Below are 144,179 nucleotides of genomic sequence, written 5' to 3'. Positions count from 1 at the left end.
ATTATCATTTCATTCATTTATTTATTTTGAGCCGAAGAAAAAAATTAAACATTTTTTGTGTACAAGGAACAAATATCCGAGCAAATACGTTCATAAATAAAGATGATCAAGACAAAATAGCAATTGCCATGTACACTAACAATAACAAAATAAATTAAATATGTACTGCTCAAAACGGAGTTGGAAGAAGAAAATTTGTACTTTAATAAGGGATGAAAGAATTGCAAAATTCATGACCGATCTGTACCAATGCTTCTATTTTGGATGTAGTTACTAAATGTTATTTATCCACTCTTAACAAAGAAATCTTCATTATAAGCATTTATTAGCTAGTAATTTAAAGGGAATTAAAGCAATTTGAACCATTTATCAAATTATCTTTGAAGGAACACATATTAAAACATGCACATGTCTTTCCTACTCATCAAACATCTGTTATAAATGGCCTGTTTATCAGTGTAATTATTTACAGTATTCTGAAGGGTAAGTAAATAAGTAAAGCTTTATTTATATAGCACTTTTTAAAACAACATGTTGCAAAGTGCTTCACATAAAGGAGAGATAGATCAAATCAAATCAAATTTTAAGCCAATTTACAGAAACCCAACAGAATCCTCCAGGAGCAAACACTTATGACTGGTGACAGTGGTGAGGAAAAACTTCCCTTTAACAGGCAGAAACCTGGAGCAGACCCAGACTCCTGAAGGATGGCCGTCTGCCTTGGCCAGTTGGGGTTAAAGCGAGAAAGTAAAGGAGGAGAAAAGAGAGAGCGATAGAGAGAGAGACTGATGGAGAGGGGGGAGGTAGGGGGAGACGCATGCACAGATCACTGAACTAGAACATCTATAGAACAGTATAATAAACACTATATGGATAAGTGAGTGATGACGATGAAGGTGGAGAGAGGCAGGACCACAGCAGCAGGTCCAGAGATGATCTTAGGAAAACCTGTGAAGATCCTGGGAAAACCTGTGAGGTGATAAAGCACAGAGACTCCAGGGAAGAAGTCAAGTCAGTAACATGAATTCACTGGGGCGTAAACAGAAGAGATTTAATGAAATGCTTGTTTATAAAAGGGAGTTTTTAAGAGTCGGGTGTTGCTCATTGGCAATGAATTAACTTATGGGTTTGTAGCATTGCAGTTAAAAAAGACTTGAGTTTATTTTGGTTCGTTTATAGCGATCCTTTAGCGTCTGTCTGTGTTAAATGTTCAGCTTGTTCCATATTAATTCCCAAAGTTGTGTGACATGTGACACTTGTGTGACACGTTCTACCGCTTTCCCATAGATGATGATGATGAGGAATTATCATACATCCATCAGCTGTGGGTACGGTTATTAAGTCTGATTTACACAGTAATTAATGGAAACACTGCAGTTGCATGTACAGAAAAATATGACTACTGTGTACTTCATCTAGATTTTGTCAATATTGTGTTAACGTTGGTACAAAATTCTATAAAAAGGCACAATTTCCAGGTAGATACAAAAACAAAAATCCATCACACATTGATTAATCCTTAGGAAACCAGGGAAAACTGGTGGAAAATGTGAGAAAATCTTGATTCAGTTTGTGGATTGTGACTCAAAACCTCAAAAGATCATCATATGATCTTTTTTACCGGATTGCACAGCCCTAAATTTGATGTAACTTCTCCTAAAATTGTATATTTTTGGCTCTTCGTAGGAGAGAACGTGGGCTGCTCTTCATTACTGAACCTCCTGACATAATATTTAACTTGCCTCACAATTGTCTTCTCAGCAGAATAGGGCGTGCTAGAACACGGAGGTATTAATTCTAAATTTCCGACTGGGAGAAGGACAGAACGAGCTGATGTTATCGGAATCATTCCTCTAACCTTGTGATTGATGAATGCAAAGTTAACGGATCAATACACCTGATATAAGTCAAAGCTCTCCTGAAAGGACCTACGGGCTCGTACGGTGCTACAATGAGCTGATAAGGAGGACGACGGAGGGGAGTTACGGGCTTTAGGAGGCTTTGTATCTCTGCTTGTTGTTCACAGGTGTATGAATTTACAGGTCCGCGGTCAGGATATGTAAGCTCATGAATATTTTAGCAGGATTTTTTATTTTTTTAACTAGGATTCCTCACATTACGGATGTTACGACATTGGTGTTTTAATTTTGAGTTATTCGCTGCAGGAATTACAGCACACGACACCCATAGGCCCTCCCTGTGTTCATGAATTATTGAAGAGCATTTGGATGAGAGGACTTGCTGTATTATGACGCATACCGAACCATCTAGACAAGCTTACATCGTGTATATGAGTCATGGGAACTGCTGTCTTTTGGCATCTGGGCTGCTGTGTTGTGCAGTCTACCCTAATGCAGTTTTTTAATTGCAATCCCATCAGCAGCAGCTGTCTAAGATGAACCCCGGTACCATTTAACAGGTTGATTAGAGCGAACCCATGGAGCTGTGTGAATGTGATACTTACAGGCTGTTTGGGTTTCCTGGTGGTAAAACATCGCTGATGACCAACAGCGGGTGTAATGTACCTGACTGTGCTGCAACTGCTCCAATTCAATTCTTGTAATCACTTTGACATGATTTTCCAAGAATCGTCAGGAGACCATATTTTCTTGGAACCACATCGGCATGGAAGATTTGAGACTTTTTTTTTCCCCTTTTTTGCTTTTATTAAAATTACACAGATGGTGATAAAACTGAACAACCTGCTGGATCTAGTGTCTTCACGGGGCATCTTTAGCTGTTAAAAACATATTTATGTGCTAAAATTACCATTTATTTGCAGTAAAATATGCAAATAGCTCAAAATCAGACTGATTTCAATAAATGGTGTTGTATGTCACGCCAGTTCTTATGACATTTGGCGTGCTATACTTATTTTCAACCTTTCCCGTGTAATTTAGCACCATTTGATCACGTGTCAATGTCTGCCAAGATCTCCGGTTCACATAACCCTAACCCTCAGTGCGTGGTATTTGACACATCGATTCACGTAGGATGGGAGGCTAATAATTAGGGGTGTAAGAAAATATCGGTTCTGCAATATATCGCAATATTTCATTTCACAATACTGTTTACATATTAAAAAGTACTGTATCGATATTTTTAGGTATTTATTCAAATGCGGATATTGTGGACATTCATTTGTGTTTTATTTTTCTTTTTTGTTTATATTTTATTATTATTTAACACTCTTTTATTAAATAATCTTTGTTCCTTTTTGTTGGGATTGCACAAAAATAATGTTACGACGTTAGTTATGAACTAATAGAATATGAACATTTCAACAGGATCTTAAACTGTAATGTCTGTAAAAGATAATTTAAGTTTTAACACTGGAAAATTTTGTGATATAGCATTAGAACCTGTTGTGATCAAATAAAAATGTGTTGAGTATTTGTGCAGATTTCTGGTGTTATTCAACTCTTCAAGGAAATAATCATTTTAAAAAAGAAACCAACAAAAAATTGACTTTTTAACAGTATCACGATATATTGTGATAAATCATCAGATTCTTGCCAATACACCCCCCTACTAGAAACAGCGTGAATATACACTCGGAAAGCTTATAATGTGTACAGATAACACGGCAATTGAAAGTGGCGTGTTATCTGTACGAGCCGGTCATCAAACACGGTTATCATGATAATTAGAATTTAAATGGTAATACTAACCATCGGGAATTTTACAGCGGTTTATCATTATACCGGTAATCGTTACATCCCTAGTCGCATCCCGAGTGGTGCACACATTGAACATTTGTAATAACTTTGGAACACTATAAAATTACCATCCCCCAGAATTTTTCATTTGAAATTTGTAGAATAAAACCTTTTACGTCCAAAACAAATCCTATTAAGTATCATTTCTCCTAACCATGTGGTCACTCCGATATGGACCTCTCAAATGTTGACTTTTCTTTTTTTGGGACACCCTGTATATTGTAAGGAAATGTGTTCATGCATAACACCACTGAGGTCAGAAGGAATAAAAGACAATATCATTAGTTTTGGCCGACAACAAACTTCTAAGGAAAACGTTAATAAGATTGGTCTTTCAGGACTTCATTTCCAACCGGATTCGGTGCAAAAGCTCTTTGCATTACCTCGGACTTTACAATGCTCATTAAATTTCATGGAAGCTTATGTAGGGCTGTTTTATAATTAATGCTCAACGCTTGAGTGGCAATCTTAATAGTCTTTTAAATGGTCAATACAAAAATGAATGTTTCTCATTAATCAAAATCCTATTGCTGTGATTCCAGCTAAGCCATTTTCATAGCCTTGCTGTACACCCTGTCCATTTAGGCCAAAAAAGCCTTTGTCCCAAATTGAAAAATCACTCTGTTTTCCGCTTCTCATAATGTGAAAATCTTTTGGGGGATAGAAGCTGCAGTACGTTGATGCGCTGAAAGCCCAAAGCGTACTCCCGGCGTGAAAAGAACCCTTGATAATCACAGTCTGTCCTGGACATTTTACAATTCAGCAAGAATCTCCCTATTCTAAACACAGAGCTCAATTAAAACCGTCATAAAATTAGTGATTACATTGAGATTCTGCCCTGAACCAAGGCCAATACACTCAATAAATTTTAGAGCTCTGCTTTATGTGTAAAATCATTCCACCTGGTACAAGACAAATAATCACCCAATGATCCAAACAGTAAAAATGGACTAAAAAAACCTTCCTCCCCGGGTCACTCCCTTTGCTAATTACCTAAGATATACGACCCAGTAGGAAAATAATAGATTTCTGGGTCTGTTTCTGGGGAAACATAACACTTATGCCACTCTCCCTGTTCATCGCAGCATGCACTTGCCGCTATTATCTGAAAATATTTGCCATAATGATTCCAATAAAACCACCACTATGACCCAGTTATTATTTTACAAACCACTAAAACACAGTAGGGGGAGCTCCATAATTCAACGGGTAATAGACGACCCCTAAAACATTAATGACTATGGGGGAAAATTACTTCTTCTTATTTCTAGAAAGGAAGTGATCAGAAAACAATGTGTAAAAGGGCAACTTTTTATAGCAAGTTAAAGGATCAGTACATAAGGTTTTAAACGAAATATGATATTCACGTTAATGTTTTCATTGGTTCATAATCCTATTGTGTCTTTAACATAAAATGAGCTGTTTATCTACAGAGGAAGAGATTTGGACCACCATGTTTCTACCTGGGCTTCAACTATCGATTACTTTAAAATAATCAATAGGGCTTTACAATGTGGTCAAAAGATTGTGTGACGAAGTAGAAGCATGATCTGAATCACAATTTTCTCCCCTTGTATACAATACAGGCAAGGTGCAATTTACCCATAAAGACCCAGTGACACTTTTGTGGCAGTTCCCAAATGAATTTTTCTCTCTATTTTACCTTTCTTAAGTGATTTATCTTGTTATTATTGTAATATTATTCTCTTTATTTTACATTTTTTCCACTGTAAATCGTGTATTTTCCTATATTTAATTCACAGACCATGTAGATGTTCATTAAATTCAAAGGCTGTTTTATCAAAACAGAGAAAACTGAAGAAAAAGCAAGTCTATCATCACCTGAATATGAACTCATTGTGTCCGTCTAATGAAAATCAGATATTTTCTTATATTTACTTTACTGATTGTGTAGATGTTCAGTAAAGCTCAGATTAAAGTTGAGGATAATTGTATCAAAAACAGAGAAAACTGAAGAAAAAGTTAGTTTTTCAGCAAAAATATGAATAGCTGAATGTAAAAGCAAGTGTGTCAATTTGATGTCATTGATCCAATTCCATGGGTTTTCCTGGTGAATCAGTGTTGTAGAAGATGATGTTTCCACGGTAACTATGAAACCTCTGAATGTCCAAATGGGTCATATCTGATGACCATGAAAAGATAACAAACTGTATTTTACACAAATTATTGACATGGATTGATAGGATTAGTGGATCAACAGGTATTAAACATTTTATATCAGTAGATTTTTTTGGTCACCAGTGGTTGTTTGGGTCTTTATGGGTTAAACTATATTCACATAAAAGAAGCTGAAGTATCATAGTAAAATGAAATCAATTAATCAATTATCAAAATAGCTGAGGATCAGTTTAATTGTGCAATAGTTGAAATCTACTCAAGGTCAGCTGGTGGCGATAGGACATTTTCTAAACTATCATTCATTGTAAAACATGACTTGGAACCTGTGAGAAGACTACACACTTCCTGGTCATTTCGAACTGTTACTGTCACTTTCAATGGACACGTAATGGTCTTTAAGTGTGACAACCACATCCTTTTAAGACCATTTTAGTTCAGCCATCATGGACTTTAACACCTAGGGTCCACAGGCTCAGAGGGGCTGTACCTGTGGCCGAATAAGGATGTCAGAGCTAATAGTAGCTGCTTCCACTTTAACTCTCAAAGACCCAAACATCCACTGCTGACTGAAATCATCTACTGATCTAAAATGTTTAATAACTTCTGAACTATTTATTCTATCAGTACATGTAAATAATTGGTGTAAAATACAGTTTGTCATCTTTTCATGGTCATCAGATATGACCCATTTGGACGTTCAGAGGCTTCGTAGTTACCGTAGAAACACTGTCATCTTCTACCTTACTTAGATGTTACATTGCTATCAGGAGGCTACAAAACATTAATGACAAATGTTGCAATATCATTTTTATATTGCAATAAAAATCATTGCAATATTTTGTCTTGAGGGTTAGTTCAGGTTAATATTTGTCATGTTCTGATCTTAACTAATCATCTTAAACCACAAGTAACCTTCTAGTTTCTTCAACGCTTACTTAAGAAGAATCAATCCTTAACCCATAAAGACCCAAACATCCACTGGTGACCAAAATCATTTACTGATATAAAAAGTTAAATCACTGTTGATCCACTAATCCTATCAATACATTTAAATAATAGGTCTAAAATGCAGTGTGTCATCTTTTCATAGTCATCAGATATGACCTATTTGGACGTTCAGAGGCTCCGTAGTTACCGTGGAAACACCGTCATCTTCTACAACACTGATTCAACAGTAAAACCCACATAGTTGGATAAATGATAGAGGCTGGAAACACTTGTTTTTATGTTCAGTTATTGATATATTCGCTGAAAAAGTCATTTTTTCTTCTGTTTTGATATAGTAACCTTTGAATTTACTTTGAGTTTCCATGAACTTCTAAATTAAGTATAGGAAAATACAGGATTTACAGTGAAACATGCAAAATATACAGGATAATATTATAATATAAAGTGATAAATCACTGCTAATATAATAACCCTCAACTTCACTTTGAGCTTTAATGAACAGCTACATGATCAGTAAATTACATAAAGGGAAATACCTGATTATCACTGCAAAATAAAGAGGACAATATTACAATAAATGGTAATAAATCACTTTGCAAAGATTAAATGGGGAGAGAAATTCATTTAGGAATTGCCACAAAAGCAGCACTGGGTCTTTATGGTTTAAAATCACCTGCTTGCTTTGCTTCCTCCTGTTAACATGCAGAATGTTGACATTCTTATGATAATAAATCATGATAAAATCTAAGAGCTAATTAGATGTTTATTTCATGCTCGTAAATAAGTGTAATATGGGAAGTTGTAGTCCAGATTGTCCTGTAATTCATAAGATAACTGGATCAAGATGCTAAATGGCATATCCTGAATAAATTGAAATGAATTGCCATATATGCAGTTTATGAAATTATTTTGATTAAGCTGTCAAAGTTGAATATTATAGCCTATAATGTTCAGGTCGTGTCATTGATATCGGTCAGTTCATTGGCTTTTGGCTTTTTCGTGCTCCAAGCTGTTGTTTATTATATATAGTCTATTTTCTACTGTGGCCCAGAACAATTTCTTTTTTTTTCCCCACTCGATGGCAGATGGGATTCAGCATTAAGGTGCATTAGGTCCACCCAGTATCTTTGATTGTGGACCTGAGCTGACATCCAACTAGCTCTAGAAAAAGTTTATTGTTTTTAGATGAGGTTTGTCATAATCTACACCTTAACCATTAGATGCAGGTAAACATCACACAGGGAGCCTCCAGGGAGTTTCTGAGCTCTTTTTTGGAAAACTGATACTAAAGGTGGATTCACATTTGCTAAAGCCAGTGATAGCATTGCTAAGATGAAGCCATTTTGTCGTCGATCTTCAGTGGACTGAAGCTGAGGCAAACTTGAAAAGTCGCAAAAGATGTTGCTAAATGACACATACTAATTTGTTTGCATTGTCATGGTGTAAATCAGTGTTTTTCAACCTTGAGGTCGCCTGAAATTTTGTAGTAATTGAGAAAAAAAAAATACTAATAAAAAATCTTTTTAATGATTAAATATATATTTCATTATAATTAGAACACCACACACTTTTCCTAATAAAAATGAAGTTCAAATAAAATGCAGGATATAATATCTGACAGGGCAGATCTTGACTGACCCGATTTGTTCCCACTATCACGGTGTAAATCAGCGTTTTTCAACCTTGGGGTCGCCTGAAATTTCTAGTAATTGATAAAAAAAAAAAAAAAAATGCTAATAAAAAATCTTTTTAATCATTCTATATATATTTCATTATAATTAAAACATTGCACATTTTTCCTCATAAAAATGAAGTTCAAATAAAATGCAGGATATAATATCTAAGAGGGCATATTTTGACTGACCCAATTTGTTCCCACTGTCACAGTGTAAATGAGTGTTTTTCAACCTTGGGGTCACCTGAAATTTCTAGTAATTGATTAAAAAAAAAAAAAAATACTAATAAAAAATCTTTTTAATGATTCAATATATGTTTAATTATAATTAGAACACCCACACTTTTCCTAATAAAAATGAAGTTCAAATTAAAGGCAGGATATAATATCAGAGAGGGCAGACCTTGACTGACCCGATCATGTGACCATGTACGTTGCTACGCTTCAACCTGCCCGGACAGTCGCAATCAAACAAACAAACAGAGAATGGAGAGATTTCTTCACCTGCCTGGCCCCGTTAAGACATCTCCAAGAGAAACTGAGAAGCAGACACCAAAAAGTTGCATTATATACATTATATAGCCTAAATGTTATCTAAAATTAACTATTATATGATCAAAAACAAATTAATTTTAGCAAAAAAAAAAAAAATCACCACTTGAAATTTGTGATGTAAAAACGGGTTCACAAGCCAAAAAAGGCTTGGAAACACTGATGTAAATATTTATGACTTTATTTCTCTGTATTTTGCTGTAGAAAATGAAAGGATATTCATTAGTAATTTACAACAAAAGCCAACGTGCAGCCGTCTTCAGCTGGTCCGTGTGTCTTTGTGACTGATTGATCGACTGTACGCAGCTCTTCTTCCTTCTCTGAACACAGTCGGCACAAGGAGAAGACACAATTACAGAGAAACATTTTATTCTCTTTAACAGCTGAAATTCACTTCAAAAGTCACCAGATTTGTCATTAGGCACTTTCTTGAAAGCAAAGTTGTTACAGGGGTCTTAAAAGTCAACCATCTAGTGAGGAAAAATGCAAAGTTATTAAAGTGGAACTCATACAAGGACTGTTTGGAATGACGGTGGGAGTGGGAGCTATATATGGATCGCCCACGAGTTGCAATTTATTCAGATATCTTTGTTTTCCTTCCTTTTGGAGATGGGCTAAATATTTGTGAAGAGAAGCTGATGGAAAATTGACAGGTCCGTGACTGAGAGCTGTGAATTAGTGCTGTCGTGTTGCTGTTCATTTGCACAGGAATATGACAATTTACTAATAAATAAAGTTTGTTTATTTGCCCAAAATGTAACCCCACAACCCTCTCAAAGATAAAGTAGTTCGGAAAATGAATGTTATAAAAACATGAATATGAAACCTGAGGGGAGATGAGCTGCTTTTGTCTCACGAACAGGAAGTTTTGGTGTACTTTAACCCTTAAAGATCTAAAACCTCTTCTTTTGAAGTAAATTTCAAATACATTTTCTCCATGTTTATTATTATATTTGTTAATTATCACCATTTATTATAATATTATCTTGTGTATTTTTGCATTTTCCAGTGGAAATTAGGTATTTTACAGATTTTATTTACTGATTATTTAGATGTTCATAAAATGTCAGTGTAAATTCAAGGTTATAATTATCAGAACAGAGACCACTGAAGAAAAAGTGTCTTTTTCAACAAAATACAATGCAAAAGTCTAAGGCCACTTTTAGCTTTGTTCTTTTTGCAGGGTTAAAATAAATGAACATATTAGTTTTACATTCCATTTTCCTCAAATACAAGAGAATACAGGAAATATGTTAATAATCCAATCTTAGAAGACAAAAAACAAAAAAACTGAACTAAATGGGATGTAAAGGTTAAAGTCACTGTTGAACCCCATAACGCCAAATGTATTGTATTTGATACATGAGTTTTGAAGCCCTCTACATGATCAGTTTAATATTTCTTTCTTAAAAAACCTGACGTATACAATTAGATACATGCAATGCGCAGATAATCCACCAGGGGGAAGAATTCATTCACCAGAGGCCTTTCCAGTGACACTACAGGACTGTCATTAATGAGGAAGGAGGCAGAACTTTTATGAATTTTTCAATTTTTAAAGGAAAATTTGTTCGACATGTTTGTGTTATGTTTTTGTTGGTTCAAAAATAATATTTGAGCATTGAGACCCGACGTATCAAATATGATACAAAATTGAACTCATACATAGAAATTGATATTTGAAAAAAAAATAAAATAAATTTTTGTGGTTGCTCAGAAGGACCAATAAAGGCTCCAGTTTCAAAGAACTGGAATTTTCTGTCAATGATTTAATGGTTCAGGCTTTACAGGGTTAATTTGACCCCTGACCCCATGACAAGAAGCAGCACAAACACTTAGAAACATCTGACATGTGTTGAATGAAACCTGGTTTAAACATAATAAAATGACTGCAGTAAATCTCATACTGTCTGAGCAAACGGGTTAAAGAAATGTTAAATGCAAATGGAGGTCACACTAAATACTACCACTGTGGTTTATAGGAGCTGTTTTTCCAGGAAACCTTTGTATTTCCTGCTGTACATACTACACATACATCAGATTGGATCTTAACACAGAGACTCAGAAATACATTATGTTGGATTTAAGAATGAACGTGCATTAGCATTAATCTCTTGAGCTTATTGTGCACTGAAGATGACTACAGTGTAGAAAGAATCACACTTGAACATGAAAAATCTATTTTAATTCCACATCCTCAAATTTGCTGCTTTGATGAAGCAAAATGGCTCTAGATTTACCTGTAGGCGGTTAGATAATAGCACAGACTCCCATAACCTGCTAAGCCGTGTTGCTACGGCATCACATGGAGTTTTGTCATTAAAGAAGTAGTTCTGCGGTGAAATTCTGCCTGTGAAAAAGGAATCATGACAAATGACATACCGACAGCAAGAAATAGTTAGCATTGTAGCGGCTGTTTTACTCCGCACTAAATGTTTTCCTGTTGATTTGAAAAAAAGCTTGATTTCTTACAATGTAAAAAATGTGACTTCAATAACACAGTAGGTTCTAAATGTTCTGTTATAATACCATTTGCAATGTACCCAAGTGGAATGGAATGTGAAAAATTGATTTTTTTTGAGGATGTCATATCACTAAAACCGATGTGTGTTGAATGGGAGTTGAATAACACAGCCTGTATGACAAGAGCACAGAAACACAGTTGCATTCTTCCTCTTTATTGGAATCTATCACCATTGTAGCTTCTTCCTTACAGTGAAAGGAAGTGTAATTTGTATAAAGGTCAGGTTGATCTTGTTTGAACAAACAGACCGACTCCACTATATGATCATAGAGGCAATAACATATCATTCTGTAGTCATATGGCATGGTATTGTGATAATTATCTACCTGTTTGTCAGTCTGGAGGTAATTTAAAAGTCAACAGCATAAATGAGGAGGAATGCAACAAGCAGCTTTCATTATAGTTGTAAGTATATGCTCTGTTATTTTCAGATTGTCTCCTTTGAGATATGGTAATGAGGAAAAAAACGTAACAAAGAGGAAGCGTGTTCTTGGATTCTGTGAGATTCAAGCTTTGAGGTCAATTCATAGAACTCATACACTACATATTCAATTGATTTTGGCATCTACAAATGCAAATCACTTTTTATTTTTATGCAAAGTGCCAATGTGTCAACCTTCAATGATCAAAATAACCACTGGTGAGCAAAAGCATCCACTGATCTAAAATGTCTAATAACTTTTGACCCACTAATTCTATCAGTGCATATAAATAATTAATGTAAAATACAGTTTTTCCAGCTTTTTATGGTCATCAGATATGACCCATTTGGATGTTCAGAGGCTCCGTAGTGATCATGGAAATATAATCATCTGCAACATTGATTCACCGATAAAATCCATGTAGTTTGGAAAATGATAGTGGTTGTAGACACTTGTCTTTATGTTTAATTAATGATATATTTTGCAGAAAGTCACTTTTCTTCAGTTTGCCCTGTTTTGATATAATAACCTTGAATGAAGCCTGAGTGAAACGATGTGTCCTGAAGTAACTCTGAGCTTTTATAGGCGCTTGCACAGGTCTTGAAAGTCTTAAGAGTATGGAATTTTGAAATGCGATTTTTCCAGACCTTGAAAAGTCTGGAATTTTGGGTGAAAGTCTTAATAAAGTATGGAAAAAAAGCATCTCTCATAATTGAATCTTGAAGTATGCTCAAAGGCACATAATCTTGTAAGATGAGGAAAACATAGTTAGTTTAGTTAGGTCGAGTTTATTTCAAATATGCAATGAAAAGTAATTTTACTTTAGTCCTTAGAAATAAAACTCATTGCAAGAAAACATGAAAAACAAGAAAATTAAGAAATTAAGAAAAGAAGAAAAGTGTGTGTGTGAAAACAAAATATAACTTCATTCACATATTCAAAATGTATAACTTAGAACATGTATAAAACATATAAAGAACTTGGCCTGATTTCACTAACCTTTCGGTACTGGAACGATTCCAGTGAAACTTGTTTGTGTGATATTCATGCACTTTCGCTATTTTCATATGTTTTGACAACATTTTTGCCAGTAAAACATCATTTTCTGCAAATTATGCATTCATTCATTCATAGATTTATTAAAACAACATTTTCGACAACACACAACAGATACAGTTTCAACCAAAATGGTAGGCATGCAAGTATAAAAGAACATAAAGTCAAATTTTGGGGGAAAAAAAAAAAGCAGTTTTGAACAACTCCAGAACAAGTCTGGAATTTTTTGTTTAGATAAAGAGCAGCACTCTGTATGTGGTAAGTAAATTCAATATAAGATAACACTATCATTTAAAAATGCAGAGGATAATTTAATAAGTAGTGGTGAATCACAAGGTTAGATGTTTAGAAAAATTTATTTGGAAGGTTTAAAAAGGGCTAAGAAATGACTCATTCATAAATTGTACCAATTTAAGGTAACAGAAAAATATAATAACCTCCATAACCTTGTTCAAGGGACTGGGAAGTTCTTTTTATTTATTTTTTTTGTTTTGTCCTACTATGTTAGTTACAGCTAATATGATCTGTTGTGATCATGCGATTCGCTCTCCTGCACAGCAGTGGTCTTTCATGCTGTATCTCATTGTCAATGCTCCTAAACTTGTCAGGCCTTTGAAGTGAGATGTTTTATGTCGAGAATGCTAAAAACAAATCTGCCGCAGTAGAAGTAGGACTTCAGGTGAGACTCGCGTGGAAAACATGCTCAAGTGCTTTTTAACTTTTAGATAGAGATCCAGCTCTGACGCTCTGCAGTACTCATGAGGATCCTCACCGGTGAATGTACTACAGCATGAAAACCTGATAGAAGGGAAATGATCACAATGAATTTAACGGTGTTTTATATTTAGATCTGTATAAACCACTACCTTAAGTTGAGATGTTTAAATCAGTTTGTAACCGTAAACAGTTTCATTCAGATTCTTTCATTTATTATTTTCTCTCATGCCTAATGTGTACAGTTTTTACATCTGACACATGAAGATCTGCTGCCCTACTCTGTCTATGAAGTCAAATTAAATATCTGGGACACAATTTTATCATGGGAACGGTGAAGCTGCAGTTACAACCGAAATCTGATTAGTTTTCTGTAGTGCTTAGGCTGTGATGTGATGGCTTTTTTATTTTTTTTGTCGTTTTTAAAACCTCCTAAAAATCTCCACTATAAAACATATATAATGCACTTTGCAGAGTTATGGAAAAATGGGTTAAAGGACTCATTCACATCATATTTTCTAAAGTTTTTATCGTCAAAATAAGAAAAGTAGAAGCACTTGGAGAGCGCAGACCTCCGCCAAGGAAGATCAGTGACCCAGATTTGGATGAAAATTTCAGGAAATGTTGATACTGGCACAAGGAACAAATGATTAAATTTTGGTGGTGATCGGGATTGGGAGTGGGGGGGGGGGGGGGGGTACTGATCTGCCTTGGCGGAGGTCTGCGCTGTCTTTTCTAGAAAAGCACTCGTAGAGCGCAGATCAGTGCCCCCCCTCAACCCAGATCACCACCAAAATGTAATCATTTGTTTCTTGTGCCAGTATCAACATTTCCTGAAATTTTCATCCAAATCCATCCACAACTTTTTGAGTTATCTTGCACAGACACACAGACAAACAGACAAACCAACGCTGACAAAAACATAACTTCCTTGGTAAAAAAGAGTCCAGATGAATCATTTCAGGCTTAGGGTTTAAAGGATTAAACTGAGTTTAAAGGGATCCTATTTTACTAAACCCACTTTTATTAGTCTTTGGTTCAGTTATTTGTATATTTGGACCCTAATAGTTCAAAAAGTTTGAATTTGAACCCTCCAGGTGCTGCAAAGCTATCTTTATATTCATTTGGGCAAAAATCGAGTGGATTTCTACAACCACTTTTAATTCCTTCTTAATTTGTGGCATCTATAACTAGTTACGTCACAACATTTGCACATATAAGGTCAAGACCTCCGACAAACATTTCTCCGAGTACGACATAATTGTTTATCAGCAGCAGCAGTTGTAGTCCATACTGAAAATATGCCCAAACTTTGGGCCGATTACCTAAAATGTTCAGTTGTTGGTTGAACAGGACAGAGCAGCACAGCCAACAACCTGTAGGGGGTGGGGCCTGAAGTGGCTCATTTGCATTTAAAGGGCCAGTGCTCAAAACGTCCTTTCTGGTGTCATTACTCAGAAATAGGGTTGCAGATGGACCTGTGGAGTTGAATTAATGAAGAATTTAGACCCAAGCAGAGCATTTACAGTTTAAATAGACCACAAGGAAATGTTTAAAATGTAAAATTCTATTTTAAAAAATAGCTAAATATCACTCCTTTAACAGTGTCATATTTTGCCAAACCCACTTTTATTAGTCTTTGGTTCATTTATTTGTGTATTTGGACCCTAATAGTTCAAAAAGTTTGAATTTGAACCCTCCAGGTGCTGCAAAGCTATCTTTATATTCATTTTGGCAAAAATCTAATGGATTTCTACAACCTGTTTCAATTCCTGCTTAATTGGTTATGTCTGTAATTAGTTATGTCATGACATTTGCACATATAAGGTCAAGACGTCTGACAAACACTTCTCTGAGTATGACGTATTTATCAGTAGCAGCGGTTGTAGTAAAAACTGAAACGAAACAACCTGTATCATGTCATCACTCAGAAATAAGGTTGAAGATGGACCTGTGGAGTTGAATTAATGAAAAATTCAAACCCAAGCATAGCATTTACAGCTTAGGTAGACCACAGGGAAATGTTTTAAAATGCATAATTCCATTTATAAATGCAAAATATCACTCCTTTAAGTGAGCATTTTCATCTCTATTCTCATATTCCTCATAGCAGCAGTTCCTTTCCTGCCCGTGTTTGTCCATATTAAGACACAAAATGCTTGGTATATCTTGTATAAGCTATATTTCACACACTGTTGTAGCTGGTGTGATGCATTCACATCTGCTGATTCCCCATTGCTTTAAAAGGTCAAGGCTTGACGCACTTCGATACCTCAAGTTATGGCATTGTCTGTTTTCTCTGTGTGGGTGTATGTAAAGCGCTCTTTTGTACTGTGTCTGCCTCTTTGTGTATTTGTCGTGTGCTGCAACAAGATAGAAAAAGAAACCCATGTGCAGGTGTTTGATTCGCTGTATGCGTGAGCTCTCCAGGTGCGCTAAATAAATGGATTCATTATTTTGTCCTTAGTCATCATCGCTCGGAATAAATACGAAGGTCTTGGTGGCATAAGAAAAAAATAATTGAGTAAATTTTTCGACTCGGAGAAACAATACATAAGCTGCTCTTGACCCGTGACCTGCATTTCTCTGGAACATGTGGAGTGTTCTGCTGTGTGCTCACCTGGTTTCAAATGGAAAAAAAAGCTAATTAAAAAGTAGGAAAGCATCGATACCACTTTTTTCCAGACTGAGTACGAGTACTTACATTTGAGTACTTGCTGATACTGAGTACTTAATAATCCCCTTCCAGTTCTTAGTTCCTTTTGTAAATGTGCTTTATTGTCGTTGTCATTAGTCTGACTGGAACAAAGTGCTGCTACTGACATTTAATGTGTTGGAATGAGCATTTCTCAGTTAATCCACCAGGGGGCGCCACTCTGAATTAACCATAATACAATACATAATACAAATACAATACATAATACAAATACAACAAAGAAGAGGAAAGTTTTTTGAGAAGAAGAAGAAGAAAGTCAGTGTAGTGGCTTTACCTTTAGCCACTACAACAGTGTGGAAGGGTTCAACCTGTTGTATTTTTGACATGTGCATGAATGAATGTCCGGCTGGGTTTCTTTGAGTTTGGATATGCCAATCCATTTATTCTCCAATATTAAGTCCAAGAGTTCATTATACTTCACAACTGTCATTCCATATATGTTCTACAAATAAACAAAATAGGTTCTTTAACACAAAAGAAAACACTGTAAACACTGACAGACTCAATCTCACGGTTTCACGGTCTGAAATTGTTTGGGGCCGTCCTCACACACACCGCCCACCTCACACAGCAGGTATATGTAAGTTTGCCACACCTAAACCAACACCCATGATGAGTTTGTACCTGTGGCAATTATCACAGCCACACCCACTAATCAATTTTTAAATTAAGGTCAAAATAAAAAAGAGGAATAAACAAACAAAAATGTATTTTGGCTCCAACAGTCAGTAATAACAAACATGGAGACGACAGAGGTAACACTAATGTGATACTAATATTGCAGCGTTTTCACTGGTAAGGTTTAACAGCTTAGCTTCAGCAGGTAGAGAAAAGATAAATGAGCGATAAGTTTGGTTTTCACTTCCGCTGGCGGCGGTCTGCACCACTCCGTACTCCCGGTGGTAATCTCTGTCTGGGTATACATCCGCCAGCACCTGGAAAACGGATGGAATGTACGCAGAGGACGGACAGAACACTGCGTCTGTATCTTTAACGTTACTGTCAGTCAGCGTTACTTTTATCACCATCATTTCTTTTGAAAAATCTGCACACTCTTCACACTCCCCACACATTATTCCTCCTCCTTGTACCTGCTGCACTGAACTGTCAATGTCACATGGCCGTAAGTGGTATCGGTGCATTTGTATCGAATTACTTTTACGAGTACGAATACGAGTACACACACTGAGTACTGGAGCCGATACCGATAGTTGTAGTGCACAGGTGTCAAACATGCGGCCCAGGGGCCAAATCCAGCCTGCCAAAGGGTCCAGTCTGGCCCTTGGGACGAATTTGTGAAATGCAAAACTTATACTAAGACATTAACAATCCTTTCAGTTCAGGTTCCAAATTCAAACCAATTCAATCTCAAGTGGGCAGGACCAGTAAAATACTGTCATAATAATCTATAAATACAGGGTAGGGAAGCAAAATTTACAATATTTTGAGGCAGGGATTGAAAGACAGTGTATGACCAATTAGTTTATTGAAAGTCATGAGAATTTATTTGCCACAAGAAAATGTACATAATAGAAAATGTTTTTATTCTATGTGTCCTCCTTCTTTCTCAGTAACTGCCTTCACACGCTTCCTGAAACTTGCGCAAGTGTTCCTCAAATATTCGGGTGACAACTTCTCCCATTCTTCTTTAATAGTATCTTCCAGACTTTCTGGTAATAGTTTTGCTCATAGTCATTCTCTTCTTTCCATTATAAACAGTCTTTATGGACACTCCAACTATTTTTGAAATCTCCTTTGGTGTGACGAGTGCATTCAGCAAATCACACACTGTTTGACGTTTGCTTTCCTGATTACTCATATGGGCAAAAGTTTGTGAAAAGGTATGGATAATAGTGTTAGGTATGATTATGACATCAGTATATGTTCAGTTTCAAAACAATTGACATAGTGCCTGCTGAGAAAAAACAACTAAATGTTCATTGTAAATTTTGCTTCCCCACCCTGTACTCACAAAAAATGTGAATAACCTGAATAAATATGAACAACCTAAAATGTTTTAAAAGAAGTAAGTACAATTTTAACAATATTCTGCCTGATTTTAAATGTTTTTGTATTTGTAGATCCATTGTGATCTGTAGGTTATAGTGTACATGTGTAAATGATAAACTGAAGCAGAATATTGTTAAAATGACACTTATTTTTTTCAGTTTGTTCATGTTATTCACGTTGTTTGAAAGGACAGTTTGTAGATGTAAACATTTTCATTGTTTCATTTGACTTTTTTCACTCTAAAACAGAGAGAATTTTGTAGTTGACATTATTTATATTTTATTGTTATTTTTTCACTGGTTCAGCCCACTTCAGATCAAATTTAGCTGAATGTGACCCCTGAAAGAAAATGAGTTTGATACCCCTGTTGTAGCGGTATCAATGCATCCCTATTAAAAAGGTTCAATTCTGAAAAATGGCAGAGTTTTGCAGTGAAGTATGTTAAAGGAAAAGGCAGAGTTACATCATCAGAGAAAAATCCATCTTGAGTCGTGTAATTGCTAATGGTTTTTTTTCAAAGACACATGAAGGGCAGGCTTCTGCAGGATACGCCCATAAACGGAGTGTGGTGTCGTCTCCTCTAAATGGGTGACTTGGCTTATTTGGCCACTTAGCAGATGCAATCTAAAATCCACTTTCAAATATTGGCCTCCAACTGCTCCACCTATTCCTCTGGCTTACCTGAAGCCATCTGTCGAGAGGAAGCAAAAGAGCAATAAGAGACTTTTGCATGCCGCCTGTCTTCTCTTTCATCTCTTTGTTTTCAGGTCTCTTAATTGCATTCCATGCTTACATATACCCGATGTGTGATCCAGATACCAGCTTTTCCCCAAACCTCCTGTCTCTTTTCCATTTCACAATAACATAATTAAGTTTTTAGTGCCGAACACTGAAAACGATGAGTTACGGAACAGAGTAAAGATGGATAAGTGTAGAGAAATATCAGTGTGTTTTCTGCCCTTGGTGTTATTTATTTATTTATTTTTTTTATGTATGTAAACACAGAATAAGAGTGTAGGTGAAATATTGCCAGTGGGAATGACATGAGCAATAAAATCTTAACATATATGACCTTGAGGGTTTTTATTTTGCTTTAATGCTTGACTTTTGTAACGATGAAAAAGGAATTATACTCAGCAGAGACCTACAGATATGTGTTGATATGAGGCTTAATTCAGGGCCATGCTTAATTAAACAGCAAAAAGACACTTGATTTTACTGTCAGTAAAAAATGTTTTTACACCAGCAACATTAAAATGCAGATTTAACGACTTATAAATATATAAGTGAGACTAATATGCAAAATACTTGTACGTAGATATTTTGTGTAAATCTTTTAACCCATAGAGACTCTGTATTCTTTATATTTAACCTTTCTTTAGTGATATATCATCATTTATTGTAATACTATCTTCCTTATTTTGCGTTTTTTCAGTGTAAATCATAAATTTTCCTATATTTAATTTACTGATCATGTAGATTTTCATTAAAACTCAGATTAAAGTTGAGGGTTATTATATCAAAAACAGAGAAAACTCAAGAAAAAGTCACTTTTTCAGCAAATAGGTCATTACTTGAATATAAACCAAGTGTCTCCATCCAGTGTCATTTGTCGCTTTTCCATGGGACATCTGCGCAAAACTTTACTGATATTTACTAAATGTTGAAAAAACAGAAGCGTGTAATGTCAGTTTTTCCAATAATTCACAAATGCGATGATTTATTTATTTATTATTGCGAAATGACACAAGAAGTCATTTCATAAACATGGCGATGAACGTAAATATGGTGTTAATTTACAGATATATTCATTATTATTATAGATTACCCCTTGTATCTCATACTAAATTAAAAAATGATTGGGTTTCCTGGTGTGTCCACACATACCGTTCATGTTTCTTCTTCTTCTCCTTCGCTTGTTGTAACCTACGTCAACATCCCTTTTTTTAATTCACCTGACTCTAGTTACGAAAAATGGTCTTTCCATTCCAGTTTTGCGTGATATATCATTTGTGCCACGCCCGAAAATCACCTCTTGCCAGTGCAAAAAGTTTTAATTGAAAAATTAGACTTTTGGCAAAATTGTTTTTCCATTTGGTAAATTTTTACACGCAAGTTATATTTGCACAATTTAAAGGTCAATAGAAACGCGACTATTGATGCAATGCCTGGTGAATCAATGTTGTAGAAGATGACAGTGTTTCCATGGTAACTACGGAGCCTCTGAACGTCCAAATGGGTCATATCTGATGACCATGAAAAGACGACAAACTGTATTTTACACCAATTATTTACATGTATTGATAGAATTAGTGGATCAACAGGTATTAAAAAGTTTGGATGATTTAGTTTGACAGTTGCTGTTTGGGTTTTTATGAGTTAATAAAAGTATGAAACAAATTCCAGATGGTCAGTCAGGAGGTGATTTCACATAAACTGACCCTTATATAAACCTTGTACTTCAGTCTGTTTGTTCTAATGCCTCCTCTTTCTTTTTACCTGGATACTGACACAAAAGGAACAGAACTATATTTGAAAGATATGACGTCAACGTTACATAAGCTTCTCACTGTTCCACTGTCTTGTTTGCCATTCCTGCACAACATGTCGCCAAGTCCTGGACAAGTCTATTGTCCATATCATTTCAGTATACTTTTTCATTTAAAAGTGTGTCTAGAAATCAGCTGATCTGTTATTTTAAATAGAAATGAATTTTTTAATGCATTTATTAGTGTTTCAGATTAAAAAAAAATACCTTTAGTCATGCGTCTGAAATTCAAATTGGCAGGAGCCGGATCAACTTTTAAAAATGTAAAAAGAACAAACAAAACAAAACTCCTGGATTACTGCAACATGTATTTTTATTTCCAGTATATATTGATTACCTCCGCCAAGGAGGTTATGTTTTTGCCAGGGTTTGTTTGTTTGTCTGTCTGTTTGTTTGTTTGTTTGTTTGTCTGTCCGTTAGTGTGCAACATAACTCAAAAAGTTATGGACAGATTTGGATGAAATTTTCAGGGTTTGTTGGAAATGGGATAAGGAAGAAATGATTAAATTTTGGTGGTGATCGGGGGTGGGGGGGGCCCACGGGGGGGGCCACTGATCAGCCTTGGCGGAGGCCTGCGCTCTCCGAGTGCTTCTAGTTGGGATATTTAATCTACCCATGCAAACAGCAGCTGGTTAATATTATATATAATATTTAAAAATTTGTTCTTGATTTGTCGTGCATTTTTTGTGCATACATGTTAAAGTAATTCAACTTTTATGTAAAAAAAAAAAAAAAAAAAAGGAAAAAAAAAAGCTACATATTAATATTGAACATGGTTTAAACTCTAAGCACAAATCTTTTGGGATTATAAGTAGAAGAACTTGACTCCTGTGAGAACAAAAATAATTCTTTGTACACATTTTCTGTTTTATTTGTTTTACACAACAGTACATTTCACATTTAACAAGATCACAATGTTTAGACAAGCCTAAACACTTGTTATGCATTTGTTTTTAACAGCCAGTGCAAATATTCTGTCTTTCTTTCTGTTTTTTTTAATATTTCAAGTGAAAGTTTACTTGACCTTAGGGCTGGCCATTATCACGATATTCTTAGGCTAAATCATGATGCATGATAGATATCTTGATATTTTGAAATCTATACATCACTACATCACTGTGTATTTATGTTAAATTCACCTCTTTAATGCATGACATTGTCTCCTATTATATTTTTTTTCCAATATTTGCATGCTAAAAACTGAAAATCGCAATGACATTTTTTAAATTATTCAAAATTACTGTAAAGTGATTTTAAAAAATCAGTCTGTAAGCACTTTTTATGCATGTGTTTTAACAGCCAGTGTAAATATTCTGTCTTTGCTTGAACCAAAAACACTTTTTTAAATATTTCACTCGAAAGTTTAGTTGACCTTAGGGCTGGCCATTATCACGATATTTTTAGGCTATATCACGATACATGATATATAGCTTGATAGTTTGAAATCTAGACATCACTGCATATTTATGTTAAATCACCTCTTTAATGCATGACATTGTCTCCTCTTAGATTTTTTTTTTCAATATTTGCAAACTAAACACGGAAAATCACAATGAATTTTTTTTAATTATTCAAAATTACTTAATGATTTAAAAAAAAAAATTAGTCTGTAAGAACTTTTCATGCATGTGTTTTTAACATCCAGTACAAATATTCTGTCTTTGCTTGAACCAAAAGTACTTTAAAAAAATAAATATTTCACTTGAAAGATTACCTGACCTTCACAGAAATATTTTAATCAATATTTTGATGTACCTTTTATGTACTCTTTTTATCCCTCTCCTTTCACATATTTTTCTCTGTGTTTAGTCCAATAGTGATGTTTCACACCGTATTCTTTCAAAACGTTGACTCGTTTCTTGCATATCAGGCAGTTTGCATTTCCACCACACTATAAACACACAGTAGTCCTTTTTTTTTTTTTTTTTTTTGTAAGCATCTGTGCTCTTCATCTACTTTTCTTTTCGGTTTGGAGAAAGACATCAGTAACGCAAGCAGCCACAGGATGACAACGCATGATTTGAGACCCTTGAACTAAGCAATATTTACATTCTGTGTGAATGTACTCATGATGGAAACGGTAATAAAATTGACATGCATATTAATCACACACACATGCACACACTAGAAAATGACATGACCTTGGTGTAAAAAGGCATTTGGCTGCAACAGTTCATCATCTGAAAATCAATGTGGGAATTTAGGGAGTTGAGTGGGAACATGATCCTCCCTCAGTCCAACCCTGTTACGCAGGAGCTGCTCTGCCAAAGCAGCTGCTGGAGCCAACTGAGGCAAAATCTGATGGATAGCAGTGAAGCTTGAAATATTTCATTGAATTATTACAACATCCAGATCAGCCGTTGCAACATACCACAGATGCCACAGATATTTTCTACAAATCAGATTTTCCCCATGTAGGAAAACATACCTGTTCACCATTAGTGTACGTTTTGAAAGGTTAAACCAATACGTGTTATACTATATAGAACTATACAGTTGTGGAAAAAATTATTAGACCACCTCTTGTTTTCTTCAATTTCTTGTTCATTTTAATGCCTGGTACAACTAAAAGTACATTTGTTTGGACAAATATAATAACAACAAAAATAGCTCATAAGAATTTAATTTCAGAGCTGATATCTATCCTTTTTTTATGGTTTTCTTAACAATAACCAAAATCACTTCAATTCTTACATCAATATCTATGGCATTGTACTGACAAAAACAGTGCTTTTAGGCATTCCGTGTTTTCTTTTCTCTGTTTTAGTCACATGATACACACAGGAGTTAGTTTTTGATTGTATAACCATTATTTTTGATGACTTTTGATGGTCTAATAATTTTTTCCGTGACTGTATATAATATATACGACCATATAAGGTTCAAGGTTCATTTATTGTCATTCATTCATTGTAGCACACGAAGAATGAAATGTGTACTCAGGTCCCAGTTATAAGATAAGAATAGGATAAAAAAATAAATAAAATAAAAAAATATTTGAAAATAACACACATAAACTCATATGTAAGTAAAACACAGCTAAAATACATTCACCATTTATTTATTGTGCACATACATAACATTGATTAAAGACACAATAAAACAGTAAAGTTGCAGGGAGGGACCGAAAGCCTAAAATGGCTTGTTTTAAAGCCTCTACATTTAAATACATAAACATTATTATGACATTATATTATAACATTATTATATCAATTCAAAATCACAATTGATTTCCTTAAATATTTCTTGAAGGATATCTCTGATGTGCTATTTCCAAGAACATCCTCTATACCTTATACAAAACTGAGCTCTTGATGTGACACATTTAGGCAAATGAAAATGTTGATTTTGGCAAGTATTGTACAGGGGTTGGACAAAATAATGGAAACACCTTCACCTCAAGATGATAATGCCCCAATCCATACAGCTAGAATTGTTAAAGAATGGCATGAGGAACATTCTAATGAAGTTGAGCATCTCTTATGGCCGGCACAGTCCCCAGACCTCAACATTATTGAGCATTTATGGTCAGTTTTAGAGATTCAAGTAAGACGTCGATTTCCACCGCCATCGTCTCTGAAAGAGTTGGAGGGTATTCTAACTGAAGAATGGCTTAAAATTCCTTTGGAAACAATTCACAAGTTGTATGAATCAATACCTCGGAGAATTGAGGCTGTAATTGCCGCAAAAGGCGGACCTACACCATATTAAATTATATTTTGTTGATTTTTTAAGGTGTTTCCATTATTTTGTCCAACCCCTGTATCTATGAACTGCAGCATTGGTTGCAAAATACAAAATGAAATGCTCCGGCAAGGTACTTTGATTATCCAGAATTTTATACATGAAAATACACATTTGGTAGATATTACCGTCAAAAATATTAGGTAAATTTAGTTTGAAGAATAAATTAGCAGAAGAGGTCAGTGGCTTAGAATGGGTTGCAATTCGAACAAAGCGCTTTTGCAAGATCAATATTTCATTTAAAGTTGATGGGAAAGTGCTTGCCAACACTATATTACAATACGACAGATAAGGACAAATTAAACTGTAATATAAAGCACATGTACATTTTAAATCAACATGATGACTAATGATTGTTATAATGCCAAGTAATTTCTTTATTTTTATAGTCACCCAGTCAACGTGCTCTTTCCAATTTAGGTTCTCATCTACGATAACACCCAGGCAAAAAGGCATTACCTAGCAGCCGAGCAGAATGAAGTGCATAATATAACGACTTACTCATCTACTTGTTGCCTCCAAAGTGTCAAAACAGATAAAATTAGTTCCAAGTCTTTGTGTTCCTGTAACTTGAAAATATCTATGACATTTGTTTCCACACCTTTTATTATTTTCACTGAAGATTGATCCAATAAATTTTATAACAATGAAAAACATTAATAAATGTGACAAAAGATGTACTAACAGAGCAACGATTCTTAGGCAATTTAAGATTAATTACACAGAACTTTAAAAATGAAATTAGTGTTTCTTCATTATGAGAGGAGCCGGCAAAGAGTATTTGTCTGCACTTTACTTCATCTGCTGTTTGGTGAAAGTTTGCAGATAATTTGTTCAGCTTAAGTGGGTATTTTGCACATTTGTCTTGCAAACAAAGGTTACGGTGCAGTACATTCCACTCTTAATTGCTTCATGTTTGCTATTTAGACTTATCCTAAGACAACATAAGCACACAGTATTTGTTTGGGTTTTTTTTTATTTTTGGCTTTGTGGCTTTGCATCGTATCCAAGTCTTCATGTGCTTCCATAATTACCTAAGAAATATTTATGGCCACATGATGCATATAATACATTTTATATGTTGCAGTTGATTAACATTGCAATAGGCTAACTGTTGACAGTGGACAGTGAAGGTTAATGTAGCTTTACAAATGAAGCATCGGACTAAGTGTTGCATGGTTTACAGTGCCAACTCCTACTGAGGAGCTCAGAGAGAGGCAGTGGAAGGAAGTCAGTCAAAGCTGGTTAAGCCTTTATTTGGCAAGTGACTATTTTTGGTCATTTCCACATACATTACAAGACAGTGATAGCAGCAGTTACAGTGAGTGAACAATCTCAGGTCCAATGTGGTCTGCAGGGTCTGTAAGGTCCACCTCTGCATGAACAGTGAGTGTACCTGCTTTGTTAGGTACCATGAAGTAATGGTACTAATGTAAAGATCAGAATCAGAATTTATGTCATTGCACAGCAGTACAAGGAGATTAAAGCTAACCTTAAAGTGTGATCACATAAAACAGTAAAAGTAACAACAGACAAAACAGTAACAATAAACAATTTGAGTAAAGATGACAGTGTAAGTGTGTGATGGTGAATAAATAGTAATAAATAGGACTCTGTATGTAATGAGTAAAATCAGTTTATATTTACATTCAGTGTTGTGATGGCTTTGGGATAGAAGCTGTTGTGGATGCTGACAGGTGTCTGGATCAGCACTTATGTTGGTCTAATGTTCTAAAAGTGATGTTCTAATGTTCTAAAATACATGTTCCTTTCTCCTTACATGTGTTTTTCTTATATTTTTTATGGCAATGGCTACTGCCGCAGTACTGTAGCATGAAATATCTGTTTGTTGATTGCCACAGAGCCAATCGAATGTTAGCATTTGTACTAGAGCCAATCATGGATAATAATAATAACTAGAAGCACTCGGAGAGCGCAGACCTCCGCCAAGGCTGATCAGTGGCGCCCCCCCACGCCAAGGAGGTTATGTTTTTGCCAGGGTTTGTTTGTCTGTCTGTCTGTTTGTTTGTTTGTCTGTCCGTTAGTGTGCAACATAACTCAAAAAGTTATGGACAGATTTTGATGAAATTTTCTGGTCTGCGCCCCCCCCCCCCCCGTGGGCCCCCCCACCCCCGATCACCACCAACATTTAATCATTTCTTCCTTATCCCATTTCCAACAAACCCTGAAAATTTAATCAAAATCTGTCCATAACTTTTTGAGTTATGTAGCACACTAACGGACAGACAAACAAACAGACAGACAGACAAACAAACAAACCCTGGCAAAAACATAACCTCCTTGGCGGAGGTAATAATAATAATAATAATAATAATAATAATAATAATAATGATTTATTTGGAAAGTGCTTTCAAAGTGCTGTACAGATATAAAATCAATCACAATAAAACATAAAAACTAAAAACATTAACACAGTAAAAACAAATCAAGACATATAATACCGAGTAAACAAGTGGGTCTTGAGCTTTGCTTTAAAAACATCCACAGAGCATGCCTGCCTTATGTCCAAAGGAAGACTGTTCCAAAGTGTTGGTGCACAGAAAGAAAAGGCTTGCTCACCAACAGTCTTTTTCCTGATACTGTTCCATGAACTCATTGTCCTCTCATTTCCACAGTACTGTGGTCGTATATGGCGTATACTTCAATATATTATTTTGTGCATTTTGCTACCACAGTACTGTGGCAGTTGGTGAAAGGAAATGACAAGTTAGTGATAGTATATAGTATAGAATAGGAATTATTGTTCTAAATACTCTATATGTTGTTTTATGGTGTTCTTTGCTCTGTGGAGTCTGTGAGATTGAGGCTGGAGAAGGTGGGCGGAGCTACATGTCAGTTCTGTGTAGGGCTTAAAGATATATCGTTATCGTATCGATATCCAGAAATGCTTGTTTTTCACCGAACCTGTAGTCATATCGTATCGTATTGATATTGGGATATCTGGCATGAATATCAAGATATCAAATTTTGTCCATCTCTTTCAGTGTCCATATAGTCCATGTAGTTCTGTGTCAGTTCAGTGTATGAAGTGCTGTGGTCTGAATTCTGCGCTCTGAACGTTGTCCCAGTAACTGATTTATATCAGTGTCGGATTTTACCTACTGGCACCCTTGGCACTGTGCCCCCGCTGTCTGAAAATCAGCAGGAAAAAAAAATGCTACTTTGACTGGGAATCGAACCCAAGTCTTGCGTGTTGCAGTCTGAAATGTTACCGACTGATCAAAATCTCCACTGTCTGTAACTCCGACCAATTTGCCACCTGATTGTCTTGGTACTTTTCGGTATGTAACCAGTTACCAGTCTAGATATGATGTAACGACAGTGCTGTTTGGCTCTGTGGTAACAGACAAACCGATAATTTGTGCCACAGTACTGTGTCAGTAGCCACTTTATTTTTTATATATACACTTCTTGATTTGGTTGTTTTTTTTGGGTTTTTTTTTTCACTTATGGGTAAGGAACCACATCTTAATTTTCTACATAACAGTTGAAAAAAAAAATTGAAAATTGTCACACAAGTAATAAAGTATTATTATGTCCTTTAATAATACAGTAAGGTTGACATTTAGAATTTCAGAGTATTTCTATGAGGACAGAATCTGACCAGAAGCTACTGAAATATCTGGTGAGCAGTATTTCAGTGTATCCCCAGTAATAACTCCCCACTCCTCTTTCTGTGTCATTGTTCGAAGTCAGTTAGATCCAAACTCTTAACATTTTATTCCCCTTTTATTTGATTCATTAGTACTGGCAGTCGTTTTTATTCTTACTGCTTTTATTTTATTCTTTCTCTGTTGCGTTTGTTGCTCTGAGGCACATTCTTTGCATGCATCCTCCTAACTTCAGAGTCAAGTACCCGGTAATATAAATAACCGCACTTACCCAAAAATGTTGACACTTATCCCTGGAACTCGGTTTTAATGACTAATTTTTGAAGTTACAGTTGCTGTGGGAGAAATGATGACCCGCTGGAACTACCAAAACACACATCATTGCCCATGTACACAACTGCAGGACTAATTTGGATGCATCGACATACAGAATAAATTGTCATGTAACGTTAAAAGAATTGCAACAAGTGTTCTATCCTTCTGTTCTTTGTAATGCTGGCTGAGTTTTAATAAAAAATAAAAAAAAAATTACCAAACATAAGTGGATTTTTAATTAGCATGCAAATTTAGGGCTGATTTGCATTTTGTGTATTAGTTCATGCACTGAATTTATGTGATAAAGTCGCACCGTTTTGTCTGTCTTTCCTCTAAATTCACCCGGCTGAGCTGTTTTATAATTCATGTTAGTGCTGTGGTTCTGTGCTAAGAGGGGACAACTTAATTATCTTTATTACCCACAGCAGGATGGCACGTCAGCTTGTGAAATTCCTTTATATTCAAGTCAAATTTCACATCTGAGCTGCATATTCTCTCAATTTTCTCTATAAATGTCTGTTGTAAATTAAGCTCTTAGACAAGTTAATTACTACATCTGGTAAAATATGCATGCTGAATTTTTTCGATTCAGATCAACAGTGTACTTGTTGCACGGCGTCTCCTCTATTTCTAGCATCTCCTGCAGCTGCTCAGTCCACGCTCTACCTGAAAAAAAGCTTAAGGAAGGGGAACGTTTTGTTTACTTTTTCCTCTTCCCTAACAATTTTATTATTAACCCCAATCTGAGTCTAGGTTGACTTGATAACTGTTTTTTCCCGTCATCTGTCTGCGCTGTGTTGTCTCAGAAGAAATGTAAAAATGGAGTTTGAACCAAAAAAAAAGACACAATACAATTTTCTACTTTATCTGAGAATGAACAATATTTGACAGTACAAAAGCTGGGGAAATTCTATTCTTATCTTTTTTTTTTGTATTTTTCCCCCTATAACAAAACATGTGACCCAAACCTTCACTGATGACCAACAGCATTTACTGATATAACATGTTTAATACCTTATGATCCACTAATCCTAATGACCCTTTCATGCATAGTGGTCACTACAGCGGACTGCTATTCAAAGCTGTTCTCTTATATATTTATGGATTTTGTTGTTTTAGTTCCATATCAGCCAACACAGTGGATGCTTATGCATTATTCCATGCACTGCAATTCATACTATTAGTGTAACTTTGCTGTTCTTGATTAGGGGTGTAAGAAAATATCAGTTCTGCAATATTTCATTTCACGATACTATATTGATATTAAAAAGTACTGTATCAATAGTTTTAGGTATTCATTCAAATGCAGATATTGTGGAGGTTCATTTTTGTTTTTTTGTTTTTTCTTTTTTGTTTATATTTTATTTTTTATCAACACTCTTATTAAATAATGTTAGTTCCTTTGTTGGGATTGAACAAATTATTCTGATGTTAGTTCTGAACTAATAGAAAATGAATATTTGAACAGGATCTTAAACTGTAATGTCTGTAAAACATAATTTAAGTTTTAACACAGAAAAATGTTGTGATATAGCATTAGAGCCTGTTGTGATCAAATTAAAATGTGTTGAGTATTTTTACATATTTCTGGTGTAATTCAATTCTTCAAGGAAAAAAATCATTTAAAAAAACAAACAAACAAAAAATTGCCTTTTTAACAGTATCATGATATATTTTGACTCTAGTCTTGTGATTTGTATCGTATCACCAGATTCTTGCCAATACACACCCTTATTCTTGATAAACCTAATGTACAGTATAATGTTTGAGTGTAAATCAATTGCTGGTTGTTATGAGACTGTATTTAACAATTTTCTTAAGCAAAAAGATTTTTTTTTGCATATTATCTCCATGAAGTGAGTAATAACTAGTATTAGAGTATGTTAAAATGTGACAAAACATCAGATTAACAACATTAAAAATGTTTTTATTTCATAGTTTTCACACAGTGTATCACTTTCTGATATCGCATTTTAAATGCATGTTTCTTTGCTTTAGAAATTAAAAACATAGTGTCCAGCTGAGTTGACATTTTTGTAACTCCATAAAAAATAGGCTCATTAAAAAAAAATAAAAATAAAAAAATCAATTACATAGTTTTTTTTTTTTCATGTCTAACGAGGAATAAAAACATTCAGGAAAAAAAAATGTTGATTAAGGTTCTCATAATTCATGCATCAAAGGGTTAATATATGTAAATAATTGGTGTAAAATTCAGTTTGACATCTTTTCATGGTCATCAGATATGACCCATTTGGACGTTCAGAGGCTCCGTAGTTACCGTGGAAACACCGTCATCTTCGGCAACATTGATTCACCAGTAAAACCCATGGAGTTGGATCAGTGACAGTGGATGGTTTATGTTTTTTTAATTGATATATTTTGCTGAAAAAGTCACTATTTCTTCAGTTTTATCTGTTTTGATATAACAACCTTTGAATTTACTTTGAGTTTTCATGAACATCTAAATTGAGCATAAGAAAATACAGGATTTACATGCAAAATATAGAGGATAATACATAATAAATGGTGATAGATTACTTAAGAAAGGTTAAAATAGAGAGATAAATGTATTTGGGAGCTCACATAAAAGTAACACTGGGTCTTTATGGGTTAAAGATGTAAAAATGAGAATTTAAGGAATGTTCTTTGAGGCTGTAATAGAGGTGTCATTTTTCTCCTTATTAATCTCTTGAGGAATCCTGGTCTTCTATGTGATAAAAAAGAAACACTGATGATGCTGATCCAGTAATTTATGCACAAGGATATTTAAAGTAACTTTCAAAAATGGCTGATGCAGAATCAGATGTGAACTTTTTCAGATTGGGACAGTCATATCCTTGAGGCTTGCCTGCGGCTATTCGGAGCCTGGCTCACCGTTAATACCCTCTGGGAAGGTGGACACCAGACGGCACCATCGATATTTATTTATTTTTATTTTTTTCTGCATGGCTCTCCCAGACAACACGGAGAGAAAAAAATAAATAAAAAGCTCCGACTCTGCTTGTGTATGTTCATTTGGCTCAATAGTGCAGACTGACAGAAGCCTGTTTGCTCTCATGGTAATAGCTGCGATGCTTGTTGGTACATTAAGGCTGATTGGCTAAAGGTTTGAGCGTGTCTGATTTCCTCCCGCAATGTGCTTGAACTCGTACGTTTCCCTATCAGCAACTGTCAGGTGAAACCCATTCAGAGAGCCGCATAGTCTTATCATAACTGGTGTAATGCACCCTCATGGCGCATGCTTTTTTGTGCTGCCTTTTTCCCACCTGGCGTTCGCACTCCCACGCGAAGCAGATACGGTGGACAAGTTCATTTATATGTACACGGTGCTCTAAAATAAGGCGAGCCCACACTGGGGATCATCAATAGGCTGACATACTGTTTTGGCGGTAGAGCCGAGAGGTTAAAATAATATCTAAATCAGGAAATTCTGGAAAGTGCGAGCTTGAAATGAATCACTCCTGTCTTTTAGCATTTTCTACGGCACCTCTTTGAAAACCCTGACACGCTGTATCTCTCTCGCCAGATGGTTGGGCCTCTTGGAAGTTGTTTTCACAGGGGTTCCTTTCGCTCTACAACTAGGTACCACAAGCGCAGGGAAGTAATATTGCCATTAGTATGCAAAGAGATGCCAAGACCTTTTCTTTTTTTTATAAACCTGGAGCTCGTTTGCTCTGACTCATTGTCAGTTTCTGCCTGTCCGAAGTGGGTAATTCAAATGAGGCCTTCTTATGAGGTAAAAAAAAAAAAAAAAAAAACCTGCAACATTAGAATCAATACTGTATAATATCTGCAGTTATTGTGAGTCTAGTGTTTGTGTTCTATCTAACATCCCTGGAGACTTATACTGTCAGTGGGAAGTCTGCAGTATATGGAACTGTGATCTGTGCAAAATTACTAGAATTAGAAGGCAAGGAGACGGCGCTCGATGGCAATTTTTTTTAACACATTGGTATGAAAATGTTTTTTGTAATACGTCCAGGAACAGAGTTTGCGTTGCGCAATAACTTTTTAACCCTTTAACCTCTGAGACATTCCAGGTGAACGTTGTGCTTTGAATTTGTATGTTTCAGTGTCATAAAAGCTGCTGTGAGTATGTGCTTGTGTTCCTTTGGCTCAGTGGTTTTGTTTTACTGTGTGTTTTAGGGTCAAAACAGGGTGGAATAACAGAAAAAGACAAAGAGGAACTGAAGTTTGACAGGTTTTTACTAAATAAGGCACTCGGAATGTACATCAGTAAGAGATTTAGGAACAACAATGAGTATTTAAGTTTTGGCCCAGTAGTTTTTGTTTTAGGCTCTTTTTTCTAAATCTTAAGTCCAGCTGCTTTTTGACACCTACACTGGTCCATAAAGCAGTGACACGGTCAAAACTCAGTAAAAACACAGGAAAAGAAATAAAGGAAAATCACCACAAGACAGCAAACAGTAAAAACAAAAAAAACATAAGGAAAACAAACCAAAAAAAAAAAAAAGCCCAAACTGTATATTTTTATACTGAGTCAGTCTCACTGCTCTGTTTTACCCCCCATTCCGCAGACGGCGGGGGTGCACTGAGCATGCTCAGATGTCTTTGGAAAGAACAAAGGTTTACTTAGGGCTGCACGATTAAACAATTTTAAATTGAAATCAAATTATTTATTTATGACACTGTTTAAGGGTAATCGTCAAATTGAATTTCATCTCTTTCGTGTCTCTGGGCCGCGCGCCTCTGGGCTACCATAGGCTCCTCCTCCGGGCTGCTGTAAACTCCTCCTTCAGGCTGCCGTAAGCTCCTCCTCTGAGCTGCCATAGGCTCCTCCTTCGTGCTACTGTAGGCTCCTCCTCCAGGCTACCGTAGGCTTCTCTTCTGGGCTACCGTAGACTCCTCCTCTTGGCTACCGTAGGCTCCTCCTCTTGGCTACCGTAGGCTCCTCCTCCAAGCTACCGTCGGCTCCATCTCTTGGCTAACGTAGGCTCCTCCTTTGGGCTACCATAGGCTCCTCCTCCGGGCTACCATAGGCTCTCCCTCCTAACTGTGAGAGCGGTCTCCTCAGTCTTTGGTCTCCACACACCAGTACGCAAATGGTGTTTGCTAAGAAGAGTGAGAAGTTCGTAGCTAAAAATAGCAAGAGCAAGTCGGTTGTGTTGAATTGGTACGGCTTCAAAGTTTCCGATGAAGACCAAATCATTGCTCGCTGCAAACTCTGCCTGAAGGCGATATGTGTCAAAAACAGCAGCACACCCAACTTACTTCAGCACCTCAAACATCATCACACGCCAGAGTGGGAGGACTGCGTTTCATTGAGGTCTTCACACGAAAACGACATGTCGACTTCTGTTGTCTTTTGTAGTTTTACCAGAAATTGAAATTAAAAATTGAGTTTTAGAGGAAAAAATTGGGATTTTATTTATGGCCAAAATCGTGCAGCCCAAGTTCTAACCTATCAGCACATTTGGAAATTTTTCCTATTGAGCAAACGGTTGAATTTTTAGGAGCATATAAAATAAATCCTACATTCAGAATGCTCACCACAGACACGTCAGGGGTTAAAGGGTTAATCTAGAGAATATTACCTTGTTTATCTAATAACATGCCTCACTGTCGGGCTAGTGAAAAGCTGCACATATAAGGTCGCACAAGACAAGATGGGGGGGGGGGCAAAGCAATGTATATGATTACTCTGCAGAAACCAATATTGTGATCCACAAATGTTAAACGTGTGCGCTTTATCGTCATGGTTTAGGTCATCTATACCCTTCAGAGGGCAGGCAAACACCAATAAATGCTATAGTGTTTCTGAGTGAATGCTTTTATCTCACGGAGAGGCATTTTTATCCAAACAGTAAACCTTCTTCTGCACAGGGAAAGAGTTTACGTGAAAATGGTCTAATGAGCATGAAAATAACCACATACCTCTCCAAGATCGCAACCTTACCTGAGGCTCAAAAATACTGCAGCTTGGACCAGTTTTGGCAGCTCAACCTGCACAGGTTATGTGCAAAGCAATTTCAGGAGTCATTTTGATGGAACTGCCATTTGTCTGCACAAAAAAACATGATTTTGGTACATGGTACGTGCTCAGAGAAGGCATTCAGTTGAGGGTTTCTCTGCCCATGTATTTACACATGATGTGACATGTGCTTGTATCAGTTGGTTTTAATTACGAATTACTAGAACACTTTGATGGACCAGTGCATTTAGAAGCAAAATGTGTAACCGGGACATCTCTCATGCTTGTATCTTTCCCAGTGTTTCCTGTCACACTCTACTGTCAGCGATCAAATAAAGCCAAAATTGCTCTAAAAATATTCCAAATGTATCACAGTCCCCTGCGTTAGACTTTGTATGACAGTGGATGGCAGGTAGTGACAGAACAATGAGATACCTGAAACAAGGAATCCAGAGTTGCTGACAAGTGACAATAAAATGAACTGAGATTTTTCAGGTTTTTTTTTACCTAGTCTCCCATATCTCTGAACGTCTCCAACAAAATGATTGTTTGACATCAGTCTGCCATTCCTTGTCACATGATAGAATGAACTGGAAAAGTTTGAGATCCAGGTGTCCTGATTAAAAATGCGCACTGATGCAACTGCAGATATGCTTATGTTGTGTTGCATCTAACATTTTTGTCTGATTTATCTGGTTTATTTATAAACCAGGTATTCTTTGTTACTGTTGCTTAGGGATGTCACCAAACGGAAAATTCAGGAATCAATACCAATACCACTAAAAGTACATGATTCCTGATACCAAATCAATACCACGGTAAAAATAAATAAATAAATAAAAAATTCAGAAGAACTCATAAACCTAAACAAGAAATACTTCCAGTATTTGCATATAAATGAATATTTCTATATCCTCTAACTCTCTCATCTTTTGCACCTTCAGTCACGGTTTACTGCTTTGAATGCACAGATGTGATTGGCTGATTGGTATCATGTAGGATGGTTCTACATACATGTAATTGGTCTGTGCGTTTTCTTATCTACTCTACTGTAAGCTGCGCTGGTTACATTAGAAGCGCTCCACCACCGGCTTTAGGTCCGGGTCTGTGTGGGACGGTTTCTGGGTCCAAACCTGGACCATGATCCACCTGTTAGTGACCGCTGGTAGAGTTTCTTATTGTCAACACGTCGTATCGGCAGTGGTCTGAATGGGCCAGGCTGTAAAAACTGCATCGGACTATCGGACCAGTGCCACTGTGGAGCCCTGATGATATCATGTCAGATGTTTAATACTGAATAACGGAACTCACCTTGGATTCTTTAAACAGATCTAGGTGCCTTTCTCGAAGGTGCTTTGCTAGATTCATGGTATCGCCGCCTTTGTTTGAATTCTGCGGTGGCGGCGTTAACCCAGTGGCTTATGCGTGTCCATAACCACATCATGGTCGTCTACCTGAAATACTTCCACACACGACTTTTGGTCCTTTTTTGTCCATTAGGTGAAACGGAGCATTAGCTGCAGTTGTGTCCATTCATGAAAGCATAATTGTTGTAGACCCTACATAAATTCACATTTCCTATCTTCTCCATCTGTCGTACTGGGGGTGGGGGGGGTATGTACATGTGGGTGCAGTCTATGAATAACTTCACATACTCTAGCGTGAAAACGACACCGAAACTTAAAATCCTTTCACCGTTCGACTCCCGACTTCTACACCTCTCTTCTACTTCGGATCTTACACGCAATTTTAACAACTTCTATAGCCACTGGGCCCCCTGCACTGCTCTATGGGCCCCCCCACAAACACAGCGCCTGATGAATTTGTCATGTTTACCCCCCTTATCGGTGCCCCAGGCTGTACCTGTTGCATGTGTACTGTTGGCATGTACCACCCCGAAGTAAAAATGGCACTTTTTATACAGGGTGGGGAAGCAAAATTTACAATATTTTGAGGCAGGGATTGAAAGACAGTGTATGACCAATTAGTTTATTGAAAGTCATGAGAAATTATTTGCCACAAGAAAATGTACATAATAGAAAATGTTTTTATTCTATGTGTCCTCCTCCTTTCTCAATAACTGCCTTCACACGCTTCCTGAAACTTGCGCAAGTGTTCCTCAAATATTCGGGTGACAACTTCTCCCATTCTTCTTTAATAGTATCTTCCAGACTTTCTGGTAATAGTTTTGCTCATAGTCATTCTCTTCTTTCCATTATAAACAGTCTTTATGGACACTCCAACTATTTTTGAAATCTCCTTTGTTGTGACGAGTGCATTCAGCAAATCACACACTCTTTGACGTTTGCTTTCCTGATTACTCATATGGGCAAAAGTTTCTGAAAAGGTATGGATAATAGTGTTAGGTATGATTATGACATCAATATATGTTTGGTTTCAAAACAATTGACATAGTGCCTGCTGAGAAAAAACAACTAAATGTTCATTGTAAATTCCCCACCCTGTAGTTCATTTATGATTGGTTGTCTGTGTAATCTAACTATAATACCATACTGAATTGCATAGCGCCACACTTTTACACTGCGCTGTATCGTGTTGAATTGTACAACGCTGCAGCATTGAGCCATTTCATACGCTATTGTTAGTTCATTCACATCCAGATTTAATGTGTTGGATCATTGGTAATGCATCAAAATGTGTATCCCATGGGCCTCAGTGATTTAGATCCTTAATATATGAGCCAACCCGGTGCTATATCCCACGACAATAGTCTTTTCTTCTCATTTTAGTCTGACTTTATTGCGGTATTAATTACGTGCATGCTATGTCCAGACAGCTAGTCCTGTAAATTGATAGACATCATCATATCCATTGCCCTTGGCCAGAGGAGACTGGACAGGTGCTTGAAGACCCCTCAGACAGGCTCATTATTAGACCCAGACTCAGACAGGTTTGACCTTTTTAGACTCTCCAACCCAAGTTAAAGGGAAGACATCATTAAGAACTCAAGGTCAGAACAGGTAGACGGCAATCAGGTAATGATAGGGAGGCTTGCACGTTTCCCTTTTGGAAAGTGAAGTGTTTAATGTGTTTCTATTTTTTTAAGAATACTTGTGTCTTTGGCAGGCAATTTCACTGTCTCTCATTGCTCAGACAGCTGTACTTGTGCCAGAGCGTTTAATGCAACAGCTATTTAGAGGAAGTCAAATGAGTTGTGGTCTTGCTATACATTTCACTTGTTCTCTGCGTTGGCTTTCTATAACAAGCAACAATTACATTTGCAGGAAGAAAACCACATCACAGAGGAATACAGTAAAATGAATTTTAAAATATTCTGAGCTTGTAGACCGCTGGATGCACAAACGTACAGTAGATACTTTTATGACTCAATAAAAAAACAATACAAGGACAAGGACGCAGATGTTATTTAATCATTTAGTTATTATTTATTTAGCAGGGACTGTGTACAGTACATATATTGCACCAGAAATAGCTAAGAGCTCATTTTAATCTGTAGTCCCCAGAGTCAGTTGGGGTCAGATGACATGGGACCGTTTATAGAAAATCAAAACCTCACATGTTAAGACAGATATATCACAATAAAATACTATACAAAAGGCAGTAATGTAAATCAGCTATTGCTATCTCAAGACCAGCAACATGAATTAAAACAAGTGTTGCCAGGCACAACAAACCCCGCCCCTCACACGTATTGTAGCTTATTTTGGCATCGATCCAGCTGATGTCATTATGTCTATATTTGCGCTGATGTCAGTTGCCTCTATGTATATGCCAAGTTTTAAGTAAATTTAAAAAAAGGTTGTTGTTTTTATAGACATTTGAAATTTTGCCCATTATTAATAAATGAGAAAAAAAAATTTAAAAATTAATAAAAATGTTTTAACTTTGACATACTTTTCCAAAAATGTAATCAGATCTATTCTGGTCACTGGCAATCTAAAAACCAAATTTGGTATGAAGTCAACCAATAGTTTTTCTGCTACAGATATTTGAAATTCCACCCATTATAAGTAAATGGGGAAAAAAAGATTTTTAAAATTCAGAAAAAAATGGAACTTTGACCTACTTTTCCCAAAATGTAATCAGATCTATTCAGGGTCATTGGCAATCTATAAACCAAATTTGGTATGAATTCAACCAATAGTTTTCCTGCTAGAATGTTTACAAATAAAGAAACAAAAAACAAACAAACCCCGACCCCCAAAGGGGAGGCAAGGGATACTGTTTTTGGTCACCACCTAGGAAACACAATCCAACAAGCATGTCTGACTTTAACCATCAAAATTTTCCTCTAAATTTCAGTAAAGACATTCTAGCTAAATTGCGTCTGTATGCTGATGACACAATCATCTATACATCAGTGTCCTCTGCAGCACAGGCCATAGAAAAACTCCAGGCTGCATTTCAAGTTTTACGAAGAGCTCTGAAGGGTCTAAAATTGGTTTTAAATGCCCAGAAAACAAAGTTTATCATTTTATCAAAAACTCGCTTACAAAATTTTGATAATCTGATTGAAAGGGTGTCCTCCTATAAGTACCTGGGAATAGGGATTAATGAACAGCTCTCTTTTAAAGTTCATATTTCTAATCTAGTCAAGAAAGTCAAATTGAAAATTGGCTTTTATTTTAGAACTAAATCCTGTTTAACATTCTCTGCAATAAAAAAAAAAACTTGTGGAAGCCACCCTTCTGTCTGTGGTTGATTATGGTGATCGCCTGTACAGACATGCAGATACCTCCACTTAAGGAGCCCTGATTCAGTATTTAATGCTTCTTTGTTTCATTTCAAATGCAAAATCCCTCACTCACCACTGCACTCCCTATGATTTAATGAGCTGGACATCATTAACCATTCGTAGACAAAAACACTGGTTCTTATTCATCTCTAAAGCTCTGCGGGGTAAACTCCCAAAATACCTCAGTAATCTTTCTGTTAACTCTAGTAGTTCTGCATTCCTCTAAGTAGTTGTTTTTGACTGTTCCCTGAGTTCTGACAGACTTTAGAAAAATAGCATTTTCCTACCATGCACCATAGTCGTGGAATCATCTTCAAAAAACTGTAAAACTACATACACTCATTTCTGTTAATGATTGTAAAAGTATCATGAAGAATGCAGTGAAGGAGGTATGCCACTTTTTCTTGATGCCATTATGGTTGAATAGTTGTTATTGTGTTTTATTGTTCACTGTGTACCTGTGTGTGTTTTGTATTGTGTGGACTTTGTATGGCTGCTACTTTGGCCAGGTCTCCCTTGTAAAAGAGATTTCTCAATGGGAGTTCATGGTTAAATAAAGGTAAATCAAAAATCAAAAATCCATAAAGTCAAACAATTCATCAATAAAACACATTGACACCAGACACTCAGTAACACTGCTGACTACGTCCTTCAGCCAAGTTACATTAATGCATCAATATTTCAGAGTGCTACATTCTCAGACACTCCCAAAGCCTAAACTGAGAAGTAGTTTTGCTGAACTGTTGTGGTCTCAAATCTACCGTAGTGGTTTGAGGCTCATGTTGACCCGGAGCCGACTGCACCGCATGTTGTCACAAACTGTTGAAGAAGTTGTGAGGCTACTTTATGACTAATGTATATAGTAAAATAGCATCACCCATGAATATGAAATTTCCAAATGTCAAAATGTTATATTTTTAACTGTATTGCAATAATGATGACACATACAAGGCAATGCAGAAGTCTTAGGCTTAAACCTTTGGATGCTTACCTTTTTTTTTTTTTTGTGCACACATACGGTAACAATGTTGAAAAATTATGGGGAAATATATAGTACTGTGGCAAAGTATGAGGCCACCTTTAGCTCTGTTGTTTTTAGTATTGAAATGAGCATCCATATGTATTACTCAGATACAGAAAGAAAATATAGATAATATGGGCACAGCCTGAAAAGACACATATCACACCATGTGCATGTACAACCACAGGGTAAATATGTATATAGTATTTACATTTAATTCTAATTTCATATTTAAATAAATATTTATATAAATACCACATTTCTTACTTAAGTCTTGTCTTGTCTTATCTTTTATCTTATCTTATCTTATCTTATCTTATCTTATATCTTACCTTACCTTACCTTACCTTGGTATAAAATATCAGAAAATTAATGCAATAAATCTCATATTGTCTGAACAAAAGGGTTAAAGACAAGTTAAGTTTGAGGTGAACTCAAAGTAAATACTACCACTTTGGGTTATATAAGCTGTTTTTTTTTTTTTCCCTTGAGCTTTTGTTTTTCCTGCTGTACATACTTCCCATATATCCAGATTGAATCTTAACACAGAAATGCACAAACCTGATGTTAGACTTGGACTTTTACATAGGATTATATAGTCTAAACTAGTAAAACTAAAGCATTATGGAATATAGAAATAACAACACATATTTTAATGCTTCATTTTCCAAAATGTGCAGTTATCAATTTAAAAAAACTACACGTATGACCTGCAATATTGCAATATTACTTTTGTAGCAGAGGCGATTTCTCATAGACTGCAAGGGAAGCTCGGCTTCCCCTAAAATTACGAAAATTAAATGGTTAAACATGTACAGGTTGTGTTGACATTTCATTGACTACAAATGTGTTAGAACACGTTCATCTCACAGATGAGTTTGTTCAGAATCAGCTTTATTACAAACCAACAGACTCGATGTTGTTCACTTCTCATACATTCCCATTGCACTGTTTTCTCATTCGATCTCTGCTCAGTGCATTTGTCCGTAGACGCTCAGCGTCCATGCACTTCAATGGGACTGAGTGGAACAGTTTTTTTTCATTGCCTCAAAATTGGACGGTAATTGGATAAATGCCACGATGTTGTCCCGCCCCCAGACGCTCGGCGTCTCTGGGGGTGAATGGAGCTGTGGGCGGAGCTTGGCTGGGCTGGACGCCAGGCTTCCACGTGCTGATTGGAGGATCAGTCGAAAGGCTGAATCCCGTTTGATTGACAGCTATTTTGAGATCTACTCCTTCACTGACACAGTTCAGTTTAATACCGTCGCGCATTCTGCTGCGAAATCGAGAGAGAAACCACTACGAAATTACTTGTTCACTTCTTGCACTGTAAATAAAACACACTCATTGTACTTCCTTCTTTCAGTTTAACATAATTTCGATGTTTACTTGGTACGATAAGGTCACTGACCATCTTCTTAAAAAGGAACGGAGGGATGAATTTATATTTAAATAACTTGACCTTTTTTTTGAAGTAAGCTGACAATGAGCTTCCCCTGTCTGAAAGATGAGCAGCCGCCACGGTTTTGTAGTATACAAACGTGAATATAGAAATAAAAGTGCATGATAAACAAAACAGAATAACAAAAACGAATCTCCACCATGTCTGCATTTGAATAAATACCTAAAAATATCAATACAGTACTTTCTAATATCAATACAGTATTGTGAAATAAAATATTGCGGTATATTGCAGAACCAATATTTTCTTACACCCCTAATGATGTAACTGATTCATACTATTTATGAAGGTGTCCACAGTGTCCTTGTTTTTGAAGCCAATATCTCATGATATCTTTCTTACTGGCTGCCATGAAAAAAAAAAGTGCCAAATTTTGATTTTGATTTTAATTTATTCATCAAAGAAACAGGTTATTCCATGTGAGTCACTATCAGCTTGACAAATTCAAATTTATTCAACTCGACTGGGTGTGATTTCTTTCTATGTGGGGTTTCTCATCTAACAAACTGATGCTGTTGCTCCCACATGGGCTGCTAAACACTCCTGCTCAGTGTGTCTGCATTTCCCCCACTCCCCACTTCCTTGTTGAAATTAACAGAGCAACGGCGCTTCTATCTGAAATTGCAGACCTTTGGTGTGGTGGGGTTTTTCGTTGTGTAGGCTGCATGTGAGGTTAGGGTGTTTGCATGTGCTTAACTAAGCCAAGCAAGTTAGTTGTGAAGTTAATTAACAGTAACTCCTAAGTGGTTGTGATTTTAAATCCCCCACAAACCCCCTGCAGCAAGCCGGAGGGGAGGCTTGTGATTAGGATTTCTCTTAAGTGGCTCTCCCGCCTACGTGCTTACATGAATCACTGCATCATTTTGGCTTTCACATCAAATCCCACACAGGCAAAACTATGCAGGGGCAAATCTGCATTACTAAATTCACATTTTAAGCCTAGTAAAGTCGTATCCACTTCCCAGATACTGTGAGTTTCTCTAGCAGAGCTGGTGCATGTTATTGGTAATGCTGGACCCTTTCACAGTGAATTTGTAAAGTCATGTCACAGGCTTCCATCAAGAGGATAAACTAGAAGTGGCTTTAGTGTAGTGCTTGGCAACCAATCACTCGTCTGTCTGTTTCCTGGCTCAAGTCAGAGGTGGAAGCTGGGCCATCAATATTCTCTCTCCCCCCCTCTGTGCCTTCCCTCCCGCTTTCACTCTTGTCCCAGAGAGACAATTGCTTTATTAGATAAGGAGCAGTAGACCTACCACATCTAATGCTGTGTTTTTGTTCAAAGTGGGAAATGGCATATTCTCGCCTTCATGGATCAGGTCATCGGGCTGAAACCTGCACAAGAAAAACACAGTTGAGAGATTTGATTTAAACTCAGAGAGAAAGTATTAACAGAGGTAATTTACAGGTGTTGTGTTAGCAGCTTTACGCTTTAATTAAAGTTTACTTGTATGACCGTGCAACAAATAAATGATTAGCTCAAATACAGATTTAATCACAGTTTTTATTTAAAATCACAGCGTGTGATTTGTGCCGACTAGGGATGTAACGATTACCGGTATAATGATAAACCGCGGTAAAGTTGCAGACGATTAGTATTACCGTTTAAATTCTGATTATCATGATAACCGTGTTTGATTACTGCACTTGTAGGGGGGAAAAACCCTATGTAAAGATCTGCTTTTATGTCAAATATTTGAGTATTGTTTTAATTTATTACAATTTTGATTTTATATACCTAAGATTTTGAACCATTATTCACTTTTAAAGTCTTTGAAAAGGTTCGTTAAGCATCTTTGTGTTATTTATGCAATAAATTATATACATTTTTCAAATTAGATTTTATATATTTTTTGTGTTTTTTATCCTTTTGTGTTGATATAGTAGGTTAAAATGAAAAAAATAATAGGCAGATGAGATAGATGTGCTGAAAACAAAGATACCAAACGTGGGTATAGTAAACATTTCTATATATAGTATATAAGGCAAAATCAAAAGTACTGAAAAATGGCCAAAATACGCTCAGACCCCTAAGGGTTAATTATTATTATTATTATTATTATTATTATTATTATTTATTTTTTGTTTTTTTCAAAATACAACTTGGTTAAATTATTTCAGTGTGTGTATAAGTAGTTTTTGAACATTTTGAGCACAATTTCAACAATACTGTGATGATAATGATAACCATGATAATTTTGGCCACAATAACCGTGATATGAAGTTTTTATATCGTTACATCCCTAGTGCCGACATGGGGTCTCTTAACCCATAAAGACCCATAAACATCCACTGGTGACTAAAAGTATCTACTGATCTAAACTGTTTAATAACTTCTGATCCACTAACCCTATCAATCTATGTAAATAATTGGTGTAAAATACAGTTCTTCATCTTTTCATGATCATCAGATATGACCCATTTGGACGTTCAGAGGCTCCGTAGTGAATGTGGAAACACTGTCAACTTCTACAACACTGATTCACCAGTAAAACCCATGGAGTTGGATCAATGACAGTGGATGGACATACTGGGTTTATGTTCAGTTATTGATTGATTTGCTTAAAAAGCCAGTTTTTCTTCAGTTTTCTCTGTTTCGGATATAATAACCCTCAAATGTAATCTGAGCTTTAATGAAGATCTACATGATCAGTAAATGAAATGTAAGAAAATACTTGATTTTCACCGGAAAAAATGCCAAATATAGTGGATAATATTACAGTAAATGGAGACAGATGATGTAATAAAAGGTTAAATAAAGACAAAAAATAATTTGGGAACTGATACTAAAGCCACACTGGGTCTTTATGGGTTAATCAAAGACACAGTAAATATGTGGTAACGTTTGATATCATGCAGCAAGGAATCATGGGGCATGTTTTCCACCACTGCTTATGAAAATATGACATGAAAATAGATTATAAGTAATTTTCAGAGGTTTCAGATGAGGAGATATTCCTTTCACATTACTTTAGTGATTAATAATAATAATAATAATAATAATAATAATGACGATAATAATAATAATATTTGTGGGTTGAATCACTATAGGGTGACTGAAAAATGGAACACTTTGTTTTCAGAGTGGGAAATAAAACAGCTTATATGTTCCAGAAAGTGCATCTCAGGTGTTTCCTGTAAACAAAAGTGGATTATCCTGTCACGTCTGTGCAGAAAGGAAGATATAACTGTGAACATCCCTCCATTTTGCACCTATACACAGCTGCTAATATTCCATTTTAGGATTCTGTTCCCCATTTCACCCTGTTTAAAATAAATAAATAAATAAATAAATAATTTCTCTCTCTCTCTCTTTTCACTGATTCAACCAAACCACTGCTGGACAACAGCTAGGGGGAGTGTGCAAACATTAAGAGACTTTCAGTCCCTGTCTAATTAAATAAGAATGTTCTGGTTAAAGTGTCTTCTTTTTGCATGCTTTTTAATCATTCACAGGAAATTTGCCTGTGTAAAATTTAAGAAAATTTGACTCTACTCAGGTAACATTTGGTCCCTCTCTAAAAAGAGTAAAAGTTGCCCTCTGGATGGAGCTGTCCACACTCAATATAGAGCCAAATTTAATCTTTTTGAGGAAAATACTTTTGACTCTGGAAAAAATGCTTGCAACAAAGCAAAACATAATGACCCGAAAATTCTGATACTAATTATTATTATATTGTTTTATCCCTTTATGCTTTGCATGTTCTTCACAACACCTTGTATAAAAAAACATAAAAAAAAAAAAGTAAAATGGATTTCAATTTTAGCTCAATGGTGAGGTATTAAAAAAGTGTGGATACTTTTCTTTTTTCCCAAAAACAGGCAGGAATGCGGAATATTCACATGATGTCATTTCATTCCACTAACATTAAAACATTTACATTGCTCATGGTGACATGACAACGTTAACAAGTGAACTTGATCAACAGTGGTAACATTTAAAATAAATTCACAACACTGCAAAACATATAAGTGGTTGGTACTTTTAGAAAACGTACTGTGGAAATGCTACTCATAGTAGCTTTAAAATTTGTGATATAAAGCAAACACAACTTTTACTGGCTGATATAGCGCTGGTGTTCGACAATAAATCGCTTTATACAATGTGGAACTGCAATCATTTGTTCTTTTTGGTCCTAATTTTGTTGCCGATTAAACACTAACGATCTTTCCTATTTGTAGCCTTGACTCTTTATGCGTTTAAAACCTGTACTTATTGATATTTGTCCACTTTGGAACACAACACATTACTGAATGTGCTGTAGTTCAATAGCTGTATACTCATTGAAGAAAAGGCAGCGTTTTGTACATTTAGAGTGTTTTTACATCCTGATAAGTACAGGCCCAGCTCATTTATCTCTGTTTTATTCGCCTACAAGTACCGAAAACGGGCTGATGTTTAACTGCTAAATCCGTATGTTCACCAGTCAGTTACATTAGCGAGAAAAAAAAACAGAGCAATATGCTGCAAGACATAACATTCTGCAAAGCTAAGGAGAAACATCTGGTGTCAGGGGACAGTTCAGAGGAGTTCATGACCACAAGCGCTTCTTATTACATATACAGTCATTTTAGCCAAAAAGTATTGTTCAGACTATGTACATTCTACAAGGACTGACTATACTTATTCCGAATATGTTGGAATTATCACCAAATTAAACTGAGACATTAAGCCATTTTATTGATTAAATGTACCCACTAGTCCTGTTATATGTTAAAACGTAGCCATATAAATAATTGATTCTGCAAAAAATAGGCCATTAGAATAACTTAGCTTTAGCTGCGTTTGCTTTATGCTCCTGTTGTGTGCCATTCTCCCAGCGGCGGTGTGGCTTTAGGGCAAAATAGATTGCTTAAAACCAGTTATAGACCTACTGTATTAGAAAAATGACAAAGCCTGCATCTTTTTTTCTTCATAGTAGTCATTACTTGTATGGCCTTTTACTCTCTGTGATTGTAAATATTGGTTTTATACTGTATTTTATGTCAATTTAACCTTGCCCTGGCTCGGGAGGCATCTTTAATAGTCTAGAACATGTCATGAGGAAATCTGCAAGACTGTTGAATAATGTCAGACAGTGTAGGGTCAAAACATAGTATTGGAAATCTCTCTGACCGGACATTTTAGAGACAATTTGACAGATCAGTGTTGCTAAATGACCCACATTTTTACTTTTAAATTCAGTTTTGCTTTAGTTGGACCATAAGGGATGATCCAAAACAAGGAGCTACTTTATATTGAAATAAATGTTGGAATAGCAATCAATTAAAATTGGCTCTGATGGGACATTACTGTGTTTGGACCCTGTAATACAGTGTTTTTCAACCTTGGGGTCGGGAATTCAAATGGGGTTGCCACAATTTGCCCTTATAGGTAGGGGTGTGTTTAGGTAAGAATCTGGCAATACAATACAAATCACAATATTAGGATCACGCTACGATATATCACGATACTGTTAAAAAGGCAATTTTTTGTTTGTTTCTTTTTATTAAATGATTATTTCCTCGAAGAATTGAATTACACCAGAAATATGCACAAAAACTAAATACATTTTTATTTGATCAGAACAGGATCTATTGCTATATCACAACGTTTTCCTGTGTTTTCCCCCTAAGACCCAGGAAATGTCAGCAAAGTACAAGCTTTTTTTGGTTTTTATTAAATAAGTGCCTATATTGGAAACATCATGATGCAACAGTTTTGTCAGATGCAGTTTTTGAAATTTTTATGGAATGTCCTTTGTGGTGGACAGTTTTCTTTTCTTTTTTTTTTTTTTGTTTTTTTTTGTATAAAGTTGTGAAACTCTTGTCCACAAATGTGGGCAGAACACCCATAGCTGGGTCTTAGGAGGTTAAAACTTAAATTATGTTTTATACACATTACAGTTTAAGATTCTGTTCAAATGTTCATATTAGTTCATAACTAACATCATAACATTATTTTTCTGGAATCCCAACAAAGGAACTAACATTATTTAATTAAAGATTGTTAAATAATAATAAATAAAATATAAACAAACTGGAAAAGCACTCGGACAGCGCAGACCTCCGCCCCCCTTGATCACCACCAAAATTTAATCACTTGTTCCTTGTGCCAGTATCAACATTCCCTGAATCCAAATCCGTCCGTAACTTTTTGAGCAATCTTGCACACGGACAGAGAGACAGACAGACAAACCAATGCCGGCAAACACATAACCTCCTTGGCGGAGGTAAAAATGAACCTCCACAATATCTGCATTTGAATAAACACCTAAAAATATCGATATAGTACTTTTTAATATCGATACAGTATTGTGAAATGAAATATCGCGATATATTGCGGAACCGATATTCTCTTACCCCCCCTACTTATAGCGGGTAATAAAGTACCTTGAACCTTGAAAATGTCATTGTGAGACCCTCCCTTCTTCCCTTCTTTGACACATGACAAATCCAGCTTTACAACAGTGGATTTTCAGCATGGAATACTAGCAGTTGAAAACACCTGTTGGTTAGAGAGGATTTACAGCGACCACAAGCTGAAGGATATTATCGGCACCTGCAGATATCCTCTATCATACCTGATTTACAACAGATTGTAACAATACCTTTCTGGCCTGGTGGCGACTACGAGCACATGCAGGTCGATGATCAGATTCCGCTGTCAGCCACACACATCCACTGTGATTGATTCCTGCTGCCCTGCATAGCTAAACCTCCATCAGCCTGTAATTTATGTCACCCCTGTGCACTTTCCTGCTGGAGCAAAATGCTACATATGCTACGTCTGATGTAGTTGTGATTCAGCCTCTCTGTGGTTGGGGGATGGTTAAAGGAATAGATTTTACTTCACGACAAAACCCTCGCTTTGTAAGTGGCCTGTAGCTTGAATAGTTGGTGAAGAGTAGTTGTAAGTAAGTGTGGGGCTGTGAAACGGATGCCCACTGGGGTTCAGGTGGATTTGAGGTTGGACTGGATGAACATGTGTTTGTCGTGGTTTCCTGCTGATGCTCTGGTCTGGTTCACAGCGAACATAAGCTAGTATTATCTGCTGGTTTACTGCCTTTTTTCTTTCTAATCAGTATCGGATTCATTTTTGTCAAGGCTTTGTCTGTGCTTGCACGCTGACTTTGAGAAAGTTAGCATTTATAGAGGGTTCCCATGGGGTCTTGAAAAGTTTTAAAAGTCTTGAATTTACAAATGTACCTTAAATACCTTTAAAAAATTCTGTAAAAGGTATAAAATTTGATATGGTAAGTCTTAAATAATTTTGCCATAAACTTGTTCGCCGTGTTGTGTTTACATGTGTCTGAGAAATGTCCGAGCCGCAAAGAAAGTAGTTATTCTACTCAGTTCCACCCATTTCAATTTATATTGAAATTATGAACCAATTAACCAAGGTTCCTACACGAGTATGGAAAGTATGGAATTTGATTCTATAAATTTTAGGGTTCGGAATTGTTAAGAATTTAACGATTCCGATTCCATTATCGATATTGCTTATCGATCCGATTCCTTATCGATTGTCATTGGGTGAGGGAATAAGAGTACAAACGGGTGTGTTTGCATTAACTGTCTTTTATGTTTCCATCTCTGCACAGAAGATATACAGTATGTACAAATATTAACAGATGATGCCGGGCCCAGTTCGGGGGGGGGTGGCGGCGTTACCATGAAAGTGAAACTAAAGACGCTTTACTAATTCCTCTGTTGCCACATTTCTACTACATGGAACCGGTTCAACTCGGCTCGGCTTGTCTCCCGTTGTTGTGCACCTCATTTCCTTTCCCTTCTTCCCTTCGGAAACTTGTATTTGAGGTGTTACGATGTTTGTTGCCCACACCGGAACCGGCCCGGCGTTCACCCTGCCACTACATTCACAGGCATCGTTAAGTGGCATATCAAATACGTGACATTCCTGTAAATGATTCATATGCTGTACAAATTTTTGAGCAGATTGGAGGGATTCCACCCTTTTGAAGACATGGAAGCTTAGCAAGTGTTCCAAGTAAGTGGACCTGGTGTCGTCTTTTTAGACCGTTTCTGCCTCAACACCATGTTGGCTACGTTCTGACCAAAACAATGCACCGTATGTGTGACGTTATCGCGTATGCACAATGAAGGTGGAATCGATAAGTAGAATCGTTAAGCAGGCAGGCAAACAATTCCAAGGAATCGAGCTACTGGGAACCAGTTCTCAAAAAGAACCAGTTCTCAATTCCCATCCCTAATAAATTTCCAGGTCTGGAAAAGTATGGAAAATGGAAACATGTATGGAAAAACATTCATGTTTCTAAGACTGTTCATAAAATTATGAATATGTAAAAAAAGAAATGGATCCATCTGTTTTTCTAGGTGCTTGCTAGTGCAGCTAAAATGTTTGTGTGAGAGCACATACAGTAGGCTATGCATCCCAGAAAACATTTGGGCAGATTGACAAGTTGAATGCCCTTTTGCTCTTATCCTCCTCCAACCCATTTTAAGGCCCGCCCAGGTGTCGTCAAGTTTCACTGCTGCTTTGACAGACAGGTGATGTCCACACACTGTTGGTGAGTGAGCTATTTAACATGCCTTGTATGATCGTTGGCAGAACTCATAATGGTTAGATGGAAATTCTCTGATGACTGGCTCATAAATCCCAGATATAAAGACTGGTTGGAATTTTTTTTACCAAGACACCTGGAAAAAGTATGGAATTTTGAAATTTCAAATGAGTAGGAACCCTGATTATCGCTAACTTTGCAGCCCCTGGTGAGAAATGACTCGAAAAGGTGGGAATCGAGATGTTGGAGTAAATAAATACATTTTCCTAAATTCTAGGAGTCACACATTTTTGCCAGTATGGCCATGAAATAGACGTTAAATTCTGTTCTAATTAGTCTTAAAAAGGTCTTTACAAGTCTTAAATTTAACTTATCAAAACCTGTAGGAACCCTGTGTATAATTTTTCAAAATGGAAAATCTCAACCATCCTTTGGCCTTTTAGCCTTTGACTTTCTTTTCACTTTCTCCACTGTGCCACTATTTTTTTTTTCCATTATATGTTTTGTATTTTATCAGCAATTTCCTTTCATCTATCTGGGTGACCACAAACGTACAAATTCTGCAGTCACCATCTGACATATTGTCATCATTACTGTTTTGCTGCAGATGTAAAGTCAAAAATTCTGTATTCATTGGCTTCTGTGGCACCCTCAGGGCTGTCCACAAACATTCTAAAACTGATGCTTTAATCAAAATACAACCACAAAACAATATCCAGTATTCATTTTTGAAGGCACTGCAGCGACTGTTGATCATATGTGAAGTTGTGTTGGTGTGGGCATGAGTCACACAATGTTCCTTTGGTTTAAAGTGAACTGTAGGTTGAGCTGAAACACGTGAATGACTCAAAAAACAACCATGTGCTAATGATCGCAGAGAGTTCACAGTCCATGTCGACCACAGAGACGGAGATTGGCACCCTGAGGCTCGTTCCGAAACAGTTTGGATTTTGGTCAGTAGACTGCAAAACTGTGGAACCATTGGATAAAGTCTATTTCGTGTAAGCTATGATCTGACAAATCAATCAATCAAATTTTATTTACATAGCACCAAATCACAACAAAAGTTTTCTCATGACACTTTACACCAGTGTTTTTCAACCTTGGGGGTCAGGAATTCAAATGGGGTCACCTGAAATTTCTAGTAATTGATGAAAAAAACCTAAAAACGTCCTAAAAGCATCCCTCCACCTGGACAGCACTCTTCTACACTCTAGATTAAATGAATTTATTTATTTATTATTTATTATTAGGATCCCCATTAGCTGATAAAGGACATCAGCTACTCTTCCTGGGGTCCTCCCATTCCAAGCATAAAAACAATGTGATTCACCCTTATATTTCCTTCTTAAGAACACTCAACAGTCAAACAAAACAACATTAACAATAATAACAATACTACAAGATCAAATTAAAAACAAAACAAACAAACAAAAAAACTAAGTAATAATATTAAATAAATAAGCCTAATTATAATTGTGTGTGTGCATGCATTTGCTAATATCATATGTTTATGTCTACATGTCTTCCGAATTGTTTACATACGTTGGGTAATTTGATGTTGCTTCAGTTGTCTTTTAAATCTCGCTTTTGTTTGTTCTTTGGTGATCTGTTCTGGAAGAGAGTTCCATTCCACCATGGCTCGATATATATAACTGTTTTGCATTGACTGTGTTCTTGCTATAGGAATTGTATAGCAGCCTCTGGTGGCATGAATCTAAATAAACAAAGACTGGCTGAGGCTGCAGTTATCGGAGGTGGAGACCCCTAGAGGTCGGAGGCCTCCAGTCATCGGCCCAGTTCTCTCAGTAGATAATCCGTCCCTGGGTGTTCGGTAACTCCAACTGAATTTTTACAGTTATAGTGACTGACCTGTTACTGCCGGGTGTGGGTGGAGACCTCGTTTTTGATGCACTTCGAAGCAAATAATGTCCAGACAGAATCCTTCTGTGAGCTTCCCACTTTTATTAACCCTTAGGGGTCTGAGCCTATTTTGGCCGTTTTTGAGTACTTTTGATTTTGCCTTTATATACTATATAAAGAAATGTTTACTATACCTATGTTTGGTATCCTTTTTTCAGCACAACTTCATCTATATTATCTGTCTATTATTTTTTCACTTTAACCTACAATATCAACACAAAAGGCCGAAAAACACACAAAAACTATAAAATCAGATTTGAAAAATGTAAATAATTTATTGTAAAAATAACATAAAGATGCTTAACAAACCTTTTCAAAGACTTTAAAAGTGAATATTGGTTCCAAATATTAGGTATATGAAATTAAAGTTGTAATAAATTAAAACTATACTCAAATATTTGGCATAAAAGCAGATCTTTACATAGGCGTTTTCGCCAGTTTTCTCACCCCCTCAGTCCTCCCAGTTCCTGCATCCGGTTCAGGTGGGGGTCATTCTCACCCTTACCTGTAATACTAATGCAGTCTGTGGATTAAAATCTGCAGATTCTGCCACTTTTTTCCGTTTTGAAAAAGGACCAAAAAAATGACGAAGATATGGTCAGAAATATAACGCTTGCTTTATATCGCTATAATAACGCTATATTGCTTGTTTGCTCCGGTTTTAAAACGTCATATCTCAGCTTGTATTTGCTCTGTCAACATCAAATAAAAAGTGGGAGAGTGTTTCAAGTCCGCACTTTCGATGCTGCGATGTGTTGAAAATGTCATGGGATTCAGTCACGGGGCCGTGACCGTGGACCCCTCAGGGTTAAACATTCTTAGATGGTCACATCAGCATATAATGAAGATTACATGACAACATAACTACTAAATGATGCTGACTTTTCAATGATAGAGGTAAAAGCTATATGATCTCCCCCTCCCTTCCTGTGACCTAGTTACCTGCCCCCTCCGTTTACCCTCCTCTAACTCAAACCAGAAATCCACAATTAACCAAACATAAAGAATGACTCCTACAGCACTTTTGCTTAATTTTCAACGAAAGTCTGAATTTCTGTCTTTTCACATTTATGAAACAATTTTATCTCTGTGGTGGGAGGCATTGATGGGAAGAGAAAGGGCATGTGGACCAGCAGGGGCCATCCTCAAAGGGCCGTCAAACATAGCAAGGTGAAGCGGTTTACATTTTAAAGTGGTATGTGAGGTTGCTGACAGTTTGTGCAGGGTGAGAGTAATGTCATGTTACAAACAAGAGATTATCTTGTTTAGATACAGATGAGAAGAGAGAAGGGGAATGCAAGGAGAGAGAAAGGAGAACTTGTTTTTCTGTTGGTAATTACAATCTCAGCATCAGATCAATCCAGCTCCCTCACACGCTCTGCTGAAAATGTATCTGAAATAGGCCTCCCAATACTGAAAATGAGACACTGGAGACTCTGGTGTTGTTAATATTTAGTTTAGCAGCTGCTGCACATTTCAAATAATAATGTAATAAACCATGAGCTGGATTTGTCTTCTCTCTGAAATCCATTAGTGACAAAGGTAGAGTAGATGAATGTAACTTTTATATGTTTATCTACAAATACATTGCAACTTCTGTTACATTTTTTTTTACCTGCATTATATTTCAACATATGAGTTTAAAAGTGTTAATTACACTGGTCAACAACAAATTTATTGTTTAAGTTTTTTGAGCTGATTTAGGATAATTTTGGTGTGCTGAATCCAAAAATCACATTAATTTTGCTCAATCAGGTCAACTTTCTGAACTATGTTACATATTGGCTTTTTAACATTTTTGCTTACATTTATGGGCATTTTCACATCATATGATACAAAATTCTTTCATATTTCTTGCAATAAACGAGTTCTGAAGATTTTACTTTTGCCAATTTATGATTAATGTTTTTTTAATATTACAGGTAAATGAAATGGCTTTGACTAGAAGATCTTGCAAAAATAAGCCTGACGTATTCTGCTACATCTGCGGTGAATACACCATTGTACCTAACAGGAATCAAGTCACAAGTTTCATAAAGTGTGCTTACCAATCTTATTTTGGTATTAATGTAATTAAATGTAATCAATTTTGTGAGAAGATCTAATTTTTCAAAATCAAATTAGCAAAAAAACCTGACCTGATTGAGAAAAACAGATGTCATTTTTGGATTTAGCGGTGCAAAATGGTCCTAATTCAGTTGAAAAAACCTAGACAACTTGCAAAAAACATTTTTTTTGTAACCCAGTGTTACTAGCATTGTAGGTATGTGATTATTGTTGAAATATATTGTATTATAAGTTATGCAGACTATCATTTAGATAGTTCTTATAGTCGCTTTTCCATTGGACATCTGCGCAAAACTTTACCGATATTTACTAAATGTCGAAAAAACAGAAGTGCGTAATGTCGGTTTTTCCATTAAATCACAAATGCGATGATTTGTTTATTTATTATTGCGTGATGACACGAGAAGTCATTCCATAAACATAGCAACAACTGTAAATAGGGTGTTGATTTACAGATATATTCATTATTATTATATACGACCCCTCTATCTCGTACTAAATTAAAAAATATTATTGGGTTTCCTGGTTGTGTCCACACATACCGCGACATGTTTCTTCTTCTTCGCTTGGTGTAATGTACGTTAACATTCGTTGTTTTTAATTCACATGACTCTAGTTGCAAAAAAAGGTCTTTCCATTGCAGTTTTGCGCTATGCCCGAAAAACCACCTCTTGCCAGCGCAAAAACTTTTAATCGAAAAATAAGATTTTGGTGAAATTGTCGTTTTCCATTAGGTACATTTTTATGTGCAAGTTATATTTGCGCAATTTGAGGGTCAATGGAAAAGTGACTTATGTGTAATATACTTCAGTTTTCCTAATCTGTTTACTATCTGTTATTTACATGATTAAGACTCCAAACAGATGTTATTATATCATAAAGGAAGCAAAAGTCATGTGTTATGTGGTATAAATGTGAGATGGGGGTGAGATTATTAAGTTTTCTTCTTCCCACTCCTTTTTTGAGCAGTACATATTGAATTTATTTAGTTATTACTAGTACATGGCAATTGCTATTTTGTCTATTTTGTCACCTTTATGTATTAATGTATTTGCTCTTATATTAGTTCCTTGTACATAAAAAATGTTTAATTTTTTTCTTCTGCTCAAAAAAAAAAAAAATTATTATAATTCCCATAGATTATATAACAAAATGTAAACACAGCCACCATGACATGGACTTTTTTTTTTTAAGCCAGAAGTGACCGTATTTGGGCAAAAGGGTGGAGCTATAGGAGCACAAGAGGTGATGGGTGGATGTTGTTAAACTAATGCTAACCCTAATGACATGGTGAAAAGGTAAACTTTGTGAGAAAAAAAGTTGTGTAACGAAATCCTTAGACAGTCCTCTGAATGTGACTTTTTAACTATAATTAAAGTAGACATGTCTTCTAAGGAAAAAAAAAAAAAAAGCTCAAATCTGACAGTGGGCAAACGAGTTGTCAAGCACATTTGTCAATCACTTTCTACAAAGTGGACACAAAAGCCTCCCACTCAGTTTACAATATCATTAACAGAACAACGCTTTAAAACAATGCTCAGTACGGTTACTAGTGAGTCCAAATGAAGTGAATGAAACCATGTCTCCTGGGAAAAAAAACAAACAAAGAAACAACTGAGGTCTAAAGAGCCAGGCTACACTATATGGACAAAAATATTGGGACACATCCTACCAGCACCTTCCCATTCTGGATGACTTGAAATATTATCATGATCAAAATATTCATGTCAATTTGTTGATAATTATCACATGTCAAATCCATATTTCTTTTAACTTTAACCCATGAAGACCCAGTGCTATTTTTGTGGCAGTTCCCAAATGACTTTTTTTCCTCTATTTTTTAACTTTTCTTAAGTGATTTATCACCATTTGTTCTAATATTATGGTCAGTATTTTGCATTCTTAAGTGAAGATCGGGTATTTTCCTATATTTAATTTACTGATCATGTAGATGTTCATAAAAGCTCAAATTAAAGTTGAGCGTTATTATCAGAAACTGAAGAAAAAGTGACTTTTTCAGCAAAATATATCAATAAAAAAACATAAACCAAGTGTCTCCATCCACTGTCATTGATCCAACTCCGTGGGTTTTACTGGTGAATCAATGTTGTAGAAGATGACGGTGTTTTCACGTTCATTTCGGAGCCTCTGAACGTCCAAATGGGTCATATCTGATGACCGTGAAAAGACGACAAACTGCATTTTGCACCAATTATTTGCATGTATTGATCGGATTAGTGGATCAACAGTGATTTAACTTTTTATATCAGTAAATTATTTTGGTTGCCAGTGGATGTTTGGGTCTTTATGGGTTAAAGATTGACTCTTCTTAAGTGAGTATTGAAGAAACTAGAAGGTTACTTGTGGTTTAAGATTATTTAAGATCTGAACATGACAAATATTAACCTGAATTGACCCTCAAGACAAAATATTGCAATCATTTTTATTGCAATATATAATGATATTGTAGCATTTGTCAATGTTTTGTAGCCCAACCTCCTGTTAGCAATGTAACATCTAGGTAAGGTAAGGTAAGATAAGATAAGATAAATATTTAAGCCATTTGCAAAAACCCAACAGGTTTGATTGTTAGAATGATCTTCCAAATATTTGAGTTTTGTGCATCTCTTATCCATTATACCCTTCTTTGGGTTGGAAGAGGGAAATAAAACTAAAGGATTCTTCAATGACAAATTACACAAACAATTTCTTGGGGACGTAATAGCGTTAGGGTTTCTTATTGTCACGTGTGGAAAAAATAGCATAATGTTGTCAATATTGTCTGATCAGTCTTTCTTTGTCTAGCCTGAATGAACACCTGCTGTTTTCGTTTTTTCTCATTTAGGGCTAAGAGGTTTGTTTGGTGTTTTTTCCAACCCAGTGTTGTGTTCACTGCTTTCCACAAACAAACAAAAAACACAGAGACCACACTCAGCCACTCGTTTCAAGTAAGATGAGCCCCCTAACAGCATGTTGTCTAATCAGGTGTTAGGGTACACTGTCTTTGTCAGGCTTAAAATATGGGTTTATAATAGGATTTGGATGCCATGCATATCCGCAGTGGACGGAGCAGGTCAGTGAAGCAACGGTTCAGGTCACGTACACAATTCATGAATAGACTGGGCAATTAAAATATTAGGGTGGCAGTTGAAGTTTCTCATGCGTCTCCCGCTAATCCAGTGTGATCCACTTTTACCGCTGTAGAAAGTGTACAGCAACACGAGCATGAAGACTAAAACGGTCAAACGTGTAGAATAGAAAACCCTCTCAACGGGGCACGATGCAAAATGTGTGGTGCTTTTATGTTCTAGAGTAGGGGTATCAAACATGCGGCCCGCCAAAGGTTCCAATCCGGCTCGTGGGATGAATTTACAAAGTGCAAAAATTCCACGGTTACAGCTGTCGAACTCATTTTAGTTCAGGTTCCACATACAGACCAATACAAACAATACAGACCAAAAATAATGACTCCATATTTTCTTCTCGGTTTGATGTGAAAAAAAAAAAAAAAAAATTATGTTATGTCTATAAATATTGACAATTTCAAATTTTTGTCTTTGTTTTAGAGCAAAAAAACCAATAAATTATGAAAATATTCACATTTACAAACTGTCCTGTAACAATAAAATTCGAATAACTTGACCAATTATGAACAACCTGAAATGTCTAAAGTAAATGAAGCAAAATTCTAACAGTTTTCTGCCTTTTATTAAGTGTTTAGTGTCTTTGTACATCTGATCCGTAATGCACATGTAGAAATGATAAGTTGAGGCATAATATTATTAAAATTGCACTTATTTTTCTTAAGAAATGTAATTATTTTTTCAGATTATTCACATATTTTTTGTTTGGATAGTTTATAAAAGTAAGCATTTTCACAATTTAATCAGGTTTTTTTTTTTTTTTTTTGCACTAAAGCAAAGACAAAAATTTGGAGTTGTCATTATTTATACCAGGGGTCTCAAACATGTGGCCCGGGGGCCAAATGTGGCCTGCCAAAGGTTCCAATCTGGCCTGTGGGATGGATTTACAAAGTGCAAAAATTCTACAGTTACAGCTGTTGAACTCATTTTAGTTCAGGTTCCACATACAGACCAATACAAACAATACAGACAAAAAATAATGACTCCATATTTTCTTCTCGGTTTGATGTGGAAAAAAAAAAAAAAAAATTACGTTATGTCTATAAATATTGACAATTTCAAATTTTTGTCTTTGTTTTAGAGCAAAAAAACCAATAAATTATGAAAATATTCACATTTACAAACTGTCCTGTAACAATTAAATGTGAATAACTTGACCAAATATGAACAACCTGAAATATCTAAAGTAAATGAAGCAAAATTCTAACAATTTTCTGCCTTTTATTAAGCGCTTAGTGTTTTTGTAGATCCGATCCATAATGCACATGTATAAATGATAAGTTGAGGCATAATATTGTTAAAATCGCACGTACTTTCCTTAAGAAATTTCTTTTTTTTCAGATTATTTACATGTTTTTTGTTTGGATAGTTTATAAAAGTAAGTATTTTCATAATTTAATCAGGGTTTTTTTGCACTAAAACAAAGACAAAAATTTGGAGTTGTCATTATTTATAGCAGGGGTCTCAAACATGCAGCCCGGGGGCCAAATGTGGCCTGCCAAAGGTTCCAATCTGGCCCGTGGGATGAATTTGTAAAGCGCAAATATTTCACAGTTAAGGCGGTTAAACTCATTTTAGTTCAGGTTCCACATACAGAACAATATGATCTCCAGTAAAATAAAAGCATAATCGCCTACAAAAAAAAAATTTGACTCCATATTTTCTTCTCGGTTTGATGTTAAAAAAACAAAACACATTATGCCTATAAATATTGACGATTTCAGATTTTTGTCTTTGTTTTAGTGCAAAAAATAACATTAAATTATGAAAATACTTACATTTACAAACTGTCCTGTAACAATTAAATGTGAATAACCTGAACAAATATGAACAACCTGAAATATCTAAAGAAAATTAAGCACAATTCTAACAATTTAAGTGATAAGTTGAGGCACAATATTGTTAAAATTGCACCTATTTTTCTAAAGAAATTTCATTTTTTTCAGGTTATTCACATCTTTTTTGTTTGGATAGTTTAGAAAAATAAGTATTTTCATTATTTAATCAGGTTTTTTTGCACTAAAACAAACAAAAAATTTGGAGTTGTCATTATTTATAGGTTATTATGCTAATATTTTACTGGTCTGGCCCACTTGAGATTAAATCGAGCTGAATGTGGCCCTTGAAAGAAGAGGAGTTTGAGACCCCTGTTCTAGAGGCTACCAGATCAATAGAACCAATTATCAGAACATGTTGAGATAAACTGCACCAACAAGCATCCTACAACTTCTTCTTTTTCCAACACCGCTTCAAAGTAGTTCTCCTCTGGAGGCATTTTTGTCAGGAGCTGTGGTGAAAATTTCCAATTTGTGTCTTTCTCAGACTTCTTCCCTTATGCGAAGAATGCATCAGGACTTTTTACTCTCTCCTGATGATTCTGACACATTGCACTCACCTTGGAAGATTAACCTTAATCATTTTTTAACAATTCCCATCACTCACATACAGTCGAATACAAAGGACCAGAAGAACTGAGTACATCTTCAAGTATAATGATGCCATTATGGTCAACTTTAAACCCACACGGTCTACTCACCTCTCAGCAGTACTCCACTACCAGAGCTGATACTGTCTCAAAAAACTGTAGAAAAGCAGACATTGCCCATATTTCTCCAATCTCCTTCAATGTGACAGGCAATTGTTCAGAAATTTGAGTTTCCTCTCTGGAAGTCAAATCAAATGAAACCTCCATTACAGATGGGTAAAAGACTAGAAGTAGAATAAGAAGCACCTCACAAAAAGTAGGGCATAAGGGCAGCATTTCTGTTCTTCATTTTGTTTCTAGGGCATACCTGCTGAACCATTCAACATATTTTCGATAAATTTCCTGCAATTCACCAGTTTTTGCTTCTTTGTCTGTTCATCTTTGTCATCTAATCTGTAGTTCCTTTTTCTCACTGCAAAAATCAAAATCTTACCAAGTGTATTTTTCTCATTTCTAGTTAAAATATCTCATCACACTTAAAATAAGACATAATCACCTAAAGAACAACTTTTCAGTGAGATATAAGAACTTATTTTTAGACGATAGATCTTGAAAATCTCATTTCCAGAAATCTTAACAGGATAATTTTCTCTTGCTCTATTGGCAGATTTTTTTTGTGCTTAATTCAATATTTTTTTTTTGTTGCTTAATTCAATTTTTTTTTTTTTTTTTGCTTAATTCATATATCTGGCAACCAAAACCATCTACTGATTTACATTGTTTAATAGTTGGCGATCAACTAATCATATCAATACATGTAAATAATTGGTGTAAAATACAGTTATTCATCTTTTCATAGTCATCAGATTTAACCCATTTGGACGTTCAGAGGCTCAGTAGTTCCTACAACATTGATTCACCAGTAAAACCCGTGACGTTTGTTCAGTGACAGTGAATGGAGATGCTTGGTTTTATGTTCAGTTAATGACAGATTTACTGAAAAAGTCACTTTTTCTTCAGTTTTCTCTGTTTCTGATCTAATAACTCGCAAGTGTAATCTGAGCTTTATTTAACATCTACATGATCAGTAAATTAAATGTAGGAAAATACCTAATTTTCACTGAAAACACAAAATACGGAAGATAATATTACAATAAATGGTGATAAATCACTTAAGGAAGGGTAAATATAGAGGAATAAAAAAATCATTTGGGAACTGCCACAAAAGTAACACTGCGTCCTTATGGGTTAAAGAGGTTTTTTTAAGGTATTAAATGCAGATTTGTAAATTCAAGACTTTTTAAGACCTGGTGGGAATCCAGGATGGGTTTTGTTTTTTCCACCTTACAGACAAATAACCTGAGTGGAAATCTTTTGCATCTGGGAAGCAAAACAAGCTGTAAATGTTATTTTGACACTTTTAGCTGTTGTTGCTGCATTAGAGCCATTTGGAATGGATTTTCTGGCCATGTAAAAAGTGTAAGTCTGCTCTTAGTTTCACACTGTAGCTAATAAAAACCCATAAAGTGCTAGGTTTACAACTTGTCTTTGGTTTTGCCGTAGTAGTAGTATACGTCAGTTAAAAAAATAGGAATTGCAGTTCGATGTGCCTTCAATGTTAGCATATGACATCAAAACAGTGAGACACTAAAGGGCATCGTAGAGTTCATTCTTATCAAGAAGGTCTTTGCCATAAACACTTTAACATGATAATTTGTATTGGTTTCTAATGTAAAAATGATTACAGAGCAACTTTAAGTCTAAAGCGCTATTCACATGGTACTAGTATGAGCTGTTGACCTTCTGGGATTTGGAAATTAACCCCCTAAAATCTCATGCAGCATATTTGCACGAGAAAAGCAAAGCTGTTTCTTACTTGAATTTACCAACATTATTCTCCAGCTGTTGTGTCAAATGCAGGCTCAGCACTTATAGATCAGTGTTGAAAAATTGGAAAAAATGTTCCATACTGTAGCTGTCATGCATATCATCATCTGTATCTTTTGAGAAGTTGCTCTTCTGAAAGATTTAAAATTGTTGTTTGAGTGGATGTCCATGATATATCAAAATGTAAACTCCCTGAAAATCCACCCAAAATACTTTTAAAACTTTCATTTCTCAGTATGGCCACCATTGTCCTCATCTAGAAACTAAGCAGAATAAGTACAAAAACAAAGCCAAAATATTGGAAAAGTCTCTAAATCGAGGGGTCAAATTCATACAGGAGGAGTAATTTCACCCCCATTGCAGTGGAATTTTAACTTTACAAACTACAGACGAGATCAACCTCCAGAATTATTTAATTATTATTAAATCATACAGGTTATACTAATGTTGTAAAAGATAAAGGGTTAATATTTTGATTGCGAACAAAGTAGTAGCACACAAAGAATACCAATTTGTATCATAGGTGGATTGAAAAAAGCCTTTTTTTTTTTTTATTTCATCTCTGCTGTTTTGTTATTCTGCTCTATTTGTCTTGTGCTCATCCTTTTTTTTTTACAGCTTTTCATGTGGTGACAGCATTAAAGTCAGTTATCCTAATAGCTAATTGTGTTCTGATATTTCCTTTTACTGATTACTTTAATGTCAAATGCAAAAACCAGCTTAACCCCAAGAAAAATCTGAAAATTAATACTGAAATTAGCATTAGCAATTAGCATTAGCAGTTTCATCTAGAAACTATGTAAAATAAGCACAAAAATGAAACCAAAATGTTGGAAAAGTCTCTAAATCAGGGGGGTTAATGCATTTAGGAGGAATAATTTCACCCCCGCTGCAGTGGAATTTATACTTTACAAACTACAGACAAGATCAACCTCCAGAATTATTCAATTATTATTAAATCACACAGGTAATACTAATCTTGTGAAAGATAAAGGGTTAATATTTTAACTGCGCACAAAAAATACCAATTTATATCAAAATAAGTCCTTTTTTAAATTTTCATCTCTGTGATGTTATTCTGCTCAATTTGTCTTGTGTTCATCCTATTTTACAGCTTGTCATGTGGTGACAGCATTAAAGTCAGTAATCCTAACAGCTAATTGTGTTCTGATATTTCCTTTTACTGATTACTTTGCTGTCAAATGCAAAAACCAGCTTAACCCTAAGAAAAATCTGAAAAATAATACTGAAATTAGCATTAGCAGTTAGCATTAGCAGTTTAATCTAGAAACGAAGCAGAATAAGCAAAAAAATGAAACTAAAATTTTGGAAAAGTCTTTAAATCAGGGGGGTTAATTCATACAGGAAATCCTAATCTTGTGAAAGATAAAGGTTTAATATTTTGACTGCGAACAAAGTAGTAGTGCACAAAAAATACCAATTTATATCAAAATAAGTCCTTTTTTAAAAATGTCATCTCTGCTGTGATGTTATTCTGCTCTGTTTGTCTTGTGTTCATCCTATTTTACAGCTTTTCATGTGGTGACAGCATTAAAGTCAGTAATCCTAATAGCTAATTGTGTTCTGATATTTCCTTTTACTGATTACTTTGCTGCCAAATGCAAAAACAAGCTTAACCCCAAGAAAAATCTGAAAAATAATACTGAAAATAGTGTTGTCCTAGAACGTAAGCAGAGTAAATGCAAAAATGAAACCAAAATGTTTGGAAAAGTCTCTAAATCGGGGGGATCAATTCATACGGGAGGAATGATTTCGACCCCATTGCAGTGGAATTTTAACTTTACAAACTACAGACAAGATCACAGTCGACCTCCAGAATTATTCAATTTTTATTAAATCGTACAGGTAATACTAATCTCGACAAAGATAGAGTTAATATTTTGTTTTTGTATCAAAATAAGTCCTTTCTTTTATTTCATCTCTGTTGTGGTGTTATTCTGCTCTATTTGTCTTGTGTTCATCCTATTTTACAGCTTTTCATGTGGCGACAGCATTAAAGTCAGTAATCCTAATAGCTAATTGTGTTTGACGTTCTGATATTTCCTTTTACTGATTACTTTGCTGTCAAATGCAAAAACCAGCTTAACCTCAAGAAAAATCACAAAGATAATACTGAAATTAGCAGTGTGTAAACTAAGAGAGCATCTGTCTGCAGCAGTGGGGGTAGTAGCATGTGTTGTAATCCTATTACAAGGCACATAGTCGAGCAGACTTCTGCTGGCAAATCTAATAGAGGCCACTCTGTTTGGAGAGTAAGCACTTTTTTTTTTTCTCACCTATAACCAATGACTGCTAGTCGACAGCAATTTTTTCCCCCCTCCGCTACTTGTCCCATCTCTGTTGGGGTAAAAAAAAAAAAAAAAAAAAAAAATTCACACAATGTACCTCGCTTTTTCTGTCAGTTCTTTTATGTAGGATAGATCCACTTATACCCCACACAATGGCTGCCAAGTAGCCTGGGATGTAAAATATGAGTCCAAAAGCTTTTTTAATCCATGAAAAGCTTTGTCTGCCCTACGTTCTGTCAACAGCTTTTACATTTTCCTCAATTATGTCTCTCCAACAGTCTGATGAAACTGCTGGCAAGTAGCAGTGTATTTGCATAGGGGCACTCTTTAGTGTGTTTTTATGTTCTTTTTCTCATCAACATGAATGCCTTTGCCGAGTCAAAGGCCTCAGAATTACCATATTGTTATGTTTTATGTTTGCTTTCCTACAGATGCAAGATCCTCTAATCATCCAGATCATTGCATGTTACATAGGGGCAGGAATATCTGTTGCAGTTATTTTTTTAACAAAAAAAAAGTTAAGAAATTTGCAGCTTTGTGCAAAGTTAAGGCTTTTCTTCAACATCAGCTAAGAAGTTTTTTTTTTATTTTTTAAATTTTCCCAGTGAAATTGATGTGAAGGTCTTTGGAAAGTACAACATAATGAGCTTGACAGAAGAGAAATTGTACGGAATAATGACAGCACTCAAAAATAGATGAGATATTGGAAGTGGATATTTCACTTCACGTACAGTTTTAAAATATTATGAGCCTCTGCGGACCTGGACAGGATGGCAGGGTATTATTTAGCCTTTTGTCATCCTCCCCTACAATCACTAAAATATAAATAAGTCCTCATTAGAGCCAGTGTTTGCTTTGTCCTTCCTTGGATTTTTAGTTAAGTGGATTCAACTCAAACATAGTAGGCCACAGCGACACTCCTTAATGTTTGACGTCATGTGCCATAAAATGGAAAACATTAAGAACAGGAAGTGCATTATGAGATGCTGTTGAAACACAGTTGTGCAACAAGGGCGACTCAAGAATCCGATCATTTTCTAGCTTTTCAATCCAGTCCATCTTTACCTTTTATAGGGCACTCATAAAAATACTCTGAAATCTAAAATTTCAACCTTAGCGTGCTATTAGAGGACATAACAAGACTTGATTACTTTTGTGAAATTTACATTTTTTTTGTTGTCATGTAGAAAATCAAGGTCAATGAAGTTACCATATTTGGTTCCTTGCCAAAGTGAAGAAAAAAAAAAAAATCCAAGAATTATTTTTAAAGAAATACAAAAAAAAACACATATAATGTAAAGGAACATGTATTTAATAACATTAGAACAACATAAGTGTGAGAAAAAGAGAAAGAGAAAAAGAAAGAGAAAAAAAAGAGAGAAAAGAAAAAAAAAAAAAACCCAAAAAACATAAGTGCTGTGTAAGTAATTCATTTATCAGACTGGGGTACTTGGTTACCTGCGTTACTAGTTTCGGCTACTTCCTGTCACCTTCATCAGAAGCAAGTAAAGCAAGTAAACAACTGCCTCTGTCTGATAAATGAATTATTTCCATTGTTGTATTTGGAAGACAGTATGAACTAGGGTTGCAAGTTATCAATTAATCTATTCATCATTAGTTGGTTGACCTTATCGATTGATTAACGATTAATTGATAAGCAGTGATTTTCCTGAAAACCTGAGTTTCTCTTTCAATAGGGTCTATAAGAATATAAGCTAAATATTGTTTTTATACTTCATGAAGAAAAAGTCATATTCCTTAATGATTGATTTATTGGACCATTGGATACAGTACAAGCAATGACATCGCCGTGATGAAGCCTAGTTTGGGCAGTGGCGCCCCCCACTGTCGACACCACAAATCCCACCGTGGAAAAGTGCAATTAACCGACAATTAATAATTTAATCGAGCTTGTTTACATCCCTAGTATGAACCTTTACCAGAACATAAGTGCTGATCCAGACACCTGTCAACACACACATTATCCCTTTGAACATCATTCCTTAAATTAGTACTAGGGCTGCATGATATAAAAAAAAAAACTGACATTGCGATTTTTTTTAACCCTACGATATATATTGCGATATAAAAAAACTACTCAGGAAGATATAATAGCTGTGTGGTGCCGATGTAAATGGTCAAACAAAGTAGTTGTAGTAAATATCGGTGAAGTTTTGCGCAGATGTCCTATGGAAAAGCGACACTGTCTTGTAAATGTGTGTGGAAATTACCAAAAATAGTCACTTGCCCAATAAAGGGTTAAATTAATTTGATTTATACAAACCAGCTGAACTGACATTTGTAATTGTGACAAAATCTGTTAATATATCAAGTGATCGACATCAGAAACCTGTGCCAAAAGCATCAAAACAGTATGACAGTGGCATTGGTATAATATGTCTTTTAAAACAGATGAATGTAGAAGATGCATATGAGTTAAGTTGCATTTCTGTTTAGTGGTGATGATGAGAGGAGGCGTTTGTCTCAAAGAAAACTAAACATGACGAGGCGATTTGTAATTACTGCAGGGGAAAAAGTCACAGCAAAACTGATTAAGGCCCCGCTTTAGTCTCGCATAGCTAGACCTCCACACCTTATTAGAGCTCTGCCAAGGCTGGAGATAGTGCTGCTTTGCTTCTGCTTCTTTTTTGTTATTTGGTGTCTATTGGCAGTTGGAAAAGCCAGCCATCTGCTGGATTTTAAAAATATTTTCAATGTTTGAAGTTCAGTGTTTTAAAGATGAATAATGCGTCAAATGTTTGATTTAATAAAGAAACTGAAACTCTTTGCAAAGTTAGCGGAGGATAAATATTTATTGGCTACTTGTGATTCATACACAGATTTGTTTCTGATGACGCATTTGGAAAAATAACTAAGGATTGGGTATAAAATGAATTTAATATTGTCAGTGCAATATTATTACATTTCTAAAATTGCATGTTTTTGAAAGTTTTAGTTCTAGTCCCCATTACTCCAAATAGAAAATAAATAAGAGCTTACCATTGGATGATTACTGCAGTGATATATTTCAGTTATTTAAGCCTTAACTGATGCATTGAGTAGTTTTTCATTTATTAAAAAAACATCAGTTTGTTGCAAAGCATAAAAATTGGGACTGTATTTTAATGGAAATAAGGTCATGTGGTCTGATGAGTCCAGACTGACCCTGCTCCAGAGTGATGGGAACAGAAGTGAATGAACTGGTTACCCATCATCCCTAGTGCCTACAGTACAAGCCTGTGGGGGCAGTGTTATGATCTGGGGGTGCTTCAGTTCATCAGGTCTAGGTTCTGCAATGTTATGTGTCCATAAAGTGAGGTCAGCTGAACCTGAAAGTATGTCTTTGCTGATTACATGGGAATATTCTGAGGTAACAACATCAGGATTCATCAAGTTTTTAAGTGTGAAAGAATGGTTCAGGAGCATGAAACATCGTTTTCACATATGAATTGGTCACCATAGAGTCCAGATCTGAACCCTATTGAGAATCTTTGGGATGTGATGGCGAAGAGTTTATACAGTGGCCTGACTCTCCATCATCAATACAAGATCTTGGCTAAAAATTTATGCTACTCTGGACTGAAATAAATGTAGAGACATTGCATTACCATTCCTTGTATTCCTTAACTGAGGTTAACGATAGTCTAATGGAATATTATTTGTGCAACTTTCTTTTTTGTTTTTTGGCTGGGCAGTGTCGATAAAATGTACTAGCAATAAAATGTTAAACTTGAAAATTTGCACACATTAAATCTGGTTTGTGAAGTTAAAGGAGGGATGTTTTGCTTTTTTTTAAATGGAATTATGCATTTTAAAACATTTCCCAGTGGTCTACATAAACTGTAAATGCTCTGCTTCGGTCTGAAATCTTCATTAATTCAACTCCACAGGTCCATCTTCAACCCTATTTCTGAATAATGACACCGGAAAGGTCGTTTTGAGCGCTGGCCCTTTAAATGTACGTGAGCCACTTCAGGCCCCAGCCCCTCCAGGTTGTTGGCTGTGCTGTTCTGTCCCATTCAACCAGCAACTGAACATTTTAGGTAATCGGCTCGAAGTTTGGACATGTTTTCAGTTTTTACTACAACCGCTGCTGCTGACAAACAATTATGTCGTACTCGGAGAAATGTTCATCGGAAGTCTTGACCTTATATGTGCAAATGTTGTGACGTAACTAGTTATAGATGTCACAAATTAAGCAGGAATGAAAACAAGTTGTAGAAATCCACTCGATTTTTGCCAAAATGAATATAAAGCTAGTTTTGCAGCACCTGGAGGGTTCAAATTCAAACTTTATGAACTATTAGGGTCCAAATTCACAAATAAATGAACCAAAGACTAATAAAAGTGGGTTTAGCATAAATATGACCCCTTAAAGGAAACTCCTTATATCCAAAAATGATTTGCTCTTATGGATTCCTTAGTAGTAAACTAGTAAATTGGTCTGGCCTAAGTGGACACTGTGGAGAAAAGCTACTCCCACTGTGATTTCTGATGATTAATGCCTCACTCTAAGGTAATAAAACACAGCATGTCTTATTTTCAAGTGGCCAATTAAAACCTAATCAAGACTATTAAATTCCATTTCTGTAGTTAGATTCAATTATTAAACCTTACACACTGGACCCTTAAGAAAGTGCTTGACTAAGTAGGAATTTCCTCAGTTGTTGCTTTTGAAAGAGCACCGTGTTGGAGAAAATCAAATGTCAGCAAATAAACTGATGCTAAAAGCCATCTCATTGGGCTTTGACCGTGTTCTTGACACATGGAGGTGATTCCCACCTTGTGACCGGAGTGATCTGCTGGGAATGTAGAACGTCAGCATGTTTGTGATGTACCGTGGAGCCACATCAACAAATACTTTGGACGCCAACAAGAAGATTTTAAATGGACTTCTGCGAACGACGAGTAACTGGTTAAGAAGGTGTGGTTTCGGAGGGTTAGGGTTAAATTTTACAGACGTAAACACAAAGGATAAGAAGCAGAATATATATGTAGGAAGGTGGTAGAATTTTATGAAGGCTTATGTGAGAAGAAATTAAAAGTGGAATAAGTGACAATTACCCACTTGTTTAAAAGTTAATCTTCCAAATTTACCCATCACAATAAGTCTAACTAGAAAGACTTGGAGACTTGGAGAGCACAGACCTCCGCCAAAGCAGCTCATCACCACCAAAATTTAATCATTTGTTCCTTTTTCCAGTATCAACATTTCCTGAAAATTTCATGAAAATCCATCCATAACTTTTTGAGTTATCTTGCGAACAGACAAACTTCGATGAAAACATAACCTCCACTGTTACACTTGGCGGAGGTAAAAATACAAAAACATCAAAAAAGTAATCTTCTCCCAGTAGCTAAAAAAATGTCATTCTTATAAATCAAATGTTTCTTTTTTTTGACAGCAGCTCATTGCTGAGTCTTTCTCTACATAGACACTGACGCTGAGGAATCCATTAAAAGAGCATTTTCCTCCATCAATAGCTGATTGAAAAGTGGCCATGGGATGTTTTATGCGAAGGGAAATGAACATTTTAGCCTGTCTAGTTTGGAAACAGTGGAAATGAAAATTATTAACACCATAATCTTCAAAAGTAGATGGTGCATATTTGCTCTAAAATCTCACTTTAAGAGCAAATGTGCATCTTTAAACAATCTTGTTGAAAATGGCTTAAAATGCAAATGTTATGATTTTTAAAAATTCAAACTTCTACTATTTTTTATGTGAACGTTCATGTACACATATGTTCACTTAAGTCATGTTCTTCGCAAAGTTTTCCCGAACTACTTTGTTATTTTCTGTTATTCACAATTATCCTACACGATATTCAAGCAAATTTTACCCACCGTACTGGACCACATCTTTGGAATAATCTACGACCTGAACTTCAATCAACATCATCTTTATCATTATTTAAAAAGCATCTGAAAAGTTTTAATTGATGAAAAAATGTAAGGCTGTGTATCATTTGATTTGTATTTCATGATTTGGAATTTGATTTGTTTCTCTGTTGTTTCTACTTTAAATTATTATTTCAGTTAAATCGTATTTTTAATTCTATTTTTTCTATCTTTTTTTGTTCTTCCGGGGAGGTGTTCACATAAACCTTTTTTTGGCTTCTATCCTCTCCTGCACAATGATGTTACTTGTTTAAATGTTGTTGTTTTTTTAAATTTTTCTCTTGCTGTTTATGATGTGCAAATAAATAAAATGAAAAATAAAAATTTAGCAAATTTACAGTACAAAACCACACCTATGTAGATCCCATGTCCAAAACTAAGCCATACAACCCCATATATGACAATTTGTGACTTTTCCTCTTTCTCTTACAAACCAAGCTTTTTCATCTTTACTTTAGAATTTCTGGTCGAAGTCTGAATGATAAGGTTGAGTGTGTTTCTCAGCTCAGTGTGACTTGACCTAGGTTGGTTTACCAATGTGAAGAAGACTATAGAATGAAATCCCTTCCATCAAAAATACAATCTCTTGCCATTATCTTGGAAAGCCCTTTAAATACAGTTCTTGCTCAGAAGCTTGGCTATTGGCTCACTGCGCGGTGGAATAAAGTCGGATTAACTGGACAAATTGAAAATGGAGTTGTGTGATTTTATACTTTAAAAGAATAGGAGAGAGACAGAGAGAGAAAAAAAAAAAGCGAAATAGAATAAAAAAAAAAGATTACAGAGTCGTCTGCATATGATTGCTATAATCTAGTCTTGTTCACCCTGGTGCCTTTTTTAAAGCGATTCAAGATGTGAAAAAATCTATTGTGAGAAGCCTAATGAATACAGTGTTTGTCAGTTCCCCTTCCCAGACTGAAGGAAATGGTTTACTGGCATCGAACGGAGGGCATCTGTATGCAACAAGCACATAGCAACAGTAGCTCTCCCGGCGAGTCCTTAAAGTATCCCTACTGCCCCACACAGACACACACAAGCGCACAAACAAACACATATCCGCCAAGTTCAGCCGGAGAGTTAAGGTCATGGATCTCTGTGTGCTCTCCTGGTGCCTGTCAGACTAAAGAAAAATTAAAGCCGTTCAGAGCGAGCTGCAGCGAGATGCTTACTGCATGATGCTGATAACATCCCGTCGCCCGGTACTACCTGCTCCCTCCCACCGCTTCTTTGTTGAGACTTTTAAAGATATTGCTTGACTAGCTCAGGGGGATCCCTTACCTTCTCAGCAATGACATATGGGACACAGGTCTTTTTTTTTTTTCTTTTTTTTTTTTTTTTGTTGCGGCCTCATGTGGGTGTCTGACGGAAATGGGTAGAGGCCGTTATTGCGATTAAATCAGCACGATGAAAGCTGGTGAGATTCGGAGTTTAATCTGTGTTTTCTGCAGCGTGTCTGTTATCAACGTGGTCTGGATGAGAGTTAGCCTTGGTCTCATGAAGAAATGAGAGGGGCTCGGACGTTTGCGGCATGTTAAATGGCTTCTACAGTACGTGCTTGTAATTTCATGGGACTCGGGGCGGATCATGTATAGCGGAGTGGACAGGGATGTGTCTTCTCGGTGTGCCCCGGAGCAGCCGCTGCTTTATTCAACAGGATTTCACTGACCGTTCAGCTTAGCGGTGCAGTTGTTCACAAAGTCCCACGCCAGGTTAATTTTCCCTGCATTTTAATTGGTGTTGTTTGTGCACTAGCGGGAAGACCAACTCAGCAGCCAGGTCAGGTCTTCAATTGACAAAAAAAAACAGGATCTTTTAAATTATTAATGCGAATAAAAGAGCAGAAAAATAAATGGTGTTAATGATAATTTCAAATAAATACATGACTATGCTGAACAGCAGACAGCGCCACTTAGAACTCTACCGAAACAAAATACTACCAGTCATTTGAAATTCTAATGTTCTCGTAAGTCAGCGAGAATACAAATTGATATTGCAGTGAATGTCAGTTTTATTTCTGCATGGGAGTCCTTAAACCAAGCAGGTGTTTGGCAAACATATCCATATATTTGAATGTCTGTGCTAGTGCTAGAATATACAGCCAAAAACATTTTAATCTGAATGTTGAATTTGGCTTCTTGTTTTTGTCTGCGTGCACTCCAGACGAAAAATGAGTCAAAATAGTGGTCTCTGTTAGAAGTGGGTGCCATATATGGGCAGTAGCCACAAATAACAGCATTTCCATGCACTTTTATTTATTTATTTAATTAAAAATGAACATGATTTTAAGCACAATTAAGCACCACTATTGGATAATGACAGAAGAAACATACCAGCAATTAATGAGGGTTGCATTTTGGATTTTTGTCGAACTATTAAGATGAATCAAAAACAGATTAATTAAATAGTTTAGTTTTATTTCGTGCACATAGAATCATCAGGGGTAGGATTGAATAAGTTTATACTTTTTCCTACTCCTTTTCAACCATGCAAAATTCAGACTTGCACCTACTTGAAGATAATTCTGTTCTTTTAAATGTTATTTTGTTTTTATCTTAATTTGCTTCATTTTGTTTTATTTTGTTTCTTTTCGTGTTTTAAATAAATAAATAAAATAAAATATAATATCAGATAATATCAGATAACAAAGAATCATACAACATGGTGAACCAAAATTTTTCGGTGCTCGAAAAAGGAGTAGGAAGAAGTATAATTTATAGATTCCAACCCCTTTTTACAAACTAATAATTCAATTAATTCCACTTTTTTTTTTTGCTTTAACAAACTTTTTTTCTCTATGTATATTTTTTCAACTTTATTTTTTATTGAATAACACCACCACAGAAAAATACATGTTCCAGTTGTTACATTTGTTTTTGTTTTTTTACAGTCTGCTAGATCATAAAACAGACAACAAGGACGATGTAGAAGAAACAGTTTTCACAGTTCCTAGCCCAGATGGACAGATTGATAGACTTTATGGGTTTTCCACCCTTACCTAACCCTATTCCTCTCCCACCACCTTCATATTTGTTCAGGTAATTCACATGTTTTGTGACAGGATAGTTTGTAAATGTAAAAAATTTTATGCAATTTTACTTTTTTTACACTAAAACAAAGAGAAAAATATGGAGTTGTCATTATTTATAGGTTACTATTATTGTATTTTATTGGTCCAACCTACTTTGGATCATATTGGTCTGAACTAAAATGATTAATATCTTCAGTGTAATTTTTGTATTTCACAAGTTCGGATTGGACCCTTTGGCGGGCCGGTTTTGGCCCCCAGGCCGTATATTTGACACCTGTGCCTAAGAGCATCCAGTTCACGTGCAGTCCCATTGTGTGTTGTGTCAGCTTGTGTATATATGTGTGTGATATTGAGCAGGGAAAATGGTATCCCACAGATATCTCTCCTTCAGCTCAGGCTTCCACATGCCGAGCTGATTCCCTGAGAGTGGGCAGATTGATCGGTACACACGTTTAACACTTGATAGACTGGTAAATAGCCTTCACTCTGCTCTTGGCAAGCTTGCTGATTTCCTTGTCCTCAAGAGAGGGGTGAAAAAGGTCAGGGATGGAAAGCTTGGAAGAGAATTAGACATGTGACTGTCTGTGTGGTGGGTGCTTTAAAGACACTGATGTCAGCAGTAAATGCTTCAGCATGATTGAAACCATAAAAAGTAAAGAAACAGCTTTGATTATTTACCCATGGTTATTATAATTTAGAAACTGTATTTACTTTGTCCTTTAATTTTGCTTGGATTTTAAATTTTCGAAGTGTATAATTGTTCTTGTTTCAAAGTTTTACTTTTAACTGTTTTTTTTTTTTTTTTTTTTACATATCACAAGGAAAGGGATATAAGGATATATATTTGACTTATATCCTTAGTGTCCAGCCAGGGTCAAAGCGCAATATATATTTATCTCCACTGTTTCTTGGTTGGTTGACATGCTTGTTTTCATTCTGCATATATATACTTACACTTTTCATTTCTTAAACTTTTTTGCACTACGCACCACTAAAGAGTTGTTTCTTTTAATTTCATTGTACTTATGCATAATGACAAAAAAGGCATTCTATTCTATTCTATTCTAGTCTAGTCTAGTCTAGTCTATTCTAAAAACATGTTCTAAATGTTCCTGCAAAACTAATGTTACCTGCAACTGTAATTAATTTGCTGTTTCATTTGTCATTATCCTTTTTATATTACAATACGAGTCAACCCATAAAGAGTAAAGAAACAGCTCTGATTATTTACCGACGATTATTATAGTTTAGACATTTTATTTACTTTTTCCTTTAATTTTGCTTGGATTTAAATTTTCGAAGTGTATAATTGTTCTTGTTTCAAAGTTAGTTTTACTTTTAACTGTTTTTTTTGTTTTGTTTTTTTTGGGTTTTGTTACTTATCACAAGGAAAGGGATATAAGGATATATATTTGACTTATATCGTTAGTGTCCAGTCAGGGTCAAAGCGGAATATATATTTATCTCTGCTGTTTCCTGGTTGGTTGACATGCTTGTTTTCATTCTGTACATATATTTACACTTTTCTTTTAAACTTTTTTGCACTACGCACCACTAAAGAGTTGTTTCTTTTAATTTCATTGTACAATATGTATAATAACAATAAAGGCATTCTATTCTATTCTATTCTATTCTATTCTAAAAACATGTTCTGAATGTTCCTGTAAAACTAATATTACCTGCAATTGTAATTAATTTGCTGTTTCATTTGTCATGATCCTTTTTATATTATAATACGAGTCAACCCATAAAAAGTAAAGAAACAACCTTGATTATTTACCAACAGTTATTATAATTTAGAAATTTTATTTACTTTTTCCTTTAATTTTGCTTGGATTTAAATTTTCGAAGTGTATAATTGTTCTTGTTTCAAAGTTAGTTTTACTATTAACTTTTTTTTTTTTTGTTAGTTTGGTTTTTTTTGTTTTGTTTTTTTTACATATCACCAGGAAAATGATTTAAGGATATATATTTACCATATATCCTTAGTGTCCAGCCAGGGTCAAAGTGCAATATATATTTATCTCTACTGTTTCTTGGTTGGTTGACATGCTTGTTTTCATTCTGTATATATATTTACACTTTTCTTTTCTTAAACTTTTTTGCACTACGCACCACTAGAGAGCTGTTATTTTTAATTCTGTTGTACATACTGTATGTATAATGACAATAAAGACATTCTATTCTATTCTATTCTATTCTATTCTATTCTATTCTATTCTATTCTATTCTATTCTATTCTATTCTATTCTATTCTACTCTTTTCTAAAAACATGTTCTGAATGTTCCTGCAAAACTAATATTACCTGCAACTGTAATTAATACGCTGTTTCATTTGTCATTATCTTTTTTTTATTATAACTATGAATGTTGTTGTTATTTCAGTTAACGAACACATTCTCAGCTGCTAGTTTTATTTTCCCTTAACAATAAAATCCTTGTTTGACTGCGAGGTGCTTTTCCAAAGTAAAAGAAAATGTTATTCCTTCCTTCCCTATACATGTTGTCACATATGATAACCAATGTCCAATCAAAAATAGCAATATACCTTTGATTAAAGACATAAATAGAAATTACATTGTGTCACAGTAGACTCATTCCTTGACCACAAGCTCCAAAATTATTTATGTGAGCTGCGAAATAACTCACTTAGCCATAAAATCCAGAATGATAATGACTCAAAGGTCAGACCCAGGAGTCCTGGTGGAGGTGCCATTTGTTTCTTAATACCCAGAGAAACTCTAACATTATTGATCTCCTGCAACCGTATGACTTTGAAAAGTAATTACTAGGTTATATATGATGAGATTTTCCTCCCCAAGGGATAACTTTATTACTACCATATAACATCCTCTCTACACCATGAAAGAAATACAAGGTAGTCGATACAGCATGCCAATTGTTTACATAGAGAAAAGATGGGCGTCAGTAATGACAAGACGGAGTCACTGGTGGCAGGTATCGCTAAAAGACGCCAAAAGTAGTCCCCTTCAGAAGCCAGTAAACTTTTTTTTTTTTTTTTTTTTTTTAAAGACAAAAATTCATGCTGATTTGCTAGTCTCTCACATGGGACCCAACCTATTTATTCCTTAGAAAAATAAAACTGCTTTTTTTATATGGCTGCCTTCAGGAGGAGGGGGGAAAGAGCAACCCGCAAGGTTCTGGTACGATCGCTCCGGAGAGACAAAGGAAGTGAAGGGGATGGGAAAGGGAAAAGACAGGGGGGTGAGATCGGAGAGATAAAGAATCTGGGAATGAAGGTGGCACGGGATAGGAAAGGAGGGAAAGGTAAGACGGTGGTGAGAGAATGAAAGGGCAAATGGGATTGGGCAAAGCGAGCACAGAGCGGGTGAGTTATGATTACTATGCTCCGTGCTGTTTCGCATGGCTCCTCTTCCCAATAGCCTGAAGCGACCAGGGCTCAGATTTGGGCTGCCAACCAAAAGGTGGATATCAGCATTCCTTTGAGCCTTCCTCTTTCCCCCCTAACCAGACTTCACACACACTGCTTCTATCAACTTAGTCCATGTGGGCTGGTCTTTGAAGTAGGGGGATACGTGATGCTTTCATGCAATTTAAAATTCTCTTTTCCAGGTTGTGGCAGCGGTATTAATTGTCTGTTAGCACAAGGTCTTACAAAGCCAATTGAGTTGATGAACATATGCGCATCACAAATTCATGAAAATGAATTCTTAATAATATAAATAGATTTGATAGAGGTTATACAGGGTTCAGAAAATAAATGTTGCAATTTTGAAAAAAAAAAAAAAAAAAAAGAGTCTATGATGAGATCTGAAGTGGTTGTTATTATCTACACACATCTCATTCACCCATTAGATGTTCCATTACTTGTGCATATTGGTATTTGACTTCCTCTTTTTTTTTCCTCAGTGTCTTTATTGAGTTTTTCATATAACACACACACAAAAAAAAGAAAAATAATGAATACAAATATAAAGTAAAAGGCTGGAGAGACATGTGGTTATGCCATATGCAAGGTTGTAATAGTTTTGGATTTTTCATTATAGTTTAGTTTTATTTAGTTTTGACTTTTTTTCTCTAATTCAGTTAGTTTTAATTGGTTTTTAGAGCAGGTTTGCAAGTTTTTATTAGTTTTCATTATTTTCTAAATGCTTAGTTTTAATTTAGTTTTAGTTTCTTTATATCTTTTATCTTCTTCACCATTGAATTCAAATAAATCCCAGACAGGACTCTGCTTTCTCCCAACTTTAGTCTCCAGGTTTCCAGGTAGAGTGGAGACAAGAAGACGCCTAAACGACGAGTGACAAGAAGTGATGGACCGTTAAATATCATATGGTGCCAGCAGCTAAAATTGCTTGAGGGAAATAAATCGATTTTATTTTAATCGATTTTTATTTTAAAGATGAAAACGAAGGGAATTTTAGACATAATTTTTATACGTTTTAGTTATACAGTTTCAGTTAGTTCTTGTTTTTTTCTTTTAATTATAGTTTTTATTTATTTCAGTAAACGAAAATGTTTTTACAATTCTAGTTTTCGTCATTTCGTTAGTTTTCGTTAACAATAATAACCTTGGCCATATGTAACAAAAAATAAAATAGTTTGTGTTCCTTCACACATACAACATGTCATTATGAACTGCCAAATATACAAAGCCGCAAACCAGGATAGATAAGAACATAAACAAACAAACAAACAAACAGTGCTGTCTCAGACAAAAACAAACACAACAGCAAAAACAACAGGGGATGAGGCTATATCATACATAAACAAAAACAATCATATATAATACATAGAAATGAGAGTAGGGAGAATCAAAGACAGTCTCTAGTTTTTTTGTTTTTTTTTTCTTTCTACCACAGCAGCATCATTATCAAGTGCATAGTAACTCGGCTAACCCACTGTGTTGATCCATACCGTACTTTCTCACTTATGCTCCACCAGGCCCTTCAACACAATGATAGTTAGTCTAGTACCAATATAAGTCAGGATTAGGGACCAGATTCTATAGAAAACTTTAGTCATAAAAAAAAAGTCTATGATGAGATCTGAAGTGGTTGTTAATATCTATAAACATCTTTCCCTCATTAGATGTTCCATTACTTGTGCATGTTGGTATTTTACTTCATTCCTCTTTTTTTTTTCCCTCAATATCTTTGAGTTTTTCATATAACACAAAAATATAGAAAATGAATAAATACAAATATAAAGCAAAAGGCTGGAGAGACATGTATGGAAGGATATGCCATTAGTAATAAAAAGTAAAATAGTTTCTGTTCCTTCTCACATACAACATGTCATTATGAACAACCAAATATACAAAGACACAAACCAGGAAAGATAAGAACATAAACAAACAGTGCTGTCTTAGACAAAAACAACCATAATAACAAAAACAACAGTGGATGGGGTCATATCATACATAAACAAAAAAAAACAAGAAAAAAAAACAAACATATATGATACATAGAAATGAGAGTAGGCAAAGACAGCATACAATTTTTTTTTTTTTTTATTCCACTACAGCAGCATCATTATCAAGTGCATAGTAACTCAGCTAACCCACTATGTGTTGATCCATACTGTATTTTCTCACTTATGGTCCACCAGGCCCTTCAACACAATGGTAGTTAGTCTAGTACCAATAACACTGGGTTACAAAAAAATGTTTTTTGCAAGTTGTCTAGGTTTTTTCAACTGAATTAGGACCATTTTGCACCGCTAAATCCAAAAATGACATCTGTTTTTCTCAATCAGGTCAGGTTTTTTTGACTTGATTCCTGTTAGGTACAATGGTGTATTCACCGCAGATGTAGCAGAATACGTCAGGCTTATTTTTGCAAGATCTTCTAGTCGAAGCCATTTCATTCACCTGTAATATTAAAAAAAACATTAATCATAAATTGGCAAAAGTAAAATCTTCAGAACTCGTTTATTGCAAGAAATATGAGAGAATTTTGTATCATATGATGTGAAAATGCCCATAAATGTAAGCAAAAATGTTAAAAAGCCAATATGTAGCATAGTTCGGAAAGTTGACCTGATTGAGCAAAATTAATGTGATTTTTGGATTCAGCACACCAAAATTATCCTATATCAGCTCAAAAAAACTTAAACAATAAATTTGTTGTTGATCAGTGTAATCTGTCTCCAGTGGACTGTCTATATTGTGTCTAGGTCCACATGTAGTCTGATTTCATGTCGCAATTGTATGTCGTGAGCAATGTAAAAACTAAAGCCAAATTCCTTGTACAGGGTGGGGAAGCAAAATTTACAATGAACATTTAGTTGTTTTTTTCTCAGCAGGCAATACGTTAATTGTTTTGAAACCAAACATATATTGATGTCATAATCATACCTAACACTATTATCCATACCTTTTCACAAACTTTTGCCCATATGAGTAATCAGGAAAGCAAACGTCAAAGAGTGTGTGATTTGCTGAATGCACTCGTCACACCAAAGGAGATTTCAAAAATAGTTGGAGTGTCCATAAAGACTGTTTATAATGGAAAGAAGAGAATGACTATGAGCAAAACTATTACGAGAAAGTCTGGAAGATACTATTAAAGAAGAACGGGAGAAGTTGTCACCCGAATATTTGAGGAACACTTGCGCAAGTTTCAGGAAGCGTGTGAAGGCAGTTATTGAGAAAGAAGGAGGACACATAGAATAAAAACATTTTCTATTATGGAAATTTTCTTGTGACAAATAAATTCTCATGACTTTCAATAAACTAATTGTTCATACACTGTCTTTCAACCCCTGCCTCAAAATATTGTAAATTTTGCGTCCCCACCCTGTATGTGTTCACATACTTGGCCAATAAAGCTGATTCTGATTCTGATAAGTCAGGAATGGGGACCAGATTCAATAGAAAACTTAAGTCATACATCTAGACCTGCATGTTAAGTATTCCATGGGTAACGTATCAAAAATAACCTTATGTCATCCAGCTATTTTGGGGGGTTTATAATCTATCCACTTCAGTAATATGTTCTTCCTTGCACAAAAAGTGAGACTAGATAAAAGTCTTTTGGAATGTGTACTTTTAAGTTGTGTACGTCCTCTTTAATGAAGTTGTTCAGCATTACTGATCATGAACATAATGTTTTTGGAGAAGAACAACAGTATTATCTTCGGTGTGCCACAGTACCTCTTTTTTACCTCTAAAGGATATGACAGATGTCCTTCGAATTGGACTCCATTACGTACAAAGAAAACGCTAAACACACAATGACGGCTTCAAGTCTTTTCAAAAGCAGTGTTGTTTTGCAGCGTTTTTAAATTGGCATTCTATTGTTGCACACCGGCTCTTTATTTTCTACTTTTACAGAGAGCTGCATAAAGAGATGACTCATCTAATAAAAAAAGATAAAGAAAATACAATAATTGAAAAAGAAAAAAAAGTAATCAGATAGCTGAGGTCTCACCGTGTGTCACAGCCTACAACAGTAACAGCACACACGAGTTTCAGGCTTGAAGAAGAACGTACTATTTTATTCTTTTGTATGATTCATTTAGTCTCCTCTTTCAGTCCCTTTCGTCAGCTATTATGGGATGAAGTTGACCAAAATTCATAAATAATAACTCAAACTGCCTATGAGTCTGTAACTCTTTACACTGGTGGGACTGAGTGATCTTAATTTGTTATGTGATCTACTTTTCATTAACAAAAAAAAAAAAAAAAAAAAAAATGCTGCCAAAACCTTGGAGCCAGCTAACATTAGTTTTGTAATGCCCCCCTTATCAGTGTAATTATAGTTATTTCCAGAGAATGTGGCACTATGGATTTTGTTGCATTAATGTTGACAATTAAAGAGTTCTGTTTTAATCCACTTTAACTTGCAGCGTTTGTGTAACGTGTTATTTTGTTGCTAATGTAAGAATAATGTCAAAGCAGTACTTTAACCCTGTAACGCCTGAACCATTAAATGACTGACAAAAAATTCCAGTTCTTTGAAACTGGAGCCTTTATTGGTCCTTCTGAAGAACCAAAAAATGTTTTCTCAAATATCAACTTCTATGTATGAGTTTCAATTTTGTATCATATTTGATACATCGGGTCTCAGTGTTCAAATATTATTATTTTTGAACAAACAAAAACATAATATAACACAAGCCTGTCTAACAAATTGGTAATTCCTTTTCAAAATTCCCAAAGTTCTTCCTCCCTCCCAATTAATGACAGTCTTGAAGTGTCACTGGAAAGGCCTCTGGTGAATGAATTCCTCCCCCCTGGTGGATTATCTGTGTATTACATGTATCTAATTGTATACATTAGGTTTTTTAAGAAAAAAAAAAAATCACACTGATCATGCAGAGGGCTTCAAAACTCATGTATCAAATATGATACATTTGGCGTTACAGGGTTAAATTAATGTGGGACTTACCTCTGAACTCCGACATAAATTGAGTCTGATTTACACGGATGAGAGAAAAAATTACGATCCAGCATCAAACTATGTCGACTGTTATCAAAAATATCGCACTAATATGGACCAAAATAATGCAAATACGCATTTTCTAGTCTGATACAACAACAAAGAGCCATCACACACAGAATAAGCTTAATGCATTTCCCCCTATATTTTATGTGAAGTAAGAAAATTATTATTCTGATCATGGATTGTGATTCGCTCTCAGATGATTCTTCATATGATCTTTATGCCAGATCACCCCAAGCTTCTTGTAATTTAGATGTTGAAAGACACTATATGATCCATTTACATGTGTCATGCACATTAGACACTGATTAATTGCCTCTGATAGGACGTTTTACATACTATCAGCATTGGCGCAGATAGTGGCCGATGGATAATGTGAGAAAAAAATTGCTTGCATGTTGTTTTTTTTACATTAAGTCTATGTTCAGAGTGCTGGCAAATGTGGCCCAAATCTGACTTTTTTCCCTATGTGACCTGTATCTGATCTGTTACAGTTTGAACAGCACAAATCCGATTTTTTTTTTTTTTTTTTTTTTTCAAATCCGATCCAGGCCACGTTCATATGTGGTCCTAAATCCGATACATATCAGCTATTTTGCAATGCAACTTCAGTCTGAATGGCCAGATCGCATTTATCTGACCTTTATGTCATTGAAATGCGACAAAAGTCACAATTCTGCGTCCCAGGAGAAGAAGCGGTGGGACAAACACACTTACTTCTATAAACAGTGCATGCTTGAGTGATCACATGTTACGTCAGGACCTCTTTTGTGTATGCGGGTCACTTCAGGGTCGCATTCAGTTCATACTCAGAACTGATAGAAGTCGCATTTAATATGTAATATGAACGAGAACACAAAAAAATCAGATTGTGCATTAGGACCTGCTGTCTGAACTTAGTCTTAGTTTAATCATCTTCTCTACATTTGCTGATTAATGACTTTGAGTTTGATGTCCAGTGATATTTAGTTTTTTTATGTAGGTGATTATTTGACTTCAATGTCAAGTTTAACAGTTTTGTAATGAAGTGAAAGATAGTGGATTTCAGAAATACATAATGTTTTCTGTGTTAACACTTGTAGGGATGATACTGGTTGATTAATCTTGTATTACCTTCTCTTTGCTCAAAATGATAATTATTCTATCATTATTATTTGACCACTAATACAGATAGTCTGTTATATGGCGAGAACATAAGTAGCCATATCGACAACCAGAAAGAGAAAAATACAACATAACTGTAGACTGCATGAATAGATGTCTCATTTGAAACAAACAAACAAAAAAAAAAACTTAAAATCCTTAGGGACTATGTAAAAAGAGACATTGATTTCCCTTTCAATACCTATCTATCCAAGAGGCAGTGCAGAAGCGGTGTGGGCTTTAACATAAAATAACATGCTCATATTACAGTTAACGTCTTTGCCCCGTCTTCCACCTTGAGAATCAGCCCTACCTTCATGAAGAATTACCCATATCCATCATCCACTTAAAGAGTTAGGATAAACACCCTTAATGTTAAGGTCTGTGTTGTTCTACCTCATAAAGTCTCAACACTAGTTTGCTTTTCAGCACACTGCTCTCCCTCTCTCGCTCTAGTCATATTATGAGCTCACTTCCCTAGAGAATTTTAATTTTCCATTGAAAAACTTTGTTCTTCACCGCTAATTACAGTAGGCCAATGTTTTCTCTCACCCTATAATTACAATTCAGAAAACAATTACATATCATTCAGGCAGCATGATTACCTCCTGTCACTCCAGCCTCCCGTGTCATAATTTAATATTTTGCTCAATGATCACTCAGAGGATTCATAAAGGCAAAAGAGGCTCCCACTTACGGTGCATTTCCTAGTCATCAGCCACTCTGCTTGTTCGCCTGATAAATGCTGGGTAGAGGGAGGCACTCCGGTTTGACAATGTGCCATTAAGCCATCCATGGACCCACTCTTGCAGACGCTGGGTGATTAATGTCTTCTCCTTCTCCCCATTTAACCCTCCAATAATGAACCTGAATTAACAAGCCCTTGCTCCTGGTGATGAGTGTTGCAAACACCGACAATTTCCGTGTGAACGCAAATCCAGTCACAAAAGTTTAAGCCTCTACTAGTTAGAACTTAGGTATCTTAAGAGATACAAGCCTAATATGGTTTGTCAACCTATCAAACCACCTCTGCACTGGGATGATATTGAATTTTTTTGACAAATTTTGCTAAAGAAAAATATTGAAAAGGAAACATCCATGAAAATTATAATTCTATTATTGCTATGAAATTAAAACCACCTTGGGCTTCATTACCACAGAAGAACAAGAGTCTTCAGCTGCACGCTAACGCTATGAAGACACAGCAGCAATCAGTAGAAATGTTAATAAAATGCAAGGTGCCTTGTCGGCATAAACACTTGGGTGTTGGGAGGTTAATAAAATGCATGGAATGGGTGGAAATTTACATTTCATTCTCAAAATGATGTTCTATTGTAAGAAGTCAAAGAACAAGGTTTTACATGCTGTGACATTTATGGTTTCTGCTTCCATCATTTTTCAATTTTGGCAGCATTTGACGCTGCTGTCGGGATGTGTGTGGATGCAGCATCTGCTGAATGTCATGCCGTGCATAAAATTGGTACACATTTAGCCAACAGGACTGAGTTAGATATTAAAGTTCCGTGACTTAAAAAGAATACCCAATAAAATAAACAAGATTGCTATTGCTCTACAGCAACATTTTTTCACAGCTCAACTGTGACCTGAGGTTTATGAAGCATCCGACTCTATACTTACTCATGACCTTTCAATGTAATAAACAAACTTGGAAGACAGAAGAAAAAGTTTCAGGAGCAAAGAAACAACAACCCTTTGTTAGAAAACAATGATGCACCAAGGTGTTTCCGATGCCAACTGAAAAAGCGTAAAACAAGTCAACATTGTATTTTACCTTCCAGAAAATGTTCTCTTAATTCAAAGTTGTCGTAGCAACAATTCTGTAGTTTATCTTGGATGCCTGACTTTATTTTCAAAAAGTTTTGTACAATCTTGCCCCATAAGGGGGTGAAAGGTAAATTAAAGTTCATTTCACCAGAGAGAAAGATGGCTAAGCATGAGGTGTTACTACTTTATTTTATTTGACTTTTTATTCTTCCTGTTCTTTATAGTTGAGATCCACTGCTAACAAATGTTTAAAGGCAGATAGAGAAACAGTATTTTGGAACAGAGTAAAGCCAATAGGCAATTTATCAGTTGATATTATCCCCACCACTTCTCCCTAACCTTTAGAAAGTGAAAATGCATTTTGGGTGTCTGAAATTAAAGTTGTCTGAATAACAGTGGAGTGGAACAAAACAAAACACCTACTTAATATGCTTGAAAAAAAATCTACATCATTGCACATCAGTCTCAGTACAAACACAAATGTCCAAAACATTGGTGAGTTGGAAATCTAAATGGATGATGGACATCACTGCCTGGGCTCCGGAATACTCCCAGATATTATTATCTGTGAACACAGTTCAACGTGCCATCTATAAATGTAGGTTAAAGCTCTTCCATGCAAAGAAGAAACCATATGTGAACATGATCCAGAATCATAGCTGTCTTCTCTGGGCCACAGCTAGTTTAAAATTTGCCTCAGAAAAGTGAAAAACTGTTTTGTGAACAGACAAATCAGAATTTGGAAATAATTTTGGAAACTATGGTCATTGCATCCCCTGGAGAGCGAGGAAAAAAAAAACAAAAAAAAGCGAAGGCTACATCCAACAGTTCACTTGGAGTTGGATAAATGACAGTGGATGGACACACATTTTTACATTCCTTAGTGATATATTTGCTGAAAAAGTGACTTTTTCTTCAGTTTTCTCAGTTTTTGACATAACCCTCAACTTTAATAGGAGCTTTTATGAACATCTACATGATCAGTGAATTCAATATAAGAAAATACGGGATTTTTCACTGAAAATTCACAAAATACAGAGAATAATATTACAATTAATGGTGATAAATCACTTAAGGAAGGTTAAATAGAAGGAAAAATGAATTCAGGAGCTGCCACAAAAGTCATACTGGGTCTTTATGGGTTAATACTTCACTGTTGCTAATGTTTCAGCAATAGGTGAAATGAATTTGTGCGATTTGAAAAGTGTGGGTTCAAGTAGCTCTTTATGTTTGTTTTACGGACCACTTGATATTCTTGATCCATTTTTGATGAGGACAGATTGCTCTGATTTGGAAGTGAGTAAACCTTTGCTCTTTCAGCTCTTTAAACCGTAATAACTTTTTAATACGGGAAAACGGCTACGAGGCTAGTCATCCCTCCAAACCTGTTAATACCCTTATGACATATAAGGCCAGATGAGGGTAATTTCAGACACTTAACGCGGTTTTTAAGGTATTACCTGACTCTCTCTCTCTTGCCACCACCACAAACCTGTCGAGCCAGTGTATTTATTCTCATCTGTGAGAACTGTGCATCGGCTTCTTTTTTTTTTTTTTGCTTTTGCAGATGAGCTTCGATATGTTTTGTGCAGGCTGTGTTGAAACCTGCCATTTATAGCAGCTATAAGCTATAGCAAAAGTAAACTTTCCACGATAAACACCATTGACATTTTGCAGGAGTTTAATGTGCGCAAGAAAATGGTAGGTACATTTCACTTGCTTTGCCACAGCTCTGGTTTGACGAGAGAGAATTTATTGGCACTTTCACAGATAGAATAGCAAGACAGGGGCAGCAAGTTCACCTACTGTCAAAGTGCAAATGTGTGTGTCATAATGTCTAATACTCAATCATGCAGCTGACATACAGTAAAATTTTAATTCGTTCCCTAAAATAAGTCTCAGGTTTCAGCTTTAACTTGAAAAGTATTTCAATGAAAGCCGCCGGGACTTCCATTCTCACTTTATTGCCTTTCCTATTTCATGTTCTCGAGGTCCTCAGTCACCTGTAGCATTCATATATAAGTGTGTGTGTGTGTGTGTGTGTGTGTGTGTGTGTGTGTTGAAGATTGCTGGGCTTTGGGGGATAGTGCAAGAAGTAGCTAATTTTCCCTCTCTAGCCAATCTTTCTTGAAGCATTGGCTGAAGCCCTTTGCTGTACATCCTTTGGAGAAGCTTTCCAGATTGCAAAGTGTAAGTTCTTACTGAAAGGCTATTATTAATGGAAAGGTCAAACCAGGGTGGGTGGTTAGATCGCAGCAAGGAGATACTGTCACTTCTCTCGCCTTTACGGTCTGAGACCAAAGGAAAAAAAGAAAGAAGCAAGCTCACAGAGGTATTATGGAATATTATGGCACTTTATCTTAATGGCTCTGCGCTTTAAAAGACTGAATTTACATTAAACTCCTTTTCAAAACAAATTTAAAATGAAACCTGTCTTGTTTTCTGTAATGCATTCATTGTAAATATGTTTCTCTAGTTATCGCATACTGATGGTGCTATATTTAATTCAAACATAGCACGGTAGTTTCAATCTAGGCAAAAAAAAAAAAAATATTCGAACCACGAGACATCAATCACTCACCCGCAGGAAGTGTTGCCAACTTAGCAATGTTTTAGCTAGATTCTGTGATGTTGAAGAATCCTTTAGCAACTTTTTCTTCTAAATTTTTGTTTTACAGTCGTATCCTTGCAAAGAGAGTATCTTGTCGAGGATGATTCAAGATGTTGCTCATTTTCCCACTCTGTCTCTTTGAAGCTTTTCGCTTTGATGAAAAAGAGATGGAACCAGATAGAACCCATTATTACGACACCTTAACTGCGTGTCTCTGCTTGAACAGACTGAATTTCCATACATGTTTAACCCTCAAAGACCTAAAGATCCATTTGCACCCGAAAACATCAATTGATCTTGCATGTTTAATAACTTTGGAGTCATTAATTGTATGGATGCTTTTAAATAATCCAGGTCAAGTGCATTTTTTTTGCCATCATCAGCATCAGAAATGACCCATTTGGATATCCAGAGGCTTCATAGTGAATATGGAAACACTGTGATCTTCTGCACCATAGTTTCACCAATAAAACTAGTAGTTTTACAAATAGCAAATGTACTTTTTTTTCCCCAAAAAAATGCACGTTTGCTTCAATTTTCTGTTTGAACAAAATATCCTCTGAATATACTGTGAGCTTTTGCAACCATTTGCATAATTAGTACATTAAATATAAGAAAATTCTTGATTTTTCACTGAAAAATTGCAAATTGCAGAAGATCATATTAACATAAATGGTGATAAATCACTTAGGAAAGGTTATTCATTCATTAATTCATTCGTTTTCTGAACCCGCTTTATCCTCATTAGGGTCATGGGGGTCGCTTGGAGCCTATCCCAGCTACTTACAGGCGAAGGCGGGGTACACCCTGGACATTTCGCCAGTTCATCGCAGGGCTGAACATATAGAGACAATCACTCTGACAGTCACTTAGGAAAGGTTAAATGTAGAAAAAACAAAACAAAACAGAGTTTGGAAGTCACCACAAAAATATATCCAGGTCTTTAAAGGGTTAAACTTTATCAGAAGTAACTTCACGATGCTGTTCATCGCAGTCGTCAACTTTTTGCTTGTTAATGACTAGCGACCGTTTGCGTGTGCATCTCATTTCTCCCACAACAACAAAGGCAGATTTGTTTTTAAGAGGTTTTTCAGATGTTGTCCTTCGATATTAAGGAGCCTCTGAAGCTAATCATCACTTCATGTATTTAAGCAGAAGAATATTCTCATTAGCACTAATAGGAATGAATTGACCAGTCTTTGTGGTACCTTTTATCGTTGCTCATTATTATGTGGTGCAATAATTATACAGCAGATATAAGCAGTTAGTCTGCATACGGTTAGATAAGGAGAGCCCACCCAGTTCCTTTTTAGAAAGAAACCATAGGATTCCTCTGTAGTTCATTTGTACTTCTCAAATCCAAGGAGGTACTTGAACAGTTCACTGATTGCTTCTGCAAGACGGCATATTGACATTCACAGGAAATGAGAGCATGAGATAATGGGTGTTTTGGGAAACTGTGCAGCCATGGAAACTAGGAATATAATTGCTCAAAACAATATATCATCTCATATATGCCAGTGGATATTATTGTGTCTGTGCTTTTAATAAGTTGAGAGGAAAACAGGAGATGCTTATCAGCCACAGTTTCATCAGTGACTCAGTGTTATTTTCGATCTGCTTGTCAAATCGTGACAGTTGTCCGATGCGGAAAGTGTCACAACACCTTTTTCAAACATCATCTCTGGATGTGACCTAAGCAATGTTATGAATGTCATCTTAACTTTCCAAAGTTATCTCTTCCTTTCATAAACATCCAGCTGCCAACAGACATTTATCTTTGTTTGTCGAGCATCTTCCCCTTACCGTCTCGCTCCTTTCAGGCATTTCAGGCATCCTCCTCATTTTATGTACCGCCATCTATTTTAACTGTCTTGACAAGGTTAATGGTCTCATAAATGTCTGTGTCTGAGGAATCCCGTGGGCAACATTTCCTCACCGGAGTTTTCAGTTTTGTTTGGCATTGACTGGTGCGGGAGGGTCCCCTGCTTTGATCTGAGTAGTTGAGTTAACCGAGTGCTGAAAGCATGTCACATGGGATGGCAGTCCTCAGCCCAATTCTGAGCCATTTGTGTCAAGGTGTTTGAGTCACACGGCATCATGGGAACAACTCTTTCGCCCCCCAGTTGTCAGCAAATATTGCGGTGATTGAGCGGCGGCTTTACATATGCCGTCTTAGACAAAAATCTATTTAGCAGGTGGATATGCATGAAGTGCATGAAGTATGAAGCGTTCTGTCAATATGTTTGTGATATTCACTCTCAAAGCTCTGGGGAAGAAGTGGATTATACAAATTGGTTGCATTGCAATAAATCGCTCTAAACTGTGTCTTTCTGTCATCGGTAAATAAATGGGTAAGAATTGGTTCTCACTTTGGTGGTGCATTAATCGTGTTAGAGATGCAGATTATATCTCGGCATGTTTGCATAAATTATTCATGAAATTGTAATATATGTTGTGCAATTTAAAGCCATTGTTTAAAAAAAAAAATGATGTAATTGGGTCAAAAGGGTTTTCATGGAGAAGAAAAAGCAACTGTGCATCTGCAACTGTGTGATCGTAGTGTTGGATTTGCATGGGTGTCAGTGTGGGAATGTGGTGGCGCTCTTGTATTAAAATGCCAGCTGCAGTGCTTTGATGGTTGGTGAAGATGATTAGTAACAGCCTGAAGCTTTCATATTTCCCTTTTAATCAAGCATTCCAGTCGGGAATGTGCTGCGCGCCTGTTAAGAAATACCTTTTGTTTAGTCTGGGGTTCTGTATTTTTATTTAAAATCTGACTCGAGGCGGGCCATCACTGGGCAGATAAGCACAATCAGGTTGCTAGTAACATCTTGCACAATTACTTCTTTGCCACACTGAGCTTCAGGACACCCTCTGGTCCTCTCACTGCTCATCCACTGAGCCACTTTCAGGGAAGATGACCAGAGCACAGGGAATACAGATGCAGCAAGAAATTTCACCTTGTGTTCAACCTTGCAACCACTATTAGGGAAAACAACTATTCCTCAGGTGATAAACTGGAACAAATCGGCAGGAGCTTTGAGATAAGCATCGGCTGTCAGTTGACAGCAGGGACCAAACTGTGACTCTATCCTAAAAGACACTTAAGTCTTTGTCTGCAGACTTTCTTGGCTGGATTCTAAAAGGTGAAAATGATTTTCTTACCTTTTGGAGCTGTTGCTTATGTGAATCTTTACTGACCTGACATGTGGGAAAGAGATTTTCTGACCCAACATATTGCCTGAAGCGCAAACCAAACCTTTATCCCTTGTCAGCTGTCTTATTCATGTGCAAACAGTTTTCTGTTAACTGTTATCAACATCTTTAGAATAGCTGTTATGATATATGCCGTACAGGGTGGGGAAGCAAAATTTACAATGAACATTTAGTTGTTTTTTCTCAGCAGGCACTACGTCAGTTGTTTTGAAACCAAACATATATTGATGTCATAATCATACCTAACACTATTATCCATACCTTTTCAGAAACTTTTGCCCATATGAGTAATCAGGAAAGCAAACGTCAAAGAGTGTGTGATTTGCTGAATGCACTCGTCACACCAAAGGAGATTTCAAAAATAGTTGGAGTGTCCATAAAGACTGTTTATAATGGAAAGAAGAGAATGACTATGAGCAAAACTATTACGAGAAAGTCTGGAAGATACTATTAAAGAAGAACGGGAGAAGTTGTCACCCGAATATCTGAGGAACACTTGCGCAAGTTTCAGGAAGCGTGTGAAGGCAGTTATTGAGAAAGAAGGAGGACACATAGAATAAAAACATTTTCTATTATGTCAGTTTTCTTGTGGCAAATAAATTGTCATGACTTTCAATAAACTAATTGTTCATACACTGTCTTTCAATCCCTGCCTCAAAATATTGTAAATTTTGCTTCCCCACCCTGTGTATATATCATCACAATCTGTCAGACATTTCGATGAATTACACTGGAGTTGCTACAAGACACATGTTTAACCATTTCATGCACGAATTATGAGAACCTTAATCCAAATTTTTTCCTGAGTGTTTTTATTCCTCTTTGGGCATGAAAAAAAAACAATGTGATTGAAAATTTTCTTCTGAAAAATAAATAAAATAATAATAATTGTAAAAATTTTTAAAATACATTAAAAAAAAGGATAATGGGAAAAAAAAAATTCTTTCGAACCTATTTTTCATGAAGTTGCAAAAATGTCCACTCAGCTGGACACCACACGTTTAATTTTTGATGCACAGAAACTTGTATTTACTGATAAATTGTGTGAAAACTATGGGGAGGGCTTGTGATTCTGGGGGTTTATGCTCAGGGGAGATCTACATAATCTTACCAATTCATGTCAGAAAAGATATGTGGTGTCTTAAAACTTTAATAAAGATATGTGTAAAAAAAAAAAAAAAAAGGAAAGAAAAAAACAAAAAGAACAAAAAAATCTATGAATATACAAGAGAACAGCTGTAGAATAGCTGTCCACTGTAGTGACCACTATGCATGAAAGGGTTAATGTCATGGTAGTTATTGTTTTCACCACCGTTTCCTATTAAAAGCTGGACTGGACTTAGTTTGATGTATTATAAGTTTTACTCACATTTTGTTTGTTGCACATTAAGTCATTTCATTATGTCAGATAATTAAAGGTGTCATTTCATTTACTTTTTTGAACTAATGGAAGAGCGAATTTTGCTCTGGTGATACATAAAGTTTTTCTGCATTTGTGTCTCCATGTCATTACAATAAAATATGTGCAATTAACATTAAAATTACAACATTGTCTGACCTTAAAATCAAATCAGATGAGTTTTACAGAAATGTATGGTGTAAATGTTGGTCCAAAAACTGAACGAGCAGAACATAAGCCTGTTTTCTTCAAGATGTATCAGTGTTTGAGTGTTATATACTGTGTTGTACCTTTAAGCCTCTATATTGTTAGTCATGAGCAGAGATGCACTTTCATAAAGGAAGTGTAATGACAAGGAAATGTATTAACCACCTGAGGTTTCGCCTGTGTGCCTGTGAGACATTAGCTTTATGAAGTTCATAAGTGTAACGTCAGCTACAGTGATCAACAGCTGATTACAGAGGAATGAATACGAAGACAACATTTGTATGTGTTGATTTCAACGCGTGTGCACGCACTTAAGCATTGACCGTCTGCTTTAATGAGAATATGACTGCAGCAATTTAAGCCTATGCCATATTATGACAAGATACGGAAAAAAAAACAACGTAATCAAATCTGAAAGGTGTACAGCTCGCAATGAAGTTACAAAAACAATGAAATGCGTCAAAGATAGCGCAATAAGAGTAATAAACCATTTGAACACTAACCAAATAAACGCAGTAACAAAAGACAGTTCCTATTTAGAGACTCACCTGATGAGTGTCTTTCAATTATTTTACTCCCCAGGCACGGCACATGATATTGTGTGGCAATAAATGAAAAAAAATATAGCCCTGAGCAAACCCGAAATGAACTCTTGAATAGTTTCTTTTTACAACAATATGATATTTTATAATGAGAAAAATAAACCCACATGTATCTTTCCATAAGGAGATTTTTTTTTAACGTTTTTATGTTAGAATATACTTTTTGATGAGACATTTATGGTCTTTCTCTTTGCTTTACAGCTGGATTGGTTCCTGTTTTGCATTTGTTAATATTGACCGAAATCAATCTAGCCAGTGTAGTTTGGACCATTTACAGTAAAAAGGGCTCCATTTAGAAGATTTATGGCATTTATAAAAGATGCTGGCTGTACAGTCATGGAACAGTATATACTTAATTCACTTCTACTCTGTTTCTGCTTAAGACACTTACAGTAACAAGAGATGTGAGGGTGCGATTTGTCAAAAACAGATAGGGGGATATATATATTTTTTTTGTCAGAGCAGGGAGGGGGGGCAGTTATTTACATGAGGATGCAGTCCATAACTAATGTAAATAACGCTGGTGTGAAACTTTACATACTTTCAATACTAGAGGTGTAAGAAAACATCGGTTCTGCAGTATATCGCGATATTTCATTTTGCAATACTGTATCGATATTAAAAAGTACTGTATCAATATTTTTAGGTATTTATTCAAATGCAGATATTGTGGAGGTTCATTTTCCTTTTTTTGTTTATATTTTATTTATTATTATTTATCTACTGTAATGCACTCCTTACAGGTCTCCCAAAAAGCACCACAGACAGACTTCAGCTGATTCAGAACTCTGCAGCTCGGTTATTAACCAAAACCAAGAAGAGAGAGCACATTACTCCAGTGCTGGTTTCCCTGCACTGGCTACCGGTAACCTACAGAATTGATTTTAAGATACTACTCCTCACGTATAAAGCTCTAAATGGAACCGGACCAAGTTACATTGCAAACTCACTGATCAATTATGTACAAACTAGAACACTGAGGTCATCAAACGCAGGGTTACTAGCGACTCCCAGAAATATTTCAAAGAAAATGGGGGACGCAGCCTTTACTAACTATGCACCAAAGTTATGGAACACAATTCCAAAAGACATTAGAGAAGCCAGTTCACTGAATATATTTAAAACCAAATTAAAAACATTTTTATTCTCATTAGCCTTTGAAAGGAGATAAAAATGGGGTCACAATTCAGGAACCAGGAATGTGCGGTTTTTCATTTTTATTTTATTTTATTGTATTTCTGTTTTTATTTTTTATTTTACTGTATTTCAAATTTCATCTTATTTCTTGCACTTCAAAAATTCTATGTATAATCAAATATTTTAATGTGCACTGCTTTTACTTTTATTTTATTGTATTTCTCTCACAATTCATCTTATTTCTTGCACTTCAAAAATTCTATGCATAATCAAATATTTTAATGTGCGCTGTTTTTATATTTATTTTTATTTTATTGTATTTCTAATCAAATCTAAATGTATTTAATATTGTATTTTTTTCAATCAATGTGAAGCACTTTGGGCTACAATTTCTGTATGAAAGGTGCTATACAAATAAAGTTTATTATTATTATTATTATTATTATTATTATTATTATTATTATTATTATTATTATTATTAACACGGGAGCATTTTATGACAGAACATTAGGTCCTGTTCTGATCCAATAAAAATGTTTAGTTTTTGTGCATATTTCTGGTGTAATTCTCTTCTTCCAGGAAATACTCTTTTAAAAAAAGAAACAAAACCAATTTAAAAATTGCCGTTTAACAGTATATCGATATATCGTGATATATCGTGATCCTAGTATTGTGATTTGTATTGTATCGCCAGATTCTTGCCAATACACACCCCTATTCAATACATACTTCCTCGATTATACAGCAGATCTTACAAGAAATGCTAACAACTTCTAACCTGTATCTACTAGACCCCCTCCACTGCTCTCTGGACCCATGAATTTGTCACGTTAACCCCCTTTACGATGCACCAGTGCATGGGGACATTCGCGAATTCTGAGACTGCTGACAGTTCAGTTCAGGTGAATGTTAGTGCCAGTAATGGAGGATATACTGTAGGTGTAAGAAAACTGTCACAACCTGCCTGTTATTTACATTGGTTGGTTGCCCCCCCCCCCAGGATGAAATTCATTGAGCAGAAGTAGGGATGTAAAAACCAGAGGGAGGGTTTATGCCCCCCAACAAATCGTGCCCTGGATGTCAGTAATTACGAGAGGAAAATAATCACAGTACGGCTAAAATTTACTTAGGGGGTCAAATGAGTGGCCATTTTTGTCAAAAAAAAAAAATGTTGTAAGAAATACATAGAACTGTGTTGAAATAATGCTAATACATTTATGCACAGACTACTGATATTATTTGACAGTGGAAGCTATATTTTCAGAAATATTGGATTTTCAATAGCACGTGTATGTGAAAACTTTTGCTGGTGGACGGACGTGACATTACCCATGATGCTCTGGTCAGTACCAGTACTTTATTAGTAATAAACTTCTATACTTACTATTGCTAATTCTCCTCCTATTCATAAATGTTAGTATTGTGGATCTAAAACGATAACAGCTGACACAAAAACACAAAATGTGTCGGTGGACGGATGTGACATGGTTGTTCCAGATCCCATCATACTGATGCTCGGCAGCCATGTCACCGTTTCCACAAATGATCCCTGTGCAAAAACTAGGATCAGAATTATTTATTGTATAGTTTATCATCATACTAAAGAGGAAATAACAATATAGAATTGTTATTTCTTTATAAAAATGCTTATTATTAGTAAACTGTTGATTTTAAAAGTGACGTGTGACATTCTTCATGTATGTATTGGCGTAACATAAGCAGGATGGATCAGCACCATACTCCATATTGCAACCTGTAAAAATAAAACATGTGACATGTAGTATATAATCTTGTAAGAAAAACTGGGGAATCTAAAAGAATAGAATATTTGTTTTTCAGGTAAATTCAGTTCAAATATAACTTGGCCATTTGTGACATGAAAATATAGCATTAATTGTGATGAAATTGGACATTTTTGAGCTGAAAACATAGTTCATATGACCATCAACATGTTGCAACAGAACTGAAATCCTGTAAATTTGCAGAACTTGCATTTACCAACACAAAGTTCCTTTGGGGATTCACTTATATTGATTTCTTATGCACAAAGACATAAATAAGACCTAAGCAAATTTTAGCCAAGTAATGAAAAAGAATACAACACAAGCAAAACAGACAGAAGTACTAGTTTTTATGTTATTTGTTTTTATAAAGCTTGTTGCTACCTGCACACAGTTATTTATACTTACATACAGTTGATGTTGCTAGGCTGTTGTTAAGGTATTGTTTACTTCTACTGTGTGGAAGATTGAGAGAAAACAACAGACTTAAAGAAGTGTTTGGTAAAAATGGTAAATGTCCCTGGGTATTCCATTAAGACTTGCTAGTAAGTTCAATATCCTCATTTACAAATGCTCCTAACAGCTAGTATTGAAATCTGCAGTAACAGATGACCTCTAATCCCCACTGGGATATAAGATCCAACACAGTCAATTGTAATTTGGTGGCACTACAGGAAAAAATAAAGCTTCTTTTGTTAGTCTTAGCAGGCTCTATCTATCTGTTTCCAATTACAGTGCTTGAGCCCCAAGCTGACATGCCCAAAAGACAATCCTCTGCCAAGTCTAGTGCCTTCATTAAAAGTATTAATGCATTTGGTATCCTGCTAATCGAGTCAACGTCTGCACATTTAACTACTGGCCTAGAATCATCCAATTGGAATGATTCTGATGAAAAATGCTGCTTTTTGTTGTAGACGGGACCCGAACAATAGGTCATACATGAATTTTCCGTGCAGAACATATGGTACTAAAGCATTCGGCTGTGGGTTTTATGTCGGCAACTTCTTCTTGTGGGTGTTTTTGGGAAAGCGCACATCAGCAGTGTTTAAAGGAAGACTGATCTAATGTTTAATTTTGCACTTCAGTAGGTGATACCTGTTTATTTTTCCGCTGTCGGTCTCATTTTACAGGCTGACATAGAGGAAATAAACCAGATAATGTTTTGCCTGTTTATCAGGAGTACAAACAGCAGGATTTGGTGTTACTGTAGAGATATTTGTGTCCTGCAAGACATTTAACTTCACAGTTTCTCTACTGTTGTTTTTCCTGTTTATCTTTTTTCTTTGTGCATTTTTACTGACTTGCATGTGGGATAGAGATTTCTTACCAAAAAAAAAAGCCTAATAGAGAAACCAAACCACCATCGGCTGTCTTTCTTGTTGATACATCCATTGAATTCTGTATTAAATTCATGCTACATGTTTAAAAAGCTGTTATTATTTTTATATTTCTACATGCTGTGAGTACATATAGATGACTCATACACATATACATTACGCCTTTATTGAAGCCTTATCACTCATGCTGTTTCATAAGATAAACTTGTCATTTGTATGGTTTATAAAAGCAGCAGCATTTATTTAATGGGATGTTGCTTTAATGAACAAATTAATGGATTTCATATAAAGGCCACTCATCAAACCCTGATAAGTTCACTATTGAACAAATGAAAGCTTTTTTTTCTACTGCTGGCCTAGTTTTTTGGCTGATAATGAGGAAATAAAACCGTAATGTTGATTAGGAACTGGAGCCTCAAGATGTTAAAATGCTGTAGATATTTAATGACCGCAACATCGCAAAACGGCAGCCAAGTTATTGTGAAATTCTGTCTAAGTTCTTTGGATGATTGGGAGGATTTATCACTGGTACCACTTGTGTGTACATATGTGCATCGAATCTGAAAAGCTGCTTTGTCTCCCATATTATATCAAGCCTTGATCTGTTGTTTTATATGCAATCTGCTGAAATTATAGTATTATTGTAGGTAATATAAAAGCTATTATGAAAACCTCGCCTAGGGTGGCAAAAACTGTCAGAACCCACTTGAGCCTCATTGAATACATAGCTGCTGTAGCACCGAGCTACCTTAATTGAGCTGTTATCTAAATTTGCATCAATAACGAACTTCAACAAATGAACAGTGCTCGTTAATCTATAAACTGCCAGAAGAAATACTCACCGTGTTGGAGCTATTACTGGAGGGAATGGGATTTTCAAACATGCGGCCGAATAAATACCCAGCTGCCAGTGCATGTTTGCAATTCTAATGTCAAAGGATATCAATAGCCGCGCCGGAAGATCCTCAGATTTTGAAGTGCCAATATAAACACGTTAACACAACAAGCAAGCTGTGATGCACGGCGGTTCTGTGGTCTCAGCTGTAGAGGCGAGGGGATGTACAGTAGCTGCTGTCGTCCTGCTACAGACCCTGTAACTTAGAGGGTAAACAGCAAATTGTAGCTGAGAACCGACACTGTCTGGCACCGAGGCGAGGGATCAAAATAAGCACATGTGGTGATATTTTCTTATTGTGAGTTCAGGCCACTGTGGCTGGCGGCTGAGTACCACATCCATTCATCATGCCAAGAGTCTTAGCTGCCTGTCCTCTCTACTTCCTCGCTGCTCAGAAAGTGTGTTTTGTGAAGCGGCTGCAGGAGCCGACATGTGGACATGGCCTGGTTTCTGAGCCGAAGAGAGCTTTAACTTCCCCTAGGATGCCCTCGTAGACATAACCTTTTTGCAAAATTAGTGAACGTTTTATGTGGCAGATCACAACTTTAGCTGACAAGGGAATCTTTCATTGGATTGTACATAAGCGCTTTACGACTGATGATATTTGATTGAGATAATCGGTGGAGGGACAGCTGAGTGATAGAGATATCTCCACAGCTCTCCGACTAAGAGGCTGTGTTGACCTTTTTAGGAATGGTTGCTGCTCAGTCAGCACTAAACAGATGCCCTTCAGGAGCCAAACAGAGGGTCCTGATTTTGCTGCATTGTCATGGAGAGATGCATTGCTTTCTTGCAGCTAAAATCAGGGTGTTTTGAGGTGAAAGGAATTGCCCTCTGAAGCCACATTGGAAATAGTCATCTTTTATTGCAACTGATAACAACTGATAGCCTTTATTGTTCTCACTTTCCTTTCCCAGCGGGACTGAAGAAATGCACGTCTGCAGCATTTTCTTTTGGAGGGCCCTTATTATTAAAGGATCGGTTCTTTGGCATTACGGAAGCTTTTTTGGCTTTTCGTGTTTTTGACCTTTTGTCCACAAGACTGTGGGTGGTACAGGACAGAGTGAATACAGCACTTATAGATTTGTATGTAGAGCTGGTAATTGCTGTATTGACATGTCATAAACCTTTGACTCTAATGTTTGACTAAAATCAACCTGCATTCTTTTTGCAATAAATAAATATAAAATGTGAAAGCTGATACTCTGCAGGTTTTCAACTCCAGCCTCCCAGATGATAAATTTTCCACTTGCCCACAGAGCAGCATCAAGGGAAAAAAAAAGGCCTTATGTTACTATCTAGCTGAATAGTCAAGTAGTGTTTGGCCTTATGCTCCAATAAACTACAGTCTTGGTGTAAACCACAGAGGTGAAGGCAACAAAACAGGTGAAACAAGCTGAACTGAACAAGACTTTGTTACCTGTTCCATTTAGAGCAGGTTAGTCAGCTTTATGTTCATTCTGGAGTCCTGAAAGCATTTGGATCTCACACAAAACCACTTGGTAACCCAGAAAAAAATGTTTAATCACAGAAGGAAAATGAAATAAAAACAATGCTGATTGCCAGTGGGGTGCAAAAACTATACCCCAAGGTGATTCTTTAATCCTCCAATAGGAGCACAGTCTCGTGACACCTTGGTAACAGTTTTGAGTCATATACATCCTCATTTGTTTGGCACCCTGTAACCAGGAAATGAACACATTTAGTCAGATATGAATTAAATTACACGTAAAAGCAATTTAACACTTTCATGCATGAATTATGAGAACCTTTGTCGAGATATTTTTTCCTGAGTGTTTTTTTTCCTCTTTCGGCATGAAAAAACAATGCGACTGAATTTTTTTTAGTCACCTATTTTTCATGTTGTTACAAAAATGTCCACTCAGCTGGACACCATGTGTTAAATTTTTGAAGCAAAGAAACATGTATTTAAAACCCATCATCAGAAAGTGATAAACTGTGTGAAAATTATGAAATAAAAACTTTTTTTCATGCAGCTAATCTGATGTTTTCTCACATTTGAACATACTCCAATGCTAGTTATTACTCACTTCATGGAAATAATGTGCAAAAAAAAAAAAAAACTTTTTGATTAAGAAAACTGTTAATTACAGTCTAATAACAACTAGCAATTGATTTACACTAAAACATGTTGGTGCAGGTCAGGTTTATCAAGAGCAGCAAAGTTACAGTAATGGTATGAATTGCAGTGTATGAGATAATGCACATGACTTCTCTGAACTGGCTGATAAGGAAATAAAGCAAAACAAAACAAAAAAAACCATGAATATACAGTCAGAAAAACTTATCAGACCACACTTGTTTTCTTCAATTTCTTGTTCATTTGAATGCTTGGTACAACTAAAGGTACATTTGTTTGGACAAATGTAATGATAACAACAAAACCAGCTCATAGTTGTTTAATTTTAGAGCTGATATCTATCCATTTTCCATGATTTTCTTGATAATAACCAAAATCACTTCAGTTCTTACATCAATAGCTTGTGGCATTGTACTGAACAAAAACAGTGCTTTTAGGCATTCCCTGTTTTCTTTTCTGTCTGTTTTAGTCACATGATACACACAGAAGATAGTACTTGATTGCAGAACTGTTATTTTTGATGACTTTTGATGGTCTAATCATTTTTTTCTGTGACTGCAAGAGAACAGATGTAGAATAGCTGTCCACTGTAGTGACCAGTATGCGTGAAAGGGTTAAATAAATGTTGACATGAACTACAGGACACAAGGTGAGTATTAAGGGGGTGGCTGTGGATCAAGTTGGAAGAGCAGGTCGTCCAGTGACCAAAGGGTCGGCTCTAAATGTCCACATGTCCTTGGGCAAGACACTGAACCCTAAATTGCTCCCAGTAGGATCTGGCAGCACCTTGCATGGCAACAGTTACCTACTGGTGTATGAGTGTCTGGGTGAATGTAAAGCACTTTGGGAACCATGGAGGTGTTTAAAATGTGCTATATAAGTGCAGTCCATTTACCATATTATATGAAAATAATTTAACCCCTGCCCAAAAAAAGGATATATTTAATGTTGTTTAAACACAGACCTGCAAAGAACTGGAGACACATCCAGGGTGGACCCCACCTTCGACCATTATGTAGTCAGCATAGGCACTGGCACCCCCATGATCCTCCCAACTACTAAGCGGTTCAGAAGATGGATGGATGGATGGATGGTGTTTAAACAGCTCTTCTCCAAGTAATTTTAAGCGGGAGCACCATCCCCGCACCCTCTGTTGACCAGTTGCTGTTGGCTGATTAATGAGTATCAGTAAACCACCAGACGACAACATTCTGAAAACCTCCCAATTCAATTCAATGATGAGATAGTGCATCATGTCCATAGCAGTAACTATCTCTTTTCTTTTTTTTTTTTTTTTAACAACTAAGTCAGGAGTGTCCAATCCTGGTCCTCAAGGTCCGTTATCCTGCATGTTTTAGATGTATCCTTCTTCCAACACACCTGATTCAAATGGTAAGCCTATCATCAAGCTCCGCAGAAGTCTGATAACGACCGTCAAGTGTGCTGGAATAGGGAAATATCTAAAACATGCAGGGTACTGGCCCTCGAGGACCAGGATTGGGTACCCCTGTTCTAAGTGGTTAAGAAGATGGATGGATGGATGGATGGTGTTTAAACAGCTCTTCTCCAAGTCATTTTAAGTGGGGGCACCACCCCCGCACCCTCTGTTGACCAGTTGCCTTTGGCTGATTAATGAGTATCAGTAAACCACCAGACGACAACATTCTGAAAACCTTTCAATTCAATGATGAGATAGTGCATCATGTCCATAGCAGTAACTATTTCTTTTCTTTTTTCTTAACAACTAAGTCAGGGGTGTCCATTCCTGGTCCTCAAGGTCCGTTATCCTGCATGTTTTAGATGTATCCTTCTTCCAACACACCTGATTAAAATGGTAAGCCTATCATCAAGCTCCGCAGATATCTGATAACGACCGTCAAGTGTGCTGGAATAGGGAAATATCTAAAACATGCAGGGTACTGGCCCTCGAGGACCAGGATTGGGTACCCCTGTTCTAAGTGGTTAAGAAGATGGATGGATGGATGGATGGATGGCCTTTAAACAGCTCTTCTCCAAGTCATTTTAAGTGGGAGCACCACCCCTGCACCCTCTGTAGACCAGTTGCTGTTGGCTGATTAATGAGTATCAGTAAACCACCAGACGACAACATTCTGAAAACCTGCCAATTCAATTCAATGATGAGATGCATCATGTCCATTGCAGTAACTATCTCTTCTTTTTTTTTTTTTTTTTTAACAATTTTGCATGATATACATCCACAAAACAAGACAAGAAACACATGCCCTCCTAGAAAAGGAAAAAAAACTAAGAAAGTGAATAAACCAAAGAGCACAAATACACAAGTTTAGCGAGGAAGGGTTGTACAAAACATCTCTCCCTAAAACTCTCAGATAGTTTAGGTCTGCACACCGTACACTGTCTGCTTTTTGGATTGAATTTTTATTGTGTTACAATATGAATGATGATAGTGAAAATACAAAAAAGAAAACGAGGCATGTGAGAATTTCTCCCATCTACTCTCAGTCTATCTCGGTGAGCACAGAAAACTCTAGTTTAACTACAGAGGCAGTATTTACCAGGGTAGTGCCTGTTAATACCGTGGTGCGTCTTAGCCACAGGTATGCTAAAGCCATCAATAAAATCATGCAGTATTTAACACTTTGTTCGAAAACCATCCACTGATGTTTTGATATGAGAGGGATTTACACCACACGGCTTTTCTCTGCAACATTCTAAAACAGTTTTGTCTGGTGAATATTTGGTCTGACCTCGGCTTTATAACTTTGACTTATAATATTCATTCATAATAAAGAACTGTCCTTAACATTTTAAGTTTAGTATTTCAGGGCTTTTAAGTCTTTGGTCAATAAATGTTTGCGTACTGTCTAATCAGCTGCTGGTTCTAACTGACCTGGTAGTTTTCAAGGTACTTCTGTTCACAGCTCTGTTTTTCAGTATCAGTTACTCATAAAAAAAACGCAAACTGACAAATAAAATAATTAACCTTTTCAAATAGGAGCCTGCATTATTATCACTTACATTCATTCATTCAGCTGTGTGTGACCCCTCTCACACAAGGAGGCTTTAAGGTGATAGGTCATAGAAAATCTTCATAATATTAAATATTAATTTTAATTTGTGGGGTTTTAAATGTGAAGGTTTTCTTGAAAGGAGTTTAAATGTGACTTCAGGTTACCGTTGGTCAGACTCTGTGGAAATAAAACCACTGATGGCAGCCATTTTTTTATTAACTTTGAAGACATTTTTTTTTTTTGCTTTTTTTTTTTTGGAAAACAATTCATAATTACCTTTCAGTAGATTGTAATGCAAGTTGTCTGACAGGAAACAAGAGTTCTATCCATTTTTGTGAACTGTGATGTAACAAGTATGTATATCATGTGATCATTTTGACGTCTGTCCATTCAACAACATAATCACATTATTTTCTGAAGAATGCATTGAGATATCTGAGCTAAATTTATACTGTGGATGCATCTTGTCATGGAGCAAAAGAATATTGGAAACAGCTGACCTTGACCTACTTTTTCAAGGTCAAATGCCCTTGTGCAGTTACAATATCTGAGTACTTTCACATATAAATATGTATGTAATAAGTTTTACACAAGGACAATCTAATCTAAATTATAGGGCAGTAACTTCCTTTCTTTTTTTTTTTTTTTAATTTATTTTTGCATTTATTTTTCATAGTATTTAAGCCCTGTTGTATCAAGAACAATAGAGTAGACCACAGGTGTCAAACATACGGCCCAGGGGCCAAATCTGGCCCGCCAAAGGGTCCAGTCCGGCCCTTGGGATGAATTTGTGAAATGCAAAAATTACGCTAAGATATTAACAATCCTTTTAGTTCTGGTTCCACATTCAGAACAATTCAATCTCAAGTGGGCGGAGCCAGTAAAATACTATTATGATAACATAGAAATAATTACAACTCCAAATTTTTCTCTTTGTTAATGTAAATATTTTCATGTATTTACACTAAAACAAAGTATAATTTTGCAGAAAAAATAACCTGAACAAATATGAACAACCTGAAATGTCTGAAGAGAAGTAAATACAATTTTAACAAGATTCTGCCTGATATTAAATGTTTTGCGTGGTTGTAGATCCACTGTGATCTGTAACTAACAATATACGTACATGTGTAAATGATAAACTGAGGACACAGCGTTATAAAAATAGCTTTGTTCCTGTCGCCATCACTGAGCTCAATAAGAAATAGTGACATTGCGCTTTACTAACTTATTGAGTAATTTATTCCATTTCTTTGCTCTATTTGTTATTATTGTGACTTCAAATTTTTAAAATTTTTTAATTGTATGTTCTTATTCTGGTTTTTATCCCGAATTGTTTTTATCTTTTCTGGTTTTTATTGTGTTTTATTGCATCTTGTTTTTATTTATTTGATCTTACCTATTTTATTTACTTATCCATGCTGCTATACCGATGAATGGTGGAACTCTGAGCACTTTTTTGTCCTGTCTTTTTGTCCTGTCTGTAAGCGTGATCAAGTGCCTGTCTTGCATGTTTAATGTATGCGTTGTTGTAATGCCAAGGCAATCACCTAGACTGTAAAACAAATCTACCTACGCGTAAAAATAAAGTAACCTGGACCTTGACCTTGAGGCAGAATATTGTTAAAATTACACTTATTTTTTTCAGTTTGTTCATGTTATCCACATCTTTTGAAAGGATAGTTTGTAGATATAAACCTTTTCATCATGTAAATTTACTTTTTTCACTAGAAAACTATAACAGTTTGGAGTTGACCTTATTTATATATTATTATGTTATTATTTTACTGGTTCAGCCCACTGTAGATCAAATTTAACTGAATGTGGCCCCTGAACTAAAATGAGTTTGACACCCCTGGAGTAGATGATAATAAATGTGATTTTATTCACTGGTTTGTCTGTTTTCTATAATATTGCACAAAGCCATTATTTCTTTTTTTTTTTTTTTTTTTCCTAGGGCAGTAACTTTCAACAAAGTCTTACTCTATATTTGGCTGAGGGGGATTAAAAATGTGCAGCACGTTATGGTTTTTTTTTTTTTTTTTTTGCAGACATGGAAACTTGGAAAAGGGTTATTTGGTGTTTTGATTTGGACTGAGAGGAGATTGCTGCAAAACCTAAGTGTTTATTTTCAGATTCTTATGTTACTTTCCCCTGCTTTCGGTGTAGGCATTTTACGTGCTGATATATAAAGAGTGACACACTGACAAAGACGAGACATATCTTGTAATGAACTGCATCTGAGCTAGTTATTTCCACTAAATTACAATCTCAAAAGGAAACCTAAGCACGTCAGTGTGTTATGTAACAGATGTAGGCTGGCCGCTATCAAACGAGAGCTTGATCTCCCCTGGGGTTCACAGCCATGTCAGTCAGGGTCAAACAGCTATAAAGGATGTGTCGGGGCTTAGCATGAAGACGGGCAGGGCCATGCTTCTACAGATCCTTACCAATGGTGAGAGTCAGGCAATCCAATTCACAATGAGATCCCACCGGAGCCTGAACTCTCAGCAATTCGCCTCAGCCAAGCCTGTAATTGATATTTGTCAGAGGAAAAGGGTGGTCCATGTCAGCTCCAAAGCTGCTGGGAGATGGAGAAAGGCAGAAGGGCATGCTTGAAGCCTAAGATAGTGCAGGAATATGCCTCGGAGGCATCATGTGACAAGCCCACTGATATTTATAGCTGTCTGATTTATCCTAATGTATTTATTTCCGCAGTCTCCTTTACTGTAGTGTTGACAGACCTTGAAACCCTATTCTACATCCTTGTATGACTACTTGGTATACAGTGCTGGGAGTAGTAATATTAATCATACTATAAATATTAATGGTGATAGCAGGAGCATTTGTAGCCTCTCTAGTAAGAAAGTAGATTTAGCTTTTAAATGAGATAGTCTAAGGAACATTTTGGTCCTATGATTGAATGAATGAATACGGAGAAGAAAAATATGCTCCACAGGTTGCACTGAAATTGCAAAAGTGGTAGTTAAATCCTCCTGAGTACAGAGCTAATTGCTTTTTTTGGTTCCAGATGTGATAGATTTTCTCTGAACGTTAATGACACAGAGAATCTTCCCCCAAACATGTGCTTGAATTACCGAATCAGTGTTTTCAGACACTGGAACGCATTCTTTAGCTTCACGACAGTTGTGGCTTTCCAAAGAGTTATTATCCTCTGCCTTTCACATTAGGTTGTTTGATAGCAGGTCTGTATCAAAGAACACAAATGGCGTGCTTTCTGGCATTGGCTGTCAGTGTGAAATATGCGCTTGTATACGTATTTACTCAGTCATTCCTTCACATATTTGTGACTTATGCTATGCAAGGCTGCTTCATGGTTATTCTTAGACATAAGTAATTGTAGTATTATGTATAACAGCTAAAATTTGCTTAGAGGTCTTATTTATGTCTTTGTGCGTAAGAAATCAATATAAGTGAATCCTCAAAGGAACTTTGTGTTGGTAAATGCAAGTTAAGCAAATTTACAGGATTTCAGTTCTGTTGCAACATGTTGATGGTCATATGAACTATGTTTTCAGCTCATAAATGTCCAGTTTCAACACAATTAATGCTATATTTTCATGTCACAAATGGCCAAGTTATATTTGAACTGAATTTACCTGAAAAACAAATATTTTATTCTTTTAGATTCCCCAATTTTTTTTACAAGATTCTATCCTACATATCACATGTTTTATTTTTACAGGTTGCAATATGGAGTATGGTGCTGATCCATCCTGCTTATGTTACACCAATACATACATTAAGAATGTCACACGTCACTTTTTAAATCAACAGTTTTCTAATAATAAGCATTTTTATAAAGAAATAACAATTCTATATTGTTATTTCCTCTTTAGTATGATGATAAACTATACAATAAATAATTCTGATCCTAGTTTTTGCACAGGGATCATTAGTGTAAACGGTGACATGGCTGCCGAGCATCAGTATGATGGGATCTGTAACAACCATGTCACATCCGTCCACTGCCACATTTTGTGTTTTTGTGTCAGCTGTTATCGTTTTAGATCCACAATACTAACATTTATGAATAGGAGGAGAATTAGCAATAGTAAGTATATACGTTTATTACGAATAAAGTACTGGTACTGACCAGATCATCAAGGGTAATGTCACGTCCGTCCACCAGCAAAAGTTTTCACATACACGTGCTATTGAAAATCCAATATTTCTGAAAATATAGCTTCCACTGTCAAATAATATCAGTAGTCTGTGCACAAATGGATTAGCATTATTTCAACACAGTTCTATGCGTTTCTTGCAACTTTTTTTTTTTTTGACAAAAATGGCCACTCATTTGACGCCCTAAGTAAATTTTAGCCGATAAGTTTTTATTATTGGAGCTGGTTTTAAATAAGTTCTATGTAGTATTGATATTCCAAACTCTCACAGAACACATTTAATTCTACCAAAAACCACCAACGAATCAACAGTATGTATCCACAAACTGTATCACTCACTGAAAAAAGTATAAAGCTCATTGTTTACATGCATCTGTATTATGGTATCTTCAAGTTTTCTTCTTCAAACTAAAATTCGTAGCTGCTTATTTTGACAGTTGCTCAAAATAACATTGTGGTACTGCATAATCTTCACATGCTGCATCAGCTGATAGTTTACATTAAAGCTCTGTTGGCTTAGCTCTGTGTTTACTTCAGAAGATGAAAATCATAGAAGCTTTGATTTTAAGTACCAAGTTACTAGGACGACATTGACTCAAATGTGTATTTCAGTTGTTGGTGTAAAAATATGGAATTTCCAACTACAGGATTTAAAAAACTGTACAGATATTAATCTATTAAAAAAAAAAAAAATTACAAATGCAGAAAGAATTGTCAATATGCACTCGAAACTTAAATTGGATGTCAATGATCAGTTGTTTCAAGCTTGAAAATTTGTGTTATTTTTTTGTTTGTTTTCTTGCTGTTATAATCAAAGTGTTGTTGGTGTAGGCCGTTGAAAATCAGTTGTAGGTGAAGGCTGACCATTTTTTTCTTTTTCTTTTAATTGTTCAATTAGTGGGCAGACAAATATAAGAAATGTTTTCTTCTTGCTGCTCCTCTCCAGTCATAGAGGTGTTGATTTGAAAATGTAGTGTGCATTTATGCATAAATTCTGTTGTCCACTTTCATGAAAGGAACAAATGAATAAACTAAACTAAACTAGCTCTGTTTTTAGACAGAAAACAAACAGAGAAAAAAAAAAAAAATCATATCTGTTTTCTGTACTGTTTGTTGTAAACAGCAGCACTAAAGATTTGTTTGGAATCCAAACAAGGTCAGAACTGTCACAATTTAGTCTGTGGATCAAAAAATGGTGATGAATCCTTTTGAGTCTATATTTTTCAATATTCATCTGGATTGACGGAGTAAAAAAATTAGCAAAATTATTCAAGAATCAACCTCAATAACTGAGCTGTATTCTTCTGTAGGACTGAGCTGATTGACCTAGGAAGTTTTTTCAGTCTGTTTATGCTGATACCGAACCATATTTCTATGCTGAAGTGTTTGGGTTTGGTCTGCATTAACTTGCACAGTTTATGTAGCATGAGGGAATGATGATGATGAAAAATGACCACATGTCAGCTGTGGATCTGGCTTCTGAAGTTTGCAATAATTTGCAGTGAATCTGGTTTATACAGATACTTAAGATTTATTATATGGTATAAAATGTTATTGATTCATCGTAAAACAGACTGTTGCTGCTGTGCGCTTATTTGTTTAATCTAGATATTGTCAACATAGAGTGATATCTGTCAGAAATGATCCAAAAAGACAGAGTTTTTATTTAGACACAACAATGCAAATCCATCACACATAGACTAAACTTCCAAATGTCAGAGGAAATTAGCAAAAAAAAAGTGTTTAAATATTGTCCCGTGATCTTTTGGACAGATCGCCCAGCCCAGTCTTCATATATTAATGTAATTTTCTTGTCTCCTTATATGCTTTCTAACAACTGAGTTGGGTCTCCAAGACTCCAAGAGCATTGTCTCAAGAATGTGGATTAACCTAGCAGAGTTATGTAACTTGAATGCATCATTTCTGAGCAGAGGTGCTCAAAAAGCGAACTGTTCTTGAACTGTCGATTGATTCTGACCAGGTATTCGGACAGACAGCCGTCTGTGGGGAGAAAATAACAACAGTCTTTTTGCACATGATCATGTTTTGACTCAGAGTGAGGATAGAGAGGAGAGAGGGAGACGAGGAGGAGGTGAGCAAATCAATGCAGCTCTACAATGAACCTGAGCGTGATGCAACTGGCAAAACAGTCGAGTTTGGAAAACACTGAAGAAGAGCTTGTTGACTTTGTCACTTTACTAGGAGTTCTGAAAATGAAGTTACCCCCTTGACCCTATCATGCATAATTTAAGGTTCTTGAGCATTCTTGAGGTGAATATCATCTTTATTTCTCTCAATGCAGGTAAACAAACAAAACAGCTACTCACTTCTCATGCAGTATATGCTGAGCTTCTATGAAATGTGTAGGTCAACATACATTGTTTTTTGCTAAATGGCCTTTGGGTGAAGGTAGAGCATTTCCAGAGAGCAAAAAATTCAGGGAAAAATTTTCAATTATGAGATGGAATATGCAGGGTTTTTATGTGATTTTATTCAATGAAATTGTGGGAATTGCCAAAAAAAAATGTGCAAAGTTGCGAAAATACGCAGGAACTTTAAAAACATGGGTTTCAGTGAAAAAAAAAAAAAAAAACCTTCTTCCCTGTTCTAACCACTACTACTACATGAAAAATGCCTCATTACATCCTCTGATAAGCAAACATTTAAGAAGTAAGCATCTACTACATCACAGAAAGTGCTGGTTCTGTTTTAGTTCTTTATTTTCTAAACATGGCTTTAACATTCGTGAGCCACAAGTGTTAAAAATTAAAAAAAATGCTTCCTGCTTCATAAAACTGAGGTAGAACAGGCCATTTGTTTCAAGGCTATTAGAACCTTTATGTTTACATAACATTATTATCGCTGTAGCTGAAACAATTTTCATAGTTTCGCGTTGGAAAAGTGGCTCCAGTGTCGATTATCTCTGATGTTCCAACGTACAGTTGTATGGGGGTGTAAAATAGTATGACCCGCTTTCCTGTAGGACATTGGGTACTGGATTGCTCTGTCTTTATTGTTGGCAAATGAGCTGCATTTTTCATGATCTTGCAGAATTTTTTCTTAGGGTCACTGTTGGTTTACCTTTTGTGGATGTGCAAATTGATGATGTTGTGCGTTGCATATTACATCGCTACCTGTGTCAAGTTATATTAAGGAATATTTTTTAAAACTGTATGCGAAAAAAATGCAGGGATTATAAAATCATGCGAGTCCAGTATATTTTGCGTATTTTACATGAAAATATGCTATTATTGCAGTGAATATGTACCCATTTTTGAAAAAATGCAGACCCCCGCAAAAGTTTTTCTGGAGGGACTTATATCTGGTCTAATGTCATTGTAGTGCCTATTGAACAATGTCATTGTTACTGTTCAAACAGAAATGGAATGTTCATGGGTTATGGTGTCCATCTCTCAGTAGATCCAGTTGCAGTAAAATGAGCAGTGATAGCCATATGGGTTGTTCATATTTCAGCGCTGGTTTACTAATGAAAGACCCAGCAGACACTAAGGGGAACGTGGGAATGCTCTGACCTCTGGTTGAGAATAGTAGAGGAGGTGTTTGTACTAGAATATTTGAACAGGTCACCAAATGCAGATGGCATGTAGGTAATCATCTATAGTATTGAGTGTGTAGTCTGCATGTGTATCTGTCTGAAATTTTAATATTTAGTGAGATGACTTTTATGTGGACTAAAGAGACTTGGAGAAAATGTCTAGGAGCTGCTATCAATTAAAATTTGTAGTTCTTATTCCCTGTCTTGAAATATTATAAATCTGTGTGCATTTCTATATATATATAAATTTCATAGGTGACTGTTTTGCCTTTTTTTTTTAATTAAAAGTTTGTACATATTTGAGAATCCTTCTTTTCCTGTGTTGATAAAGTTTAAAGTTTAAAACCCTGACTGCATGAATACAGATATTTAGCAAAATTAATATTTTTTTAATCTAACTGGAGACCTGTCATCTGGATTTCTTAAAAATGTCTATTTTTTAAGTCAATAAAACATTGATTTTTAATAAATCTGGTTTTTGTGTATCCAGGGAAAACAGGCAAGTTCAGGAAATGATGCTATCACACCCCCATTTGCACATGTACCTCGTAGCTTAACAGAATGAATGTGCCCTATGTACGGTATGTCTAGGCCTGAAACAACCACAGTAACAGATGGATTCAGGAGGTTTTGCAGTTACAACAATAGTTTGGATTTTTTTGACGTTAGCACAGGCATATGTACTGGTCTGAAAAAGAATGAACTGAAAAAAAAAAAACCTGAACCAACACTGTTTAATTAGCTTAATCTTCTTCTTGTGTTAGCTTTCTGTTACCATCTCTTATGTAAATGGGTCGACTTTGACCCGTGTCTTAAATCAGCTATAAAATACACTAAAAACAATCATCTGTCATCCAATTTGTTTTTCATCTCTTGGTTACCTTGTTAGACTTCCTTATCCATGAAAATATTGGTTTTAATATTTTTGGTGTGAGCCTCTGGGCCTTTTTTTTTTTGGTCAGTATAGCCCTCAATGTGCACTCTGCAAGTCACCAACTTTACAGGGTGGGGAAGCAAAATTTACAATATTTTGAGGGAGGGATTGAAAGACAGTGTATGACCAGTTAGTTTATTGAAAGTCATGACAATTTATTTGCCACAAGAAAATTTACATAATAGAAAATGTTTTTATTCTATGTGTCCTCCTTCTTTCTCAATAACTGCCTTCACACGCTTCCTGAAACTTGCGCAAGTGTTCCTCAAATATTCGGGTGACAACTTCTCCCATTCTTCTTTAATAGTATCTTCCAGACTTTCTCGGAATAGTTTTGCTCTTCTTTCCATCATAAACAGTCTTTATTAACACTCCAACCATTTTTGAAATCTCCTTTGGTGTGACGAGTGCATTCAGCAAATCACACACTCTTTGACGCTTGCTTTCCTGATTACTCATATGGGCAAAAGTTTCTGAAAAGGTATGGATAATAGTGTTAGGTATGATTATGACATCAATATATGTTTGGTTTCAAAACAACTGACGCAGTGCCTGCTGAGAAAAAACAACTAAATGTTCATTGTAAATTTTGCTTCCCCACCCTGTATACTGAACTAACCTCACATGTGTGGACATGCCCATCTTTGCTTGTTTTGTTTTTGTGCAGGTAAACTGGATAACAAGGCAAAATGAGAATCCCCAAAAGCTCACATGAGTGGAAGAGGAGCTGGCTGTCAGTGTGTTGGCCGACTGCACTTAGGATTTCAGTTTAGCTCTAATTATTGCTTTATAATCTTATTTTTATAACTGGGTCAAAACCAACCCTAACAACACAAAGGTCAGAATTTCAACCAGAGCATTTCATAATTTTGTGAAAAAAGTTTCTTTGTATTATTTTGTTGAAATAGAGGTTCCTGACAAAGTCAAAAAGCCTTGATGCGAAACACAAATTTCATGTGGTTCATTTATGCATCTAAAACTAAAATGGGTCAGCGTTGACCCTAACACTAGAGGAAGGTTAAGTCTATAACTGGACATTGTTGCTGAACTTCATGACAGAAAGCCTATGTCACAGGTGTCAAACATGCGGCCCAGGGGCCAAATCTGGCCCGCCAAAGGGTCCAATCCGGCCCTTGGGATGAATTTGTGAAATGCAAAAATAGATATTAAGAAATTAATCATTTTAGTTCAGGTTCCACATACAGGCCAATTCAATCTCCAGTGGGTCAGATCAGTAAAGGACTATCATAATCTATTAATACTCACAACACCAAATTTCTTCTCTTTGTAAATGTAAATATTTTCATGTATTTACACTAAAACAAAGTATAATTTCACAAAACATTTGAATAATCTGAACAAATGTGAAGAACCTGAAATGTCTTAAGAAAAATAAGTGCAATTTTAACAATATTCTGCCTGATATTAAATGTTTTGTGTGTTTGTAGATCCACTGTGATCTGTTTGTTATAATGTATGTGTGTAAATGATAAACTGAGGCATGCTATTGTTAAAATTACACTTATTCTTTCAGTTTGTTCAAGGTATTCACATTGTTTGAGGACAGTTTGTAGATGTAAACATTTTCATTGTTTAATTTGACTGTTTTCACTGTAAAATGTAGGGAAGAGTTTGGAGTTGACATTATTTTTTTTATTATTATGTTATTATTTTACTGGTTCGGCCCACTGCAGATGAAATTTAGCTGAATGTGGCCCCTGAACTAAAATGACTTTGACACCCCTGGCCTATGTGTCCGGCTTGTCTAGTATCTAATCTATAGAATGATCAGTATAAAGCAATGGTCAAAGTTTGTGAACAGATTAAAAACGGGAAAACATCTATTAAGAAAAATGTGGCCAGTGCATAAGTTGATTGATTGGTATGACCGCTGCAGAGTATAGACGGATATGCTTTGCTGATTTTTCATTTTAAACAATGTTTCCCGTCTGAATATTTGCGCTGTCTTTCCCATCCTCTGTTGCATAGTTGCTTGAACTAACCGCTTCAGCAGTCATTATTCATATGACCGTGAAAGGTCACTCTTAGTCGCCAACTGTGTGAGCAAAGAACAAATACTTTTTTTTCTGAAAGCAGTCCCCGCTCCGAACCTTAATAGACTCGGTAAGAGTGTCATCGCAGGGAAAAGCTACAACAGATGACAAGCTGTGTTCTCCATCTCAGTGTGAAAGTCAGCGCAGTTTTCAATTCTCATCTTACGCTGAACATCAACCTGTTCCATCCAAAGCCTGTTTCAAAAAACTCTTCTCCCTAGAGGTCATATCTTGTCCTTTTTTTTTTCCCTCCCTCCTGTCTTTTTCAATTGAAGAACTCAATGATAGACATAGTAGTGACTGACAAGCCTCTGGGAAAATGGCTTTGGGTGGACAGCTGACTGAATGTTGAGCACCCCGTTCTGCTTTCTACACAGTGTTGGTCGTCCTAGTTATTTCTTTAACTGTTGACCTTGCGGAAATTGCTGGTTGCTCCCCGGGGCCTCGGTGGTCCAGGTCACAGCACACTGCATCTCTTTCCGCTGAAAGCAGCCTCTCAATGGGCGCTACATTAAGTGCTGCTGGTACTCCACAGACCATTCACTAAGGGGACCCAAGATCAGTCAGTGCCTCGTAGGTCTTATATGCATCACACTAGGAAATGAAGCAGTTCAGCACGAGTGAGCGAGAGCAGTTCATTTTTCAGACACAAGACGGAAAGTGGGTTTGCAGAAAGAGCACTCGCTTTTCAGTAAAGATGCAGATGAAATAATGCTTTTTGTCAGCTTCTACATCTACTTCAGCTTCTGTTCCCCTTTGATTAAGTGGCATCTAAACGGACATTTCAAAAGTTTTCCCTGCGTCTTATCTCCACACAGCCTCATACTCCTTGTTTCTGCCTGTAACCCCCCAGAGGGAGGTTTAGAAGAGGAGATGAATTGATATCATAACACTGGGGGAAACTATCAAAAAAAAAAAAAAAAAACGAGATTGTGATCGCCTGGATTATGAATAGGCTCGTCTGTGAGGGGAGCCTCCAAGATGGCAGAGGAAAAGTGATCTGCAGACAAGAGGCAGGGAGAGAAATACATTTATGACGGTGGCAATATCCCCCTGGCTTTTTATTGTCCCTGTCATAATTAGAGCAGAGCAGATAGCATCAGAGAAATGGTGATACACATGGAGTGTCATATCTTTATTTTTCTCAGTCTTACAGCTAATGGTTGGCTTTGATACATATTGAAACAATGCAGTCAGAACTTGAAAACCATTCTGAAAAATTCATACAATTGCATCATCGAGCCAGTGATATACTGGTCCTACAAGGATCATTGATATCTCATAAAGTTCATGGTGCTCAATCTCCAAGGGTACATTGTGAATGAGGCTCATATTTTTGAGTTAAATGAACTGTAGGCTCTTTTGTCCAGGATATTCAGTGTACAAACCTAAGTATAGGTAAAGTGACTATGCAACAGTGGGAAAATAATTATGTAGTCTTTTTTTTTTTTTTTCTTAGGTAAATTTGCAATGTATCTCATTTGCAAGCTACAGATTGGGTTAAAATTGTAATTTGCAGTGGACATAATGTCCTTTTTATGATACAAATCCCATGTGAGTTGACAAATGTGCATTATTAAGGATGTTATCTTTGCAGACTTGTCTCATTTTTCATTCAATTTCACTGTTCCCCCTATTACACAAAATGGAGGCAGCAGCAGGATTTGAGAATGAGGGTTCTGATCCAGTCATGGATCATGTCACAGCGAGGAATTAAAATGCATTTTTGCAAAGAAGTTCTTGGTGTGCAATCGATCAAACTCTCAACCGGCCAAATGGACTTCCAATCAGAAAGGCTTTTAAATTATTTTAATATTTTGTTATATTGTGACTTTGGGCAAATACATTGACTACAGTGTTCTACAAGAAAGGAGTGTTTTTGGTATTGATTCTGAGCTTGATTTGTTTTAAAGGGGTCATATGTGGCTAAACCCGCTTTTATCAGTCTTTGGTGCATTTATTTGTGTATTTGGACGCTAATAGTTAAAAAAAAAAAGGTTGAATTTGAACCCTCCAGGTGCTGCAAAGCTATCTTTATGTTAATTCTGGCGAAAATCAAGTGGATTTCTACAACCCATTTTAATTCCTGCTTAATTTGTTAAGTTTTATAACTAGTTACATCACAACATTTGCACATAAAAGGTCAAGACTTCCGACGAACATTTCTACACCATAATTGTTTGTCAGCAGAAGCGGTTGTAGTAAAAAGTGAAAATACGTCCAAACTTTGAGCCTATTGCCTAAAATGTTCAGTTGTTGGTTGAACAGGACAGAGCAGCACGGTCAACAACCTGGAGGGGGTGGGACATGAAGTAGCTCATTTGCATTTAAAGGCCCAGCGCTCAAAACGACCTTTCTGGTGTCATCACTCAGAAATAGGGTTGAAGATTGGACCTGTGGAGTTGAATTGATGAAGAATTCAGACCCAAGCAGAGCATTTACAGTTTATGTAGACCACAGGGAAATGTTTTAAAATACATAATTCCATTTAAAAAAGCAAAATATCACTCCTTTAAACACTCATTCGTGTTCAGTTATGCCTCGAGTTGTGATAATACTGATATTTGCTGCCAGTGCTTTGATAATGTTTTGCAAGAGAAAGGCGATATGATATTCCAGGATGTTTGTGGTACTCCTAAAGAACAATATCTCATCATTCTTTCTAATATGATGTTCATGTTAAAGCTCATATTTGTCACTTTAATGCATGGGTCTCCAACCGCTAGATTACTTGCTCACAATCTGTGTCTGAGTATCAAAAATCAAAAGTCAATCAATTTCACACATCATTCTTCCCTCTTACGCTGATTGTTTTCTAATCATCTGTCAATTACACATGCATTACAGTGCTGTCAAGTTTATTTAACGGCTGCCGTATCATTAAGTGATGCACACTGGATGGACTTTCGATGGTCTCATAATTTTTTTCTGCGATTGTATATGGGTGCTTCTATGAAACTGGATTCATTTTGGTACCTGGCACTTTGACAGCTTTTTAAACCCAATAATAAAAGAGAAATGTAGACATACATCCCCCCAGAATGTACCTAATGATGACCTCAGAAAAAATGTAAAAAAAAAATTATGCTCTTACTCTGAGCCATCCCAAAATTAATGAATTTTTAATCAAATATTGGGGCCAAAAATAGGACTTAATATATGATATGAAAAACTACCTAGGTGTCAATGCATTTGACCTGGAAAGCATGGCTGTAAATGGTCTTAAATAGCACTATAAATAAAGACACTGTGTTAAATGTAATGATCCTGGTGTTTTTTCTAATCCAGACATGCAGGTTTTTTGAGAATCAGAAGTCTTATTTCAGGTTTCATGTGTAACCTATCGTGTCCACTTGTGCTACATGCAGAACCTGCCCATTTAAACACATATACTATTACTACTACTACTACTGCTACTGCTGCTGCTGCTGCTACTACTACTACTAATAATAATAATAAAAAATCGGTTTTATATAGTGCTTTTCTAAGTAATCAAAGACGCTTTACAATAAACAGCCAAGGGACGAACACACAGGAAATGGGTAAAACAGATACAGAGTTAATACTAAAGGGCAAACAAAGAACAAATACTCATGCAAAAAAGGTAGAGACAGATACATATACAGCAAATCATGAGTGATTTTGCAACAGCGGTCATTTTTGTGAAACACTCTGCCTTGCATAATTAGTTCAATTCCCAAAATGTACCTATGAGAGAATAAAAAGATATTCAAAAAATAGTAGCATGTAATTTTTGTGTCCTTTTGACCGTGTTACATGCAGATTTTTGTATAAAAATAATATAAAAATGTGTTTTATCTGAAAAATAGTTTCTCTTTTATCTCAGTATTTTTTTTTTTTTTTTAAAGCGCTTCCAAACTTGCTTCATAACATTAGTCTACATCTGGTTTGAATTTTTAATCCCCATGTCCTGTTTTTAGGGACCAGTTTCATAGAAGCACCCATATCCATACATCCATTTCAGAATAGCAGTAGATTACCTTAATAGGATCTTTGGATTGGGAGGAGGATGCTAGTATTTCAAAGTTATAAGTGACTCTTTCTGAAAAGTCTCAGGAACACACATAGGTCATCTGTCTGGGTAAATCTGAACTTGACCTTTTACGGTTTTTAAATGTGTGAAATTGCAGATCAACATAGGTTATCTGATTCTAAAAGCAAGAATGAGAAAAAGACTGTTTAAATGTGAGGATACAGGTTTCAGACTTAACCCTTATGCCGGTGAGTGTCTTTATAAGGGCTGGAATTTCATTCTCTACTGCAATGTCATTCACAACAGTATCTGTGCCAAACGGTGACTGGCTGAAGGGATGAAAAGTCATTGAAGAGTCTATCAAAGAGCGTTGTGCTGTTTTGAACTTGTTCACATGCCACTGTCAAGATGATATGAGTCTTTGGGGTGTTGCTCAAGTTCTGAAAACATGTTTTGAAAGCAGCATACATTCTTCTGCTGAAGTTTTGGTTGACAGTAACGGCAATTTGCGCTTAAAGTTGTTCGCACAGTTGATAAAGTCAGTTGCACTTTTGTTTTTACATTGTGAATCTAATTTAATTTCCTTCTGAAAGGCAGTAAAGTCAGTGATGAACGCCAAATCCATGAGTCAATGCTGCTCATTTATCAGGGCGTACACCACATCTTTTGAAGCTCTGATAGACTCTTACTGCAGGCAAGAGCATCCAGAATTGCTCCTAAAATCCACCTCCTTTAGTATCTTCCAATCTTGTGTTTTTACTTTCTTTTTATTTTGAAAAAAATGAGAACAACTGGAAGAGAAAAACAACAGCAGATATGAGAAGAGCAGCACACACATTGCGAGATTAAAATCTTTGTCATGTTTCTGTCTTTTCCCAATCAGAACAAACACACTGACATGTAAGGAAGAGAAATCAACTGTATTACAGGTTATTGCTGGCCACTTAGATCTAAAGTATTCAGTGATGGGGTACCACACTGCAAAAATCTAAGTCTTACCAAGTGTATTTTTCTCATTTCTAGACAAAATATCTCATCACACGTAAAATAAGACATAATCGCCTAAAGAGTAACTTGTAAGTGATAGTGCTTCTAATAGATCTTGAAAATCTTATTTCAAGAAATCTTACCAAGATAATTTTCACTTGTTCCATTGGCAGTTTTTTTTACTTACTTCAAGATTTTTTGCTTAATTCAAGCAAAAAAAAATATCTGCTAATGGAACAAGTGAAAATTATCTTGGTAAGATTTCTTGAAATAAGATTTTCAAGATCTATTGTCTAAAAATAAGTTCTTATATCTCACTGAAAAGTTACTCTTTAGGTGATTATGTCTTATTTTAAATGTGATGAGATATTTTGACTAGAAATGAGAGAAAAAAAAAGAAAAAAAAAACACTTGGTAAGAGTAGAGTTTTGCAGTGTGTGTGCTTTCTCAAGCTAATTTAAAGTTCCTTGGAGTCCACTCAATACCCTGCTGTACAGAAAAATAAAATGATAGAGTAATTGAAATCTTAGTTGGACGTAGGCTATACCAAACCAAACATGGACTTGAAACTCCTAAAAAAATAGAACATGGGCGACACGGTGGTGCAGTGGTAAGCACTCGTGCCTCACAGCAAGAAGGTCCTGGGTTCGATTCCAACACCAGTCGACGGGGGGTGGGACCTTTCTGTGTGGAGTTTGCATGTTCTCCCCGTGTCTGCGTGGGTTCTCTCCAGGTACTCCGGCTTCCTCCCACCATCCAAAGACATGCACTAACAGGTTAATTGGTTAATCTAAATTGCCCACAGGTGTGAATGTGAGAGTGATTGTTTGTCTCTATATGTTCAGCCCTGCGATGAACTGGCGACTTGTCCAGGGTGTACCCCGCCTTCGCCCCTATGTAGCTGGGATAGGCTCCAAGCGACCCCCGTGACCCTAGTGAGGATAAAGCGGGTTCAGAAAATGAATGAATGAATGAATGACAAAAATAGAACATTATACTTAGCAATTATGTTCCCTTTTATTTTAAGGTGAAGCTGACTTGGTGAAGTAAGTAATGTAGGGAACCGTAGGGAAATCACCCTCTGCATTAAACCTATCCTAGTTCACACACAAGGAGCAGTGGACTGCGACTGAAGGCACCCAGGGACAAGGCCAGATCTATACTAGGACCTTAGTCAAGGACACTGACAGGAGAATTAACTTAGCATACATGTTTTTGGTAGTGAGGAAAACTGGAGGACTTGGAGGACAACTGTAAAGCCAGGAGAAGACATGCAAAAAAAAAAATAGAGTTCAACCAGGAATCACACCTAGAATCATCTGAAAAACAAATCATCCTCCATGTAGCTTATGCCGCATTTCCACTACTTGGAGCCGGCTCGACTCGACCTGGGTACCAGGTACTATTCCTGGAGACTGTTTCCATTATAGGATACTTTAGAGTACTTGGATGTCATGGTGACAAATTATTTCCATGACATCTGCTCAGAGAGTTGCTGATAAATTCGCTCGTTGCATGTTGTCTCATCCAGGTCATGCTGAATTTTTACATCGGTCACCAAAGTCTGAATCTCCTCGACCGACCACGGTGTAGTTTTTCGGGTTGTCATCATGTGGATTAACCTACTGCTATATTTATTGTCAACTTCCGCATCTGTTTCTTCTAAAACGGCGGGTCACAGAGAAAACTCATTGGCCAATTGGTGGTCTGCAGTGTTTACACGTCATGTTTTAGTATCTGTTTCCCAGTCTTTGAACCTCGGCGGAGGTGATACCAAAAAAACAGTACCGGGTAGCAGATTCCAGGTCCTTTTTTGTAATGGAAATGCAAAAAGGCAGAGTCAGAAATGCGGCATTAGTGTGTCCAAAAATAATGACCAATTTGGAACAGCGCATTAGATTTACTGAATCTCAACACCAATCGGTATTTATCCGTCTCTATAATCTTAAAAACAAACAAAAAAAACTAAATTCTGTCCATGTAACCCTTGTGTTACAAAGGTCTTGCATTACAACTACAACTCCTGACATCAATTGGCGTTCTGGTGGACTTTAAATTATAGAAGCACTGCAGATGCTAAGGGCTGAGCAGCAATGACGAGTCGTGTTGCAAACTTGTCATTGCAAGGGTCAAACAAAGTTGACATCAAGAAGACGAAAGTGGAAGCCTATACGACTAGAGGCCTAATTTGTGGTGTTGAAAAAATCCACACTTTGGTCAGTGCTCAAAAAACTTTTAATTTCAGTGATTTTTACTTGTGTATCAAAGAACAAAATGTTGAGGAACATACAGTATTTTCTTGAAAAGTCACAAAATAGTTTAGAGAGGATTTTAATTGGGATGGCTTTACACTTTGGAATAAGCTGCTTTTTTCACACTTTGACAAACCACAACATCTGCAGGGTGTGGAAAAGGAAAAAGGTCTTATAAATAATGAATGACTAATTAATTTTTTTTCTTTAATTAAGGCTCCAGTCAGTGTGGATGTACCAATTAGTACAAAAGTCTCAAACTATAGCTAGTGTTGTCCAACCTGTGGACATTGTGGATACTAGATGTAATATTGGACTGGACTTTATTTATGACGCGCAACAAGTTCAGTTAAAAACTTAAGTTACCTCTACTGTTGGTTGTGTTTTCGGAAATGCATTCGTTACATGATGTTTTTCTCCATAACGTCGGTCTGGTCTGTCCCCCAATGGTGTCAGTGTTGACCTCCATCTACTGCAGGTCATACATTGATTTATACACTAGGATTTGGATTTGATATTTCATGTGCTGCTTCATTACATACAGAAAGAATAAACATGAGGAAAATGGGCTGTGACGCCATCGTTTTCCAATGTCACCCTTTCTGGCTTGACTTTGGGATCTGTTTTTGCAACTTAAAATGCTGTTTACGTGTAGATACAGGGCCAAAGCGTAGAGAAAAATATCCATTTTGCAAAAATATCTACATCAGTGTGGACAGAACATTAATATGATAAACATCATGTATCATTAACCAACTATTAGTTTGGGGTTTTATGGGTTAAAGTTAAACAGTAACTGGTGACTAAAATCATCTACTGATCTAAAATGTTTAATAACTTCTGATCTAATAATCCTGTCAAAATATGTAAATAATTGGTGTAAAATGCAGTTTATCATTTTTTCATGGTCATCAGATATGACACATTTGGACGTTCAGAGGCTCCATAGTTACCGTGGAAACACTGTCATCTTTTACAACATTAATTCACTAGTAAAAGCCATGGAGTTGGATCAATGACAGTGGATGTAGATGATTATTTTTATCTGCAGTTATTGATATCTTTGCAAAAAAAACTTTTTTCAGTTCTTTGTTTTTAGTCCAACGGCCCAAAGGGTCCGATGGACGATTGGTATCAGCTGGCGTCATAAACAATTTTTCAAGAATCTTCTCCAAAACAGTCAGTCAGAATGACTTAATATTTGTTGGGGGACATCTTTGAGTTATGGTCTACCAAGCTTGTTCAAAGAATTGGGAAATCTTGATTTTTGAATTTTTTATGAATTTTTGAAATTTTAAAAATACCCATTAGTTTATAATGGGGAAAATTTTGAAGTGCTATAACTCGAAAACAGTTGACGATATTGATACAATTACTATTGACCATTGATAGGAAGTCACATATGGGCTTTCATTTGGTGCCATGTGACCTTTGACCTTGAAAGGCCAAACAAATGCCAATTAATGTCTTTAATTATTCAGACTACAGGACCCTTTGTCCTATTTTTTGTCAACTTTCTGTCAACTTTAATCTGAGCTTCCATGAACATCTACATGATCAGGAAATTAAATAGAGGAAAATACAGGATTTTCACTAAAAAGAAAAAAAAAAAAACAAAACGTAAAATACAGTGGATAATATTATAATAACTGGTAATAAATTATTTAAATAAGGTTAAATCCAGAGGAAAATTAATTTGGGAATCTCCACAAAAGTAGCACCGGTTCTTTTTGGGTAAAATGTGTCTCAAGGGAATTGGTATCAGAGAGTTTACCATAAAGTTTTGGGAAGGTGAGAGGAAATACCTGTTTTCTGTCATTCTGATTAGATTTCTTTGCTTCAACTAAACAACACAAACTCTTTTCTGATCGATTTTGTAAAAGGAGCTTTCACCGCTCTTTGTTTCAGTATCAGTGGCCTAATACCTCCAAACAAATTAGGAAGAATGGTTTGTTTATATATCCATGAACCAATGCGAGACACACACAGCCCTTGAAACGTAACCCAAACAGAGGCATTGAAAAGTTGTAGCTGCAGTCAATTTCATGATATAATCCCGAGCTCGTTTTTGAACCGACTTGAGCAGCGACTTACTGGGGAGAATACAAATTGCTTGATGAAATGAAATGAATTTCTTGATGCCAGGTTATCTTCAACAGATAATTGCTAAATCCTTTGGCTGCCTCGATCAGCAGAAGGTAGCGGGGGATGGATGTAACTGGCATTAAGACCACTGTGTCTGTGTCACTTGTTTTTCTCTCTGTAGGTAAGTCAAATAACTTGTGTATTTGGATGTGACCGTTGCTCAGAAAGTAATTTCGCCTCTGCGTTTTTTTTTTTTTTTTTTTTTAGCTTATATTGGCAGAAGCTAGAGGGAAAAAAGGTCCAGTGCTGATATCAAATAAATGTTGCATGCTTTGGCTGTGCATACTAACTGCATATGAAAGTATAAAAATGACTCTGAAGGACCGACTGAGCCTCATCAGTGTTTACTGCCTCTGGGCCACCATATGCCCCATCATACAGGGCCCATAAAGTAAGACTAAAACCCAGCAAAATTAGCAATACTGTCCCCAAAGTGAAGGTTTTATTCCACACAGCAGTTGTAACTATGATTTATGTCCTCGCTGAAATGGGGAGGTTTCTGAACTGTCCCAGCAGGTAGAAGAATTACATTACCTCAGAAAACTGATCAAGAAGAGGCGCATTTGAACTGTACATATTTTCAGAAACAGCGAGTCTGTTTACATGCACACTAATACTCTGATCATTAACTGATTTCTGGAGTTATCAGATCATTCAAGTGACCATGTAAACAGGATAATCTGATAGGTTTTATCTGATAACAGCAGTAATGTGATTATGAGAAATCAGATTAACACACCTGGATTTCTCCCCAATATTCCGATGTCTTCCTGCATCTATACAGGTTAATCTGTTTTTTTTGTTTTTTTGTTTTTTTTTACATTGGCACATCTGTAAAAAAGGGAAAAAAAAAATCTATATAAATGGAAGTTATGCAACAACAACATCAACCTAAGGAAAAAGGTAAACAAACATGGCACGTAGTAGCAAAAAGTCGGCAAATTTCATGCTACGAGAAATGAAAACTCAACATCCTCCATCTCCTTGACGGGAGGAAAATCTGGAATGTGACACATTCCAAAAGTTGTCATATTAGCTCCTCCCACATTAACATTTCATCCTGGTCACAGCCTGTTTGAGCTGCTGCCATCAGGAAGACGGTATAGAAGCATTAAAGCCAGAACAAGCAGACTGAAAAATATCTTCTACCCCACTGCAGTTGATGCACTGAATGCTGCTTAAAGAGAGTGCAATAGGGTGTGATTGTGTCTGTGTGGTTTTACTTTCTTAATCTATTTATTATGCGAGTGTGATTGTGTATGTGTGTTTTTTTCATGTCAGGAATTGTACCTTTTAGGATCGCACTTTTTAATTTCATTGTATAAATGTACAATGACAATAAAGATATATTCTATTCTTTTCTATTCTATTCTAATCTATTCTATTCTATTCTATTCTAGGACAGCTAATTCTGACACTAAGTGTTGCCATGGACAACATGACAAGACTGGATGTTTTGAAAATGACAGGAAGTGTACGTCTTGTGTCATATCGTACTAATGTACTCCGTATGAAATTAAATAATAGACTGAAACAACCCAGAGTTTTTTTTTTTTTAATTATTGGATTGCTGAAGTGCATGTAAACGCATTGCATCTGATTACAGCAATTATCGGATTACTCCCAATTGTCAATTTTTACCTTTTTACCCCCCCCTCCCCAAAGGGGAGTCAAGGGGTATTGTTTTTGGTTTGGTTTGTTTCTTTGTTTATTAACTCTCTTGCAGCAAAACTATTTGTTGAATTCATACCAATTTAGGTTTATAGATTGCCAGTGACCCAGAATAGAGCTCGTTACATTTTGGGAAAAGTAGGTCTAAGTTCACATTTTTTATGAATTTTTCAAATGTTTTTCCTCTTCCATGTACTTATAATGGGCAAAATTTGTATAAATGTGCATAAAAACATCAATTTTGCTTCAGTTTACTGAAATTTGGCGCTTAAATTGAGGCAATTAATATGCTGACATCAGCACACAAATAGACATGATGACATCAGCTGGATCGATGCCAAAATAAGCTTCAATACGTGTGAGGGGCGGGGTTTGTTGTGCCTGGAACCACTTGTTATGGTCATGTAAACAGGATAATCTGATATGTGTTGTCAGATAACGGCAGTAATCTGAGAATGATATGAGAAATCAGATTAACACACCAGAATTTCTCCCCAATACTGCGATGTCCTCCTGCATATGCATAGGTAAATCTGATTTATTTAGTTCTTTTATGTATGTGTTTGTGTAAACACAATTAAAATCACAGAGAACAGAAGTTACATAGTCAGACGGGAAGACAACAGGAAGTTTAAGTCTACCGTCACTACATACGAACATAATCCAAAAGAAATCTGATAATAGACTGAAGCGTCTAAACCAGGGTTTTTCGATTGTCACATTTTTTAAGTGCTTGTAAATGCGTTAGATGTGATTATCACAATTCTCCAATTCCTCCAAGTTATCTGACTTTTATATTCATGTAAACAGGCTCAGTGTCTACCTTCATCCAAACCAAAGTGTGAATCCTTTAACAGTAAAACCACAAATGTAACACAAGGCTGAAGGACTTGAATAGCTCAATTTGGGCAGAATCAATCATTCTAGTGATTGGGGTTATTTTGCAGGGGAGAAAACCTGCATAGAAAGTAATAATAATCATAATAATGAGCTCAAATAACTGAGTGTGAATTATCCTTTCTTTCCAAATGTCCCACAATTTGTTTGTAGCAGCTGGACACTTTAACTAGTCTTCTCAGGTGATTTTGGAGCAAAATTGGGTAATTTAACACACTCGGTGAAAATACTATCAATAAACTACCTGTTTTTGATCAACATTATCCTTTCTGTTGCTGAAATATTTTAATCTAACGGACAGTGCTTTTCTTTTTTGGAGCCAATTTTTCCTTCTCATTGTTTTCCTCCTGTTACTTGCTCATTTTAAGATTATGGTCGATGAATAGCAGGAGCAAGGCGTGCTGTGGCTTTTTGATAAAATCATCAAGAATGATTGGTGGTTTGCTGTGATTAGCAACAAACTCTGTGTGTATCCAAGAACCCTTAAATCAGAGTAAAACGCGCTATATCAGAGAGACATCTGTCGTAAATTGGAAAACGACAGCAGTATCTATTTTCTTTTTGTATCAAGCAGCAAAAAAATTCTAGTAGGGCTATGTGTTGTTTGAGTTAATTTGCAGACTTGACATTAGAGCTGAAATGACTAATCTATCAATCTGTTAATAATATGTTACTGTAGGAGAAAAGCCAGAACTTAAGAGATCCTCATGAATACCAATGACACATTTTAAAGGTTTAAATGGTGATAATATTGATTTTAATTGCTGTTGTTTTAACTTTATGCCTCATGGTCTGTCTGTTTATTTTATTTGATTCTATTTTCTGTGTCTCTGCACCATTAAAAATAGCTTTTATCCCTGAATATGTTTTCCAAGGGTGTTAATAAATAAAAGACTGAATGTAAAATCATATTCCCTCTGCAGCTTTCCCCTCTGAAGACCAAACAAGTCAATAGAGAATGTCCTCACCTCTGTTTTATAAACCAAAGACATTGACCTGTTTGATTGAATTTTCCGCTATATCTAACTTTTCCTACATTATTTATCACTATTTATTATTTTGCCTTAAGCAGTTTTTCAGTGAAAATCGGATATTTTCCTATATTTAATTTACTGACCATGTAGACGTTTGAAAAAAAAAAAATTAATTCAGAGGTAATTTTAATTTCAGAACAGAGAAAAGTGAAGCAAAATTCAGCAAAATATGTAATTTACTGATGTAAAATCAAATGTCTGCATTCATCTGCATTTTTTAAACTACATGGGTTTTATTAGTGAATCATTATTGCAGGAGATGATTGTGTTTCCACGTTCACTACGGAGCCTCTGAACGTCCAAATGGGTTATATCTGATGGCCATGAAAAGCTAGGAAATTGCATTTTTCATGAATAATTTCAACATATTGATAGCATTAGTGGCTAGAAATGTATTAAAGATTGTAGCCCCGTAGTTACTTTTGATCACCAGCAGCGGTTTGGGTCTTTCAGGGTTAATCAAGACAATAATTCCAATATAAAATATAATAATAAAAAGGTAATTGCAGTCTTTCTTTACATGTGCACATCGTGACAATTACCAGCTCTACATGTAATGATGTACCAGTCTCCACTTTAGTAACATTCAGCCTTTCTTTACTCTGTGCCTATGATATTGATGATTGTCAGTGTTGGTGTAACAGACCGTGAAATATTAAAAGTACGTATGTGAATTTATGTCTTCTCCTTCTTTACTTCCCACTGCTACAGTTACAGTATGTACCTTGTGCCTCATTGGAATTCACCACAGTCCTTCCATCCAGGTTACGATGGTTGTGGCATACAGGTATTAATCTCACAAGAAAATGATGTATTGATCTTTGGTGCACCACAGGTGCATCATGAAATGACCTTCGATGCATAATTTAGCAAATTCCTTCCACACTTGTGCCAGAAGAGAATAAAATGTAGTGCTTTGCAGGTGGCCTGGTGTTTACAGCAAAGCCACCCGCTGTCTATCACTGTGACATTTAGGCTTTTAACAGCTAGCATTTGGACCAAATTTTACATCTAATTTACTGGTTTGAAGCCATTTCCTAAATATCACAAATACTTCAAATATCACCCATTTTGAAGTGGCCTATCATTTTATAGCTTCATAAATGTATTTTTTTTTATCACCTCCCATCCAGTCCGTTTTGTCCATTAATTTTTATTTGTTCTAAAAATGTCTTTATACCGACTGTGTGAAGGTACAAAAAAAAACAACAACCACCCTACAAATACAGAAAACATAGTACAGTGATGATGATCAGAGACAAATATCAAGGCAGGCTTAAGAAATGTTTGGTAATTTTTGTATTTAAAGACATTAGTTATATTTCACTCCTTAGAGACCAAACAGCCCAACCTAATTAGAACAGCAAATCTAATCACAGTTAAATAATGACGGCTGTGCTACTCTATTTAGAGATTTCCTACAGTATGGGTTACAAAAATATGTGTATATATTACATTTACCCTATAACGCCAAACATATCATATTTGATACATGAGTTTGGAAGCCCTCTACATGATCAGTGTGATATTTTTTTTCTTGAAAAACCTGATGTATACAATAAGATACATGCAATACATGGATAATACACCACTGGGGAGGAATTTGTTCACCAGAGGCCTTTCCAGTGACAATACAAGACTGTCATTAATGAGAAAGAACTTGGCCAATTTTGAAAAGGAATTACCAATTTGTTGGACTTATTTGTGTTATGTAAAGTTTCTGTTTGTTCAAAAATAATAGTTGAGCTTTGAGACCTGATGTATCAAATATGATACAAAGTTGAAACTCATACATGGAAATGCTTTTGTTTGTTCAGAAGGACCAATAATGGCTCCAGTTTCAAAGAACTGGAACTTTCTGTTAATGATTTAATAGTTCAGGCTTTACAGGGTTAAGGGCCGGGTCTACTAAGATCCCAGTTTGCATGTGCAATCTAGAATTTTGCGTGTGGGGTTGAACCATGGTTTGTGGGCGATTTACTAAGATTGTGTCTCAATTATTTTTTCTTCCATCATTTGAAAAATGTTCACACGAGGGTGAAAAATGCATTTTCTGCGTCTTGTTTCATCGTTTTGATGTCTCCTTCTTGTGACAATAACTGCAGCCTGGAGTGCCTTAAAGGGGAGAAACATAACAAATTCATGGGGCCCAGCATTTGTTGGGGGGCCCATAGAGTATTGGAGGGGGTTCAGTGGATACAGGTTATAAGTTATGAAAATTTTGTGTAAGATCTGATGTATAATACAGGTATACCGTATGTCCCAAAAAAATTTACAATTGGACTTTCTGCAATGATAACTTTAAAAATAGTTACTCAATCTAAATGCTATTTCAGGATATGAAACTATAACTTGTTACCTACATCTGGCAGAAAACCCCATTTAATTTGGTTCAGTGGTCACAGAGAAATGTGGATCTTTGTAAAACATGTCATAGGTTTGTTTCTTCCAAGTTTGGCACTTGGATCCTCTTTGCATCCATATGATGTCCTTTTTGATCTAATTCATTATTTATTTTGTTCGTTGAAAATGAAAAGACACAAGCTTTCACTTTTTCAAAAGAGATATTTTTGTGTGAGAACACAATGAACAACTTCATATTTGTACGGCGTGAACGCGTCTCCTTTCAAAACTTGGAGGGAAAGGACTTCTGACATGCTTTACATAGATCCACATTTCTCTGTGACCACTGAAGCAAATCAAATGGGGTTTTCTGCAAGATGCAGGTAATAAGTTATACTTTCATGCCCTGAAATTGCATTTTGATTGATTCACTATTTTTAAAGTTATCATTGCAGAAAGTCCGGTAATTTTTTTTGGGAACATACAGTAAAAGGTGGGAGTCGGACGTTGAAAGCATGTTAAGTTTAATTTTCATTTCACGCCAGCATAAATTTTGTTAGTTATGGACCACACCCCCCTCCCCTCGCTTTGGCAGATCAACAAGATACTGAATTTTATGAAGGGTCCACAGTTGCTAGCGGCGCCCTCTACTGCAGCCATGTGTGCGCAATTAAGCATACAAAATTTTTGCACCTCCCTTTGAGATGTGTTAAATATAGTCGCAGTTTCTATGAGCAAAATTGCTTTTGGGTTTGATAAATCACTTTGCATTTGCTAAATTAATATATTTACATTTTCTCCTTCCAGCACACATACAATTGCGTATAAACACCCCATATTGCATATTCATTGTGGTAAACGTACTCATTGGATGCAGACAAACTATTTTGCACCTTTGAAAGATCCAACCATTAGTGCACACTGTTAGTAAATCAGTTTGTACATTTTTTTAGCATGTACAATGAGTTTGCACACGTTTTTATACATGCAAACCTAAATATGTAGACTTTCTTTTAGTGAGATGAGACACACTTCCTTTTCCCCTTTTGCACATACTATTCTGAGTGATAATACATATTTTACATGAAGATCTTGCATAATGCAGCTTGAAAAGGATTTACCACAGAGAATCTGAGATGTCATAGGTTTCCACAGAATCAGCCGTACTCGGACTCATCATACCCAGCAGTACTTGGAAGATAAATGAACGCTACACTGACCTATGGACTCCCGCTTTTCCACTCTTGCTCCTTTTTTTTTGTCACAGGGGGAAATATTCTGCTTTTTCTATGCAGAGTGGAGAGGGGGAGAAGATGCATCAATGTCCTAGAAAAATTGTAATTATTTCAGTGAGTGGAGAATCGGCGGTGGGGGGGTGTAATTTCACCAGGAAGGCAGACTTGTAAAATATGCCTCTCTTTTTGAAAAGCCCACCAAATTGGGACAGTGAAGACCAGGTGCCACATATGAAAACATTGTAATCAAATACACATTTATTCTTGTAGCACAAAAACAGTGACCACATGTGCCTTTTCATCGGCGCTGTTCAGATGGATGTATCATTTTTTCGTCTTGCATTTCTACAATTTTCAAAGCTGGCTTTCAAAAGGTACCTGTTTATTACACATCATAAGGTTCAAGACGGCTATGAATATTTTGAAAAGCCTTAAATCGTGTGTGTTGATACTTGATGTCACACTTGTATTCAAGGACCTACAGGGCTGCCTTTTACGATGTGCAGACTGACAGTCATAAAATCTCTTTCATGACCACCTTCAAAGTCGCTTGAATATGAAATCACTGGAAGGATCTTTGTGGATATCAGAGTTTTAGAAACGAACACCTGCAAACTTTTTTTTTTTTTCATCTTCAAGTGGCCATCGGTTTACTTAAAGCAGAGCTTAAGCGAACAAAGAGAAGCATAATGGTCTTCTCCTCGGTGGAATCCAAGAGGAAGGACATTGGACTTTAAAATGTAGTTAAGGATTAAACTGGGATTAATGCAACCATGGCAGATAAAAAGGAGGAGTGTGTGAGCTAAGATTCCTCTGTTGTACAGTGTTGATATTCAAGAGATGTTCTTAACACCTCCCAGCTGTAAATCACAGATGCAAGGATTTGAGAAATCCCTCTGTCTCCTTTCAGCACAGTCCCAGAGCCCAGCATTTTATTAATATGCTGATTAAAAACATGTTGCCATGTGATAATTAAGTACTTCAGTGAAGCATTATGGTGCTGCTCGGCGGTAGCTAAATTCCTGTTTTCCTCCATTATTGGTAATTAATGCAGTAATAGAGCAAAACAGGAAGTGAGCCCGTGTCTGACAGAAGTAGGCTGTTGGAATGAATATCTGTCATTGCACTCCTTTTAGAACTTTTACGTCCAATGCAGGATTAATAAATGAGCCCTTTTGTGTTTTCCTGTCAAATATTCTATCTCATGTAAGATTTATTCACCTACAGGGCTAGACCTTTGCTAAGTATCCTCTGGGCTGATTAACATAATTACGCCTCTGTTTTAACCTCTTGAGGAAATGTCAAGAAAGTACAAGTTTTGGTTTCTTTTAATTAAATAATTGCCTATATTAAAAACATCATGATGCAACAGTTTTTTCAGATGCATTTTTTTTTAATTTCATGGAATGTTCTTTGCAGTGGACTTTTTTTTTTTTTTATATACACTGAACAAAAATATAAATGCCCCACTTTTGTTTTTGCTCCCATTTTTCATGAGCTGAACTCAAAGATCTAAAACTTTTTCTGTGTACACACAAGGTTTATTTCTCTCAAATATTGTTCACAAATCTGTCTAAATTTGTGTTAGTGAACACTTCTTCTTTGCTGAGATAATCCATCCACCTCACAGGTGTGGCATATCAAGATACTGATTAGACAGCATGATTATTGCACAGGTGTGCCTTAGGCTGGCCACAATAAAAGGCCACTCCAAAATGTGCAGTTTTATCACACAGCACAATACCACAGATGTCACAAGTTTTGAGGGAATATGAAATTGGCATGCTGACTTCAGGAATCTCCACCAGAGCTTTTGCCTGTGAATTGAATGTTCATTTCTCTACCATAAGCCATCTCCAAAGCTGTTTCAGAGAATTCATGAAGAAGACTGTGCGAGGAAAATGGTGGTCACACCAAATACTGACTGGTTTTCTGACCCCCCTGGACCACCCAATACAGTAAAAGTGCACATTTTAGAGTGGCCTTTTATTGTGGCCAGCCTAAGTCACACCTGTGCAATAATCCTGCTGTCTAATCAGCATCTTGATCTGCCACACCTGTGAGGTGGATGGATTATCTCAGCAAAGGACAAAGGAGAAGTGCTCACTAACACAGATTTAGACAAATTTATGAACAATATTTGAGAGAAATAGGCCTTTTGTGTACATAGAAAAAGTTTTAGATCTTTGAGTTCAGCTCATGAATAATGGGAGCAAAAACAAAAGTGGTGCGTTTATATTTTTGTTCAGTGTGAATATAAAGTTATGAAACTCATGTCTACAAACGTGGACAGAAACAGTGGTGCCAACTTGGCGACTTTTCAAATCCTCTTGGCGACTTTTTTTTTTTTTTCAGAAGCGAGTAGCGACAAAGCTAGCAACTTTTTCTGGTGCTACTGGAGACTTATATGGTGTTTTGGAGACTGTGACATGAAAACATGTATGGTGCTGCAGTAACTTATTTGTATCATCATAAAGCATTCACAGGAGGTCAGTGTCTCAGTAGCTTCCCATTGCACATGCCCCCCCAACCCATCTTCCAAACAAAGGTACGTCGTGGTACTTACGTTGAAATTTGTTTTGGAGGTGGAGAAGCATGAGGGGAGCTGCTACCTAGTGTCCAATATAAGCCCCATAAGCATCAGTCAGCGACTTCTAGCAACTTTTAGAAAAGCCGATAGCTACTTTCCTTACTGTGGAGTAGGCAGCACTGGACAGAAAACCCATAGCTGGATCTTAGGGGTGTAACTACGCAAAATATTCATGGTTTGGTATGAAGGAGCCACCATCAGGTGTGCTCTTGGTACAACAGGCAATAAAAAAATCAGCTTTTTTATTTTCAGTAAGTGAAATCATTAAAAACTAACAAAGTACACAAAGGTGGCATACTGTCAGTAAGAAATGACTTGTTTGGTCTCCACTACATGCATTTTTAGTCCTGTCTCTGTTATATTTTTAAGTGCCAAGTGTATTTTAATATTTTTTGTACTTTGATGTGATATTAATTGTAATTTTTGCATTGCAAAACCTGTTAACCCTTTATTGGGCACGTGACTATTTTTTTTGGTAATTTCCACACACATTACAAGACAGTGACAGTAACAGCTCCAGTGAGGACAGTGAGTCAGCAATCTCAGGTCCAATGTGGTCTACAGGGTCTGTAAGGTCCACCTCTGCATGAACAGTGAGTGTACCTGCTTTGTTAGGTACCAGGAAGTAATGGTACTAATGTAAGGAATGATGTTCAAAGGGAGAATGTGGATGTGGACAGGGGTCTGGATCAGCATGCATGTTGGTCTAATGTTCTAAAATACATGTTCCCTTCACCTTACATGTTTTTTTCTATACTTTTTAGATTGATTGATTTATTTATTTTGCCAGTTATGGGTAAAGAACCAAATATGGTAACTTCATTAACCTTGATTTTCTAAAATTTTCTTTAATTTTGAATTTCAGAGTATTTCTATGAGTGGGATAAATAAGGGTTAAATGAACCAATGAATAAATAAATAGATGAAATAATAAATGAAACAACTGGTTGTACTCATAATTAGTTAATTAAAGTCAGAAGCTCATTTCAGTTTTACAGACTGCAGTTGGCCAATGCTCCTTTCTTTTTTATCAACACTGAGGACCCAGCCCTCTTCACCCCTTCCACCACAGTTTCAGTGTTTACCCTAGACTACATCTGAAAATGTCAGAGAAAAAAAAAACAACTAATCTCTCTCTCTCTCCTTCCCTCCCCCTCTCTCTCTCTCTCTCTCTCACTCTCTCTGTTACTCCTGGGGTTAATGGAAACCATGTGATAGGATGAACTCTTCACTTTCAGTATAAATTAAACATACTATGAAATTAATCACATTGATGACTGTTATCAAGGGGAAACTGGATGTATAAAGTTGAGCTGGAACAGCGGCTTGACAACGGAAACACACTAATGGTGTAATACGAATCGGGGGTTATTAGGGGACGAGAGTCTATATGTAACTCAAAAGTAATACAGGAGTCATGTGACGCATTACAATACTGAGACTGTAATATTGTAAGGTAAAGAATTACTTTGAAATAACAGTAACATGTAGGGGTGTAAGAAAATATCGGTTCTGCAATATATCGCGATATTTCATTTCACGATACATGTATCGATATTAAAAAGTACTGTATCGATATTTTTAGGTATTTATTCAAATGCAGATATTGTGGAGGTTCATTTTTTTGTTGTTGTTTTTCTTAAATTTATTATTATTTAACACTCTTTTATTAAATAATGTTAGTTCCTTGGTTGGGATTGCAGAAAAACAATGTAATGATGTTAGTTCTGAACGAATAGAATATGAACATATGAACGGGATCTTAAACTGTAATGTCTGTAAAACATAATTTAAGTTTTAACACAGGACATTTTTGTGATATAGCATTAGATCCTGTTCTGATCAAATAAAAATGTGTTTAGTTTTTGTGCATATTTCTGGTGTAATTCACTTCTTCAAGGAAATATTCTTTTTTTTTTTTTTTTAATTGCCCTTTTAACAGGATCGTGATATATCGTGATAAATCGTATCGTGATCCTAGTATTGTGCTTTATATCGTATTGCCAGATTCTTGCCAGTGCACACCCCTAGTAACAAGTAGGGATGTAACGATATGAATATTTCATATCACGGTTATTGTGATCAAAATTATCATGGTTAACATTATTATCGCGGTATTATTGAAATTGTGCTCAAAATGTTCAAAAAGTACTTATAATAATAATAATAATAATAATAATAATAATAATAATACATCAGTTTTATATTGCACTTTTCTAAGTACTCAAAGACGCTTATACTGATACACACACATGGAAATAATTTAACCAAGTTGTATTAAAAAAAAAACAAAATAATAGGTACAATGTACCTTCTGTTGGCAGAAACATTCAAATATTAACCCTTAGTGGTCTGAGCCTATTTTGGTCGTTTTTCAGTACTTTTGATTTTGCCTTTATATACTATATAAACAAATGTTTACTATACCCATGTTAGGTGTCTTTTTTTACAGCACAACTTCATCTATATCATCTGCCTATCTTTTTTTTTTTTTCACTTTAACCTACTATATCAACATAAAAAGCCAGAAAACACAAAAACATATAAAATCCGATTCGAAAAATTGACATACTTTATTACATAAATAACACAAAAAACTTAACGAACCTTTTCAAAGACTTTAAAAGTGAATATTGGTACCAAATATTAGGTATATAAAATAAAATCGGAATAAATTCAAACTATACTCAAATATTTGACATAAAAGCAGATCTTTACATGTTTTTTTTTCCCCTAAAAGTGCGGTAATCAAAAACGGTTATCATGATAATTAGAATTTCAACGGTAATACTAACCGTCTACAATTTTACCACGGTTTATCATTACACCAGGTAATCGTTACATTCCTAGTAACAAGTCATCTGTAATGTGTTACAGTTTGGAAGTAACTTGCACAACAGTGGTCATATTAGAAGTTATATCATAAATGGAAAGAAAAATACATTCATTGTTGTAAAAATCCAAGTGAAGGCACAGAATATTTGTCTTTTACCCACAATGTGCCAGTCTTCACTCTCCTCTTTTAAAAAGTCAGTCTTTGACGATTAACCTTAATGTTGCTCACCTCCCAGGTCTGGAGGACGAGCTGCGTCAGGTTATTCTGGTCCTGTTCACCTTCTCCTGCATATCAAATGCCACCTTCAGGCCCTTTCCCCCATTACGGAGATAGAGTAAGAGTCCTTATTATTGCAGGCAACACACTCCAGCAACAGTAAAATCACCCACTTCAGGCTCACTGGTGGCTGACAGCGTCGGACGTGCTGCATTTTTCATTTCTCCGCTGGAATTTTTGTACCGTCGTTTTGTGACGGACTGCAACACAACCGATCTGTCCTCCTTACACGTAAATGTCAAAGGCCTTGCATATTTAGTTTTTTTGTTGTGACAGGTACTTGCAGATTGTAACTGACATCTAAGGGCCAGATGGTTGTTCTGAAGCAGCTGTTGTAAATTCCGCGTAGCATGTTCGATATTTTCTTTATTTATTTTGACATCATAAAGTAGCATAACATTTGAACTTGCTCTGGCATTCAGATATTAAATAAAACCCTTGAGCAGCCTAGCGACTTTGTACGCTTTGGTATTATAAATCAGATTTGTTGCAACCTTTCTTTCAGAGGGGAATGTCATTGCTGGTGTTGTTAAAGGTGTGATATTTTGCTATTTTTTAAATGGAATTATTCACTTTAACCCATAGAGACCCAAAGAGCCACTGGTGACACAAACCATCTATAGATATAAACTGTTTAACACCTGTTGGTCCACTAATCCTATCAATACATGTAAATAATTGGTGTAAAAGAGAGTCTGTCATCTTTTCGTGGTCATCAGATATGACCCATTTGGACGTTCAGAAGCTCCGTAGTTACCATGGAAACACCGTCATCTTCTACAACATTGATTCACCAGTAAAACCCATGGAGTTGGATCAATGACAGTGGATGGAGACAGTTGGTTTTACATTCAGTTAGCAGTATCTTTGCTGAAAAACTAACTTTTTCTTCATTTTTCTCTGTTCTGACATAATTAACTTTGAATTTACTCTGAGTTTTCATGAACATCTACATCATAGGTGTCAAACATGCGGCCCGGGGGCCAAATCCGGCCCACCAAAGGTTCCAATCCGGCCCTTGGGATGAATTTGCAAAATGCAAGTTAGGGCATCAAACTCAAAAAATAATATTATAATAACCTAAAGTAATGACAACACCATTTTTTTAAATCTTTGATTTAGTGCAAAAAACATTAAATTATGAAAATGTTTACATTAAACTATTCTTTAACAATAACGTGAATAACTTGAACAAAATGAAGAAAAGACGAAAATTAAGTGCAATTTTAACAGTTTTCTGCCTCTTAATAAATGTTTTGTGCCTATGTATAAATGATAAGTCGAGGCATAATATTGATGAAATTCTACTTACATTTCTTGACAAATTTCATTTTTTTCAGGTTATTTACATCCTTTTTGTTTAGATAGTTTGTAAATGTAAATATTGGCATAATTGAATGTTATTTTTGCACTAAAACAATTTGAAGTTGTCATTATTTATTGGCTATCAGGCTATTATTTTACTGGTCCGGCCCACTTCAGATTAAATTGGGCTGAATGTGGCCCCCGGAGGAAAATGAGTTGACACCCCTGATCTACATGATCTGTGAATTAAATATAGGAAAATGCATGATTTACGACAAAAATAGTAAAATACACAGGATAATATTATTAAAAAATTAGTGATAAATCAGTTAAGAAAGGTAGAAATAGAGAAAAATTCATGTGGAAACTGCCGCAAAAGGAGCACTGGGTCTTTATGGGTTAAAACATTTCCCTGTGGTCTACATAAACTGTAAATGCTATGCTTGGGTCTGAATTCTTCATTAATTCAACTCCACAGATCCATCTTCAACCCTATTTCTGAGTAATGACACCAGAAAGGTGGTTTTAAGTGCTGGCCCTTTAAATGCACATGACCCCACCCCCTCCAGGTTGGTGGCTGTGCTGCTCTCTCTTATTCAGCCACTTGTGTTCGTTAATGCAACCGACAACTGAACATTTTAGGTAATCGGCTTGAAGTTTGAACATATTTTCAGTATGGACTACAACCACTGCTGCTGACAAACAATTATGGCCTGGGGCGCTGATCGGGGGGGAGGGGGTAAACTTGACAAATTTATGGGGTCCAGCATTTGGGGGGGGGGGCTACAGGATACAGGTTAGAAGTTGTGAAAATTTCGTGGAAGATCCAATGTGTAACAGAGGCATAGAAGTCAGGAGTCGGACATTGAAAGTATGTTAAGTTTCTGTTTCGTTTCACGCTAGCTTTCATGGAGATCACATTTGGTTGCGGCGGACCTAATTATGACGTATTCTGAGAAATGTTCGTCAAAAGTCTTCACCTTACATGTGCAAATGTCGTCACGTAACCAAATATACAACATAAATTAAGAGGGCATTAAAACAGGTTGTAGAAATCCACTCGACTTTTGCCAAAATGAATATAAAGATAGCTTTGTAGCACCTGGAGGGTTCAAATTCAAACTTTTTGAACTATTACGCTGCAAAAATCAAAATCTTACCAAGTGTATTTTTCTCATTTCTAGTCCAAATATCTCATCACACTTAAAATAAGACATAATCACTGAAAGAGTAACTTTGCAATGAGATATAAGAACTTATTTTTAGAGAATAGTTCTGGAAAATCTTATTTCAAGAAATCTTACCGAGATAATTTTCACTTGTTTCATTGGCAGATTTTTGTGATTCATTCAAGATTTTTTTTTGCTTAATTCAAGCACAAAAAAAAATCTGCCAATTAAACAAGTAAAAAATTATCTTAGATTTCTTGAAATAAGATTTTCCAGATCTATTGTTTAAAAATAAGTTCTTATATCTTGCTGAAAAGTTATTCTTTCGGTGATTATCTTATTTTAAGTGTGATGAGATATTTTGACTAGAAATGAGAAAAATAAACTCGGTAACATTTTGATTTTTTCCAGTGTAGTGTCCCCAAATACACAAATAAATGTACCAAAGACTGATAAAAGTGGGTTTAGCAAAATATGACCTTTTTATTAAAGGAGATTCCATTTCCCAACTCTTCCCAGTTTTAAAGTCGCGGTGAGTGCACGGAAATCGGACGTGTTTTTGTGAGGAAAATGAAATAAATAAATAAAAATATCATCCTTTTTTATTATTCCCAGAAAGAATCATGAATAGTTAAATAAAACCAAATAAAATCGGTCCGCCTCAAAGAGATTGTGTAAAGTTTATCTGTTCATATATATCAGGCTGAGAACAAAAGCCTGTGCGGAATTAAAAAGAAGACAGTTTTGTTCTCTGGAGAGGTGGGGGGGGGGGGGTCACCACTAAACAACCGTGATGTATTAGAAAAATATTCCCATATTGTAGACTGTTATCGTGGCGGTATTAACGGGCTAATGACTTTTTGTCTTTCTGTCTGTTTGCTGGCTCCACTCCTGTTTCAGGGTGGCACTTCATTGAACAAATAAATGTAACTGCATATGCATTCTGCTTTATCCACTGGGCTTTGGCTGAGGGAATTATCTGAGCATATTGAATTCATAGATCATTGTTGCTTGCTAGGGGCTTCAGTCGCATTAATATTCTGATTCTGGAGATCTGTGAACTAGTCTCTCGTTCCTTCTCTATTATTGCGTCGTTCGTTCCCAGGTTGAAAAGCGACTCTGCTGGAGATTTTTAAATAACTTTTTGTGTGTCGACTTTGAAACGCGCCGCAGATAGATGCAGGAAACAGGCTGTCTTTTGTCTTGGAAGAAATACAGCTCATTGAACTTGTGTTATTTTCCAAAGCTGCCGCGCAGGAAGGACTGCTATGTAATGAACACATTAATCCAAACTCCTTCAAGTCCTGTTATTTCTTGATGTAGAAAATCAGGTATACTGTTGAAAGTTCCAAGAAGACGGATTTACCTCTTTGGTTTGTTTACACTGAGGTATTTTGTGATCTAAACAGTATTATGGGAATTTAATATCTTAGATAATTAGGTAAAGACATGAATGTAATGATCCGCATTTTACTTTTTCTACTGGAGCAAGAATATGTGGTGGGATGCCAATTTTATTCTTATTTTAGTTTATTTTTTATTTCATTTTTTGCACAATCGGGGCCTGTCATGAGACCAATAAAGATTCTATTCTATTCTATTCTATTCTATTCTATTCTATTCTATTCTATTCTATGCTTACATATATCATACCCTGTTATAATTTAAAATGTGACCATAAACCAAAGAGTTTAAAGGGATTCTCTCTGGTATTTCTATTTTCATATACTTAAAAAAAACCCTAAAATTATCATCACAGTGAATTAGATAATTAAAAACATGAAAGACATTAAAGAGACATTAACCCATAAAGACCCAGTGCTACTTTTGTGGCAGTTCTCAAATGATTTTTCTTTTTTTTTTAATGTATTTTTAACTTTTCTTAAATGAATTATCACCATTCCTTCTAATATTATGCTCAGTATTTTTTTTATTTTTAAGTGAAAATTTGTTATTTTCCTATATTTAATTTACAGATTATGATTGATTTCCATAAAAGCTCAAATCAAAGCTGAATGTTATTATATAAAAAACAGATAATATGGAGGAAAAAGTGACTTTTTCAGTAAAATATATCATTAACCGAAGATCAAAACATGTCTCCATCCAGTTATTGAATCAACTCCTTGGATTTTACTGGCGAATTAATGTTGTAGAAGATGACGGTGTTTCCACGGTAACTACGGAGCCTCTGAATGTCCAAATGGGTCATACCTGATGACCATTAAAAGATGATAAACTGCATTTTACACAAATTATTTACATGTGTTGATAGGATTAGTGGATTAACAGTTATTTAACTTTTTATATCAGTAAATTATTTTGGTCACCAGCGGATATTTGGGTCTTTATGGGTTAAATGTAAAAATTGTACTACCTTAATTTTGAGAATAAACCCCAGGAAGAATAGTCTCTACTTTGGTAGACTAATGGGGATCCTTAAATATAGAAACAAAGAGCTGTGAACTTACACTGCTCATGTGTACAGTCTGTGCAGTATTTTCCATAATAAAACATTTTTACCTCTCCTCATGACATCATTGATCACGATTTATTCTTGATAAAGTGTAACTCAGAATGTGATTAGTGATATGTATAAATAGGAATTAAAAGAGGAATGTGTCTGAAAATAGATTATTCCAACTTTACGGGCGTATTATTGATACTTGATAATGTCATTTGCTTGTTTAATATTTTAGGCTTAACTGTGTTGTCAATGTGACTGAGGTGACCGACGTTATTAAAGGATTAATAAAGTATCTATGAAATACAGAAGATAAAAATCTTCTGTGTCTTGTGTAAATGTCATTCTCTGGCTTTGCACACAGAGCTGAATATTTGCATTTCCCGTCATCATCCTCATCTTAAGATGATTTCAGGAGTTATGTAACATTTCTAGTTGGGTCAGATGAAATGGTTGTGGCCGAGTCAAGACTGGGGGCGAAACCGTCCCCTCAAAGAGAATGTAGCAGGAATGAATGAAGAGACGAGGATTGTTAAAATTTTCCTTTTAAACAGAATATAGCGGGGATGAAAGAAGAAGAGCTTGCCAGGAATTATATATTCTTTTTGCAGTTTCTTTGTGGGACATTTGCCTTCTTTCATAATTACAGCCTCGAACTGTCGTTAAGAGACAAGACGGCGGGTGTAGCGGAGTGGAAACCCAGTATCGTGCTGTGCACTAGTACCTGGAGTGTTGTAATGGCTAGAATCAACATGATGAAACCTGACTGATATTTACTTCTCACAACAGAACACTGGGCAGAATAATGGTAGTATTTGTCTGTTTGTTTGGGTATCGGGTTGCTTTTCTGTTGTAACACCCTGCAAATGCCTCGTTAATAACAGATACATTGCAGAATCCCAAAAGAAACTTGTTTTGTTCAGCCTTAGTCTAATATGCACAATAATCCGAGCATCAGATGGATGAAAACTTGGAGCGGATTTTCTAATTGTGTTCTTTTTCAGAATCGGTAATGAGTAGTGTGAAGGTTTGCATGACGCTAAAAATGGTAACTTGATATTTTAATGACATACAATGTGATTAGAATTGCATTTGCTATTCTGTTAAACTGGAAGAACAAAAATCCTCCGACTCATCAGGCTCTGTTGAAGGCCGTTACGCAACACTTACTTTTGGAGGAAATCAATTTTTTACTAAAAGATAATGTAAAGTTATTTTAATCAATTTGGCAGCCCTTTGTATATTACTTTAACCCTTTCATGCGTAGTGGTCACTCCAGTGGACAGCTGTTCAAAGCTTTTCTCTTACACATATATTCATGGGTTTTGTTGTTTTTTTTGTTGTTTTAGTTCCAACACAGTGGACGCTTATGCAACATCAGATCCACTGTAATTCATACCATTACTGTAACTTTGCTGTTCTTAATAAACCTTATCTGCGGTAATATGTTTGAGTGTAACTTAAGTGCTTGTTATTATTATTATTAGACTGTAATTTGTAGTTTTGTTTATTTGTTTTTGTTTTTTTTTTGCATATTATCTCCATGAATTGAGTAGTGACTAGAATTGGAATATGTTAAAATGTGAGAAAAGATCAGATTAGCATTACAAGTGTTTTTATTTCATAGTTTTCACTCAATATAACAGTAAATACGTGTTTCTTTGCTTCTAAAGTTAAACACATGGTGTCCAGCTAAGTGGACATTTTTGCAACTCCGTGAAAAATAGGTTCATAAGAAAATTTTCAATCGCATTTGTTTTTTGTTTTTTTTCATGCTTAAAGACAAATAAAAACACACACAAAAAAATCTTGATTAAAGTTCTTATAATTTATGTGTGTTCTTGTTCTGACACATATATATTGGATATATGACTTTTTTATATTGTCATTGTTCTAATTCCTATATAAAGATTAAAAAAAAAAAAAAAAGAATTGCATTTGCTTATAAGTACTTGAGAATGTTAATTCACACTAACAATTTTTAAATGCTAAAAAATTAATGAATTACTGTTGTAAGGGCTGGGATTAAACAAAGGCTTTTGTGAATGAAACAGATCTTACTTGTGATTATCTGATATCAATTAATAAAATCTCAAGTTTGATTTTTAAGAGATCTTTTCCTGGGGATGATTAACACCAGTGCTTTAACCTTGTTGCACTGAAAAAAATACTAATGATGTTAATTAAAATTAATTAAATGTACATTGATTTAACTGCTTAACCCATCAAGACCCAGTGCTAATTTTGTTGCAGTTCTCAAATGATTTTTTTCTATTTTTAACCATTCTTAAGTGATTTATCAACATTTATTATTATATTATGCTTTGTATTTTGTATTCTTGAGTGAAAATGTGGCATTTTTCGATATATTTAATGTATTGATCATGTGGAAGTTCATAAAAGCTCACATTAAAGTTGAAGGTTTTTATATCAAAAACAGAAAAACAGAAGAAAAAGCGACTTTTTCAGTAAAATATATCATTAACTTAACATAAAACAAGTGTGTCCATCCACTGCCATTGATCCAACTCCATGGGTGAATCAATGTTGTAGAAGATGACGGTGTTTCCACGGTAACTACGGAGCTTTTGAACGTCCAAATGGGTCATATCTGATGACCATGAAAATCTGAAAAACTCAATTTGACATGGCTTATTTAAATATATTGGTAGGATTAGTGTTTTAAAGGTTATTTAACATTTAACCCAGAAATAATCACACTCATATAACGCCCTGAATTTAGATCCATATATATTGGAAGCACCAAGAAAACAAACTGACAAACTGTATTTTACACCTTTTATTTACATGTATTGATAGAATTAGTGGATCAACAGGGATTTAACTTTTTATTTCAGTAAATGATTTTGGTTGGCAGTGGATGTTTGGGTCTTTATGGGTTAATGTTCTTATTGCAGCAGATTAGGGGGTTCCTTGTATTCCTTGTACATAAATCTCTTTCACATCCCAGCCAAATTTGTATAATAAATGAATTGTGAAGTGGAAATTGAATTAAATTGTGGTGTTGTAAATTGGAAGTGATACCCAGCCAGAACTGCTTCACCATCTAATGCAGCTATTAACTGTTTAAATCAGAGAATATTACACATAGACTACTGACAATGGTACTATGGGCATGCACCTGTTTTTCAACCTCTTAATATATTCGCTGACATTTGTCTGTTGCATACAATTGTTCCATGCATATTATTTCACTGGGATAAAAGCATACAATTACGGGGCTGATTTTTCCTGTTTTTATGTTCATCTTATCTCATTGCCTCACATGCTGTCCTGCATGATTCTTGCCTTGTAGAGCTGGGAAATAAGGCCAAAAATATCATGGAAGATTGAATTAGTTGGGGTTTTTTTTGTTTTGTTTTGTTTTGTTTGTTTGTTTGTTTGTTTTTTTTACAAGAATTGACAATAAAAGGCAAGGCAAGTTTATTTATATCGCACATTTCAGAGGCCCGGCGTCCGGGGGCGGGACAACATCGTGGCATTTATCCAATTTCCGTCCAGTTTTGACGCAATGAAAAAAACTGTTCCATTCAGTCCCATTGAAGCCCATAGACGCCCGCAGTCTACGGACAAATGCA

This window comes from Sphaeramia orbicularis, chromosome 14 (genome assembly GCF_902148855.1).
Source record: "Sphaeramia orbicularis chromosome 14, fSphaOr1.1, whole genome shotgun sequence".
In the NCBI taxonomy this organism is placed as follows: domain Eukaryota; kingdom Metazoa; phylum Chordata; class Actinopteri; order Kurtiformes; family Apogonidae; genus Sphaeramia; species Sphaeramia orbicularis.
The sequence above is the reverse complement of the archived record's forward strand: the minus strand, read 5'-3'. Positions refer to the sequence as shown.